This window comes from Tyto alba, unplaced genomic scaffold (assembly GCF_018691265.1).
Source record: "Tyto alba isolate M040663 unplaced genomic scaffold, T.alba_DEE_v4.0 Super-Scaffold_20, whole genome shotgun sequence".
Taxonomy (NCBI): Eukaryota; Metazoa; Chordata; class Aves; order Strigiformes; family Tytonidae; genus Tyto; species Tyto alba.
Window position 1 is genome coordinate 8,500,545 of NW_024881283.1, and position 132,221 is coordinate 8,632,765.

The window sequence follows — 132,221 nt, forward strand, 5'->3', positions numbered from 1 at the left end:
CCCCGGAACCGCTTGCAGTGCTTCCTTTGGACCCACGGCCTCCCTTTTTGGGGCAGTTCCCTTCTAATGTCATGAGACACTCCTCAGTGGATGTTGCTAATATACAGTTATCCTAAAGGGACAGAGCCCTGGCTGCTGTCTCTGGCCTTTTGGTTGGTGGTTTTATATGTGCTACCTTTGTCCTCTTGCCCTTTCCAGGGCTGCTTTGTTGGAGCTGTGGGTTTCCTTCTGGTTTTGGATAGCGTTAACCTAGGTGCATTTGGAAGAGTTGGGGTTTTGTTTCATTTGTTTGTTTTTTGTTTTTTGTTTTTTTTTTCCCCTCTTTGAGGAGATTTTCAGATGCAGCTGCCCACACAAGAGCATTGGTGGCAGCGGTGAGTTCAGGCGCTTACATGAGAGCATGTTTGTCCTGCAAAACCCACGAGGGCCGGGGACTGAGCTACAGCTCACCTCCCACTCACTGTGCAGTGGGCCCAGCAGAGCCTCTGAAATGTGCTCCAGGTTCACCCTGTCCTGGGCTGAAATTTAGCTGTACCAGGAAATCCTACTGTGGGCATGTGACACTAGTGGGGGTGTCAGGGCGGGGGGCTGGGGGCTGTGTTCCCCTAGGGTTTGATGTTCTGAGTCGGGCTGGAGAGCTCTCATCTGTGTCACTTTTTTTTTTTCCTTTAGTCAAATTAACCGTTTGGTTGTCTGTGCAATATTCTCTGTTCTGAACTATTCCACATCTCCCTGAGCCTTTTCTAGCTGGGGTGAAAACCAGGAACAATTCTAACAGCTGGTAGTTTTGTAACGATGACTTTCTCCAAACCTTTTACAGACTTGCAGTTAACAGCAATTAAAGAAATTCTACAGAGTCTCTGCCTGTGTTGGGTGTTCTCATTTCCTTTGCATGCAGGATGGGGATGGCTGCCTCAAAAGGGGTCTGTGTGTCATCTGCTTTAAATTTCCCTTTCCTCGTGCCTGCCTTGGGAGGTTTTTTAACTGGGGAAGTTGGGCCCGGGCTGTTTGGAAGTCGTGTCATACCAGACAATGCCGTGCCGTGCCCAATGTCCCCACCGCCACATCCATCCCCATGGGAGGGAGCGGCAGGCCTCGCAGCACCCGGTGGCCCCCGTGCCGGCTGCAGCCAGCTCTGGGGCTGCCAAGGACACGGATTGGTGACAGCTTTTATAATAAAAGGACATCTTAGAGAGTTCTGGTGCTCAAAACCCATGTGTGGTGTCGGCCATGGAGGGCTGTGGGGTGAGAGGGGACATGGTGTGAAGGGAGGAAATATGAGGGACAGGACCTGAGTGATGGGGCATGAGGGGACAGAGTGTGAGGGGTTGGGACAAAAGTGATGGGGCATGAGGGGACAGGGTGTGAGGGGTTGGGACAAAAGTGATGGGGCATGAGGGGACAGAGTGTGAGGGGTTGGGACAAAAGTGATGGGGCATGAGGGGACAGGGTGTGAGGGGTTGGGACAAAAGTGATGGGGCATGAGGGGACAGGATGGGACATGGGGGATAGGACATGAGCGATGGGACGTGAGGGCACAGGGTGTGAAGGGATGGGATGTGAGGGGATGGGGCACAAGGGGATGGGACCCGAGTGGTGGGACACAAGGGGACAGGGTGTGAGGGGATGGGACATGGGGGACAGGACACGAGTGAGGGGACTTGATGGGGCACAAGGGGATGGGACAAGAGTGGCGGGACCCGGGTGGCCAGGTCCGCCCCGCCCGCTGGGGGCGCCCGAGCACCGTGGGCCCGGCGGGAGGGAGCGGCCCCGCCCCTGCCTCCTGAAGGGGCGGGGCGCCCGCCGCGCGGAGGAGGTTTGTCCTGTCCCGGCCGCCGTCCGCTCCCCTCGCCCTCCCTCTCTCCGGGGCCGCCATATTGTGGCCGCCGCAGCTCGGGAGTCGCCGCCTGAGGAGCCGCGATGGGTGAGAGCGGGCGCGGTGCCGCCGGCCGGGGCGTCCCGGCAGCGGACGGGGGTGTGCGAGGAGACGGGAGGAGAAGCCGCCTCGCCGACCGGGGGTGGGGGGGGACGGGACACACACACACACACACAGCCCGTCCCGGTGCCGCCCGCGCCCCTCACCGAGGCTCCGGCCGCATCCCCTCAGCGGCGGCGGGGCGGGGGGCTGCGGGGCTGCGGGCCCGGCCGCCGCCGCTGCTGAGTCATCCCTCCGCCGGCCCTGGCACGGTGGTGCCTTCCTCGGGAAGGGCCCGCGGAGCCCGTTGGCGGCGGAGCCGGGACTCGGGGGGACCCTGCGGCGGGGGCGCTCAGCCCGGGGCGAGCGGCCAGGCCGCGGGAACAGGGGTGGTGTTGCTCTCCCCAAGCAGCGCTAATAGCGACTGGGCGGGCAAGAGCTCAGTCTTTGGGCTGCACCGGGGTGGAGTGAGGGGAGCGGCGGGGGTGGTTTAGCGCTGGGATGTTCTGGTTCTGGGGTAGCGGGGACTGTTTCTGCTCTGCAGACACCAAGGAAAAAGTCTTCAGAGGCAGCGGTGGCAGAAAGGAGCTGCTGCGATTGAAGCTGCATCAGAGTGTGGCGTACTGTCAGATCTCTGATTTTCGGTCCTAAACTCTTACAAACTTCAGGATTTAAATGAACCAAGCTCAAGTGAGGTCCTGCTAAACTGCTCCCTGTTCTGATAACTGAGTGGGGCCTTGGCTGTTGTAGCTTTCACAAAATAAAACTTGAGCAGCAGTGTCAACATAAGCTTAGGGAGGTGGTCGCTGTGCAGCATGTCACCGTGGACGTTACAAGCAAATATGTCTTCTGACACTGTGTGGGAAAGGAGTGTCTGGAGGAGTTTGTTTGCATCTTTCTAAGCAATACCATTAAATGTACTTAAAGGTTCAGAGAAGTAGCAGATTGCTCTTTCTTAGCTGCAAATAAATTGTAACTGAATGCTGTACTTCAAAAGGTACTTTAATAACAGCAGATGTTTTTTGTCACTTTTGATGTAGCCTGAAATTGAAGATCCCTACTCAGGAAGCAGAGATGTCTTTTTCTCGAGGCTTCAAGTAGTAAGACAGGGTTTGGGTGGATGAGATGAATGGGAAAGCCTGTAGCAGGCGTATTCTCTATAAAGCAAAGTTAGGATCCTCTGGGAAGTAAGGATTAAGGTCTTACCAATCTTCACTTGCAATACTGTCTTTTAACTGGACTTGACTTAGGAAGTCTTAAAAATGCTCTTTGGGGTGGGATGCTGATCAATCAAAATGATCTCATCAAGAAACTCTCCTGCTGTCTTCAAACCCTTCCTGTGATGTTCAAGGAAAAGTTAGTGGCTACAGGTCTGTGTATGCAATGGCTGCAGCACCTCCCAGTCTAGAACAGCTTTTTAAACTTAATTTATAGCTTGAGATGTAAAATCTTGACTGGCAACTTTGAGTAGAAAATTGTCCTCGGGCCTGTTGGTGAATGTCTGAAAACTGCCTGTGTTGGGGACGTTCATGCAAAGGAGCTTCCCATCCTTCCCCACCACTGCCTCCCCATTTCTTCTTGGAGTTTGAAGCAGACATTTTTCTGGCAGCGCAAATTTAATATTCCCCTCATTTGAATTATCCCAATGTAACTTTTTCTTAACTTCTTTAACAAATTAAGACTGCTTTTTCATTGCTTTAACAGGACTAAATGGTGGTGGCATAATGTTGTTACCTCTTGTATGGTGCAGGTTGAGGCTGCTGTAGTGTTTGTAAGCAGTTGGGATATTGGTTTTGCCTGTGGTGTTAGAGATGCTCATCAGTTCGTTCTTCGTTTGCTATGTAAATGACACGTTTAAATGGCTTTCTAGTGCTATTTAGCCTGTGGAGCAGTATGTAATGCTCAATTCTTAATAAAACTTCTGTGGCTGATTAATTTAACTTGTTATTTGGCTGGTTTTCTTTGTTTGCTTGTGTTCAGGAGAACAAACATGAACTTTGTAAAGGGCAGCTTGATCATTAAAATAGTGTGATAGTGAAAGTACTAATTCCTTCAGCCTTTCAGCTTTAAGCTCTTGTGTTTAGCGAGTTTCAGATAAACTCAAATTTGCTTAGCAAATCAGACAGTACTATTTGTTTCTGGAGCAAAGCACATGTTGAGAAGGATGAGCTTATTGGAATTTTTTAGCCCTCTTTAATGTTCTCTGACTATTTCTCATTGTTTTTAACCTCCTGTAACTCTTGTGGGTCATGTTTGAGTTGACTTAGTTGAAGAGTTAATCCCTGTTTTGAGAACTGTCACAAAGGACTCTCTGAGCACAGGTGACAGACTGTTGTACTTGATCAGTCCACTCGTAAGGAAATCTGAATGTCTCAGAATATGTAAATCAGGTTGAAGAGGACTGAAAGCCCCCAAACGTCAGATTTTTGGGGGGATGGAAAGATCAGGAGGAGGTAGAGTTGAAATTAATGTGTATTGAAAACTGGACTGAGGAGTAAGTGGGTGGTTCTTACATCAGGGCATGGATAGTCTGAAAGGAATCCTAATCTTAGACTGACCCTAGTGAAGGACAAGTATACTGTAGGACTGTTAATTTTCCCCAAAGAGGATTTTTGCTTTTCCCTTCCCCCTCCACAGCCAGCACCATCAGTGAAGCTGTTGCACATTCCAGTAGTGATGTCGCATCACTGGCTCTTGGTAGCTAAAACCGAAGGGAACGAGCCAATGGTGGCTGCTACACCAGACGGCCAAATAGCTGCGTGGATAAGCGTTTTACTAGCACAGCATGTACTGTGTGCAGGGTGCCCGGCCAGGGCACGGAGGCAGGCTGGGTTTAAGACAGCTCTGAAAGAGAACTGGCTCTGCGTGTGCTTATTTGTAGTAAACACTCAAATAATCTGCGTGAGAATGTAAAAGCGGCAGAGCAAACATGCAAAACAGATCTGCACAGTGACACGACGGCAGAATTTGGCCACTTTTCTAGAGTTTAACAGCAGCTGGGGTAATTCCAGGGCTGTAGAGGAAAAGCCTTGAGCTGCTGCTTGTTTGACAGGACTTCTATGTAGTTGTTCTCCTCTAAGCACAACTGTTTAGCTTTCTTTTCCCTCTGTTCTTAAGAATTGACTGAAGGCACATCTACAGAGTGCTGTAAAATGTATTACATAGCTGAGTTTCAGAAGAATTTTTGTTTCTGTTCTCAAAATTAAGCAAATCTTTCACATGTGGGAGATAGAAGGAACAAAATTCACATAAGCACTGCTGATTGTAAAGTGGCACTTTTTACATTTACAGGGAAACCAGCAATTAATGCTGCTATACTTGACTAGATGGAGAGAAACTTCAGATTTTGAAACACTTCAGAAATGTCTAACACTGTTTTGTTGTCTGCCTTGAATGGGTTTTCTGTTCACTTGAAGCAGCAGCTTTGGTGATAGTTTGACAAAGTAAGAGTCAATGAGAGGATGGAGGTAGAAATGGCCAGAGATTTCTTTTTCAGTTGTAAGTAGGTGATAGCAATAAGAAACTGTTCAAAACTGACATGCCGTACCTAAATGCTGAATCAAGTTTCTAGGGTTCACTGTCAGCATGTTCTCATGAGCTGTATTGAGTAGCTGACTACAGAATTAACAGAAGTTTGAGTTACAAATGTTAACTATTAAGGTTTCTGGAGAAATACAGGATCATGAAGCAATGACATGTAGTCAGCCTAATGTCTGCTGTCCACTTTTGACTCCTGTGTGCAGCCTCAGAAGACGATGGGCATAATCTTACAGTCCCCTCCTCCCCAGATCCAAAAATATCACAAATGCTTTGATTGTTTTTTTTTTAAAAGAAATGCCTCTGTAACTGTAGTTGGAGATAGCTTGAATATCTCGTGTAGTTTTTAACATTGTCAGGGGAGATGACTAGAGTCTTAAACCTCTGATTTAGCACTGTTATCTTGTTCTCCTAAAGGTAAGGTTCATTTTCTTTATGCGATCCAAACTGTTCTGATGTCTACTACTACTAAATCAGTGTACTTCAACTGTCTTCTCTTCCTGGAGGGTATTGTGTTGAAACCACAGGCATTTTGTTGAACTTGGACCCTGCAGAGAAAGACACCTACCAACCTTACTGTCCTGGTGACCATTGCGAAAGTTCTGTGTTTCGTTTTCAGTGTTTGAACCTCCTGGGCACCTCAGAGTTGGGTGATGACTTGTGTGATCTCTATCTCCCTCCAGTTTGGTCAGTCTGAGAAAATTCAAGGAGACCAAGGTCAGCAAAGAGCAGTAATAGTTCCTGTGCTGCTGGCAGATTTTTCTTTGCAGTAGAAGTGTGTTGCTGTAGGAATATGGATTTAGCTCAGAGCCTGTGCAAATGGGGAGGCAGGAGGGGATTGGAGGTTCTTCTGTGTTTTCAGATATATGAAATGGAAAAACTTCCTGCTGGGTAGGAGATATCTAAAGGATATAGTCTGTAAAGTTTGTCAAGTGAAACTTAGTAGTTCACTGAATGTATTTTGCTACTCCTTGTCAAAATTAGGGGGGGTTAATTGTAACTGGCCAAGGTTGTACTATGACAGGGGAAACTTAGGTTGGAAGGGGCCTTTGGAGGTCAACTGGCCCAGTGCTCACTCAGACCTGGGAAGCTTTGAAATGTACCCAGTGGGCACTAATTGGCAGATCGGTGCTGATGGAATTCATCAAGTGTATTCATTTACACTTGCATAATTCTACTACCCTTCTCCACTCCAAACACGCAGCTGTCGGCCGTCCTGGCTGGCCAGGCTTTGCCTTAGGTATGTGTCTTATGCCCAGCAACAGAACTGTAATAGATACCTTATGAAGATTACTTTTGTGGAAGGGTGTTTTGGCTTAAAAAAAGGCCTTGTCAGATCTGTCAGTGTAACTGTTTCTCTGCTCTGTCACTTCGGTCTGACTCAGCAGCACAAGTCCTGATTTAGACATGTGAGTCCCTGCAGTGACTCAGCTTGGAGGCTTTAATCAGCAGCTGAAAAAATGTTTGAAGCAAATGCTTTTTGTAATGCAGAAAAATGGGAAGAATGTAATCTGGAAAGAAGCAAGGCTGGGTTTCTGATCCAATAACATTAAGAAGCCGTTATAATCTTGGCGTGGCAGTAATGACCCTGGAATTACAGTTTTCTGGCTGAACTGCTGTACCTTATGTTGGCTTTTGCACAGACACTTAGAGGATTTGAGTGTTCTGCTGAGCCTTCAAAGTCAAACTTTCATGCTGTTTTTCCTTTCTTTTAAGTGGTAAATACCTTCTCGTCCTTCTCATCATTCAATATGTAAGGACGAGTGTGGCAACCTGTACTAATAATTCTTTGGTTTACGTGACAACTGGAGGATTTTTTTTTCCCCTCAGTGAAACCAACCATTGTCAACAAAACCTATGGTAGGACCCAAATTTCTACCCTGTTCTGAGGGTTTCCTTTGCACAAGGAATTGAAAAGAGGAGTCTCAGATCACGTGAATTATTAACTTAATAAAACCTTGCTTTGGTTTTAATGGACCAATTTTTATCAATAATTTGATTCCAAAGGTGTTAGCATTCAGAAATTGTTGGCATGGGGGATGTTTTAATGTTTATGCCAAAGATGTGCTATATGCCAGGAGGCGCAATCTCTTAGTGGCTTTAAAATCCCACTTAGGCAATTTTTCTCTCCAGGGACACTAAGGAAGAATAATGAAGGTGATTGGTTTTATGTGGGCTTTTAGTAATGTGAGTTTTGAGGATATAGGCAAACAGTTTTCTACAAGAAGTAATAAAAATGTGTTTTGACTCATGCTTTTCAGTCCTGAAAGGTGTATTAGTATCAGGCTTACACATATGTTTAATATGGACCTGAAAAGGCAGCTAATTGCTTTGTGCTCTGAAATGGCTTTAGCAGATCATCGCAGCAGCTTACTTGTGCCTTGTTAATAGTGAGCAGAGATAATTGTCTGATACTGGCCCTTGTCTCTCAGACTCAGGATGATGGAGATGTATCTAAACTCATGTTGCTGTTTCAATCTCAGTCCTTGTTTGCAGCTGGTCAGGTAGTGGCTTCACTGGCTGTCACAGACTTCCCTTGAGCATGTCACCCTGCATAGCCACTTGTATAGCTAAGAAATAAAAGCTAATGCTTCTGACACTTAGTACATGTTCTCTTTTGGCCTTTCTGCCAAGTTTTTAAATTCCTGCTGTTTTCCTCAGGACAGAGTTGTCCCTCTGAGCTGAGACTAGCAAGTGTTTTGCTTTGTAGTGAGCCTTACATCTGCCTGGTCTTTGAGGTGCCCGAGCATAGCTTTACATAGCTGTGCTTTATTAAAGCAAGTCATCAAACATGTACAAAAGGATTTCAGGATTTGTCCTTCAGAGCCAGGGTTACCTGCTGTTATGTGTTCAGGATATAGAAATAAATCTTTATATATGCAGGCTGATAATTCTTAGATCTATTTAATGTGTCATGTTAGCACTGAATTTAATATCTGATTTGGCATCTTGGAGCTAATAGTTGGCAGATCTGATTGGAGGTGCAGAGCTTGGATGCTCAACAGGAGAACTACTGAAATGCAAATACTGTCACTTTTCTGTGCAGCTGTTGTGAATAAAGTTCACTAATGCAGGAAGGTACTTGGCTATAAAAAGCACTGTCTTAGGGAACTCTGGGGCCAGGAGATTGCTACAGCAGAAGTGATATTTTGTCCAAGCTCTCTCAGAACACTATTTTAAATGGAATCAGTCTTGCAAGTCTAAGTTTACTGTTTTCTTGAGTGAACTCTGTGAGGTTCTGATGTAAACAGCAGATTCTCAAGTGTTCTTTGTATTTGGAAACAGTGTTAAAACTCTTGTAGGTTTGTAGAACTGTTTGGTCTGCAGAGGTGTTGGGAAGAGATGGGTTGAAAGCTCTGCAGACTCAGGCTTTTTTAATGCAGTGCAAGCTTTTATTTTTGCGGTTTTTAATTCTGCTCTAGGGAAGGTGAATTGGACTGAAGAGGTTGAGGTAAGGGTGGTGTACACTGAGCCCCTCTGTAACCAGTGGTCAGGAATGGCAATATACTGCTTAGGAAACATGGGTACTTCAGAGGGACTTCCATTAGTCAGTTCTAATTGACCAGTGAAAAAAGAGAAGTTAGAGATTGTACTGTTTCAGGGTAATGCAAGGAATGCTGAGCTCAGAAGAAACCAGGTTCCTAGAAAACTAGGCTGGCTCCTGCAGCAGGAGGTTGGTAGGAATGAAGTATAAGCAAGGAAGGGCCTGAAACACAAGAAGCTGGACTGGCTTTTGCTGTTTTTGGTAAAGCTATGCTACTGTTTTCACTGGTGGAGGAGGTGCCTCATTCTAATTCTGTCCTAATTCTTGTTTTCCTCTTTTCTAACAATGTATTCGTGCTGTACTGATATACTGGTAGAACAGGGCAAGCTCTGGCCCTTGCCTAACAGTCCCGCTCCCACACAGACATGCTTCTGCACCTGGGCAGACAGGGTTGAGCTTAGCTTGTTGCCTGAGCAGCTCTGGGAGTGAAAATATTGGTTTATCCCTGTTAAGGTATAAAGGTATGATGCTGGGATTGTGGTGTCTGGTCATACTACTGAAATGCCTGCAAATCCCTCTTGCATTGCCATGTACTGGGGTATTTGAAAGATGTGCAGTAAGCCCACCCTTTCTTCAGGAAGTTGTTAGATGGACTCACAGCACTGTGCCTACTTGTGCTTGGGTGCCTGCAGCCTTTCCCCATCACGTGGATGGGCACCTGTACCTGTCATGCCAGGACGGTGGTCAGGGGGTGGCTTCTGGGGAGAGATAAACTGTTCTGGCAGTGCCTGCAGCCTCTCACCACTTATCTGGTGTGGAGTCTGTTTGGTGTGGCCTCAAGAAAAAGGGGTATGCAGAGCAGCTGCAGGCTGCACACATTGTTCTGGGTGAGCTGCCGTGGTATAGAAGAAAAAAGCCTTATTGCCCAGCTTCCTTGGAGAGCTGCAGGTAAGCTTGGAGCCCTGGAGTCCTGGCTGGAACAACATCAGAAGAATTTTATAATTCTAGGGTGTGAGCTGATACTATCTTCATTTAAGGCAGGGCTTAGCTGGTTCTTAGAAAAGAAAAACCTTCCCTAGGAGAGGTGCAGTGCAAGGTGTTGTCCTAGTAGGACAGCATTTTGTAGAGGTTAAGGTGGTTCCCTAAATGCAGCGGCTAAAACTTTAAAGCAGTAGAAGAAACTTGCTCTAGTTAGGTTTCCGTTGTTACTTCACACTGGAGAGCTTTTCTGTAAAAGTGAAGCTTCTCAGAGCAACATTGTTAAGATGCAAAGTGAAAATCTGTGCTTTGAGTATCTTCTGTGCATCACTCATCTATGAGCAGATGATTGTTTTCCTGAACCTGACAGGCCAGGTTATTGCAATAGTCATGATTTAGTGGCATTGTTTTGGGGATATTCACACTGATAGAATTTGAGTTTATAGTTAATGAGGAAGCCTAGCTTGCAGATACAGTGGATGAGCTAGATGTTTTGTACTGAAACACTACAAGTAAAGAATTTGTACGTGCCTGGCATCCCGCTGTCTGTTTTGTTTCATGTGTTTGGGCTTGCTGCAGTCTGTGGTGCCTACAGCATCTGCTGAGTTCACTGTGAAGTCATAATCCTGCATTCGTGGCATTCATCCATTGCCATGGCAATGGGGCGTAATGCAAAAAATTAGGATTCTAATGTCATTAAAGTATTTCAATGGAAATCATCTGAGGAGATACATGTGTATGAGAGAAAACAGAAAATTAAGTGACACAGAGACTGTTGCACAGCGATATGCTGTTACAGTCAACGTGAAAAAAATCACTCTTCAGGGGCTGGTTGTATCTTTGGGGTTTTCTTGCAGCATAACAGCGTTCGTGATGCTCTAGAGTGTCCTGAGACCTTGCAGTGTGGCTGAGTGTCTCTGGCTGTTTTCTGGACACCCGGAGCAGGGTCCAGAGTGTGCCCAGCTGAGTGGGGTTGTGCAAGTTCAGAGGCAGCTGAACTGTCATGTCACTCAGCTATTTATATGACTGGCTGGTAATACCATGTGTAGTGTTAAGTCACTTAATCACTTTTTCCTCTTCCTTTTCTTAAAAACTACCTTTTAATTGGAGACCTTGCTTTTCAAAGGGAGTTAACAAATTTGCCTTTGTTAGGGATTCTGTTGTAATCTTCAGAATTAAGCTCTTACTCTTTTGTGTGGCTGTATTAGCCAGTAGCATTAGGGTAGTATTATGAATACGCTGACAGAACAGTGATAGTTCAATACGTTTTCCGAATTAAAATCTATATGTAGTTGGTACACTTTACTACTGTAAGATCAGATATAAACCCCTAAAGCCTGTAGATTTTTAAATCTTCTGTCTTCTGAATTAGCTGCTTTTCAGTTAAAAATAATAATAAAATTCTTCCCTCTGTTCTTGGTATGCAGTGCTGCTGGGGAGAGGGGTGGACAAGTGAGAGCAGTTGCATAGTTCCCATGATCTTCAGTCTCTGCTTTTCCTTGCCATGTAAATAGTCTTTTAGAATGAGGAAGGTGCTGTCAAATACCTTCAGAAACAGGCCAGCTATTCCTCTGAACCTCTGACTTATGAGAAATAAACTCGGGGAAAAAAACTTAATACAGGCTTCACAGAGAGGCTGTTGGCAAGGTATAGTCCAACTGCTGTCGCTAGTGTGGTGTAAGTAGGTTTCTTGCCTTGGTTTTCTTGAGGACAGACCTTATCAAATGAGGTACTTGGGGAAGGGATTAAAGGTAAGTTTCTATAAGGCTCAAGATCTTGCAAGACCTGCTGTCATTTGATTACTTCAACCCTGTAATTGGTTTTGAGGCTATATGCCTTTCCTTAGTGATGATCAGTGTGGTGTAATCCCTTTTTCTTATAACTTCTGGCCACTTACTGTGCTCTAAGCAAGTTACTGAAAAAGGCTTTCTAACCTGGCACTGGAATACTGCTTTTACTGATGATGAGTTGTGGTTGGTGGCTTCTTTTTAGCTTCAGAGGTGCCAATAAACTTGCAACCCATCATGCTGTACCTCTTCAAGCCTGGTTTTCTCTCTGGGTGCAGGTGGCGGTTGCTGAGCTTCAAAGCTGTTTCACAGCTCTGGGCAGCGTGGGGTCAGGGCCATTTGCCAGGGACATGCATCTCTATTACAGTGTAAATGACAGGGGAACTTGGTGTTTGGTGTTTTTTTTCTTTATCTGTTGCTTTTCAGAAGAATGTCCTCTTGCTGTTTTGGCTAGGGAAGAGAATATTCTCTTAGAAAGCAGATGCTGTGAAACAGGCTTTTTCACAATGCTTGGTGTCTTTTAAACTGTTTTGGGGAAATCATAGAACTGAAAGTATTTTGTTTCCTCTCCTGTTAAAATATTAATTTTTCCAGTTGTTTTCTCTTTCCACAGCAATGAAATATCAGATGTTTGTATACTGTATATGTCTTTTCTTGGCTTGACTGTGGGCTTTCCTAGTAGGAGGGCAGTAAGGTCTGAAACCCCTCCAGCTGATCTTGGATTTGCTCCAGAATGGCTGGAGGCAGTTGATAAGTCAGACTGAAACTTTCTCTAAGGAGGTGGCTGAGAAGTGCTTAAAGCTTGAAAAAGGAGATAGCGCTGCAAACTTTCACAGGATGCTTCTTCCACCTGCCCTTAGCAGTTGGAAGAAAACAAAGATACTGGTGTCCAGCAAACTTCTGAAGAAGATTAAGTTGTTTTCAGGCTTAATTTGCACTCTGATGTTGTGTGTCATGATTGCTTCCTTCCTGTTCTGAGAAAGACACTGAGGTTAAACAAGTAATCTGTATCATAAATGGGAGAAAGTGAGAGTTTGGAAAGATGCAAAAAGGATTTGACATGGTCGAAGCAGTGGATTACAGCTGGATGCAGCTGAGGAATTGATATCCTTCTGTACTTAGGTTACTACTTGGCCCTGGTTGCCTTTAACTCTGCCAAATAGTGGAGTGTCACTTCCCTGACTGGGAGGCAAATACACAAGTAATCAAGTTTGAAGTAGTGCATTAGTCAGGTATGAAGCAACAAAATAAGTAGGTCAGGTATTAAAACACTTGCAGTAACCTGATGGGACAAACATGGCCTATACGTTATGTACAGGTCTGCTTTTTGCAAGGCTTTTTATTGTTGTTATAAAATCAAGGGCTTAGTTTGCTGTGAGTTCTGTTGGATTTTTGCCATGCATACACAGTGAACATCTCAATCTGAGGGGCGCTGAAAATCAAGATGTGGTTTATGCCATGATGATACAGGTGAAATAATTTCTGCTGAAATCCAAAGTAGAATTTAGTGATGCACCTCCTGAGGACAGTGAAGCTGTTTGAGCAGAAGCCATCCATATCAATAATGTGCTCAATATTGTGAAGTTGGATCCATGTTCCTTTCAGAACAGTAAATCTATTCTTGTGCTTTGTAAAAACTTTATAACATTCTAGCAGTAACAGCATATCACATGAACTAAAGGTTAGGATCACGTTCTAACTTGAGGCTTCTACTTTAGTGTTTGACACCAGCTCGTGCAAATAAATCTGTTTAATCTGGCTACTCCATGCACCTTCACCTGCACAGACCTCCTTGTCAGAAAGGACATGTGGGCAAAGGAGCAGAGTGAGACAAGAAATCTGAGGCAGATGTTTTTTCTCTTCACAGAAACCATGGCGAGTCCTGCAAAGGATAACTATCGAATGAAGAGTTACAAGAACAAAGCCCTAAATCCTGAGGAAATGCGTCGGAGAAGAGAGGAGGAAGGAATTCAACTGCGCAAACAGAAACGAGAGCAACAGGTAACTGTCATCTTGACTAGCTTGTGTACAGCCTTAACACAGCCAGGATTGTGCTGCTGCCAAACTGGAATCTTCAAGGATCTGTGCATTAAGGTTCGTTGGCAGTCCTCTTATTTTTCCTGTTCTAACTGAGATCTTGCTCTTCTCTTTTTCTTTGTACCTAGTACAGAGTGTAGCTCACATCAAGAGCTATCCAAACACTTTGTCCTTGGAGTACTGGAGGTTTTTGTTCACAGATCCTTGTTTTTAAGGGGTGTGGGTTTTTTGATTTTTTTAATTTTTTTTTTTTTTGATTAGTGAATGGGGTTATTTCCTCAAGAAGCAGGAGGAATAAGTGAAAGTATGGGCTGCACCTATTTCTTAACTGAGCTGGTTTTTGGGTTTTTTTGTTTTTTTTTCTTTTTCTTTTTTTTTTGGCTTGGAGGTCTATGAAAGTAAGAGCTGATTCCCAGGTGACATATGTGGCTCAGACTAAATGTTTGCTCTATTAGTGTGTCATCTACAAGCTGCCTTCTCCCCAGTTTCCCTAATTTGTTATGTCAAATTCTGCACTTGCTTGTGCCAGTGTCTCAGTGACTTGGGCATTTGTGTATCTGAGGACAAGACTTAGCATGTTTTATTATTGGGGCTTGTATGCCAAGCTAGTCTTCAGAGTGCAGAGCTGTTATTAATGACTACTTTTATATTCAGGTTGTGTTCAGTCTAGTTGACGGTATCTTGTTTGAGAAACAAGAATGTCTAGTTATGAAGACTGTTCATCATTGCTTTCTAATAATGACTCCTGCATTTTATTCCCCACCAGCTCTTTAAAAGAAGAAATGTGGAATTGATCAATGAAGATGCCTCCATGTTTGATAGTCTCCTTGTGGATTCTTATGTTAGTTCCACCACATGTGGGGTAAGGTGCCTTTCCTTGTTGCAATCGTGCCTGCAGACAGATTTAATGCTGTGGACTGCATAGAACTGACAAACCTCAATGCTTTTGTTTTCTCACTTTTGAGAATGTTGCAAATGTTACTACAGTTAACTGGAAAAGTCTGCCAGGAAGTAAATAGTGTGCTGTAATCTCAAGTTGTGAATTTTTGAGTTACTAGCTAAGCACAGAATCATGGTAGGCTATCATGACTAATGCCTGAAATAATCTCAGTGTGAAATGGAACCATTGTTCTGTCTCCTTTGCATCTTTTCAGGAGGGAGTGATCACAAGAGAGATGGTAGAGATGCTTTTCTCAGATGACCCTGATCTACAGCTAGCAACCACTCAGAAATTCAGGAAGTTACTCTCCAAAGGTAAAAATAACTCATTCCTGCCATAGGATCTGATGTAGCCTTTCTTTTGCAAGCATTTGTGCATGCATATAGCTGTACAGAAGCTCACCAGCTTTGAGCTTGGGAAAGAAAGTTACAGTGTAGAAATTTGATAATCTAGCATATTGCAAATAATTTACAATTGTATGACTTGTACAGAAAGTGATTCTGGAGAGTTTTGCCGCTGAGTTCAGTACAGCCTGAGATCATTCAATTCAGTAATAGTTCATGCTTGTTATTCCCCTGCGTTAGACCTATATCCTGTTCTGACACTGCCTTGCTATTTCAGAGCCGAATCCTCCAATAGATGAAGTGATAAACACTCAGGGAGTGGTGGACAGATTTGTTGAATTCCTTAAAAGAAGTGAAAATTGCACGCTACAGGTAAAGGAGATTGTGTTATGAATTTTTCATGGCATGTACCTGTTTAACCGTCACAGCTTAGCAACATGAAACCCACAGGTGCTATCAGGGAAAAGTGATGTCTTGAACCAAAAAGACGCAGGTTGTGTGATATATAGGAGAAGACAAAGGTAACCTGTAATGCTTAGGTGAAAAAAAGAAAATTCTAAATTGCTCTAAATTAAATTATTGGAAGAATGCTGGCAAAAATAACATAGGTCAGCTGCAGCAGAAAAGAATTTAGCCTTCCCGTGTCTGATATTTCTTCTTGGAGGTAGTGGAGCCACAGAATAAATGTGTAGGAAGAAATTGTGTGAGGAAGAACCTGCATTATTGGAGGCTTTTAAGTACAGGCTAAGAATCTGTTAGAAATGGGTTAGGTAGTGCTGATCCTTCTGTGGGGCAGAGGGATGGACTAGATGGCTTCTTGAAATTCCTTCCAGCTTGGTAATAACTATAGTTACTTTGTAGGGGTTAAAGATACTTCCATACATAGAATTGGATCTGAGTTGATGACTACCTTTATCTTTCTTCCTGCCCTCTTGCCCAAGGCCTGTATCATAGGGGCTTACTTTCAAGAAGAACTGAATGGAAATCTGTTTTTAAACCAAAGAATGAGTAGCAAAAGCAGGGAACTTGCTGCTCAGCTTCACTTGAACTCAAGGCATCTGGGTGGTGCTAGCCAGACAAGAGGGTGGGCTAGAACTGGCTAGTCTGCACCAAATACAGAAAACTTTCTATTCCACATGTATTTATGCGCTATGTGGCTTCACTTTTCTGGCTGGAAAATTGTGGTATATGTGAAATGATGTGTGACTGACAGGGATGTCTTCACTTTCTAATTCTTTGAGAAGCTATAGCCTCTGAGAAGGCATTTAGCGGATGTGGGTTTTTTTCTTCCTCAAGAAAATAAAATCCTTTAAGTATTGAGGTGTTTTGCTATGATATGCTTTCTTTCTCTCACAACCTTTTTAGTAGAAGCTGAAAAAAATCATAGCTAAAATTTAATGTCAAATATTTTGATAAATTTGGATTATTTTATTAATGCTTTTGTCATTTATTTGCTTGTTTCAGTTTGAAGCAGCGTGGGCACTGACGAATATTGCATCAGGAACTTCCCAACAAACAAAAATAGTAATTGAGGCTGGGGCAGTTCCTATATTTATAGAGCTGTTAAACTCTGACTTTGAGGATGTTCAAGAACAGGTAAGGTTCACTTCTTTCTTTGGGGTTAGGGAGTGAACCACAGTGGATTGCACACGATAAAAATGCAGTGTTTAAAATGAGTGACCAGTGTCTAACAACTGGTTCCAGACCACAAATTGAAGTATTGTTTGCCTGGAATTACAGAGAAAATGCTTTCTTGGCACACTACCCTTTTCTTCCTCTGTTCAGAAACTGTGTGAATGCTAAAACTGTTGCTCTTTCCTTTCAGGCTGTCTGGGCATTGGGGAACATTGCTGGAGACAGCTCTGTGTGTAGAGATTATGTCCTTAACTGCGCTATTCTTCCTCCCTTATTAATGTGAGTAGCCATGAATACTTGCCAATACAGTTCTTGAAGTCCCATTGTACTACAGCAGAGCAATATTTGAGCTGAGCGAATAGATTCCCTAGCAATGTGTGGTGGTGATCACTGGGAATCAAACCATTGGTACCAGATAAACTGGCAGTTCGGACAAGTATCTGATAAATAGAGTGGGACTTGGTAGATAACATGCCTTCTCACAAACCTTTACACTGCTCTGAATCTGAAGTGGGTCCTGGTGCAGTCTCCTTGTCTTTCTGAAGTCACAGGGCTTGCTGTTTCACTGTGTGTCCCTCCAGATGCCTGCTCTTTGTGCTTATCCTATGGATTTCAGGTGCTTGTCTGAGGGGGCTCTTCTAGGACTGAGGGAAGGGATCAAGTCTCTCTACACCACCTTGCCTCTGCAGCTCTTGTGTGGTGCATACCCACACGAGTCAGAAGATCTGCCTATCAGAAGTGTGCTTTCAAGTACTCTTCACTGCTCTGGAAAGACTTAATCTTTACTTTATCCTGTCCTTGGCAACCTGATGCTTTGTCACAAATGACTTGGCTTGTTACACTTCTACTTCTGTCAGTCACCTGTCAGCAGTGATTGGTGACTGAAGTCCTCAGCCCACAGGACTCACTGTCCTCGTTAGAATTGAGAGACAGCAGTTTGTGTCACTTGGTCTCTAGGGAGGACCACCTGACCTCAGATAGGGGTGCAAGTGTTTGCCTGGGCCGAATTTGAACTTGGAACTTCATCTGACTAACTTGCCCTTCTTTCTGCAACTTGTCTAATGTCAAACTTGTCTTCCTGACCCATGTCACTCAACGTTGCTAGGAATAATAGCTATTTATCCTGAGAAGCGGTTGCATGTCACTTCTCTTCTTGCTTATTGAGAGGCTCAAGTGGCAAGCAGCATGGCTTGAGCTACAGCAAGTGGAGTAGTGGTTTCACTTCCTTAAAATAGTACTAGCTTTCCTTCTTTTGGTTCCCTTGCTGGCTTCCACATCGAGGATTATAATTTATGGTAATTGTCTCTTTAGGCTCCTTACGAAGTCCACCAGGTTGACAATGACACGAAATGCTGTCTGGGCCTTGTCAAACTTGTGCAGAGGAAAGAGTCCACCACCTGAATTCGATAAGGTGAGAATAAATGCCTTGTTAGAAGACATGAGATGGGGAGACACCTAGTCAAGATGTTTGTCTACGTTATTTTTGGCTGTTGGACTTCTGTAAATTATTCCAGGAGAGAACAGGGTGAGGTTCTTCCTACTGAGGTTGATCTTGCTGTTCAGCAGATGTTGGAGTGCTTGTTTAATTTTCTGCCAACCTTTCTGCCTGGCTCTGTTGTCAGCCAGTCTGTTAGACCCCTCAAGTGAGGCAAAAGCCCAGGCTTCCCTGCAAGGTAGCATCAACTGGGCTTCTCTAAACCCTTTTGTTATGAACTTTGCAATTTTGAGACTTAATTCAAATTGTGACTAAAAACTTGATTCCAAGACATTTAAATGCTACAAAACAGGACGCCTGTATCTATGTGAGAGCTGTAATAGCTTTCCTCTTTTCCTTTCCTGGTGTGCTACTGGCACTAACAAAAGATTCTATTGGCCTTCTGGGTGTCTCATCCTTCTTTGGTAGACAAAAATGTTTTAAGATCAATGTGTTACAGTTTTTTTAGAATGAAAGTTTCTGTGTCAAAGCTGTGAAGCCTGTGGCGAGGAATGAAATTTGAATTGAGTATGAATGTAAAAGCACTTAAATGATTGAAATATTCAGGGGTGTAACTGTTGATGGCTGCTGCTCTTAAATACTGAGCTATGTAGGGTTATTAAGAGTAAGAAATGAAAGAATGAGACATGTAAGGAACTTCCGAACAGTAGCATGCACAGTAGCACTTGTCTCAGGAGCCTAGCCATGGTCCGAGAGGAAGGGATGTAATTTTAGTTTAGCAATAAAGCTGTTGAGGTAACTTTAGACACTGTGATTATGAGGTATGTGAACCAGCAAGGAAGCTGCTGACTTTGGGGAAGGAAACTGTGGACATTCAAGACTTGTTATCTTGCCAGTCAGCATAGCCACATGGTGTTTGCATGCAAATGTGGTGGTCCTTGACAGAACATGACTAACCTTCTGGGTGGTGGCTCTTGTTGTAGGTGTCTCCCTGCCTGCCAGTGTTGTCCCGATTATTATTCAACAGTGACTCTGACTTGCTGGCAGATGCATGCTGGGCTCTTTCCTACTTATCAGATGGCCCCAATGAGAAAATCCAGGCAGTTATTGACTCGGGAGTGTGTCGGCGACTGGTGGAGCTGTTAATGTAAGTATCTTGTCTTGCTGCTTCAGCCCAGTGAGACTGGGAAGTGTGAGACTGAGTGTGAGTTCATATCAAAACCCATCAGAGCACTCTTCATGCCTTGTGTGCCCAGGATCCAGGTGTTGGGTACTTTAGCTGACTTGGGAGCAGGTATGCAGGAGAGTCTGAAGCAGGCTGAGAGCTGTAGTTAATGGCTTTTCTTTCTGAGGGAGGCTGGGTATTTTCTAGTGTTGGAATGCTAGTTAATACTGTATGCTAGGAAGAAATTACTGAAGAGAGGTCACTGATACTTCTAGTCTGTGAAAGAGTGGACTGCAGTTTCTTGTGCTCTGGCTTTCAAATATGCTTATGGAAGCCTAGTTACTAGGCAAATCAAAGATAGCAAGAATAGCGTCTGGCAAGAGTCAGCTTGGCTTTGTTTCTCTGATATCTGTATGGAAACTCAGACAAAATGTTTGCAGTTTGAATGGGCTTCTAATCTTTAACACCTTCAGAATTGGTATAACGGTGAGATACTTGCTTCCAAAATTCTCCTGAAACTCTGAGTGTTCTCACTGGGTTAACAACATTTTTGTTCAGGAAGGGTATGTAAAAGGTGAGATCAGTAATTAAGCTGAAGATGATGGAGTTAGGATGTAAAGGATGAAAACTATTGCGCCTTTGTTTTCAGTATGCTTGTCCAGTGACAATATGGTCAACTTACTGTATGTTTCTATACGCTAGGGGATGGAATTCTAAGTAAATAATGCAGATGAGATACTGGGGAGAGAATCTTCTGAATATCCAGGTGCATGTGATCTGATAGATTTGGTTTTGTCCTTGCACTGCTTTTCCTGCAGGCACAATGACTACAAAGTGGCCTCCCCTGCTTTGCGAGCAGTTGGCAACATCGTGACAGGGGATGACATCCAGACCCAGGTGAGGGGAAGCGACTGTCGTGCAGGGAGATGCAGTGCCCGTCGGCTCTGTACCTGATACTGGTGATCTCACTTCTGCTTTCTTTCTCAAAAGGTGATTCTGAACTGTTCAGCCCTGCCTTGTCTCCTTCATTTATTAAGTAGTCCCAAGGAGTCAATCAGGAAAGAAGCCTGCTGGACTATATCTAACATCACAGCAGGAAACAGAGCACAAATACAGGTACTGTCTTCTCCAACTTACCTGTAATAATGTTTGATTCCAAGCTCATCATTAAGGATTTACAACTTTTTTTTTTTTTTATCTGACACTTAGAGGCTAGTTTTGCTCGTATCTCTTATTCTGCAGTAATTTGCAAATTTGCTGCTCCCAGTCATCTGCCAAACGAGCTAAAAAAAGCTTGCTAATTGTACTAACACAGACTAGCCTGAAATGAGTCCCACAGGTTGGATCATTGGGATAAGAGGACATACAGCCCCTATTTCTCCATGCTAAATTTGAGATACCCCTTTGAAAAGCTGAAGCTTGTTGAGTTTTAATTATCCTTTTAATGACCTACATACAGAGGCAGATAAGTGATGAGAGCATTCCTACAGTATTGATGCAGTAATAGCGATTGTCTGCTGTGCTAGTTCTGGAATTGAATATCTCATGTTAATAGGATTTGGCTGAGAAATAAAATGGAGGAATTGCTGAAGGGGACAGCTTGGAAAGTTTCTTTTGCATTGGGAAATGGAGGTAGAGGTTTCTTTCAGGTGCTTAATAGCCTTTTAGAAACCGCGTTGCCAATTCAAACACTTCTTACTACTCTCTCTCCCCAGGCGGTCATAGATGCAAACATTTTCCCGGTACTGATAGAAATCTTGCAGAAAGCAGAATTCCGTACAAGGAAAGAGGCAGCATGGGCTATTACAAATGCAACGTCAGGAGGAACTCCCGAACAGATCAGGTACTCCCTGTGGCTCCTCTTGGGGGAAATCTGCCTGAATGAATGGTAGCTTTGTACTTAGTGCAATACAAGCAGCAAGGGAGTAATTTGGAGAACCTCTGGGAGAGCACCCCGGAGACACAGGCAAAACTGTAGCTGGATTGTATAATGTGCTGTAAATTGCAGCTTTCTTCTGAGGAAGGATAAGCTAGTCCAAACTACTTTCCCCCTCCCCCTTTAGATAGCTGAGACTAGGCTAAATGTCCAACCTTGATGACAAATTTAATTCCAAGGTGGACTTAATTTGAGTAGCAGCTGAATTTCAAATGGAGTTAGCAGGTTTCTTAAAAGAAGGGGTGTGTATACAAATGCAAGTAAATGGATAAAAATTAACCTTGCAGAACAGTAAAAATATATTGTAACTTTTTGTATTTGTTTGACTCCTTTACTTTATTCTTTCTAACTGAGCAAAAGTAATGCTTGCTAGATCCTGAACAAGTGTATGTTGTTGGTGCTCTCTCTTCAGATACTTGGTTAACTTGGGTTGTATCAAGCCTCTCTGTGACCTGCTGACTGTCATGGACTCCAAGATTGTTCAGGTGGCGTTGAATGGCCTAGAGAACATCCTGAGGCTTGGGGAGCAGGAAGCCAACCAGAGCGGGACCGGCATCAACCCGTACTGTAGCCTGATTGAGGAGGCCTATGGTAGGTTGGGGCTGGTGGCCTTGGTGCTATTGAGTTTGAACACTGTAGGATGTATTGGAAGGTGTCTGCTAGTTTTGTTGGTTGGTTTTCTGCTGTGTTAAGGGATTTGGCATATTCCAAATTAGCCAATATTTGCTCCGATAGTCTGTCCTTTTTTTAGACTCTTTTGTCCTATGCCCCACCATAATACTTGGAAGTAAAAACTCATACTTCTGGTCCAAGCTTCCTAAACCTGGAGGCCAAGCTGGTAACTGTGGCTTGTATCAGTTGGAAGTATTAATCAGAGATAAGCTGAGCTAAGTATAAAGTGACACTTCTGGGTCTAGGATTGTTCTAACTGTACCCGGTTGTTCACTGTAGATGTATAGTGGAAATCCAGAGAGACTTAGCTTTTCCCTGGAGAGACTTAATTTGATGGGGGTTTTGTGCTGCTCTTAATGCTTTGAGGAGCAGTTCCTATTTTGGTCTGAAACTCTCTGTATATTGCCTGTGTCTGGTTTGCCCTCTCACTGACTGTTACATTGTGTGTCCTGGTTCTCCCAGTAAGAATAATTCTTGAAATTCTTGAGAGTATATTGTGCTTGGATGTTTTCTGTTCAGCAGTGGATTTAATTAGGACAGCTAAAGCTGTTGCTGCCCTTCTGCTGGAGGCTACTGGGACGGGCCTTGCTTCCTTCCCCTCCCTACCCCCTGCAACTGCCAAACTGTTCACAGCCAGTTGTTTTAATTTCACTGAAATGTGGTTTAGTCCCCAGCAGAGAGCTGGGAGCACATCTGCTTTAGCTGTCTCAGCTAAACCTACTGTTGAAAAGACATTTCATGCTGCCTGATACAGATGAAGTCCACAAGCAGCTCTGAAATTGTTAGCTTTAGGTGTCAGTGCTGCTCACAAAATGCAAATCTAACACAGACGAAAGGTCTTGCACGGAGCAGGGTGGAGGGTGGATGTGGGACGGTGTAAATATCAGGATCTCCTTGCTTCATCATGTACCACTTCTTTTTTTTTTGTTCCTCCAAGGTTTGGATAAGATAGAGTTCCTACAGAGTCATGAGAACCAAGAGATCTACCAGAAGGCCTTTGACCTGATTGAGCACTACTTTGGAGTAGAGGATGACTCCGTTCTAGCTCCCCAGGTAGATGAGAACCAGCAGCAATTCATCTTCCAGCAACCTGAAGCCCCCATGGAAGGTTTCCAGCTATAATGTGCCTGGGGGGAAAAGAACATGACAAACTTGCCAGAAAGCAACTGGGAGCAGCTGATCGCCCCATCCCCTCCTTGCAAACGGAAGGCTAAACACCCACTCCACCTGTTAGGAAACTATTCTTCCTTCAAACAACTAGAAACAGTGCTTTGTCCTCACGAAGAGAAGGGGATGTTCTTACACTTTTTTCTTTTTGCTGCTGCATACATGTCTTTTAAAGCAGGCATCTGGGTGGAGGAAGGACACTGAGGTAACAGATTGCACCTCTTGGGTTTTTTTTTTTTCCTTTGTGGTGATCTCTCCCAAATGTCACTTCTTACCTCGGGTACTTAACTGAGATTTCAGCATTGGGTTGGGTAAGAACACAAATAGAAAGTAAGCATTCTGACAACAATAATTCTGGAATCCTGGGTTGATCTATTTAATTTTTTTGCACATGTTACTCTTTATTAAAGACTCTAATTTGCCAAGAGCAAAGTTTAGCCCTGGCCTTTCTGCAACCCTCCGTCAGCGGACAGTCCTGTTGCACCTGGGCCAAGTTCCCCTGAAAGATACTGTAAATGGACAGAGAAATGGGAAGTTCTCCCACTCCTGGGAAGATTTTTCTGGGGGGAAGGCTTCTTCCCTTTGTCTAGATACTTTTTTTTTGGTTTTTTTGAAGAACTGCTAGTGACATTTACAAGGAGGAAAAAAAAAAAAAAGGCAACAAGACCCCAAAGATGGTAACTATGAAGAGGGCGGGATGCTTGGGTGGTTTTTGGAACAGGAAGCACAGCTGCTGTTGCACAGGCTTTGTTTGCATTGCTACTGACTGAAGTCACAGAACTGTTGAAATGGTGAAAACCCATCTTCATCTTTACTTGAAATTTTTTTTTTTTTTTCCCATGAGAACATATGGGTTGGAGGAAGAGGACATAGCTACACTTGACAGCGGTGTTGTGTGCGGTGTTAACTTCAGTAGCAACAGGCCTGAGTTTCCAGGTTTACCTCCTGCTCACAGTTGGATCATGTACATTTTACTTCAAAAAAAAAAAAAAGTAAAATCTCTGTATTTTTTATATTATATATAGGTAGATATTTGTCTAATTGGGCTTCAGAGAAAAATATATATGAAATTTCTGTAATTTATGTAAATAGAGCACTGTGAGGCTGGCACACCTGGAAATGATGGCCCCAACTCACTCACTGGTTGTCCTGCTTCTTTTCCTCTGTTCACTCACGTACTGTATAAGCGAGCATAGAGCTGTCTTAAACTCCTCTACCTGATTTGAGTTACTTAGCCAAGATTTCATTAAACAAAAGCAAGAACGCACTCGGCTGCGAACAAAACCACGTCTGGGGTGTTGGGGGGAGAGCTGGCCGCCGGCACGGGCGAGCCCCTTGCTGCCGCCTTCCCGGGGGGGGGGGTGAAGCGAAGCCCGGGGCTGCTCGCAGGGCGGCCGGAGCTCGGGTTTGACCGAGTCCGTTATTGTGAAACGAATAAACTCCCTCTGTGCAGTTGACCGAGGTGTGGCTGTGGCGGGAGGCTGGGGGGGCGGGCGGGCGGCGCGGCTTCCCTGAGGGGACGGGAGTGAAGGGGGGGCGGCTTCCCCGCGCGGGGGGGCAGGCGGGAAGGCTGGTCCGGGGGTCCCCGGCCCGGGGGGGGGAAGGGGCGGCGGGAGCGCTGCCCGGTGCGCCGGGGCCCGCACGGAGCGGCCGCGGTAACGGCCGGGCCCCCACCTCCCCCCCCCCCGCGCGGGGCAGGTCGGGAGCAGCCGTTGGCGCGGGGCACGCTGGGAGCGGTAGTTCTCAGGGCGGCCCGCCCCGCGGGGCTTGCCGGGAGCTGTAAGTCCGCCGGGCCGGGCCGCTTCGCTTCTGCCCCCCGCTCTTTCCCGGCAGGCCCCGCGGCGCCCCGCCGCTGATTGGGCGGGGGCGGGTAGCGTCTCAGCGCATGCGCGCTGCGCAGCCGCGGGGAGGCCGCGGGCCGGAGCCGCTTCCCTCAGCGCGGGGGGGGGGGGGCGGGCGGGGCGCGGGGGGCACCGGCACCGGCACCTTCCTCCTCATCCTCCTCCTCATCCTCCTCCCTTCCCTCCGATGTACCGGGGTGCCGCCGAGTGCTGCGCGCTGATTGGCTGAGGAGAGAAGGGAGACCTGCGTCAGACCGCTGAAGCTGACGCCACGGGGGTGCGTGCATGATGTCACTGCGGTGCCTTTTTTTTTGGGGGGTGGGGGAGGGAGGGGTGGTGTCTGCTTTTAATGTCACGCGGGTGTTAATGGGGACAGGGGCACTAATGGGGGGGCACGGGAGACGGACGGACGGGCGGACGGGCGGGGGGGTTGTGTGTGTCGGTGTTAATTAGGGATGGGGCAAAGCTATTAATGATGGAGGAGCTGGCGGGGGGAGGATGAGGGGCCGGGGCCGTGTCGGGACTCTGTGAGGGGAGCCCGGGGGGGGGGGTGGGGGGGTGCCGAGGGGCTGTCGGAGCCCCGGGGAGCTGCGCTGCTCTCACGGCAGCGGTGGGAAAAAGGAGCGCCGGGGGCTGTGGGGAATGTGTGCGGCGCGAAGCGGTGCTGCCAGCCCGGCCGTGGGACGGGGCACGGCCTCCCGCCCACGTGTGGGTGGGTGACACGCGCGCTCGGCTGCAGCCGCTGCTAATTTTCTCTTACGTTTTTTCCTTCGTCAGCCCCGTCCCGGGCTGCTCTCGGAGGAAAAGCCGAGCTCTCTGCGTAACCGCTGCAAAAAAAAAAAAAAAAAGCGGTTCTCCACTTCTCGTGGAACAATCCCTTGCCTCTAGACTAGAGGCATCTGCTGCTGCTTCTCCGTAATTAGCGTCACAACTAGAGCAGAGGGTGCGGGTGGGAAGGGTGAGAACACACACGCCCTGCGGAGGGAGAGAGGGTGAGGAGCGAGGAGCCGGGGTTTGGCCTCACTTGGCTCGTGGTGGTGCTGGTGAATCTTTCCAGTGCTGAGCACCAGCTCTGCCAGGGAGCCGCCGGCTTTCCTCAGCCAGGTATGTGCTTTTAGCGGGTGTTGACCTTCCTCCGGGTCCCCCGGCGCAGGGAGGGGGTTTCTCTGTCAGCGGGCACAGACCCCTCCAAGTGTTGAAAACCAAGAGTAAAACACGGTGGGGGCAAGGGGAAGGGCAGCCAGGGCTGAGGAGGTTGTGCCCAGCAGATCAGGAAAACTGCGTGCTGGCTGGGAGTCGGGAGAGGCTGCCTCCAGCTCTCCTCAGCTGGAAGAGAAGTTGTCCTGATATGGAGACGTTTGCGGTGAGGTGCAAGTTGAAAACAGAATGATGGTTTATTCAGCACAGAGCTGCAGGCAGCAGCCTCTGCTGAGAACAAGTTCCTTCCCAGTCCAGGCTGATGACTCCTAAAATCCTCCAAACTGTTACTTGAAATTAAGTGTAGTTACTGTTTCTCTTTCTCTAGGGTTTGTCAGGACTGAGCAGGGGGAAAGGTCACGATGAAGAACCAAGGCGGTGAGACCAAAGCAGCCCTGCGGCCTGCTGGCTCTTCCAAAATGAGCAGCGGTCTGGTGCTGGAGGAGGGCGACTCGCCGGAGGCCGCAGCACCCCTGGAAGGTGGGGAGGCCCCTGGGGTGTGCCGGGCCCTGCCCGTGGCTGGCAGGAGCACCGACAGCCCCCACAGCACAGGAAATGTGTGAGAGTGGGTTTTGAGCCTGGAAGGATTCAGGGTGCTGCTTTCTCTGTATGAGGGTGGCCTGTTGTATCCAGTTCTTTTTACCTGTATAAGAGCAGCTGTGATTTCCAGGGCAGAAAATCCCAGTTTCTTCCTATTTCTGTGTGTTCTGAAATAGTCACAACAGTTCTGAAGTAGTTACTGCTTCTTGACCAAAGCACGGAGTTGATTCTTACCTGAAAACGATGGGTTGTTTATTGTTGCTTAGGCCCTGAAGGTCCCATTCAGAAAATGTCAGACAGCTCTTTCCTTCGGGCAGCATTATGTTGAGTGACCTGCCCTGTTATTAGCAACTCATAAAAATTATTCTCTGGAAGACGAAAACCAGGTCTAGTAGAGTAGGTGGTTGGTTAAAATGATCCCTGCTTTGTATTCTGATGCTCAGTAAATGTGGGATGTAGGAAATGCACAACAAGTAGAGTTAGTTTAATATCCAGCTGCTGTAAGTCTCTCGTTTGGAGGAACTTTGGAAGCAAAGAAGCATGCAGGAGGATGCGTTGCCTGCTCTTTCCCTAAGTGTTCGCTGTTGGGGACAAGATACATTTGGTCTGAGGCAGTACAGCTGCTCTTATACGGGAGGAGGGAGGCTAACTGAGGTTTAAAAACCTATTGTAATGTTAAAAAGCCTGGCTCTGGGGGTGTTAGCAGGCAGTTCCTATGAGGGAAAGCTCACGCACAACCTGCTTTCGTTAAAGGATGGTGGGGAGAGGGGGGAGTTTTTGCTCTTGACAGATGTCAGGGGCTTGGTCATGCTCTTGTGATCAAAAGGGAGGCTGTTAGGAATGCACCTCCATTGTCAGGGCAGCTGGCTGGAGACGCAGCCAGAACAAAGCAGCTTATGTTGCTGGAAGTTTAGCCAGCCTTGGTGCAGTGGGGTGCTCAGGGAACCTTCCCTTCACCCTGTGTTTGTAGAGACCAGAGAATAGACGGTGTGGGGGAAGTCTCACGCTTTTGTGTTCTGCTCTCCCACAGCTCCTCTTGCACAGGAGGACACCAAGTCCTCCCGGCCTGCCGTGCGTGACGTCTCCGAAGAGCTAAGCAGACAGCTTGAGGACATCTTGAACACATACTGTGTGGATGCCAGCCAGGAGGGTCCAGGCGAGGACGGCGGACAGAGTGAGCCCACGGAGACGGAGGAAACCGAGAAGTGTCGTAGCGAGTCCCCGAGGAACGGCGACCAGGAGACGGGGGGCCCCGAGATGAACGGGGAGAAGGAGAGCACGAAGGGGACTGAGGAGTTTCGACCCGGCGAGGAGTGTGGGGAGCGGGATCAGAAGAAGGCTCAGGAAAAGAAGAAAGCCAAGGGCCTAGGTAAGAGGTTCCCTGCTCCGGTTGTGCTGCCAGCCTGAAAACTTCCGTGCAGACATTGATTTTTATACTGCACTAACTGCCCTCGGAGCAACCTCGGGGGTGTGATGTGCAGCAGTGTTTGGGAACGACACAGCATCGTGATTTGTGGCATGTGAGGAAATGTACCAAGTGCTGCAAAGGCACTGACTGCTCCTGGGTGCTGCTGCAGCCTCTGAAATCCTGTGGATTTCTCTTCTGCTGGACACAATTCTCTCTAGCCCGCTCAGTGGTGGTTTCCTGCTCGGAAAATCAGGTCTCTCCCCAGCTGCTTCAGTTGTTCACCCACTGGATGTGGTGAAATCTGTGGGGCAGAGTCCTGAGAAGGCACTGGAGATGGTAGCTCTGGCCCGGGGCTGTGAGACCTGCTTTGTTTCTCCTGTTTTTGCCGTTAGGAGCCAGAACTCTGCGTAAATGATTCTACTTTACTTATTACTTTAATTCCATGTCTCATTCCAGGCAAAGAAATCACTTTGCTGATGCAGACGCTGAACACCCTGAGCACGCCAGAAGAGAAACTAGCAGCACTGTGCAAGAAATACGCTGAGCTGGTGAGTGCTTGTTTCTTCGTTCCAGGCTCTGGGCTGGGGGAGGACACTGCCGCAGGGAGCACGGGAGCTGCTTCAGGAGGCAGGAGATGCCGGTAGATTTTTTTCCTCTTGATATTGAGAGGGACAGTCCAGGATCACACATGTAGCTTTGCAGTGTATGTTCTGGGATCTCTGCAGTGCTGGTCATCCGAATATTAGAGGACAGATTCTGCTTGGTCCAGCCAGGCGTTGTTGTTTGCAGAAGTGTAAGCATGGACGGGCGTATTTTTGGCAAATCTGCGCCTGAGTGGACTTCAGATCTGTTTTCTCTCTGCTCATCTAAAGTGGAAGCTGCATGTCTTGCCCATCCTGTCCCAGGAGTTTAGTGTGGCCAGCTCTGTTCTGCTGAGCCTGCGCGTCCCGATCTCTGCAGGCAGAGCTGAGCTGTGAGTTGGCAGGCCCAGCGGTGACAGGAGACCGCACAGATACATCTGCCATCGACACCACTCAGCCGCTGCATTTCTGTTGATCATTTCCTAGCAAGAAATGTGTGTGTGGCAGAGTCACTGTGCTGCTGTGTGCACACATTCAGCCACACGACACACACAAAGTCTGATGCCACGTTTAACCAAAGCTAATTCTAAGGCACAGATCTATTTCTGTGCATGGATTTGGTGCAGAGGAGAGTTGTGGGACTGTCTGTGTGTGTCCCAGGTGCACGTGTGTGGGTTTTCCCTCTGCTCCATTTGAGCAACGTGCACGTGGAGGTGCTGGATGAATGTGCAAGTCTCGGATTCCAGCAGGACAGGGATTTGGGAAGGGGAAAGGCCCTGTCCAGGGGGCCCTGGGCTCAGCATCAGTGCTCCTCCGCTCACAAATGGCGCCTTTTGTGTTACAAAGCTCTTACCTTCTTCTCAAAGCACTTCTTCGATCCTCGTGTCCCCTCATCAGGGCACAGCATATTGCCCTGGTCAGTCTTGCTGCATCTGTGCCCTTTGCTCCCCTGTCCTAGCTGGAAGAGCACCGTAACTCCCAGAAACAGATGAAGATCTTGCAGAAGAAGCAGACGCAGCTGGTGCAAGAGAAGGACCACCTGCAGAGCGAGCACAGCAAGGCCATCCTGGCCCGCAGCAAGCTGGAGAGCCTGTGCCGCGAGCTCCAGAGACACAACCGCACCCTCAAGGCAAGTGTCTCCCGGGTGCTATTCCAGGAGCTGCTTCATCCCAAGCGCCTGGATCACTTGCTGTGAGCCACTTTGGCAAACTTACCTTTACGGCTGATTGCCCGCAATCTACCGTCCAGGGCAGCGCTTGATGGCTTAACAGCAAAATTAATTATCCACGGTGCCTGAGTGTTATTTCGGGGTATATTCACTGGAGAAAGGCCCAAAGTCCCCACCTGATTGATATAAGCAACAGTGGGAGGCTGGGCAGGTTCAGAGCATCACGGTTTGGGCGGTTTGCTCCCCTCCCTGCCCAGCGCAGAGGCTGACCTGTCCCCTGTGTCTCTGCCCTCCTCACCCAGGAGGAGGGTGTCCAGCGTGCGCGGGAGGAAGAGGAGAAGCGGAAGGAGGTGACATCCCACTTCCAGGTGACGCTGAACGACATCCAGCTCCAGATGGAGCAGCACAACGAGAGGAACTCCAAGCTGCGCCAGGAGAACATGGAGCTGGCGGAGAGGCTCAAGAAGCTCATCGAGCAGTACGAGCTGCGGGAGGAGGTGGGTCAGGGCGGGAGACCCGGGCCAGAGCTGCTCTGGCACATCCCTTCCGCCCTGTGAAGCGTGTTTCTGCTGCCTGAGGGGAGATGGGGCCTCCGGGCTCTGGGATCTTCCCCCGAGGTCGCTGCCTGGGCAGCAAGGACCGGGCTGAGCGTGTCAGTGACTGGTGGTGTTCCCGTGGCAGCACATCGATAAGGTGTTCAAACACAAGGACCTGCAGCAGCAGCTGGTGGACGCCAAGCTCCAGCAGGCACAGGAAATGCTGAAGGAGGCAGAGGAGAGACATCAGCGGGAGAAGGACTTCGTAAGTCTTAGAGCGGTTCTCTAACGGTTGCGCTTTGCTTTTTGCCTTGTCCCTCTGCGGAGAGTTGTTACTGCTGGATCCCTGAGTACAGAGCCCAAACCGGAGCAAGGCTGGAGCCCTGCTCTGCGCTCCGTGTTTCTCCCAGCCCGCTGCTGTCTCCAGGCCAAGCACCAGCCGTGCAGGGGCATGTTGAGATGGCAGCCAGGTAACTGCTTTTGCTCTTCCCCAGCTGCTGAAGGAAGCTGTGGAATCGCAGAGGATGTGTGAGCTGATGAAGCAGCAGGAGACCCATCTCAAGCAGCAGGTGAGCTACCTGGTCTGTGTGCTCAGCCTGGTTATTTGTTTGGTTTTTTCCTTCTTCCCTAAGCAGGGAACAGCCCAAAGTTCCTTAATCTCGAGAACACAGGGGTGGGATTGCTCCTGGGTTTAGTATTGGTGAGCCTGTGTCAGCACAATGTGAGCTGAGACTTGCTTCAGCAATTCTGCCTCCTGGGAGAAAGGGGCCTTGGTTTTTACTGTGCATCTCCCAGCGCTGGGAGCAGTCGTGTGATCATACCTTGCTGAATCAGACCCAGCAAGTGCGCCCTGCCAAGGCCGGGAGATGTTTGCAGAACACATCAGTCTCTGAGGATGTTTCCCTAGGAAAGAATTTTTCCACATTCTGCAGTACTTCATGTTGGCAGAGCAGCTTCGTGCTCCCAATTTGTTGTAAAGTCTGGTCACAAGATAAGTGGCTCAGTCCTTGGGTGCCATCTCCCCTCTCCTGGGGAAGGCTGTCGGGAGGTGCCGTGGTGAGCTGTGAGGAGCTGTAACTCTGTCTCTCCCCGCAGCTGGCTCTCTACACAGAGAAGTTTGAAGAATTCCAGAACACCCTTTCCAAAAGCAGTGAAGTGTTCACGACATTTAAACAGGAGATGGAGAAGGTGGGTAACACTCGTGCCGCTCCGCAGAGCTTGCGTGGGCTGGAGGCCCTGCCTGGCCGTCTCCCCTCAGTGCTTCTGCGAGCTGGAAGAGCCACAGCTCTGTAGTTTTGTTTAGTTTTGCTGGTTTTAAAATCAGCCACGAGCCGACTGCTCACAGAAGATTGATACCGCCCTTGCACGGTGACTTCTGTGTCCCACCTGTGTCAGAACAAGCAGCGCTACCCGCGTCTCCTGGTTTGTTGTTACCTGGTCAGTGTTTCCCACTGGTGAAGCTGACTGCAGCGAGCCAAGGAGATGTTTCCCAGGACAGCAGAGTCTCGTCTCCACTGGGAAAGTGGGTGCCTGTTTGAGGACACGTGAGATGTAACTGACCGCAGCACTCTGCCTCTGGCTTATTTGTTCCCTTTTTGTCACTGTGATTCCATAGATGACTAAGAAAATCAAGAAGCTGGAGAAAGAGACCACGATGTACCGCTCTCGCTGGGAGAGCAGCAACAAGGCTCTCTTGGAGATGGCTGAGGAGGTGAGGAGGCTCTGGCTGCCCTGCGCCGAGGCAGGCGGCTGGACCCGCGGGGTGATGTGTTGTGAGCTGGGGGGGCAGCGGGGGGTTGTGGTTTTCCCTTCAGTTTGATTTTTCTTCCCTGTACGTGCTGGTAGGAGCCCTCTGTCACGTGGCAGGAGTGATGGTTAATTAGTGCAGAGCTGCGTGGGAGCAGTCAGTCAGTCTCAGCGGCTCTTGGCCTCTGTGGGGGCAAAGGAAGGAAGAAGTGGTGACGATAGCATCAGGTTCTTTAGTGCCAAATGTTTGTTTGGTCGCAAGTATTTTCCCCTCGAGCTTCCCTTAGGTTTCGTCTCTCTCCCTTTCTGCCTCTCTGTCCCCGGTGTGGTGGAGTCTAAACTGCCTCTCTGTTTGCAGAAAACCCTTCGGGACAAAGAGTTAGAGGGGCTTCAGGTGAAAATCCAACGCTTGGAGAAACTGTGCCGAGCTCTGCAAACGGAGCGCAACGACCTCAATAAGAAGGTGCAGGACCTGTGTGCCCACACGCCCCGGGCAGACACGGACCTGGCGGAGCCTTTGAAGGACCCATCTCGGGACGGCTCCGAGGCGGCGGCGGGGGTCGCCCCAGCAGAGCAGCGCCTGGCTGAGGATTGCCTTCACTCAGGGAAGCCGCCGCGCAGCCCGGATCCTGCGGAGAGCCTGGGAGAACTGAGCATAGGAGCCTTGGGGCAGAGCGGGACTGAGGAAGGCACTCGGGGCGGTGACTGAGCCCCCCCCGCGCGCGCGGGGTGAGGGAGGGTGACGCGGATGTTTCCGTAGAGTCGATCGGACGCCCCTCTCCTGGTCCTTGGACGGGCGCGAGAGGACGGCCCTCCTGGGGATGTGAGATTTCCTAGCTTAGGTTTTTGGAGGGTTTTTAAAATTTTATATATATATATATATATGATATGATATATAAAATATGTGCAGGGCAACGTACACTTTATATATGGATATATATGAAAACTAGAATGACCCACCTCCCTGCGTGTGCGTGAATAACTAATATATGGAGCCTCCACCGATCGTCCCTTTCACTCAGAGACCTCCCCCAGGGCCCAGCACAGCTCGGGGAAGCAGCCGTGCGGCGCCGCCTCCACCCTCAGCACCAGAAAACGGGCCGAGCCGGGGAGAACTGAAGCGATTCTCCCTCCTCTGCCTCAGGCAGGAGGGAGCTCCCGGACTTGCTTTTGTTTTCTTGGGTGAGAGCTGAGCGAATGAGGGTGGAAGAGGCCGTTTCCCCTCTCTGTGGGGTTTGTGTATTGAACGGGGAGAAAAAGAAGCAGAGAAAGGGGGTGCCCGGTTCACCCAGGCCTCCCCCGGGCCCTCTGCTCTTCCCAGAACCTGCCGATGTCTCAATAGCCTTATGATTCACAGTTGCCTCTTTGCTATACGCACATGTGCACAAGTGTATTAAACAGTTAATCCAAAGGTCTAATTCCCAAGTGTGTTGCACACAAGCGCGTGTGATCAGTTGTGCAAGGGGACGGGGAGGTTCCGCCCGAGCTCCTCTTCCCCCCCCCGCCCCGTGTCAGTCAGCACCTCCCTGACCCAGCCCTCGGGGCTGAGCGGGTGATCCCAGAGGTGTCCAGGGAGCCGGGGCTGCGGGTGGATAAAACCCGCATCTGCCCCACGACCTGCTGCTTAAGCCGAATCGCCGGGGCCAGCACAAGGACCGTGCTGGGGGCTGGTCCCTTCTGCAGCATCAGAGCCCCGTGGGCCCTCGATCTGGCCATACTGGGGGCTCCCCCAGCACCCCCCTTTCTCCTTTCTGCTGCTTTCCCAGAAGAGCATCTCCCAAGGGCCGCTGTGTCCAGGAGGGTCCCTGTGGCCTCTGCCCGCTGGGTGACGCGCTCGCCCAAAGGACCCTGTTGTGCTGGGAGGGGGTTTGTGGACAGACGTGGGACCTGCTGGCGCAGGGCTTGGGGGATTCCTCCTTAGTTTCTCAAATCTTGTAGCTATTCTTTTGCGAGACCTCTACTTGCATGGAGACCTTGCTGCAGCTTCTCTTTAAGACAGACTTTATTTTCAGTGTTGCCTTCTGCTTGAAGCTGAGGCGCGCCGGCCGGGGCCGTTCCTCACAGTGGATGTGTTCAGCCGAGCAGCTTTGGTTTCTCTTCAGGCCACGCAGCTGCTCTTGCACCTTCTCTCCGTCCTCACGAAGGACCTGCCCCGCTGCCAGGGGAACAGCCCACGGGAGCTGCCTCCGTGTCCCCATCCCTCCCCGGGGCCTCCAGCACGTTCAGGTCTAACGACGGCGCCTGTTTGCAGCAGAGATGGGGTCGAACATCCACTGGGACGTGTTCCCTGGAGCTGAGCGTGGCTTTGCCGTCCGGCCCCTCGCTGTCAGTGTTGCTTCTTCCAGCCCAGGGATGCGTTTGCCTCCGCACAGAGCCGCGAGGAGCCCCCCGAGCAAGTGAATGTAGCTCTGGCCTGGTGGGACCACCCAGTTCCCAGCAGCCGGGTTCAGCGAGGGCTGCAGTTGGGCTCTGGACTCCTCTTCCTGCTCTTTCAGTGAAAGAAAAAACTCAGCAAGTCATCAAACCCCACCACCACCTTTTTTTTTTTTCTTTTCACTGTTATGGTACAGATAACTTCTGCTGGGGCTATTGTATGTACCTTCGTACCAACAGAATTGCACCCAACCTCGCTGCTGCTGCCGCCTCTTGTTTTTTGTTCATTAGGCCACGTTGGGGAGTGAGGATTTGGGGCACTGGGCCGTGGGGTGGCCACGTCAGCCTCCACTGGCCACGGCTTCCCTTTCCCCCTGGGGCTCCGGCCCCGTGTCCCCAGCGGGGCCGGGACTCCCCCACCACGGGGGAAGGTCGGGTGGGTCTGTCCCTGGGCCCCTCTGCCCTGTGCGTCCTGGCCCTGGTGGGATCCAACTGGCCAGCCCGCAGCATCTGCACTGGCTCCAAAATATCCAAGATTGGCTTAAAGTCCAGCAATGAATTCAATAAGCAGCCACGCTCAGTTCTGTGTTCGCTGCGGGGCTGGGACTCGTCTGATCTTGCCCCGGCGTGAGGCCGGTTTCTGCCGGGGCGGGTCCTGGGATCACGCGAGTCCGGGGACGCCGGGGGCACTCGGGGTCTGGGGCGGCCGAAGGGGGTGGCAGATGGTGACCCCAGCTCTGCCGGGGAAGCCACGTGGGAGGGGACCCTGTCACCCCCGGCAGACCCCCGCTGTGCCTGCTCGGGCTGCACAGGACCGGGGGCCGGATCCTGCCCTCTCCCCCCCCAAAGCCGGTGTCCGGCAGTGCCACCGCCCCGGGGACACGCCGGAGGAAGTTCCCTTTCCCTTTAAATGCAAATCCCAGCCCCGGGGCTGCAGGACGGGTGGTCGGCGGGGCTCGGGGTGTCCGAAGGGCTCCGGGACAGGCGCCTGGCAGGGCTCAGGGTGCCTGGCGGGCTCGGGGACGCAGCCGGGTCGGCACCGCAGGCCGGACCGGGGCCTGGCACAGGTCAGTCCCCGCCCTGCGCGGCCGCCCGCTGCGGACAAAGGGGCTCCCGCAGCCCCCGCCAGCAGCCCCGTCCCACCGCCACGAAGGGCCCTGAGGCAGGGGGCTGCTCGGGCCGGTGCCTCGGGGGTGACGGGTTCCCCCCCCCCCGCAATCTCTGCCCCGCTCTCGCCGAGGGCAGCCGAGGTCACTCGGCCCCGGCGCGCGCGGCTGAAATCCTCTTTTCTGCAGCGCTGGGGAAGACGCGGAAAGCTGAGGCCAGGCCGGCAGCTCCCAGCTGCTGCTCAGGCCCCCGACTTCCCCGCTCCAGCGCAGACGCCGGGATAACGCAGCCGGAGGCCGGGAGCAGGGTCCGGGCTCCTGCCTTCAGCCCCCCCGCCGCCGCGGCGCAGCCCGTGGTACCCCGCTGCGGCTCGCCTGTGGCCGTGGCCGGCACGCTGCTGCCCTGAGGGTCCCGGGGGGCCCCTCTGCCGCGCCACGGGCTGGGGCAGGAGCAACGGCACCGCCCTGAGTGCTGCTCCCTTTGGGGGGGGGACCCCAATCCCCGCCAGCTCAGGGGCAGACGCGTCCTCTCCAGGGACCCCACAGGGGGAAGGAGCTGCCAAGAGCTGTGTCCGTCCTGCACAGGGTCCCTGCCCGGTTGTCCCGGTGCCCCCGCACCCCTCAGGATGGAGGATCGGAGGAAGAAGCGGAGCCCCAAGGCTTTCCTGGCCCAGCCAGCACCTGCCGGGCCCCCGCAGCCGCTGCCCCCCAGCAAGAGCACGTCCTTCGCGCTGCCGCTGCCCACCCTGCCCTCGCCCAGGCAGCGCGCCCGGCTCAGGCGGTCAGTGTCGGCGCGGGGGGGGGGGGGTGAGCACCGGCCCCCCACGGCCCCTCCAGAGCCGGGGCCAGGTGGGGTGACCGGGCGATGCCACCCTCTCCGCTCCCCACGCAGGGCGAGCAAGGAGCGGGTGCGGGCGGGCGGCGCGGGGGCGGCGCGGGGGGCCCCGCTGCAGCACAGCTTCCTCACCGACGTCTCCGACGTCTGCGAGATGGAGGGAGGGCTGCTCAGCCTCCTCAGCGACTTCCACTCCGGAAAGCTGCAGGCCTTCGGTGAGGGGCTGAGGGGGTCCGGGGAGGGGGGGGGGGTCTGGGGAGCCGGGGTTGGCGGGCTGTGACGGCTCCTGCCCACGGGCGCAGGGAAGGAGTGCTCCTTCGAGCAGCTGGAGCACGTGCGGGAGATGCAGGAGAAGTTGGCGCGGCTCCACTTCGGTCTCGACGTCTGCGTGGAGGAGCTCCCCGAGGAGCAGAAGAAGGCGGCAGCCGACAGGAACCTGGACCAGCTGCTGGCACACGTGAGCGTCGCTCCCCTCGCCCCCTGCCCGGCCCCGCTGCTGTGGCCGGGGTGTCGTGTCCCCCCCCACGCCGTCCCCGGCTTCCCTGCCGGCGCCTCAGGCTCTGCCTTTGCCTCCCGCAGCTGGAGGAGCTCAGCAGCTCCATGTATCCTGGGCCGGGTGCGGGGCGGGGGCAACGGCGGCGGTGGTGGCAGCGATGGCGGTGATGGCGATGGCGGTGATGGTGGCGGTGGCGGTGGCAGTGGTGATGATGGTGATGACGGTGGTGGGGCAGCGATGATGGTGGTGGTGGTGGTGGTGACGATGGTGGCAGTGGTGGTGGTGGCAGTGGTGGAGGTGGTGGGGTAGTGATGGCGAAGGTAGCGGTGATGCTGGTGATGACGGTGATGGCAATGGCAGTTGTGGCAGTGATGATGGTGATGACGGTGATGGTGACAGCGGTGGTGGAGGTGGTGGGGTGGTGATGCTGGTGATGATGGCGATGGTGGTGGTGGCGGTGACGATGGCGATGGCGGCGGTGGGAGTGATGATGGTGGCGATGTTAATGCTGGTGATGATGGTGATGGTGGTGACGACGGTGATGGCAGTTGGCGGGGGGGACGGCGCGTCCCCGCAGCTCTTGCCCTTGACCCGCACCCAGACAGAAGCTGCACCTCGCCGAGAGCCCCGACCCCGAGGACGCAGCGGCCTGACCCCGCGCCCGGCCCGGCTGGGGGGGTGGCCGCCACCCCCCGGGAGCCCCACACCGGGGTCCCCCCCGGCGGAAGGGCCGATGGCGGCAACAGCGGTCACGCAGCGTGGGGACAGCGAGACCCTGCGGGGCGAACAGCAAACCCACAACACACAACACCCCCCCCACCCCACCCCCCCCACCACCCAATTTCCGCCGCCATTTTGGTGGGACCCACAGGGGCGGCTGTGGCGGCCGCATGACGTCATCAACCGGCGCCCCGTTAGCGGGGAGGGGGCGGCCATGGCCGCCGCGCTGGGGCCGCGGGCCGAGGCGGAGGCGGAGGGATGGCGGCGGCTGCTCCGCGCCGTGACCCGCCTGCAGGTGGGGGGACACGAGGGGGCTCGGATGCGGGGGTCCCCGTGGGGTAACGCGGCTGGGGGGGGTCCCGTGGGGGGACACGTGTGGAGGAAACAAGGCTGAGGGGGGAGGTCCCCGTGGGGGGGGGGGAACATGTGTGGGGAAATATGGGTGAGGGGAGGGTGTCCTTGGGAAAACATGCCTTGGGGGGGGTTCCCCGTGGGGGGAACACGTGTGGGGAAACATGGCTGGAGGGGGATCCCCCGTGGGGGGGACGCGTGTGGGGAAAAAATGCCTCGGGGGGGGTCCCCGTGGGGGGAACACGTGTGGGGAAACATGGCTGAGGGAAGGGTCCCCGTGGGGGTGGGTCACGGCTGGGAGGGGGCATCACGGAGAAGGGAGGGGGCTGCACAGCTGGCTGGGGGTTCCCGTGGGGGGGGTCTCTTAGGGGGTAGGGGGGGGGGGTGAGGGCCCCGCTCTGGCCGACGGTGCCTCATTAAATCCCGCTGTGTTTCCAGACACGGGCCCTGTGTGCTCCTTGTGCGCCAGCCCGCGTCCCGTGGGGTGGGGGGGGCACGGTGGGATGGGGTGTGGGGGGGGCTCTGGCTGGCTCCGGCAGCACTGACACCCCCCCCCGCCCCGCGCCCACAGGCCTGCGTCAGGGGTTACCTGCTGCGGAAGCGCTTCGGGAGCCTGCGGGCAGAGTACGAGGAGGTGGTGCGGGAGATCGAAGGGGACCTGAGCCAGCTGGAGTGGGGGGGACGGTTCCTGCCGCGGCCCCTGTTTGTCCCCCAGGTCGGTGCGTCAGGGCGGGCGGGGGCTTCTGCGTCGGGGGGGGTGTGTGTGTGTGCTGTGGCCTGTGGGACTGGGCAGATGATACTTTTGCAGCATATTCCCTGGAACCCGTATTTCCACCAAATGAAAAACAATAATTACGTAGCCCCGGGCTGTGAGACTCTCCCTGACTTGTCCCTGACCAAGGATTTCTTTCCCCCGGGTGAAGCTCAGCCTGACCTGTGCGGGTGACTCCTGCGGGTCTTGTCCCAGGGCACCCACCTCACCTGCTCCTGCGGAGCGGCCGGACCCGCTCCTGTGGCGGCTGAGCGCAGCGCTCTGATGTTTTTACTGCTTCTGGAAGGAAAGCCCTTTAAAAAATTTGTGATGGTTCAACACAGAGCATGTCGGTGTCATGACAGGAGTGCTGCTAACAGCGGGTGTCCAGCTGGGACAGACTCTGGCCAGCAGCACAGCCACCTTTCAGATCTTTATATTTTCTTTTCCTCATATTTCAATCTCTTGCGTGTTGCCTCTTTAGAAGCCAACTCAAGGGAAGCGTTCAGGTCTGCAGGAGGGTGTACTGAGTGACGAGGCCAGTGCGGAAAAAACGCAGGAGGAGCTGGACACCTCTGAACCAGAACGGGACTGGGGCTGCAGCAGTGTGAAACCTGCAGCTCAGCTGCAAAGTGAAAAAGAACCGAGCTCCGCGGGTGAAGGTGAGGTAGCGAGCCCCCCAGATCTTGGGGCCGATGCCGAGAAACGCCCTGAGGAGGGCTGCAGTGCCCCAGCAGAGAGCGAGGACTGGCAGAACGACAGCAGCGTATCCCCTGTGTGGGGCAGTGCTGCTCTGGAGGCAGAGTCCCTTGAAGCCTGCCCGGGTAAGAGTCGGGAGCGGGTGCGCAGCGTGGTCCCAGTGAGCTGGGGGTGAGTGTGGGGGGCACAGAAGGTCCTTGCAGAACCAAAACCTTGCGAATGTCTTGGAGAGATCAGAACGGGAGAGACAGTAGGTGCAACCTGAATCTTTGTTCTAGTAATAGGTTGTTCTTCCATTTCTTTGCAGAAATTCCACTTGAGGACATAAAGGACCTTCCTCGAACTCGCTCTGGTCTCCAGTCCTACAGAAATCACTTGATCATGGAGTTGCTGTGGTTGCAACAAGCAATTGTCAGCCGTAAAAATGTAAGTGCCTGACCCGCCTCTTCCAAAACCGTGGGTCAGACCAGTGCCCGTGGGCGGCCAGGGCGGTGGTTTTTGCTTGTTTGGGTTTTTGTTTTTGTTTTTTTTTCTTTGGAGGAAAAAGGAAGGAAAACAGGAGCTGTTTAAATCTGACTACAAGCTTTGCTCCTGGCCTGCTACAGGGACGTTGTTATAACTCCTGCCTGCACAGCACCTGGGCACTGGGCAGTGCAGTGAGCCACTGTTTGCAGCGCTTGAAAGGGGAGACTTGAGCATCTTCTGGCCCAGTGCAGTGATTTTGCTGGCTAACCTGCAAGGGTGGGTGCTTTCCTGCTTCTGGGTCTCTGGGACTCAATTGGTAACGCTTGATTTTCTTTCTCTTGCAGTACCTGATGCTGAAACAGAGGCTGGGGCCTCCTGACCTGTAGGAGGGCATTCCCCAGCACGTGGGGCACTTGTATTGGTGTGGAGAAGCAGTGGAGCTGCAGCACCGCAGTCGTGGCATGACCTCACGGACAGCAGCTGCTAAGGGGAGCTCCAGCCCTGCGGGCTGATGTTTTCCACTTTAGATGAATGTGGCAAGAAGGCCTTTTATTTCTTTTAAACATGAATATTTAGTCAAAGCAGGGATTAAACATCACTGTGAAGCCACCTAGGTGGTTATGTGTCCTGGAGGGGGTCGCAGTGATGCCTCCTTCCACATGAACCCTAGTTCTGTTGTCTGAGCTGGACAGTCCAAGGGGAAAAATTGAGGCTGGGAAGACTGTCATTTACAGAAGGCGCTTTCTGACATCTGATCGCTTGTGCTGGAACTAAAATGCCTGAAGGCAGCAGGTGCTTTTGGAAGAAGCTCTCCTCCACTGAACCGCGTATCTGAGCTGGGTATCTGGGACAGCTCTGCAATATCTGGGATCTCCACGTGCTCCTGGTAGGCTTTGGGGAACACCTAGTTGAAGTCTTAAGAGGAGAGTTTCCTATCTTTCCTGTGCAGCTGGTGGGGAGCGATGGTGCATCAAACCTGACCTTCAGGAGATGAGGATTGGTTCCCACCTTCGTGTGTCTGGCTGTGGTAATATCTCTCTGTGTGGCAGCATCACCTGGACCGGTGCTTGAGGGAGCAAGGACAGGCTTGCGGGGTTTGGCGCTTTGTATGTTGCTCTAGTTCAGGGGCATTTGAGGTCCCTCAGAGAGGGATTTCCCACGTGGTGCTGTGGTTCCGTACTGTAACCCCAAGTCTTCTGTGCAAACACTCTGCATTCCTGCTGACTGAACGTTCACTTTTGCCGTGCGGCAGATGTATCTTTCTGTTCCCGATGATGCTGACTTGTTTGTGAATAAAAAGCTTTCCTGAAGGTCGTTTCTGAACCTGTCTATTCCTGTCTGGCTTGCCACCTTCTGGGCAGGGCCACATGAGTCCATGGCAACCTGTTCAGTGCAAAGTGTGGTCTGTCTGCTGGGATGTGGATGTCTGTCCAATACACACAGGACAGAAATCCATTGCTCTTCTCCTGCAGGTAGCAAGTGATGGCAAGGGGGGTGAGAGCTTCTGGATAGTGCTGCTCTGGATGGGACATGAGCTGGTGCCAGAAAGATACCGGCACTTCCTGCATCCCCAGGCTTGTTAATCTGAGCCTGGTGGCCGCAGTGGCTGGTGCGGGAGCTCACAGTGCTCGGTGTCTGAGGATGAAAGAGCTGCGTGGTTCCTGGTTCTCAAACAGAAAGGTGCTCTGCAGGTTGTTTGATGTGGCCTCCAGACAGGCCCACAACTTCCTCCCGCTGGGTCTGCGTCCATGGAGACAGCCAGTCACGCCAGCCCGCGCTGGGAAGGGATGGCAGGGCGCGGGGGCGGCTGGTCGGAAGGGTTTGGGCTCAGGAGGAGCCTGGCCGGAGCTCCCCTCTGCTCCCCACGTTGCTCTGTGTGCCTCTGTGGTCAGCAGGGCTTGCTTGACCCACGGGGGATGAGCTCCTGTGGCTTAGCTCTGGCACCTCCAGCCAAGAACGTGGTGGTGTATCGCAATGGTGATCCCTTCTTCCCCGGGAGGAAGTTTGTGGTGAACCAGCGTCGGTTTCTGACCTTTGAGGCATTTCTGAATGAGGTGACCAGGAGCATTCATGCACCCTTGGCTGTGAGGAACCTCTACACACCCAGGCACGGCCACCGCGTCGCTGGGCTGGGGGACCTGCAGGATGGGTGCCAGTACGTGGCTGCGGGCTTTGAAAAGTTCAAAAAGCTCAAGTGAGTAGATGGACCTTTGGTCTCTGGGTTTGGTGTAAGCAGCTTTAGATCACCTCTGTGGGGAACGTATTGGGGTGGGAATGGAAAAGAGGTAGGAAGGGTAGAAAGCCAATGAAAAACAGAGATGAATTTATTTTCCTACTGGAAACTACTGACCATATTCCAGATTGCATGGAAAATGCAAATATTCCCAATAAGGTCAGTTGACTCTTAGAAGAAAACATGTTGGGGGACACGTGTTCTCTGGCAGGATGTTGTGATGGGCGCTGCTCTGCCTGCTGTGCACCTTGTTTTGTGGTGTGTGGGAGGTTCTGCCCACTTCCTTGGCCGAGCTGGCAGTCACACTGTCTCCACTGACAAATACTTTTGCTTTGGTTTGATGAAGGTTTTTTTTGATTCCTAATCCTGCACAAAGTAGAGCTGGTTTGGTTCATCCTGAAATACAGAGGGTTAAAGAAGGCTTTGTGGGATCACTTGTCTCTTGCGGGGGTGTCTGTGTGTGCGCTTGGTGAATTTGGCTCCGTGGTGTGTATTGCATTTTCTTGAAGAGGTGGTCCAGGCTGCACTAACACTGGTCAGCCCTTGGAGCCCTGATACAGCGAGTAACACAAAGGAATAAAATCTACTGGGTGTCTGCAATGGTCTGTATTTGGCTGGGAGTAGCAGACTTTAATTTAGACTGAAGTTCGGGGAGACCATGAGGTGAGGCACCTGGAGAATCGTTTCAGAAGTGACCCAAATAAGTGACCCACGATGGTGATGCACCGAGGTAGAGCAGTTCGTTGTTCCCTCGCTGCTCTTTGGTCAGCCATGGCCCAGTCGGTACGTGGCAACGTCGTTGTCTTGTTCTCACAGCTATTTAAATCACAGAAGGAAGAAGCTCCACGGGACGAGGAACGGCGAGGGTCTGCAGGTGAGTCCCTGAGCTGAGTAGGGGCAGGCGGGAGCGCAGAACGAGCAGGGAGGTGTGAGAGACACTAGGGCTGGCACGGGTGAAACTGAAGTTGAGATTTAAGGCTGTGAGGTGCCCAGTGGAGATCAGGCAAAATTGCCACAGGGATCAGTAGGACACGTGAGACAGCGGAGGGGCTGCTGCTGTGTCCCTCCATCCCCCTTAACGGTGCAGGGGAAGGATTTGTGCTCGGAGGTTTGTTGGCAGTTCTGGAACACGCTCAGAGCTTCTCCAGCCTCCGTGTTGCTGACAACAAACCCCACCTAGCAGCAGGAAGCCTGAAGGCAGGGCAGGAGGTGTCCGGGGAGGCAGCTCCTGATGGAGGAAAGCCCTGGGAGGCCCTGTGCCAGGGCTGTCGCTGTTCTTGTGCTCTGAACTCGGTCTCTAGTTCCACACTGTAGCTCCCTGGAAGTCGAACGTCTTGGCGCGATGGCAGAAGCACGCCCGCCTGCCCTGCACGATACAGTAAGTGCCTCGATGTTTTCTCCTTAAGAGGGTCTCTGGGAATATTTTTGGAGGCTGGAGGAGGGAATTTTCCTGTGAGATCCTGGGAACGCTGCCCCAAAGGGACAATTCCCAGCTTCTACTAGAAGTATTTATAAACATCGTCCAGGCACCAGTGGCTGGCTTTTTCCATCTCCCACAGCTGCAGGAATACTGGCTCTTTGCATGCTCTGGGTTGTTTCCACTGCAGTGTTTTCCGGAATGGGGATTTGCTGAGCCCTCCTTTCCCACTGCTGCTCTCCAAGAGCACCCCACTGCAGTGGGACATCCTCCTGGCCACGCTGACGGAGAAAGCCGACCTGCGCAGCGGAGCTGTTAGCAAGTGGGTATCCAGATAAGGCACTGCTGGCTCCCCCTTCCTTACGTCCAGAACACAAGCAGCTCTGATTAGCAGAGAGGACTGGGAGTTCAGACTTCTGGTCTGCTTTTGCAAACTCGTTTGCTTTTCAGGTTTTCCCATCTTTAAATCAGATGTCCTGGCTGCTTTATGAGGGGGGCTGATGTTGCTGGTGGTCTGGTGAAGAAGCAATAAGCAATCAGTAAAGCATGAAAAGGAGTTTATGTCCAGAGGAAGGGCTTTTATCCAACAAATACAGCCTGCCTTCTCCTCATACACATATTTACTGACACCCAAGGAGAAAGCTGAGATCTACTGCATCTCACCAATTGCTGGGTGTAGTATTTCTGCGTACATCCTTGATTGATCCTCTTTGACTTGTCTTGGGCCTGTTTAGCACTTTGCATGTATTTGCTTACATGCTGGGGAGTTGTTTGGGGTGTTGTGACAGCTCTAAACCCTTTGCTGTCTTCTTCTTGAGGCTCTGCAGGCTGGACGGAACCCAGGTGTCCAGTGGGGAGGAGTTGGTGAATGGCCATTACTATGTGGCAGTGGGAAATGAGGAGTACAAAAAACTGCCTTACTTTGAGCTGCTGGTGCCCCAGGATTCTGCGTGCAGGACGCTGTGGTACGTAGACTGAAGCTGAGTGGTTTAAAAGAATCCTCTCCATGGTGGGCTTCAGCTAAAGCCATCCTTTTAGCAGCCCTCCTGTTCAGTGCTGTCAGCTTCAGGGCTTGAGTTTTGCTTCGTGCGTTGGAAGTTTAGGAAGAAAGAATGTGTTTTCAAAGCTTTTGGTGTAAGGGTTAACCCCTGCAATCCAGAGTTCAGTGCCAGAGAAAGCAAAAGCAAGTGGTTTGGTTGTTTCTCAGGTAAGTGTTCCTTGAGCACTGAGGAGCACCTGCCCGTTAGGCTGGGCACCGAATGTCACAGGCCTGTGCTGGGCAGTGTGATGTAACAGGAATGTGATCTGCTGTGGAGTGTGCTCTACCTGCGCTGAGAAAAAAACACCTTCAGGGGCCCTCTCTTATGGGAAAAGGGGAGATCGTGTCCTCTTACAGCTGACTTCTAGCCTGATGTTGAGAATCTGCTGCTTCTTTGTTACAGGAACCACCCAAATAGCAGGCGCAAAAAGTATCGCAGAAGGGTAGGTAGCTCGGCTGGCGCGGGACTGCTTGTCCTACGATCACAGTTGCTTTTGTGCAGACATCCATCCGCATGCAAAGGATGTGTACAGCAACCTCCATTCCCAACTGCTGTGCCTACACCATTCTTGCTTGGCACCATTCCCAAAGGAGAGGAGCTAGAGACAGCTACGTGGCCAGATCTTGCTTGAATTAAATCTCACTGCCTGAAGAAAAACTCAAGGTGGCCTTACTTACCTCTTCTCCTTTTTGGCTGATGGGCCAGGAGAATTCCTCCTGGAGCTAGGATATCTTTCCTGCTCACTGTGTGGGTAAAAAGCCCAACAGATACTTCATATACAGCAGCTGGGTGGCCTAGATTGTCCATTGAAATGTGCATCTGTGCTATTTTGAAAGTGCTCTTTTGCTTTTAAAATTTCATTTTCCTTTGTTTTGTTTTGGTTTTTGTTTGTTTTCAGTTTGGTGAACTGAGTTTGGTCCATGTGGGTGACTCTGCTCTTGCTGAACCACCTCAACAGGTACTAGTGACTGCCCAAAGTGTTGCTTGTCTTCCCTGTATCTGTTTTACTTCTAGTATCAACTTAAAACCCTGGTCAGAGAATGCACTGTTACAGTTTTGTACCAGTCAGTCTCAAGGGTCACAGGGGGAAGTTGCAGTGTTTAGGGGATTGCCCTGCAAAACTTTTCTCATTTTATAAACTGCTTTCTCAAGAAGGCCTATCAGCAGTGTGTGATGAATACTTTCAGCTGGACAGTCGCAGGGTGCAGACCACAGGAGCTGCAGAGAAAGACAAGATCCCAGCTGCTTTTCCACAACTGCAAAAGCAAGCCATGAAATCTCACCTCAGAGAGTCCATTTTCCATGGTAAACCTGTCCGTGCAGGACAAAACAGAAGGAACAGCAGGAATGTGCAGCACTGGCCTGATCAAGGTAAAGGACACTGCTAGAAGTATAGAGGAAGACTGGCTTTATTCTGATGCTAAAGGACAAAATACCTGCGCATGTGCTGAAAGCAAGCAGTGATGCATCCAGTAACTTCTATATTTTTGCTTCTTTCCTCATCTGGGCACACATGAGGACCTTTCTGTAGCCACAGCAAGACCAGGCCATGGTGATCTGCAATACCCCTTGAACAGCTTTTTTCTTTTCTTCCCCTCGCAGAAGAAAGTGTCTATAAACCCAGAGATCCTAGGAAGGAGATGCGAGGTGCCCAGGAAGTAAAAGAGGACAAACACACAAGGGTGGACGTGCCCATTGATCAGGTCTGAGAAATTATTTTCTGTCCTGTTAGGAGTCTCACTGGTCCCACTATAATCTATTGGTGCTGCAGGTTCTGCACAGCAGGGAGACCAGCTCAGAGCCAGCCTGTGAGAACACATCAATCAATAGTTGAGAGCAGTTGCTTGGGGAAATCCTTCAGTTTTCTCGCTTGTTTTAAATCCTATTTGTTAGGTTTACGAAGCGCTGTGCTCCTCTACAATGTGTAAAGATTAAAATAGCCACCAGGGGGAACTTCAGAAAGCAGAGGACAGTGTGTAACTGCAGGGCTTCACATTTTAGAAAGCCAAGAAATTGTAATTTGGGTAATGAACATTTCCCTCCTGGAATGTGAGAGTTACAGCTTCTCACTGCAGTAAGGATATCACAGGCTTTCCTGGATGTTTTTTTTTTTTTTTTTTGTGTGTGCACTACTTCTACCCTTAGTCCTGTTCCAGAGAGCTACAGAAGAACTTGTACCAAAAGCCAAAACGATACACCACAGTAAGGTATTTATTCCATGTAATGGTTCTGTGAAGTGTGTAAGATCCTTCCTGGCTGTGTTCAGACTTCTTACACTAAAATTCAGTACCCCCAAATACAACGTGTTAAGCAGAACTTGCCTGTAGCTAGGTGAAACTTAGAAGCTTGAACGGAATAAACGTAATTCCTAAAATGACTGAACACATTTATTAGATAGTAATAAGTTTAAACCCTTTTTTTAAAAGGGAAAAAAAGCCGTTCTTTTAGAAACAAAAATCTGTGTGGAAAATGCCTGTGAGATGCTTATTGTTTGTGGTGTATTAATGTTTTAAACTTCTCATAAGGATATTCAGAATTGATGTAATGGGATGACACACATTATATTGTAGGTGATTCATGGTTCTGCCTAGGTAATCTCTTTGGATTAATTAGAACTTCAAAGGAAAACAACTCCTTTGAACTTAAATTAGAGAAAGCCCTGGTGAAGAATTAGCTAGTGCTGCTTTCTGTTGGCCTTTCCCCCCCCACCTCCCCAGATCCCACTGCTTTACAGTCGTTACTATTGGAGTGTCACAGATCCCCTCTGCAGGAGAATCATTAGGTGTGAAATAAATAAACTATCTTTGAATTTAACGCAGAGACCCAAGCTTGCATACTGAAGCCAGGGTAAGACTGGAAATGGAATCAAGGAATTTAGTCCCAGAATCTTTCTGTAACAGTGAAGTGCTACATTAATAACTGTATTTCTTTCTCACCACAAAAAGGTATGGACTACAGACAAATCACAAAAGCCTGGGGCATGGAAAAGGGATGCCAGTGACTCTGAGGATGAAAAGCACCGAACAGTGTTGCCCTTGGCAGCAAAGACCTCTGAGGAGTTCTCAAAGGGGCTGTGATGGGAGAAGAGGGACAGTTACACCACAGACTGGCCAAGCTTTTGATGAATTAATAAACTCTTCTAAAATCAAGCATCCTCTTCATCTAGGCTTGAGAAGTGGAACACCAGTGAGCAATGAATCAAATGCACAATGCTGTTAAATTAAAATCTTCCCCCCGCTTTCCTCATCTCTGTGGTGTGATGATGTGGCAGAGGAGATGGCTGCTTTTCTGAACTTTAATTAAACTGGTTTGTATGTGAACTTGAGAAGGAAGAATTACCAAATAGAATACATGCCTTTATAACACAATGTTTGCCAGGAAGTTGTTCTATGTCAGATACTTCTTATCAGGAGATTTCATCACATCATTGTCCCTCTGATCTGGAACACTTGGATAATGTTTGCAGCGATCAAACCTGTTACCAAAACTACATACATTTTATTTCTGCTAACTTGTTTTAGGAGCATCTGCCTCATTTAGGAAAAGTCATAGTAATAAACAGCTCTTGTATTAACCCTCTTGGTGCAAGGCTTTCTCTCTTTCCTTCCCTAGCATTCCTGATTAGTTAAGGGTTACAAGGATTTGTCCTTCTGTGATCTATCTGGTATTTTGGACTGGTAATTTCACTGAAAAGAAAAACACCCTTCCTTCCCTAGGGACAAACTGCCCTGCTGTTATTTTACAGATGAGAGGCACTCTGCAAGACTCCAGTGGAGAAAAGCCATACGATAACCGCAGCGTAAGGGGCTGTGCAGCATGACCTGAGCTGAGAGCAGTGGAGGAAGCCACTTTCAGGTGCTTGGCCACAAAAAGGGGGAATGCCTAAATAGATTCCTTCTACAGAAAAACCATTTGGTCCCAGAAGCTCCCTTTGAATGATTCATTAACCATTTATTATCCCTCTGGTGCTGAACAAGACAATTCAATCATCCCTGCCTTGAAACACCCACAGACAAGAAATTCCTTATCTCAAGACATTAAATAGGATGTCCTTACAACACACCTTGTTCCACCCTGCTCAGGGAGTATAGTCCGTATTTTCACAGTTTTTGACATCTGTGTGTCAAAATACAGCTCTTCCTAGGTGTAATTGAGCCAAAGGGTCTGCTCCTGAGCCAGAAGCCCCCATCAGCCATGGGGGTTACCTTTGAACAGGTTCTCTTCATCTGCTTCTCACCACGTCTCGTTCACGAAGCAGCTACACAGAGCGTGACTCCTAGGGCAGTGAGCAGCATTCCTGCCGCAGCCCCTGCAGAAACGAACAATACGGTGAAAGCTTACATGGTTCAATGCCAGTCAGATCCTCTCATTGCTAAATACATAATGCTCGGGTGTCACAGTAAAGGGGAGAGCAGAAATGTCTGGGCCAGGAGAGTTCTGAAGGGGTTTGGATGTCTGGCCTGCCCGTGTGCATTGGGCAAAGCCTGTTTCTAAGAAAATGTTGCTGATGCTGTATGTCTGGCTAGCGAGAACCGGCCTTTAACAACACAAACCCCTTTTCCTATATTCCTACAGCTATTGTGCCAGGTCCTGGTGTCCTGAAGCTTTTGGGTATCCTGCCATTTTCTGACTTTCTGAGCAGGGTAATGTTATTGTAGGACGTAAGGGAAGGAAAGAAGGATGGGTGCTGACATGTGGGGGCATATGGGGCATTCCTTTTCCATGGTGGGCATATTATTTAGTGCTCCTCTTATGATTAAACATCTAGTTAGATAAAGGCTCAGGCCTATAAACTCTGTTAGCTTAGAACAGCCAAGTCTCACTTCAGACACACTAGCCCTGCCCACTTACAAGACTGTTTCACTTCCCGTTCAGGTTCTGTAGCAAGAACTACTACTTAACTAGTTAAAGCCCTTCCGGGGGAGTTTTCTGCTTTTCAGGAGACCAGAGAGTAGCCCACACTACTATTAAGTCAGCAAATAGGCGCAGGAGAATGTGAGGAAATGTTTTAAGTGTAACTTACTTTTACCACCGATGTCCTCTCCCAGAATCTTCCCAGTCACCAGCGTGACTATCAAAGCCAGAGAGTTACAGAGTGGTACTGCCAGGGAGAGATCTGAAACGGAATGGTTTTAACAAACAGTCAAAACCAGATAATCTCGTACAAATTGTAAGACAGTTGTTTTAACTCTGATGTTTACAAGACAGCTGCTTGACGTTTAGCTGAGTCACCAGTGCTATTGATTGCTATTGATCCTCCCAAAATTCCAATCAACCCACTCCATGAAAGCAATGTGAACCAACCTGCGGATGCCAAGGTGAGGTAGAAGAGGAGAGATCCACTTTGATTGAGCAGAAATGGCACCACGTACTGCAGGAGGAGCACAAACCTGTCAGCTGCTGCTCGCAGACCCACCGCGCGCCCCGAGGGAGCCCAGACCCGCTCGCCCTGTGCTGCCTTCAGCAGTGGAAACACAGTGCACTGGCAATTCCACTGCCAGTTGCATGCTGCTCGATGTCTTAGCTCCCCAATATGCAGAAGGCCCACTGGGTTTATTTTGTGTAAAATATGAGGGTTAACGACCTGCCGCCTACGAAATGCGGTCTTAATCCTGCACGGGAGAGCATTGCTATAGGCAGTTAAATGAAATATTACCGAGCAGAAAGAATTCTGATGACAGGTGGAATATTTTGCAATTTAAATAGAAGTACAAAGCTTAGAACTAAGCAAGTAGGAATGATCCCCAAGGCCTGGGAGCCCGGCCGGCATCGCACCTTGTAGTTGAGGGCCAGGAAGCGGATCTCAGCCAGCAGCTGCTGCAGGCGGCCCTGGCACCGCACCTCCTCCAGCCCTGCTGCTCCCGTCCGCAGGAACGGCCCGGTGCTGCCCCACAGCACGGCCACCAGCACCAGCACCGCCGCCTCTCCTGCAGCACAGCCCGGGCTCAGCGCGGTGGCCCCGGGGAGCGAGGTGGTGGGGGATGATCTGCCATCACTGCCCTCAGAGGGTCGGCAGCCGGTCAGCCTCTCCCCATCTCCCCACGGAGAGCCTGGCCCACCGCCGTCCCAGCAGGGAGAGGCTCCACCAGCCCGGCTCCCTGCGGGTTTCCCTCGCGAAGGGCCGCGCTGCCACCTCCCTCCCCCTCAGCGAAAGCCCCTCGCAGGTCCCCGCCTGCGCCCACCCTCCCCTCCGAGGAAAGCGCCACAGCCAGCCCAACCCGTGGCCGCACTCCCCGCCCGGGGAAGATCCCACCCCACCCCACGCCACCCCACCCCACGCCCGCGTTCTTCCCATCACGGGAGGCCCCACAGCGAACCCAACCCACGGGCCCCCTCAGGGGAGACCCCGCAGGGGCCCAGGCCGCGCCCCGCCCTCAGGGAAGGGCCCCCCCAGGGCCCAGCCTGCCGCCACATTCCCACCCCACCCCGTTGAGGGAAGAGCTTCAGCCGGTGGCTCTTTCCCCTCCCGTTCCCCACGGGCCTGTCCCCGTCTGGGAGCGCAGCCCCTCAGTCCCGGAAGCTCACCGACGGGCGCCATAACGACGGCGACGTCATTTCCGCTCCGCGCTCCCTCTGACCCGGAAGCGGCCGCGCGGCTCCTTCCCCTCGGCGCTGCCGCCATGGTGAGAGCGGGGCCGGGCCCGGCGGCGGGAGGGTGCGGGACCCCCGGCACGGGGCTCTGGGGGGCGCGGAGGGGTGTGGGGGGGAAGCAGCTTGCCTCCCCCCTTCACCCCCCAGTGAGCCCCGACCTGGGGGTTGAGGCCGCGCCTCGCCTTGAGGCATTAAATGGCGTCTCCCCCCTTGGCAGAAGCCGATCCTGCTGCAGGGCCATGAGCGCTCCATCACGCAGATCAAGTACAACCGGGAGGGAGACCTGCTCTTCACCGTGGCCAAAGATCCCGTGAGTGCAGCGGGCCCTGCCTGCCTCCCCCTCCCCTTCCCCCGGGTGAAAACCAGCTCCTCCCGTGGTATCGACCGGCGTGTCGGCAGTCACGTTAATTAATCCCCCTGGTAAGAGGGGTGCTTGGTTGTTTTCTCTCAGATTGTCAACGTTTGGTATTCGGTGAACGGAGAGAGGCTTGGAACCTACAACGGCCACACAGGAGCTGTCTGGTGCGTGGATGCAGACTGTATCCTTTGAGTGCAGAAACCAGTTTGTCTGGCCCATATATTTTCTTTACAGTGACTCACTGGACCTGATTGCTCCCAACTGCTGTACTGTTTCCTCTCGAAGAGGAGCATAGGGGCGATAGAATGTGTTTTAACTCTTCTGCTGACTTTCCCCTACTCTATTTTTGGGGTATTTTTCTTCCCGGGCTGTTGCTTGGAGTGACACACACAGCATTGCCCTGTCTGCTCTCATCTGTGCATCATTGCTCTTGCAGCCGGTGGCCCTGGGAGCTCTGGGAAGGTGCCTGAGGTGCACAAGGTCTTCCGTCTCCGATGGGGGCAGCTGGTAGCAAGAGACAAAAATGTGCAAAGGTTGTGCTAATGCACAAGCTGGAGCCTTTTTCCTCAACATTTCAAGAGGAAAGTGGTGGGGTTTGTAACGGGAGCACCTGGGCTCCGTGTCTGTGCCAGAGTATTGCCGGTCCTGGAATGGATGTTGCCCAGTCTCTGTGTAATGCAGCTTTTTAATTTTGTGCTTAAATACTCTCTGGCTAGCTAGAGAGTAGCTTTTTGGGGCTGAAAACGTGCCGATGTTCCCTAACTGGTGGCCTAGGGGACACACGACATGTGCTCACCGGCTCTGCGGATAACAGCTGTCGGCTCTGGGACTGTGAAACAGGTAAGAGGCTTCTCTCCCCACGGAGCTGTGTTTGAGTTGCAGTTCTGCCCTGCCGTGAAGTCTACTCACTTTACTGCCCAAGAGCTTGCAGGTCACCAAACTTGCTCTCCAGCTTTTCCCGATGCTCTCATCCTCCCTCTGACCCTGCCCTTCAGCTGCCCGTTTTCATTAACCTTGCAATAAAACACCCGGTGAAGTGATGGTTTCTGCTCTGTGTTCAGGAAAGCAGCTCGCCCTGGTGAAGACCAGCTCAGCGGTGAGGACATGTGGCTTCGACTTTGGAGGAAACATCATCATGTTTTCCACAGACAAGCAGATGGGATATCAGTGTTTTGTGAGCTTCTTTGACCTCCGGGACCCCAGCCAGATCGGTGAGGAATCCAGGCCAGTGCCTGCACCGGGGAATAAAGGGAAGCGTTGATCCTGGAGCTGGTGCCACTGTGTCTGTCTGTCTGTCTCCTTCCTTCCTTCCTGCAGAGAACAACGAGCCTTACATGAAAATCCCCTGCAGTGACTCTAAAATCACAAGTGCTGTGTGGGGCCCTCTGGGAGAGTTTATTATCGCAGGACATGAGAGTGGAGAGCTGAACCAGTTCAGTGCCAAGGTCAGTCTCAGAAGGAACAGCATCTCCCTCGGGCAGCAGTGCCTGGGGAAGGATATCACAGTGTTCCTGTTGTGATCACGGGACAGAGTATGGGCTTTTTGGCTCAAACCAGCAGCCTCTTGGAAGAATAGATAAATAGGCAGCACCCCTGAGCCGGGCTGACATACCAATGTCCACCCCGCTGCTGACAGCGACATCTCCTAAATTCTTTTTAATGGGGAAGTTGTGTGTATGCTCCCTTCATCTGCCAGCACGCTGAAACTGCCTTCTTGCCCCTTCAGTCAGGGGAGCAGCTGTCAAACATCAAGGAGCACACCAAGCAAATCAACGATATTCAGACCTCCAGGGACATGACCATGTTCATCACTGCCTCCAAAGACAACACAGCCAAGGTGAGGCCTCCCATTGGAAATACAGTGGGCTGCTGATATTTGTTTGCAGGAGCTCCTTAGAAATTAATTTAAGTGGAAAGTCAAAGCTTAGTGGGAAAGTTTGGTGAGAAAGGGGAGATGCCACTGCATTAAATTAACAGCCAGCCATTGAAAACAAACATTGCCAAAATACACCTGCAGTTTTCTACCTCCAGCAGGTGGTAGAGGTGAGATTTCCCTTAGGCCGGTATTTTGGGATTCTGGGGAAACGTTTTTGGGATTTGGGTGCCCATGAGCAACTGTAGGGCTAACAACTGCCCAGGTGAGGCCTAGCAGCCAGATTTGTGTGAGTTAATTGTGCTGCCAGCCCTCTTGCAGAATAACTCTCTCCCTTTTTGCCTCCTAGCTATTTGATTGCACGACACTTGAGCATTTGAAGACGTTCCGGACGGAGCGACCGGTGAACTCTGCTGCACTCTCCCCCATTTTTGATCATGTAAGAATGAGCTCACTCATTGTAATAGTCTTACTGGGACCCCTGCGTTGTCCCAGGTAGCTGGAAGAGAGTCACCAGTCCAGCTAAAAATCATGGCTGTGGGATGGGTTTGGGGAACTCTGCTGCGGTCTGGTGTGGGGAACGTGGCTTTATGTCCTCTGATTTTCAAACGAGTGTGTCTGGGAGGCGGGAACTTCTCTGGGGCTGGAGTCAGGTTTGTGGGGTCTGCTGGTTTAGGAGGAGGCTTCCCCAAGGCCTGGGCTGTTTCCTCTCCCCACAGAGGGCGTGGAATAAGCAGCGCTGAAGTGTTGCGGCTTCTCTTCTTTGCAGGTCGTGCTTGGTGGTGGGCAGGAGGCCATGGATGTGACCACGACCTCCACCAGGATTGGCAAATTTGAGGCCAGGTTGGTCCTTCTCCTCTGGCAGTCCTCACCTGGAGGACTCCTGACAGCCCAGGGGTGCTGTTCCCAGAGCAGCTTTCTCCTGGCAGTGTTGGAGAAATCACTAAATTTGCAGAGCTCTTTTGAGGAAACCCTGATTGCATCTCTAACCAGGCTCCTGACTTCTTCTGATAATTTAAATCTTCTTTCTCCCAGGTTCTTCCACTTGGCTTTTGAAGAAGAGTTTGGCAGAGTGAAGGGTCACTTTGGTCCGATAAATAGCGTTGCTTTTCACCCTGACGGGAAGAGGTGAGGATCTCTGTCGGTCTTGCAGCGTGGCCCAGTCGAGCCTAGCCCACCTTTTGGTTCAGATATGGCTGGGCTCACAGGAGCTCTGCAGTGGGAGTGGAGACAGCACCTTCCAAATTCTCCTGTTCCAGCCCTGCTGCCTCCCCCCAGGCTGGCCGGGGGCTTCACTTATGCCCTGCTGCACATTTCGGCTGCATCACTGATACTGTTTTTTTGTCTTGTGACTCCTTTATTGGTTTCTGAAGGGGGTTGTGAGAACAGACTTCACCACTGTTCAGTATAAACTTAGAGGCAGTGAGTTCCTGACAACATTGGTGACTTTATCTTGTCTTTCCTCCCCTACAGTTACAGCAGCGGGGGTGAGGACGGCTACGTTCGCATCCATTACTTCGATCCCCAGTACTTTGAGTTTGAATTTGAAGCTTAAAGGAGGACTTCCTCTCTTCTCCTCTTCTCTTTCCTTCTCCAACCCATTGCCCAGTCCATCTGCTCCTGCACAGAACTGTCGTAAGGCCTGAAGTTAGTCTGCTCCGCAGGAGGCAGTGGGAAGCAGTTAGCAGCAAATTCAGGGGCTTTGTGACAGTGGGGAAGTAGAAACCCAACCGGCTCAAAAGGGCAGGACTGGCTTTCCTGGGAGGTAGGGTGAAGGCAGGGGAGGGAGGTGGGTTGGCTGCCTGCCTGCCCCTGGTGATGCTAGCTTCCTGCCCTGCTGGGTGTATTTATACATAGAGGAGAAAAAAAAAAAATCATCAGGAAATAAATAGAAATCTTTTATAAACACAAGGAAAAGCGCTGCTGTGGGGTGGTTGTTTGGTTTTTGGGTTGGTTTGGGGTTTTTTTTGTTTCTGTTTTTTTTTTGTTTCTTTTTGCCTGGAACAATTCTCCTGAGCGATTTGCTTTCCCGGCTCTGTTGGCGGTGCAGTGCTCCCCACCCGGTGCAGTGCTCCCCACCCGTGGGCAGCCAGCAGCGCTGTTACTCCTGGGGCCTCTGTCCACCCCGGGTTAACCCTTTCCCAGGGAGGAGCTGCAACTCTGGGTCAGGTCCGGCCCTGAAGTGTGAACAGGCTGGAAGTGCAGCAGCCAGTCATTGTTTTCCAGATGACAACGCACGCGCCCAGTTCTAGTGCTTTGTTTATTTGTTGGACTGACCCCAAGCCAACTTTCCTCATGGAACAGTTATTTCCTGCGCTAGGACGCTTGTGTTGCAAATCCTCATCCTTCCAGCCCCCTCGCCCTGGGCCTGCCTGGCTGGAGGGGTGGTTTGTATCTTTTTCCTTCCTCAAAACTGGGTTCAAGGGCAGATTTTCCGGGCTGGCTCCCAGCTCGAAGCGACTGATGCAACACTCAGACTGGAGCCAGCGTGCCCTTAGTGCAGAGGGTTTAGTGTGCTCTGCTGCTTAGATTTTGCTGTGCTGACTGGGCAGGGGCTGTGAGCCAGGCAGGCTGTGGTGGGAGCTGCTGGGGGGCACATAGACCCCCTCTGCTGCCCTTCTGCTCCGCCGGCGGTCCAGGTGGGAGAGCGGGAAGGAGCCCCGCTTGCGAGGGAGCCGGGCTGCTCCTGCCCCCATGTAAGAGCGGAAAAGCAGGCGTGGGCTGCGAGAGAGAGCACTTTACTGAAAGAAGCTCAGTCTGCCCAGCCCGGAGGCTGCGTAAGGGAGTCTGTCCCCCCCCATCCCAGAGCCGTCCTCCAGGCTCCGCGAAGCCTGTGTCCCGCACAGCGCTTCCCACCAAAAGCTGCAGCGTTGCCTCGGCCCCGCAGCCCGCGGGGACCGAATCGCCCACGCTGCTGTTCATCTTTCATTCTCGGGCTGGGCAGCGGGGTCAGAGAGGGACTGGCTCAGCCTGTTCCCTGCGCTGGCCTTGACGGGGGGGGTTGTCACTCTCTACTAACCGCTGGATCTCTGCCCAGGCCTCGTCCAGGTACTGGGACGAGCGGATCCATCGGAAGAATAAACCTAGGGGAGGAGAGGGGCTGTGTGTTATTTCAACCATGCTGTAGCCCTGCTGAGAGAGGGAAAAGCAGAGCAGCTTTCCCTCACGCAGCCCAGCCCGGAGCTGAAGCTGGGCTTGAAGAGCACTGGACTTGGCTTACCCTGCCAGAGCTGGATGCTCTGGGGCTCGACGGAGGGCCAGATGACCAGGGCGTTGGGCGAGTAGAGAGGGTTCAGGTACTTCTTTTTCTCTGCAGGCTGGTTCAGCCAGGCCCAGAGGGAATGCGTGCTCTCCTTTACTTTACACAAGCACCTACGGGAGAGTTGAGATGCAGTTCAGTCCCTGCTGGGGATTGTGGGGCCGTGTTTGACCCAAGCTGGGCCCAGGAGGACTTTGGCTCTGCCCTATCCAGCAGCGGGAAGGCAGGGGCAGCCCTCCCTCCCTCCCCACTCGCCTCTCCTTCTCGTTGTTGCAGAGGAAGGTGCCGTAGGCAGAGGCGTAGGCGTTGTCAAAGAGGATGAGGAGGAGGCGCTCGCTGAACTCCAGGGAGAAGGGGAACTGGCGGCTCAGCTGCCACACGCAGTCGAGGAAGAGGAGGAAGAGTGGTGCCTCCTGCTTCAGCCGGGCGTGGGAGTAGGCAGAGCGGGCACAGCGGAGGTGGAAGGGGTGGCCGGCCTGTGGGACCCCCCAGGGGGGAAAACGGGGGTGAAGGGGAGTGGGGGGGTACCCAGCCAGGCTGGGGTCTCCGGCCCCATGGGGACTGCTGGTCTCACCTCGATCCACTCCCGCTCCAGCAGCCCCTGGAATCCCACCAGCGTGCGGCAGGACGGGTCCAAGATCACCTGGGCCAGCGCTGTCACCAACAGGGTCGTGTCCGTCCCCTCCGCCCCGTGCACCAGCACGCTGGCCTCCTCCCTGCGGGCAAGCGCGGGCGGTCGGAGCGATGCCGCCTGTGCCCGCGAGCCCGGGGTTGATGCCCGAGGTTTGTGCCACGCAGAGAACTTTGTAAAGGAGAGGCGGGGGAAAGCAGGGCAGCAGCCCCCCCCCCACTTACCTGTCCAGGCACTGTGCGGCCAGGCAGGCTGTGCTCAGGGCTGCTTTGACGTGGCTCAGCCAGCGGCAGCTCTCCAGCCGGCTCAGCCAGCGGTCCATGTTGATCGAGGGGTCGTTACAGGCTTCTACCAGCTTAATAAAGCTCTCCTGCAGCGGGCGGCCTCTGGGAGGGGGGGAAAGTGGTAGCAGGAGCTTGGTGAGTCGTTTTTTAGGGGAGGCTGGAATCTCCACACCAGTGCCGTGAGAGCACCAGGCCTCAGCCCAGCCCCTCACCTCTCCAGAGGCCGGTGCAGCCTCCTCCAGTGCGGGTAGGAGGATTTGGGCTCTGTGCCCCCCCCGGTCATCCGAGCCTGCTTCGCCGCCTGGGCCGACCGCGTGTCGATGATGAAGCCCCGTTCCCCCTCGTTCAGGACGGTCCCCAGCAGCATCTCGTCCTCGCGGCAGCGCTTTCGGTTGGGGCCCGTCAGCGGCTGGCTGCTGCGGAGCATCGCCTGCGGGGTGAGGGGCGGGGGGGCACAGGGGGAACCCCAACAGCATGGCAGTGGTGGTGGTGGGGGCCTTCAAGCTACCTTCACCCAAGGGCTGGCAGCGAGGGGACGAGGGGCAGGACGGGGAGCTGGACTCACGGTGCCGTTCTTGGGGTGGTAATAGCTGAGGATGGGAAATCGCCCGCCCTGCCGGAAACGGGCAGCCTTCCGCAGGGCGTCATCGTCCACCGCCGCCGGCACGATGACGGCAGGAGGGTACGTGGGGCAGGTGGTGAAATCCCGGTTCACGTCGCTCAGCCGCCACCGGCTCGTCTGGGGGAGACGCGGCGTGGGGGGGCTGCCTTGGGTGCTTCCCCCTCCCTGCTCCCGGCCCAGCCAGGCATCTCCCTTCCAGGCTCACCTGCGAGGCGATCTGTTGGAAGTACTGTTCGAGGGGGAAAAGGTGCCATCCTTCCTCGAGCTTCAGGCTCTGGGGTCTGTAGAAGAACGGGTACATCATCATCACGGAGTCCACCGAGGAGAGGGCCTGGAGCAGGAGCAAAGGTGGAGCTGGTCACGGGCTGGGGGTGCGGACCTGAGCCCCCACCGCATCCCCCCGGGCAAATCCCATCCCTGTCCCCCACTCCTGGCCTTGTCCCAGCCGCAAGCGAGGGCTGGGCAGGCAGGCGCTGGCACCACCAGCCCCGCGGGCACCCTGTGCCAACGCTGTCCCGGAGCTGAGTGTTTACCCATGTTAATGACAGCCCAAAAGCAAACACTACAGGCGGGCGCTTTCTCCTGCCAACCTTTGCAGCCCGGGCCAGGCTCTCTGGCTGCCCGGGAGCTCACCTCGATGGAGCTGGCGATGTTGAGACACTCCTCCATGCCCGGGATCTCCAGCTGCAGCACCTTCAGGTCTTTGCACCGGAGCGTAATTGTGCCAGAGGAGCTGGCGAGCCTGGGGGAGGCAGGAGGAGGGTCAGGGCTGGCTGTAGGTCCGTGCACGCAGACAGACAGACAGACAGACAGACACACAGCAGTGCTGAGCTGCCCTCTCCCCGCGGGGAGAGCCGAGCGGGGCAAAGCGGGAGGGCTGTGCCGGTGGGGGTGCCGAATCGCTGGCTATCATCTGGCACTGGTGCAGCGCCTGTTTGAAGCCGGGATTTCCACCGCCGCCGTGGTTAGCACAAAGCCGGGCGGGTTAGCAGGGCCGAGAGAGCGTTAAAAGCCAAACCTGGTGTCTCGTGGGGAGCCGTTAGTCCGGGGGGGCTGGTACCAGCCTAAATTCTGCACTCTGAGGCACAGAGGAGAAGAAGAGGTCAATGCTCGGCGCTGCGAGCATCCCCCGGGGCAGACCGTGGGGAAGAGGAGGGACAAGGCTCCGTGGGGCAGCCGTGGGCGCCGGGAGAGCAGCGGGGAACCTCCTCCAGCTAAGGTAGGGGTGACGCTGCTAAAAGGGAGAGCGGGGCCGGCCGTGGGGGAGAGCGACCCACCTCTTCTCCACGGCGTCCACGTTGCGGATGAGCAGCCAGAGCTCCACGGTGCCGGGCTGGCCGTCCCCCCCGGGGCAGGAGGAGAGGAGCAGATGGTGGCTGGTGATGCACAGGGTGCCCTTCACCGCCGGCAGCCCCGCGCACGACAGCAGCACGCTCTCCACCGTCGCCGTTTTGATCAGCTCAGAGAACTCCATGGCGGGGGCGGCAGCCGCTGAGCCCCGGCGCAGCCTGAGCAGGGACCTGCCGCGGGGCTGGAGGGAGAAAGGGGAAATCCTGCAGCGGCACGGCCCAGCCTGGAAACCCTGTCTTCCCTCTGCGTCACGCTGGGCCCTATAGCCTCACCCCCCCTCTTCATGTTTACATTGTCACCTATAGCATATGGAGCTTCCTCGCTGCAAAATGCAGGGGAGTGTGACATTTCCTCCTCCGGCAATGCTGTCACTGCAGATGGGGAAACTGAGGCACGGTGGGCTGAGCCAGCTCCAGGCTCTGCGGCAGCAGCACCCAGACCCCAAGCCAGGGACCCCGCGCCCGGTGCTGCGGGGAGAGGGGGGGCGGTTTGGGTGGCTGGTGAAAACGCAACTGCTGCCTTGCTCTGGGTCCTTTCCCGCCTGCGGTGGGGCTGCATCGACCGCTGCCAGACCCCCAGCACCGGCCTCACCCCAACTCCCACGGCCCCACGCGCTCTGCCTGCACCCACAGCCACCCCCGGGGCCCCGGGGATGGAGCAGCAGCTGCTGCCAAGTGCCCTGGGTGAGGAGGAGGAGGGTGAGCAGCGGGCAGCGCTGACTGCTCTGGCCGCCCCTGTGCTTACCTGCTCGGGCTCGGTGGCAGGTGGGGACCTCGGGGTGCAAGTGGGGGTCTTGGGGTGCAAGTGGGGATCTCGGGGTGCAAGCGCGGAACTGTTGGGTATAAGCAAGGGACCTCAGCGCATGAGCAGGGATCTCGGGGTGCAAGCAGGGGACCTCGGGGCGCAAGCAAGAATCTCAGGGTGCAAGTGGGAGACGGCGGGGTGCACCAGGGATCCTGGGGGTGCAAACAGGGAACCGTTGGGCACAAGCGGGGGGATCGCGGGGTGCAAGCAGGGACCCAGGGGTGCAAGCGGGGCAGCTCAGGGCGCAAGAGGGGGGAGGTTGGGGTGCAAGGAGGAGGGCGGGCGATGCCCTGCGGAGCCGGGCCATGCCGGCGGGGACGGCGGCTCCGCGCAGGGCTCCGCGCCCGGCGGATGTCGGGTTTAAGGTGGCCCGGCCCCGGGGCGGCTCCGCCGGCGGGCCCGGCGCTCCGCACCCCGGGGTGCGGGGATTCCCGGGGTGTGGGGGGGTGTGTGTGGGGGGGGGGGGCACGGCGTGGGGTGCGAGAGCGAGGGGGACACGCATGAACTCGTGGGGAGGGACACGCGAATGGACACCGAGCTCGCAGCGCTGCACGCAGGGTCTTTGGGGACGATTCCGGGGGGAGTGGGGAGGTGGGGGGGGGAGGGCCGGACGGGACGGGGGGTGGCCGTGCCCGGGGCAGGCGTTATCCGTGGGGTGCAGGCGAGAACCGCAACCCACAGCCGGGGGTTGCGGGGGGGGGAAGCGGCCGGATCCTGACCCGGTTCCACCTTAACGGCCCGGCCGGGATGCGGGACCCCGGCTGCCCCCCGGCTCCTCGCCCCGTGTCCCCCCCCGCAGCCCCCCCGGTTCTTTTTCCTTCCTTGGGCTTTTTTTTTTTTTTTTTTTTTTTGCCCTCCCCGACCCCGGCCGTGTGTGGGTGACGGCGGCTGCGCCCGGGGATAAATCATCCCCGCCTCTCCTTGCCAGTAAGTCCCAGTGAAGGCTTCCTCCCGCGGAACTGGGAGTCTCCTCCCAGCTGGAGACAATAATGCTAAAAAAGAAAAGAAAAGGAAAAAAAAAATATCAAAGAACAAAACAACAAAATAGTCACCGAACAAAACCAAAAAAACCCCTCCTTTGCACTCTTCTGGATAAGGAAATTTCCTGCCCGCTGGAATTGTCCTCAGCGTCCCCAACCTTTATTGTTCTGGGGGGTGAATAAATAGCTGGGACTCGGGTGCAGCTGTGGGGAGTGGGTGGGGGTTGTGGGTAGGGTGCTGTTTATCTTGTGGGTGCAGCGGTTCTGTTTGCAGGGGGGGTGTGTGTGTTTTAGGGGAGGGGGGAGAGGTTACCCAAGGGGTTTGGGGGGGATCCAGCCAACCATGCCTTTGGGTGAGTTGAAGTTCAAGGAGCTGGGTGAAGAGGAGCCCACCTGGGAGGAGGTGAGCCTGGCCAGCGTGAAGGCGCTGACGGCCAAGCTGAAGCTGCAGACACGGAGACCTTCCTACCTGGAGTGGGAAGCCCGACTACGGGGGCAGCCCTGGTGCAGTCGGACCCCCGGGGGGGGCCAAGGGGCAGAGCAGGGCCCTGGGCACCGGGAGGATGAGGAGGAGTGGGACGGTGGCGTCTGTGGCTTCGCCACCATGGAGGCAGCTCTGGAGTGGCTTAGGATGGAGCTGGTGAGTAGCGGTTGGTGGGATGGGGGGGGGGGGGGGGCACAAGGGCTGAGCCCCAAGGCGGGGATGGGGCCGTGGGGCTCCTCCGGACAGGGCGAGTGCTTTGCAGCCCGACCTCACGCAGCAGCGATGGGATGTCCCAGGGTCAGGGTGCTCCAGCTGCAGTGCAATGCTTTGCTCCTTTGCCCAGCATGCCACGGTGTATGTAGATTTTTTTATTTTTTTTGCAAGGCGTGCGTGGCTCTGCGGTGCCGCAGCTCTGCCCCTGTCCCCTGTGCAGCAACGGGGGTCACTTCTCTGCCAGGGTCTGTGCTTGTCACCCCCTCCTGCCTGCTCTGCGGGTGGCACGGCTGCAGTGGGCTGCACTGGGGTGGCACAGCCGTGGTGGCTTTCACGGGGGGGGGGGCACGGACAGCAACAACCCCGCCACGAGCACCTGAGCTGACCCTGGGCTGTGACCCCAGCACAGACCTTGTGCAGACCCCGGGACTGGGCGCGTGGGCTCTGTGCTCACCCCAGGGCCACGTGTGCACGTGGTCCCCAGTGGGTTTGCGCCCTGGCCGGGCCCCAGCTGGGCCACCCAGCATTCCCAGTGCCCAGGTAGCCAAACCGGTGGCCAATTCCCGCTCCAGCCCTGATGCCCGTCTCCCCGTGCAGCGGGAGATGCAGGCTGCAGACCAGCGCCTGGCGCAGCAGCTGATGCGCCTGCGGGCGCAGCTGCACCGGCTGAAGGTGGAGCAGGCCTGCCACCAGCACAAGGAGATGCTGGACGACGCTACCTTCGGCCTCGAGGGCTGCGAGGAAGACTCGGACCTGCTCTGCAACATCCCACCCAAGGCCGCCTTCCTGCTCTCCACGCCGCTCAAGCACATCGGCGTCACTCGCATGAACATCAACTCCCGACGGTTCTCCCTCTGCTGAGCACGGCAGGACCCCGCAGAGCGATGGGCACCCAGCCTGGACTGGAGCCTCGCCAGCACCCACGGGTGCATCCAGACCTGGTAGGGCTCCAGCATCCCTCCTAAAATGCCTCGGGGACTGCGGAGCTGCTGCCGGGGGGCGGGGGCGCGGGGCGCGGGGCTGAGCCCTGGTGCTGCCAGCCCTACCCCGGGGGACAATGCCACGCCATGGTGGCATGGGAAATGCCACTGACTCCATCAGGCACAGAGTGTTTTGGGGCACCCCGTGCCCTGTGCCTCAGAACAGTGGGGACAACCACAGTGGAAAATGTGGCAGCAGCCATTTGAGGAGGAAAAAAAGGAGGTGAAGACAAGAGCTGATGTGTTGCGTTTTTGATTTTTGTTTGGTTTGTTTTTTTTTTTTTTTTTTTCCTGTTTTTGCATGCACCCAGGCACCTGCCTGAACCTCCAGATGTGGCTCCTGGCCCTTCGTTGTGGGGGACATGGGGGTGGCAAGGGGGACTGCATTGCCATCACCCCTTCCCCAGCCACTCCCCAGGGATCTGGCTCACAGGGTGGGTGGCTTCTCACCAGTTTCAGCTGCAGGACAGTGGGACAGTGCCGTGCCAGAGAGACAGTGTCTCTGCTTCGGGGACCTGGTTGCCAGCGTCTCCCTGAATGCCCCTGGAAGCGAGTGGGTGCTGGGGCTGGAGCGCTGCATGAAAACACTCTTCACCAAACCAGCTGTGAATGGGGGGGGGGGTTGTTTTTGAGGCTTGAGGCCAGGAGGTGCTGGGGGCCGTGCTTGGGGTTTGGCAGCCCCCACGCCCCCATCCTGCCCCATCTTCGACCCCCAGTAGCGCTGTGCTGAGAGCAGGAGGGATCCTTGGGTTAGTGCCAGCCGGGGCTGGCAACGTTGTCCTTACTAGAGGGGTTTGCTTTTGGCTTTTTCCCTTCCTCTATTAACACCAAACCCTTTTTACAAAAGAAGTTGCCGCTTGAGGACGTGATTTTTCACAGAACTTTTTTGCAAGCACTGCCAAGGAAGCTATGGGATGACCCAGGGATAATTTTGGGGGCTGCTTCTCCTTCCCTGGGTAGCAGCAGGACACGGGGAGAGCCCAATGTGCACCCTGAGGCTGCGGCACGCCCCGGAGCCTGGCAGTGCTCCCCACCGCCCCTTCCCTGGGGCACCCCCGGCGTTGGCAAGCACAATGAGAAGGGGGCTGCGTGGCTTCCCCTGGGAAATATCCTTGCCAGGGTGGATGCTGTGTCTGGTGCTGCCTCTGCGGTGCCCCTCAAGCTGCTGCAGGCCCCCCCCCTCCCCGACACAGATGGGCTTCCTGCCCGTGCCTCCGCAGAGCAGCCGGCAGGTACCTGTGGCTTCATGTTTGATCGTAAAAGCCAAGACAATAGTGTTGTGGTTGCTCTGCTCTGAGCTGTCTCTAAAAACACAGGGCTGGCAGCCTGGCTGGGGCACAGTGCGTCTCCCCTTGGCTTCAGCCCCCATCACCGTGGCTCTCGGGGCTCCAGGGTCTGGGGTGACCTGGTAATGATGGTCAAAGTGGGGGGTGTGGGGTGCAGGATGAGTCCTGCAACCTGTGCGGGGTCTGACGGGGTCAGGGGCAGCTGGTGCACGGCACCATCAGCCTGCCTGGAGGGGGGACAGCACAGGGGACTGGGGGGCTCAGCTAGCCAGGACTGCCCGGGCAGTGGGTGACAATCCCCTGCTCATCGCTGGCCCCTCGCTGCACATCTCCCAGCCCACGGGACCCTGCTCCCCCACTGACTGAGGGGCTCAGCACCCCCTTGTCCACCCAGTCCCTGGGGCTCGGTAGCTGGGGACATGCAGAGCAGGGACCCTCCGTGCCGGGCATGGCAGGAAGCCATCGGGGTTTGTCACTAGCTCTTGCGGTTGTGCGCGAGCTGTGAACCAGCTTCTCTAGAGTTTGCTCATGAGGCAGGAAACCAGGGCAGGAGGTGAGCAAGAGCAGGCGGTGGGGAGCGCGCGCCCGCATGCGGGGGGCTCGGCTCTGCTCCCCAAAGGGTCGCCGCTCTCCTGCCGGGGATGGAGAGGACGTGAGCGGGGACGGCACCTTCACTCTTGCTGCCGGGCCATGGGAGTCTGAGAGCCGCTGGTCCTCGCCTCGCTGCCAACAGGTAACGGGGGCCTGGGGGGTGAGAGAGGGTTTGCGCCCTCCAGATGGGAGCTGGGGACCACCCGGGTGCCTGCGGAGGGTGTGTGGGGGGGTCCCGTTGCACTCTTTGAGGTTGCCCCTCAGAGGGATGGAAATGGGGGTTTGGGCTCGTCGCTGCCGAGGGACGTGAGTGCTGGTGTCTGGGTGAGGGATGGGGGGAGCAGGGCTGTGCTCCCCATTCCTCTGCGGCCTCCCAGTTGGGGTGAAAGCCGCTGTCCTGATGCCCTCTGCCTGCCTGGGGGGCCTGCCCAGGGTGGGAGCACCGACCCCCTCGCAGGGCTCTTCCCAAGCCCCCATTTCCAGGGCAAAGTGGAAGTTTTGTCCCCAGGACCAGGCTCTTGCCCACCCAGCTGTGAGCAAGAGAAGCTTAGGGACAGACAACAGCTTAGTTCCAGCCTATTGGGGTCCACTGCCCAGTTTGGGGGGGTTCAGACACTGAGATATGCCTGGCTTTGGTGCTGTCTCAGTGCAAACACCTCCCCACTGTGATGGCAGTTTTGGGGACATCGTCCTTCACGTCTCTGCGAGACTGTGCGAGTGCAGGGCCGAACGTCTAGCTGGGTCACAGCTGGCTCGGGGATATTGGGGACACCCCAGTGAGCCTCGAAGATCATCAGGGATGGGGTCAGCCCAGCCTTCAGCCTTCCTCACGCCCGCCCGCGCCTGTGAACAATCCAACCGGACCTGGCCAAAGAAGCGTGTGCGGAAGGGCCGGCACGGGGCAGCTCCTCTGGCAAGAGCTGGGGGGGGGGGTCCAGACACGCTCCTGAGCAAAGTCAAGGAGAAACACATACATGGATGTGCAAGGACGCGCGTGCACATCCATGCACACACGCAGACACCTCCCTGGGGACATGGCGAAGGCATGGGGCAGAGGCGCCTACACATCCCTCCCAGGCAGCCTTCGCACGAGAAATTCGGTTGCACAGATGCAGTCACAAAACCTGACTTCAAACGCCCCGATTCACCGGCGTGGCCCTCGCGCTGTGCAGGTGAAACGGCTGCTTGGTGGAAATTACGCTGTGGCTTGAGTACATAAGAAAAAAAGGCACAATAGCAGCACCTCCCTCCCCACCCTGACTTTGTGCAGGAAGGAAAAAACACCTCCTGGCACCGTTCGCCTTTGGTAAAGGCATTTGAAGGGTTGCAGGCAGGTCTGGGAGAGCGGGGGCTTCTCCTGCACGGGGCCGGGGTTGTGCTTGGGGCTGGGTATCAGCTTTTCTGCTGCCTGAGCATCGCTGGAGCCTTGTCTGTTCCTGAGGTGTGGCCGAAGCCCTTTTCGGGTGCCAAATTGTGTTCCCAAATAGGTGTCACCAGAAGCTGAAGGTGCCAGTTTGTTTTTTTTTTTTTAGCATTTGAGTTCCCAAAGCAGCAAGGCACGGCGTGGTGGGGGTTCGCTTGTCTGCCCTCTCCTCCCCAGAATTGCCCATCATCATCTGCTCCCACCGGCCGCCGTGGCTGTGGGCACCCCGAGACAGCACCGTGGGGATGGCCCCCGTGTCCTTGCCGTGGGTACCAAAACAGCCATGCTGACCCCATCCCAAGGGAGGGGGGATCCTGGACTTCAAAACCAGCCCTGACAGCGCAGGCTGGGGGGGTTCCGGCCGTCAGGATCTGATGGTGGGGGCTGGTGGCACCCCGGGGACCCTGCACCCTCCCTGGAGACCCCCTGCGAGGCTCTTCCCCAAGTCCCCAGCTGCCCATGGGGACACGCACTCCAGTGAACCCCCCACTGCTGTTGCCCTCCTTGGCAGCACGGAGAGAGGTGGATTTAAGTGTGCGCTTGCGAAAACACAGCCGTGCAATGGCTCCCAGTAGGAAACCAAGGAGAAAACAGTGCTGGCAGTGCCATCGGCCAGCAGCTCCCAGCAAAGCAGCTCCCGGGGCTCAGCCGGCATACTGAGGACGGGGACCCTCGCAGCTGCAGCGCCTTGCTGCCAGATAAGAGCTCCCACTCGGCGTTTGCAAAAGCGGTCGCTGATTTTGGGTGCTGGGGACAGAGACACCTGGGCTGGCTCTCAGCGGCGCGGGGCTCCCAGCCCTGCCGTTGGCACCCGTGGCTGCGGAAACCACGCCGGGGCCCCCAAGGAGCCCCCAAAGCTGCTGGGCAGAGCCTGGGGAAGAAGGTTTGGGGGCCAGGTCTTGGTGGAGCTAAATCCCAGCGGTGTAGGCGTGGGGGATTCTGCAGAAGAGTTTTTTCCAAGGCAGTGGGCCGCCATTTCCACATGATGCACTGCCGGGGTTCCGGGCTTTGTGCCACGCTCAGCTTTCATGGGAAGGCCTGGGTGGTTTGCAGAGCCCACGCCATGCTCGTGGCATCGCTGCCAGGCTGCCCTGGCGCCCACGCCGCGGTGCTGGGGACTGCCCCACGCCGGCTTGGTGTCACCGTGACTGGTGCTTGAGGTCGGGGGGTTCTTGACGTCTCAGGGTGAGATGCTGAAGATGAGGGGTCCCCCGAGGAAGGATGGGGGTTTGAAGGACAACCCCCCCATGCAAGAGAAACAGGAGCACACCGACGGGGTCGTGGGGGGAGGCTAATGAGAGCCTCGGGGGAGAAGGAAATCAGAGGTGATGCAGTGTGGGGGAGGGAGTGCTCACATCCACCTCTGAACCCCAGGGGCAGCTTTTAGGGCCGGGGAGGTGCCTGGTGCAGCCAAACCTCACACTGCAGGGCCATGCAAGGACGTATTAATTGTTAATGGGATATTCATGATTAGATGGTTATTCTAGATGGAGAACACAGGGATCAGCCCGAGGGCTGCAGGGTGGGAAGGAGCTGGTGAAGGAGGCAACGTCAGGCTGTGCTGGTGGGAAAGGGGAGCCTCAGGCTGGGGACTAATTGCCTTCAGTGTTTTTAATTAACAAAGCCAGAACAAAATTAGGAGGAAATATGGCTGGTGACAGAGAGTCAGGGGATGCCCCCGGTTCAGCTGAGGACCTGGGGAGTGTACAGGATGGGCCATGCGATGTGGGAAGCCAGACTGACGGACACAGGGATGGGGATGCGCTGGAGCGGGAGGAGGGGTAAGGCTGGGGCCAGGGGTGCGAAGGCTTCCCCCACCACCTCTCACCCCCCCCTGCAGCCACCATGGGCTGCTGCTGCAGCTCGGACTACGACGAGGACTGGATCGAGAACATCGACATTTGTGAGCACTGCAACTACCCCATCGAGCCCACCAGCAAGCGCCAGGTGAGGAGGGGGGTGTGCGGACCCCCCGTGCTGGTGGCCGTACACCTCCGGAGGTGGCCGTGGCAGGGCCAAACCCCGGGAAGGCGAAGGCTTACGGGGCTCCTCATCCTCTTGCAGAGGCTGATCCGCAGCGGCTCCGAGGTGCAAGATCCCCTGGTGTCCTACGAGGCCACGTCTCCGCCGTGCTCCCCCCTACAAGGTAAGGTCCAGCCATGGCAGGGGGCTGCTGTGGACATCCCCCCGGTTGGCTGCCACCACCCTGCCCCTCCGCTTGTCCTCCCAGATAAGCTGGTGGTGGCCCTGTACAACTACGAGCCCAAGCATGACGGGGACCTGGGGCTGCAGAAGGGCGAGAAGCTTCGCATCCTGGAAGAGTGAGCGAACGCCGATGACATCCCAGCACCCGCGTTGGCATCACCCCGCAGCTCCCCGGCCGGCATCCCGGTGCTGCCAGGGGGGTCCGTGCGGGGTCCTGGCAGCCGAGAAGCGTCTCACCTTGCTGTGTCCTTGCAGGAGCGGGGAGTGGTGGAAGGCGCAGTCGCTCACCACTGGCCAGGAGGGTTTGATCCCTTACAACTTCGTGGCCATGGTGAACAGCCTGGAGCCTGAACCGTGAGTAGGGGTTGCGTAGGAGCCGTGCACCGGCAGGAGCTGTGCTGGAAGAAGGGGAAGGAGCCAGGAGCATCCCCTCAAAGTGCTGGTGGGCGAAGGTGGCCTGAGCCCCCCCAGCCCTAACCCTGCCCTGTGTCCCCAGGTGGTTCTTCAAAAACATCAGCCGCAAGGATGCGGAGCGGCAGCTCCTGGCGTCGGGCAACACGCACGGCTCCTTCCTTATCCGGGAGAGCGAGACCTCCAAAGGTACCGTCCCGCAGGTCCCGCTGGCGTCTCCTGCCACAGGCACTGGGAAGCATGTGAGGGGTCTTGGGGTCCTGCACCCACACGATGCCCCGTCTCCCCAGGCTCCTACTCGCTGTCGGTGAGGGACTTTGACCAGAACCAGGGTGAGACGGTGAAGCACTACAAGATCCGCAACATGGACAACGGGGGGTACTACATCTCCCCCCGCGTCACCTTCAGTAGCTTGCACGAGCTGGTGGAGTATTACACACGTACGCACCGTCCAGGGGCTGGGGGGGAATGAGGGGTCCAGGGGCCTGTGGGATGGGGATGGGATGGGACAGGATGGGGATGGGATGGGGATGGGATGGGATGAGCAGGACACGCTGCTGCCCGTGCCCCCAGCGAAGTTATTAGCTTGTGCTGGGTGCTCTGTGCCCTCTGCCTGGGCTGACACTGGTTCTGTCTCCCCCCACGCCACAGGCAGCTCTGACGGGCTGTGCACCCGCCTCGGCAAGCCCTGCCGGACCCAGAAACCGCAGAAGCCGTGGTGGCAGGATGAGTGGGAGGTGCCACGGGAGTCGCTGAAGCTGGTGGAGAAGCTGGGAGCTGGGCAGTTTGGAGAAGTCTGGATGGGTGAGTCAGGGTGAAACTGGGGAGCTTCCTCCTGGATGAGGCACTGGTGTAGGCAGCGTCACCCGGGCCCCGCCGTGTCCTTCCCTGGGGTCTCGCATGGAGCAGCCAGCACAGCCTCAAACGTGGGACCTCAGCTTTTTACAAGGACCCTGAAAAGGGAGAAAATCAGCAGCTAGAGCAGCCCAAGAAGCAGCTCTGGTTTATCCAGAGCAGCCCAAGCTTCCCCTTTCTCCCACCCCTGGCCACCCAGACCCCTGCACTGTCGCCAGGATGGGTCTGCTGGTGCCGGTGTGCATGCACGGGGGCTGCACCATGTCCCTGTCGAGCTGGGCTCTGCTCACCGTGAGAGCAACCGCCGGCTTTGGCATGGGGCCTGTGAGCACTGTGTGTGGCCCCACATGGGAAACGGCCCTTAGTGGGGCTGTCGCTGAGAACTGGGAGCAGCTGGGGGCTCGGAGTCAGCGCGGGCCCTCGAGCGTGCTGCGACCCAGTCACAAAAGCACCTCCTGCTCCCCGGGTGCCACGGTGGGGAAGGAACTGGGGCTGCCCTGCTCCTCTCCGTGCCACCCCACATGTCCCTGCCTTCGCTCCCACGGGTGCCAGCTGTCCCACAAAGTCCCCTCTGGGTATCCAGCAGGAGCCAGGCTTTGGCATCGCTCCCCCAGCCGCCCCTCCTGTTCAAAGCCCAGAAACCTACAGTTTGCTCTCCTTCTGGTGGCTGAAAGCCACAGGTAAAAATATCTGCCTTAGGTGTTAAAATGCGGTTACAGCTTTTTGCCCAAGAGGTGGCCAGCACAGAGCTGTGGTAGCCCCCAAAACGCCTCTGGCTCCACTGCAACTGTCCTCCAGGGTGTGAGAGTACTCTGCCCATCTTCAGCCAATCTCCTCAACCTCCAACATCTCTTGCTCGCGCAGTTTTGGGTTGGGATGCTCTAGATCCACGGAGTAGCCCCCACGCTTGCCCCCTCGGCTGGCACCGCTATTGCCACGCGTCCCCCAGCTGTGCCCGGTGATGGGGTCCCTTCTCCCCCCATCTCTCCGCAGGCTTCTACAACGGCCACACTAAGGTGGCCATCAAAAACCTGAAGCAGGGCAGCATGTCGCCCAGCGCCTTCCTGGCAGAGGCCAACCTCATGAAGAACCTGCAGCACCCGCGGCTGGTGCGGCTCTACGCCGTGGTGACGAAGGAGCCCATCTACATCATCACGGAGTACATGGAGAAGGGTGAGGGCACGTGGGTGCTGCTCACCATGGGTGGGGGGGGGCCAGGGGGGCTGCGAAGACCCACGGTCCTTTGGTTCTTGGCTGTTCCCATCCAGCGGTCAGGGCTGGGTTTTGCTTTTTTTGAGCTGCTTTTAGCATCCTTTGCCTCCCCACGCTCTGCCTTCGCATCGTGGCTCTCCCACTGGTGGGGAGCTCGAGGGTCAGCGCTGGCAGGGGGATGAAGGATCTTGCAGGCAGGGTGGTCTCCTGCCCACTCGCTCCTGCCCGCTTTTCAGGGGGGCTGTGAGCTACCCAGCCCCATGTTGGGCGTTGCAGCGGGGGACAGTGCCTTGATGACCCCACTGCCACGACGCCCAGCCCCAACAGATGCCGTGGGGTGTGTTGGGGGTGGGGGGGAAGGCAGCGTGCCTGCTTGCTGCTGAGACCTGCTGCTTTCATTGCAGGGAGCCTCGTGGACTTCCTCAAGACCTCGGAAGGAGTCAAGCTCAGCATCAACAAACTGCTGGACATGGCCGCACAGGTGAGTGGGGAGGATGGAGCTGCTGGTGGGGAGAGATCTGCCGGGGCTGGAGCTGGGGGCTGCCCTGCTGGGGCCGGCGGCTGTTAATTGCAATTACTCCGAACCGCAGATTGCCGAAGGCATGGCCTTCATCGAGGCCAAGAACTACATCCACCGCGACCTGCGGGCCGCCAACATCCTCGTGTCGGACACCTTGTGCTGCAAAATCGCTGACTTCGGGCTGGCCCGTCTCATCGAGGACAACGAGTACACGGCTCGCGAGGGTGCGTCCCCCACCGCCCCAGCCCCTCGCGTGCCCCCCACCGAGCCCCGCTCTGGGGGTGCACACAGCTTGGGACCACAGGAGAAGGAAACCCCCACCCACCCTGTCCTCTTCCAGGGGTGCCCACGGTGTCCTGGGTGCTGCGGGAGGGGGTGCAGCCCCATGAGAGGCGATCGGAGATCCTTCTCCCCCCTCCATCTCTTTCCCCTCCATCTCTCATCTCCCCCCCCTCCATCTCTCTTCTCCCCCCTCCATCTCTCTTCTCCCCCCCTCCATCTCTCTTCTCCCCCCTCCATCTCTCTCAGGACCCTGCATACCCACCCATCCCTGCTTTTGCTGGGGTGACAGCCCTATCTGGTGGCTACTGCAGGAACAGACACGCTGGCCCGCTGCAGGGGTGCCAGCCCGCGCTCCGGGCTCTGTAGCCAGCCAAGCAGCTGGGGGGGGCCCTGGGGGACTGGCTGCCACCAAACCCAGCTCGTCCCCAGGCATACAGCAAGGGCAGAGGCTGACTTGGGGCTGTCACATCAGGTAAAACAGAGAGGGACATTTCCAGCTCAGTTGTAACGTTTTATTTTCTCCCTTCCTGCTGTTTTTCAGGGGCTAAATTCCCCATTAAGTGGACGGCACCGGAGGCTATTAATTACGGGACGTTCACGATCAAGTCCGATGTCTGGTCGTTCGGCATCCTGCTCACGGAGATCGTCACCTACGGCCGGATCCCGTATCCAGGTCAGGATTTCCTGCTAGCTGCGTGGCAGAAGGGCTCGCACACACGCAGGCACCACGCAAGCGCACACCCACGAGTGTGTGCATGCACTCCCGCACGCACACACCCTCCCAGCCGCCCCATCTGGCTCCCTTCCCTGCCAGCCCTCGATGGTTTCACGTGGCTAGCCACGGCCCCAAACCCCCCCCGGGGGTTTCAGAGGTGGTGGTGGGGAGGGGGAAGGAAGCTTTCCCCATCGGATTTACAAATGTATATTTGCAACTATATGTTGCAGTGCTGCCTGCGACATGTGTGTGGGGGGGTGGTTTGACCCAAACTCAGGGCTGTGTGTGTTGTCCTCGCAGGGATGACCAACCCCGAGGTGATACAGAACCTGGAGCGCGGTTACCGCATGCCGCAGCCGGACAACTGCCCGCAGGAACTGTACGAACTGATGATGCAGTGCTGGAAGGAGAGGCCCGAGGAACGTCCCACCTTCGACTACATGAAGAGCGTGCTGGAGGATTTCTTCACCGCCACCGAGGGCCAGTACCAGCAGCAGCCGTGAGGACCCCAGCAGCGGCTGGGGGCACCCTTGCGTTGGGGTGCCTGGGGGTGCTCCCCCCCTTGCCCCAGCTCCTCGCAAGACTCCGTAGACATCGCCTCGGGGCCTTGGCGAACGCTGCCTGAGCCTCAGCAGTAAAGATCTGAAGCGCTTCAAATCTTTGGGAGCAGCGGATTTCACCCTCCCCCCCCGCAGAAGGCGATGGATGGCCGAAGCCAAGTGACTCCAAAGAGTGGAGGGCTGGGGGGTGGGTGTGTGTGTGTGGGGGGGCTGTGTGGGGCCCAGTGGGTGCCCACCACGCTGTCCCTGGGTGCAAATCCAGCCGCCAGCCCCACACGAAGCTGCTCAGGGGCCGCGCCAGCCCCCTCACCCTCCTCTGCCAGGGCCTCGCCTCCTCCTTCACCCCCAGGGACAGCCGGGACCCCCCAACAAGCAATGGCCGCCGCAGCCCCCGGCTGTGGGGTGCTCTTTCTCCCCCCCCATGGTGTTTGCAGGCTCTCGCCGTCGCGTTTTGGGGGGGGAATAAAGGCTTTTTGCACCGGCGGCGGCCACAGGGCCTCGCTGAGGGTCAAGCTGATGGGTCAAGCGGGGTGATGCCCTCAGGGGATGGACCCTGCTCACACCAACCCCACCCAGGGGTGCTGCTGGGGGGTCCGAGGCCCCTCTCACACCGAGCCCGGCTGTGTGACCCCCGACACGACCCCGCTCTCACTCATCGCGGGTGGGACAAGCCGGGGTCTGGGCGCTGCTGGAGGTCTCCACCGTGTCCCCCCGCCCCCGGGATGGTTCAGCACCACCTGGCGTTTCCCCCCCACACCCCCACCTCCGCGAATGGTTCCGCCCCGCCCACCTGGACCCTTCTCCTCGTTTGCCCCCCCCTCCCCCTCGCGCGCCCCAGCGATGGTGCAGCCCGAGCGGCCCCGCCCCCCGCAGCCGTGGTGGTACAACCCAGACACCCCGCCGCTCCGCCTAGCCTGCTAGCTCCCCCGCGCCCGCTCTCTCCCGCCGCCGCGATTTTCTATTGGTCGGCGGGCGGGAGGGGGCGGAGAGCCCCTCCCCGATAGGCTGGGGGCCGCGCGGGGGGGCGGGGCAGGTGGGGCGGTGGGGCCCGGGCCCCGGGGCGGGCCGGGCCGGGCCGGGTTGGGTTGGGTTGGGTTGGGTTGCGTTGCGCGGGGTGGCGGTAGGGTCTGTCGCTGTGGGGAGGCAGGAAAATGGCGCTGACGCAGGGGACCAAGCGGAAAGTCTGCTACTACTACGACGGTGAGGGGCTGTGGGGCACCGACGGGGGCGGTCACGGGGATCGCTGGGGCGGGGGAGGACCTGGGAGGGGGGTACCGGGGAGGGGGGAGGGGAGGCGGTACTGGCGGGGGAGGGGGGTTTGAGGAGGGTAAGGGGAGGCACTGGAAGGGGTTAACGGGGTCTGCGCTGTGGCGGGGTGATGAGGGTCACTGGAGTGGGGGGGTGGCTGGGGGAGGGTAATGAGGGGTCATTGGGGGACGTGGGGGCTGGGGGCTGCTCTGTGGTGGGGGCTGAGGGTAGTTGGGGGTCACTGGGAAATGTGGTGAGGCTGGGGGCTGCCCTGAGGGTGGTGAGAGGGGTAATGGGGGTCAGTGAAGGTCCTGGGGGGGCTGGAGGGACTGAGGGACAAGGGAGGACTGGGGGCTGCACCGGGGGGCAGGGAGCAATGGGGACACGGGGATCAGGCTGTGGGTGGGTGCAGGATTATGTGGGGACTGCAGTAGGGCTGGAGGGATATTGGAGGGCGTAGGAAGGATATGGGGGAGCACTGGAGGGGAGAAAGGGAAGAGTGGGGGGAAAGATGGGGGAGTGGTACTGGAGGGAGATGGAGGGTAGAATAGGATGGGGAGATATGGAGAGCTAGGGACTTTGGAGGTGGGGAAGGGTTGTGAAGGGTCCAGGATGGGAAGAGGGTCACGAGGCTGAGAGAGGCTTTGGGAGCCATGCTGAGATGTTGAAGAAGATTTCTGGGAGGATGGGGAGCAGTCGGGGAGGTGCTGGGGGACAGGATGGATTGCAGGGAGATAAAGCCTCCTTGAGCCATGTTGGGAGGAAGAGGCACTCCTGAAGCTCCCGTCTGGGTCAGTGGCGTTGCTGTCAAGCAAGGGACAAACCCGAAGGTGTTAGGAGCCAGACTGACTGCATGGTTGTTTGTAGGGAGTTCCTGTGTCTAGGAGCATTGTTTAGTTCTGGCTCTGATCTTGGCTGAATTGTAGACTGCCTTTCTTTTCTTTTTCTGTTACGAGGTTGGGGAAGCACAGCTTTGGGGCTATATAATCATCCCATTGGGATAGGGAAGTAACGGGGTGTTAGAGCTGGCCAGATCCCAAGCAGAGTATCTTGTGTGTCTTCTCTGCTTCTACCCCATAGTCTGTGAGAGAAATCACAGTCACGTCACCTCTGTGTGTTCACAACTGCCTCCCCTTTGGAGGGGCAACTCACTGCCTTCGTGATGTGCACCAAGTTTTTTAATAGACTCATTAAAACCTCATTTTTAACAGCGTCTGTGATCACTCTCTGTGAAAGGTGTTGTGCAATTCTCTGTTTCATCGCGGTTTTTAGTCTGTGAAATCAAATAAAAACTTTTTTTTGCTACTTTTTCCCGATGAGTGGATGTGCTCAGTGTTCAAGCAGTAAAGTGGGCTCTTTTAAATTGCTGTATGTGTCAGGCGTATAGTGAGGGCTTTTATTTCACTAGAAAAGTAAATCTAAGCAGTAGGTTTGCAGCCTGTAATGACAGTCCTGCGGGGTCTCTGACTCAGCCGGTGTCTTCGGGAGGGCAGGGCGAGGAGGAGTCTGGATTAGAGCTCTGGGTGCAGCGAAACTGAGCCTGATTTCACCACACAACTGATCTCTGTGCAACACCCATCATATCAAAATCCAAGGGGGTGGCTGGAGCTCTGGGCCCTAAAATGCCAGGTTTAAACTTAAAGTGCTTGTGGGAAGTGCCAAAATGCCATACGTCTGCACGCAACCTGGATGTTGGAAAAAATGGTCTCTGTGTCCAAAGTTATCCCTGTCCTTGGAAAACAACATGTTCAGAAAGACGCTTGTCAGTTTGTGAACAGGCTATAATCTTTAAAGGCACGTGATGTCTTAAATAGGAAATAACCAGTCAGTTTGTTTGAAAATACTAAGCAGAGGTGCTATCCTTCTAGTCTTTATTGCATGGTAACTACGTGAAGTTAGAGTTATACACTCTTGTCTGTAGCTGCCCTCACTAATTTAGTCCGTGGTGAGGTTTCAGTGCCTTATTCCACTGCTTTTACGAGCGGCTGTCAAACATCCACAGTGTGTCTTAGGGTGAAAGTGTGCTTTTATTGTCAGGGAAGGCATAATCTGCAGTTGTGGGAGGCCAGTTTGTTAGGGTCTTTCATTTTCCATGCAGGGAGGTTAGAGCAGCTCAATCTAGTGCAGTAATTCCCTGAGGGGATGTCCCTGGGTGCTGTTTCAGATGGTGTTCGGGTCTCTTCCTTGAGCCACACATTTCAGATGATGGGAGAGTATCCTGTGCTGGAGAAGGAACCTGAGCTGCAGGGAATGGTCTAAGTGGGATGCAGAGGTTTGGGAAAAGGTAATTGGGTTTTGTAAGGGTCCTTCATGGAAATCCAGAGTGGTGCTGTGGGTGTGTGTGGGGGTTTGAACTTGAACAGTAACTTCTCCTTTATTAGCTCCCCATGTAGGGCTTGCTTAACCCTACCAGACAGGAAGAGGTATCTGTTAAGTTCACTCACTTATTCTGCACTGACGTCCACGAGCAGACAAGCTCATCTGCTGTTCTGCAGGACTCGTGGTGGGATGTGTTTAGCAGATTGAACATGAACAGGCTCTGGAAGTCAGGGTTTGCCCAGGGCATTTCACTGACAGCCTGAGGTGAAGATGGTGATGATGATTTTTCCAAGCTTTGTGTAGTTCTGTGCTTGTATTTTCTAGGTAGGGTCTTAAGCATCTCTTACTGAGTTCCCCAAAGCTTGATTTAACCTGATTCTGCTATAGGGGTAGTTGTCCCAGTAAAATACCTTTGTGCAAAGAAGACCCCATTTCATTATGGTGCCATGTACAGGTAAACTACAGCAGCAGAATTATTTGGGCGTGGGATTTGCAATGTTTGCATCTAGTTTGACTGAAAATAGAGGCACATCCACAGGGGGAAAAACTACAGCTGCATACTGTGAGGAAGTAGCAGTTTCTCCTGAATGTTAAGATTGGTGATGAAATATTAATACTCCCGACTGAGTCACCAGCCAGACTGGATTGCGTCTCCTGCTTCCTAAACTGATCAGGAGTTGTACAACTACATGAACAACTTAATCTGGTTTCCCAAGAAAATGAGGCTTGTGCGATGCTGCTGCTGCGTGTGACTGACTGCACATTTCCTGCTCTTGGCAACTTTTGAGTCTGTGCCTCTCGCAGCCAAATCAGGCAGGAGTCTGAAATCTGAAAGTTAAATTTCTGTAAGTTTAATGAAAATAAGTACCCTGGGAGAGGAGGGGAAAAAAAACCCAGTTAGCAGTGCCTACCGTGGGAGAGTGCAGTATAAGCTCAGCTTTTGCTAGGGAGGAGAAAATTGCATGGGGAGATGACCTGTGGGATATATTTGCAGGAAGGTAATTTCATTAACGCCAGTGCCCATAGGATAGCTCGTCAAGTGCATCTGCGGGAGTGTGCGGTTCTCAGGGACTGGGGTTCCTCTGAAGGATTTCAAGCAATAATAAACTGTGAAAATGATTGAGGGGCTGTAAAACTACAGCTGCTTGTTGACAGAATTAGCTGCTTTCTATGTCATTTCTGTTAGGTAAATAGCAAGAAACTGAGGCAAAGAGGCTACGTGCTCTGTCTGATGAGTCATGGTCTGAACCGGGATTAAACTGGCAGGTCTCTTGGCATGCGGGTTTCTGCTCAGAGCACAGTTGCATTTCTCGGTGAAAGCTGTGAGCTCTCATAGTGGACCTGAACTGCCTGGAGAGGACACTGGAGAGCTGTCATATGCTGAGTGAGGACACACAGATGTGGTGCCCAAAGCTCCCCTTGCCCAAGGAACCTGGAGCTCCCTCTTCCTAACTTGTGCACTGTGATGTTAGTTGTTCAGACTCTACCTGGATTGCCTTCCCCAGTACTGTCATTAAAAAATTCCTTGTGTTACCATGCCCTAATTTCCAACTGTCTTACTTGAGTATAGGATAAACTTTTCTGAATCCGTGGAGATAACAGTGCAAGGAAGGTGGGAGACCCTATCCCCTGTGAACAGATGCACTGCTGAAGGACAAATAAACTCAGAGATGACCTGGTGGCTCTTGTGGCTCAGCTGTGACTCTGTTTGCATGAATTCATAGTTTTCTCTGCAGTAACAAAATTCTTTCTGCTCCCAGGTGATGTTGGAAACTACTATTATGGCCAAGGACATCCGATGAAACCCCACAGGATCCGGATGACCCACAACCTACTGCTGAACTATGGCCTCTACAGGAAGATGGAGATATATGTAAGTATAGGGCTGTTTGTGAAAATAAATATATATATATATGAAAGATCTTAGTTTATGTGTCAGGTTTTAATTTTGTTACTTCAGAATTTTAAGTTGTCTGTTGACGAGCCAAAGAGGAAAGGAAGAAAGAAACAAAACCAAAACGGTTGTGCTGATGCGTTTCTGTTTTCTTCTGATTGCTTGTAGTGGGATGATCTTTGCTTCAGATAAGCTTTGCAGGCTGGAAAATGGCTTTTCCACCTGTAACTTCAATATTTTCTTTGTCTACATGCATAACACATGGCAGTCTCTGGTAGTGGCATTGTTGCCTTTGAAAATAAGTTTCTCTTGTTTAATGCTGCTGTTTTGAGTGTTTTGCTGTTCCTGGGAGTAAATCTGAGATTGGAAATGGAAATTAGGGGGAGATATGTGTTTCAAAACAAGCCTTGCTCTTTTCTTGTCCTTGCAGCGCCCTCACAAGGCAAATGCAGAAGAAATGACCAAGTACCACAGCGATGACTACATAAAATTTCTGAGATCTATTCGCCCAGATAACATGTCAGAGTACAGCAAGCAGATGCAAAGATGTAAGCTATTACTATAGTGCTGTAGTTCCTGCCCATGCTAAAATTTGTGGTTCTGGGTATCATAGGCCAGCTTTTGAGGTTTGTGATAAAAAAAGTAGGAGGAATCATGGGAAACTGTCTTTCTCCTGATTATTTTATTTTATTTTATTTTATTTTATTTTATTTTATTTTATTTTATTTTATTTTATTTTATTTTATTTTATTTTATTTTATTTTATTTTATTTTATTTTATTTTATTTTATTTTATTATTTTTCTGGTAAATCAAGCACTTGAAAAATGGGTCCCTCTCTCAAGCCAATATGCCAAAGGAGCTGAGGAAAACCCTTTGACCTGTCTGTCTTTTATTGATCTTGTGTTTTGATTGAAACTTCTAAATTGCCTTCCTGGTTCAGAGATGACTGAACTACTCCACTTATGAGCTGCATGTATTTTGTGTTGTTGCTTATTGAGGTGGGAAAGGGTTATGTAATTTAAAACAAACAAAACCACCTCCAATTCATCAATTATGTCCAAAATGTGCAGTAATTCTGAAGGGTTTTCAGGGCAATGGCAGTTTGGAAGTGGGGGAGACTTGCGATGCATACTTGTCCACTTTGTGCTAGAATGATTTATTTTGTGAGCTAATCTCTTGATCTAACCTCTCCAGTCCATGCAATAGGTCTTTAATAGTGACTTTAATTTTACAGAAACCCTTTTTTGGTCTCTCTGCTAGTCTGAGCTGATGTTCTTTGGCAATGACTGTGGCAAACTAGATTTCTAGCAAGCATAAACAAACAGTGGGGAAGGCTCAGGGTTCATTTAAACAGTATTTTGGTCTTGGACATTGCAGTCCTCAAGAGCAGAAAGAAGTTGTTAGCCCATGGGGTTCATTTACATGAAGTGTAATCTCCAATTTAGAAGAAATGTGGGTCTCAAGTCTGAAGTAGAGGCACTTGGAAATCTGGTATGAGCTGAAGGGCACAGTTATTAAGGCACAAGCACGTAAGATGAAAGGGTAGTATGGTTCACAAGTAATATACATTGAAAGACTTCCTGTATACCTTAATATACCAAATGGCACGTACCAAAGTACATATTTACACAAACTGTTTACCTCTGAAACACATACAGCTCATAAACACCCACTCTGTTTTCTCTGCAGTCAACATTTTGTGTACTGTACTTCCACAGAACTATTTTTACCTGAAGGAGGCAAAATATGAAAATTCATCTTAAACATGAGGAGGACAGAGCTTCTCTTCAACGAGACCTGCCAAACAGTAGCCTCTGTGTAGCTAGAGAACTAGCCCAGGAGGCTCAGAACAGAGATTAGGGACATAGGAGGCAAGGTCACCGCTCCCAAGTGCAGTGGCAGGTCTCTGTAGCCTGTTTGGTGCTTCAGCTTTCCTGTCGAGCAGAGGATAGCGGCCTTGGTTTCTCTAAGGATGGTTCCACATTTAACGCCGGGCTCTCTGCGCTCTCCCAGATATGAAGCTCCTCACGCACCCCCTGCAAGGAAGAAGGAGCATCTGTGCCTCTCATCTTCCACCAGAGCTTTATGCTTATAGTCAAGTGATTGACCCCTGTTATTAATATCCCTCCTTAGTAGTAGTCTTGGCTGCTTTGAATTTCCTGGTGGGAAAAAGCCCAGCTGGCTTCTGTTTACACAGCAGCTTCTGTCTTTGCCAGGTATAGCAGAGGGATGCCCTCAAATACTGTCAGTGCTGCCCACAAAGTTCTGAGGGGCAGTAAAGGTAATGAGCAGTCTCTAATTTCGTTCTGCTAATGCCATGTTGCCTGCCTGAGGACTATTCTGTAACTTAAAGGGCAAGAAGTTTAATTTGTTGTAATGGGAAGCATGCAGAAACTGATGACTTAAATTCTCCTCGTTTAACAGGGAAAGCTTCCAACCACCTCTGTAAGTTAATTATTCAAACACTGCTAGTTGCCGTGCCCCACCGAAACAATTGGAAAGCAGGAACAATTGCTTCCTTCTGGGTCTCCTGATGGGTATTGTCCTTTTCAGAGATCCCCGTCCCTAACTGGGACCATTCAGACTCCCTTATCACACAATCTTTGTGGAGACTGTGCACTGATGAGTTTCTGATGCTGCAAGAACTGCTGTTTGTGCCTTTCGCATTAAGCACAGAAGTAAACATTCTACAGATGTTGTTACAAAAATACAGATTTGTTTGTTTGTTTATAAAAGTAAATCTTGCAAAATCTAGATTCAATGCAAGTCTGTTGCTACTGTTTTTGGTTTTAATCCTGGAACTATTTACAGTACAAGTTTATTCAAGCTGAAACTATAGTACTGCTGAGAACTTAAAAACTGACTTTCCAGTGTGAAATGAAAGGGACGTGCAAAGTGTAACAAAACAAATGTGGATGTAAACTTCTCATCCAGTACACACCACTTTCTACCATCTCCCCACTTTCTCCTGCAGCACTGGCACTGTTTGCTTTCTCAACTCCTTGTCAGCAATACAGCAGGAAACAGGAGCAAAAACCTTTCCCACTCGCTGTGAGGTTGTGTAATGGAGCTCAGCGTCAGCTCTGTAGTCAGAAACAGCACTTTTCCCCCCAGAAGGCACGATGCCCGGGCAGCAGGGCTGCAGCTTGCCCCATGTGGGCTAGCAAAGGGTGCTGGCCCCCCATCTTGCACAGCCTGCGTGTGCCTGTGGTGACCAGTATGTGCTGCTGGAGCAGAGCAGAATACTGTAAATGTGGCGCCTGAGCGAGCGCCCCGTGAGCTGCTGCTGAGGACGTGTATCGGTATTACACAGCTCTTGCTGATAGCATCTCCTCTCTGCCCACTCATTTTCCGACGTGATTGACTGGTTTCAGGATCCCTCGTAGCGCACCCCAGCAGATGGCGTGCTGCTCTCGCCGGAGCTCCTGGGACCTGCTTTCCTGTTTTCTTACAAGTCAGGAGCATCTTCCCCACAGCAACAACCTTTCTGCCTCATCAGGCAATCCTCAGGTTGATTACGTTAATGTTTTATTATTTGTGCGTGGTATTTTGTTGTTTAAAACTCTTGATCGCTTCTCCGGGTAGCTTTTAAAATCGGAGTGGTGGTATAAGCTTTGCCATTTATGTGTAGTTTTGTCTTACAAACTCTTTTGTATTCTTTTCAAGTTAATGTTGGGGAAGACTGTCCTGTGTTTGATGGGTTGTTTGAATTTTGTCAGCTCTCTGCTGGAGGCTCAGTTGGTAAGCTCACAAGTCATGTGCTTTTTTATTTTAAGCAGATGTGTGTAATGTAGTTCTCTCTAGGAAATAAATTGTTGTAGGTGGTGGTGGGAAGCCTTGTGAACCTATTTCTGGTTTCCTTAATAATTAGATCCATATTTCTTCCCATGTTGAGAGTTTAAGCCATGCATATTGACAGATCCCTCTGCATTTGTTAAGCATATCTTCACTAGTCTGGGTTACAGTCTCACCTATTCAGTGAAGTAAGTAGTATAACAACATTGCCAGAGATAAGAGTTAAAACCACAACAGCAACAGGGGCTTAATAAAAAAAATCAACATGAGCTTTACAGAAAAAAAAGTTGTAAAAACCTTGCTCTGGGCAGGCATAAGCTGGAAAGGAAAGAAAAGGGTTACTTTATCTGTTGTTTTTAACAAAAAGCCACTGTCTCCGGACATGAGGCGAAATAGAACCTGAAAGGTTTCAGTAGGCTCCCGGAAAGCTAGAACATTTAAAATGCTTTCACTATTTTTAAATACTTTGTTGCAGAAAGATTGGTATTGCGAAACTGTGTTACTGTGCATAGGTGGTAAAGCTTTGTGGCTGCTACTCCCACAATGACATCTAGAAGCCTTTATTTCCTGTAACGTGGTTCAGCAGTACATACAAGTACTGACTGCAGCACTTTTTGAAGTAGCTCTATGCTCTCTGGTCCAATGGCTGTAGATTCCACAGAATATATCATTTGTTTTGATCCTGGGAGACTTGCAAAATTTGCAGACAGTTTATGAAGGGGCTGGGGAAAGAAAACTTCCTTTGCCTAAATGCATATTCAGTGGATGACCTAAATGTGTGTTGGATAAAACCTTTCATTAAAATCTTTTGTTCAGGTCACTGAGAAATCTAGACTGTCTTCAACTGTGACCCCAGCTAGAATGCTGTGGACTTGTTTGTGCAGATTTTATGCTCTGAGGCAAAAGTGGGAAGCGGTGAAAAGTGTGTGCAGACAAAACAGAGCCTGTATTTCTCTTCCCTTGCCTTTAGTTTGTTGAGACATCCAGTGTTGAACCCTTGGGCTTGTGCTTTGTAAAGTACCCAAATGTACACGTAAGCAGTGATGTGATCAGAAGGGACTAGTGCTTTACCCCTCAGTCTCTGTCATGAGGCCTTTGCTCTCTTGCTAATATTTTGTAATTCTTCTCCCAACAGCCAGTGCTGTGAAGCTGAACAAGCAACAGACAGATATTGCTGTGAACTGGGCAGGAGGCCTCCACCACGCTAAGAAGTCAGAGGCTTCTGGCTTCTGTTATGTCAACGATATTGTCTTGGCTATCTTGGAGCTCCTAAAGTATGGGCAGTAATATTTACCCCTTCTGTTTGTCTGTTCTGCTGCATTTCCTCTGACTCCTTAGCACTTTCTTCCCAGTCTTCTGTTTTTGTTGCTTTTTTTTAATCTGTTTTTTCCCAGGAGGGCTTAATCAGCTGTCTTTTGGGATGTGGTACCCTCTCTCCTGAATTGTAATGTCTAATGGTGGCACTATACAATGAGGCAGAAGGCTTGGAGCATTGTGTGGTTGCTCTTAGGCCCTCCTCTCTACCACCCACACTGGAAAAGGGGGCACAGCTGTAATTTGTGACAGCTTTTGGCTCAAGGCAAACCTCAATGGGAGGCTTGGACATAAAAATGCAGTTTGTTGGCTGAATCTGAGTAAACTGAGTTGAGTCTGCCTTCAAAGATCAGTTGCAGCAACAGAAGCCGCTTTTATTTTCCCCTGTGGTTCTGTTCCACTGCTGACCAAGGCACGAGGCCGTTCTCCGCAGCAATTTTGCATATGGGCTGCCTAGAGAGAGCTGTCAGGTGTCTGTGCAGCCTGGGGATTAGCACCAAGTTCCTCGCTCTCCTCGTGTTTGCTCTGCTGGGGAAGGCAGTTTCTGCTCTGAAGAAATGCAGTATTTTGACTCCTTTCTGATCCTAGGTATCACCAGAGAGTGCTGTATATTGACATTGATATTCACCATGGAGATGGTGTGGAAGAAGCCTTTTATACCACAGATCGGGTCATGACCGTGTCCTTTCATAAGTATGGAGAGTACTTCCCAGGAACGGGGGACCTACGGGTGAGAATGAAGGCATAGCAGGAAATTATCCTGAAATTTGGTCTCTTTCATCTGTTTGCTGTCGTACTAATTTAACTAAAATCGCTGCTGCCCTGGGTTTTCCTGCTCTCCAAGTGGTGTCCCTTTTCTGAGGGCAAAGGTGTATATGTGAGGCAGCTGGCTTGGCTCTTAGCATGGGTGCTTTGTTCCTGCAATCATGATCTGTACAGTAATAAACCCAAGGCTTTGATATCAGTGTCTTAGCGGCCTTCTGGTGGGATTATGCTCAGAAAAGTGACTCTGAAGGTGGCATGTTGGTCATCTGTAGCTACGTGCAAATTAAGCTTGGTCACACAAGGTTTCGGGTGAAAGTTTACGAGGGAGTAATACTGTCTGCGTTGGTTTATCTTGTTGGCATTTCCTCCTGTGAGTCAGTTCTGCAGGTGGATGAATCGGTGTTACCCGTGGCACTCTTTCAGGTTAGATACAGGTGTGGTTCACTTTGTGACTTCTGACATTGCCAGAATGCCTTTCTGAGGGGTGAAAGGTTCTTTTTTTTATGTGCTTTTTGGTTGAATTACATTTTTTGATCTACATTCTCTTGTCTTCCACTTGTGAGTTGTATTTTTTCAGCCCTGCCCAGTATGATGCTAGTGATGTGAACTTGCATGCAGCTACAGCATTTTTTCCTGGTGCAGCCACTCTGTACCATAAACTAAATAATTATTTTTAATAAAATACTTGGGTATGAGAGAGATAATGTAAATGTAAATATATATATATTATTTTAAAGTAAAAATAGATTCCTTCAGTTACAAAACTGCGCAGTCAGCCCAAACTGGTATTTTGGGCTGTGCATCTCTGCAGTGTACAGGTTTGGAACTAGAATTTTGGCTGCCAGTTTTATTGCTGTATAAGAGAGTGGCTTTTGCCGGAAAAACAAGAGCCTGTGTGCTCAGAACAACATGCAGTAGTAGATTTTTCTAATTTGAACACTGAGGGCCAAATGCACCCACTTATGTCAAATAAGCTGCTGTTGGAGTCGACTGACTCTTGCTGCCGTCTGCCAGGCCAGTATTTGTGAGAGCCCAGCATTACATTCACATGGAATCCCAGACTTCCCCTCCTAATTTGGAGCGCAGTTTCTGTGTTGCAGTTGGTTCTCTGGTGACTTGTGGTCTCTCCTGTCTTTCACTCTGATAGGATATTGGTGCAGGCAAAGGCAAGTACTACGCTGTCAACTACCCCCTCCGGGATGGAATTGATGATGAGTCCTATGAAGCAATATTCAAGCCGGTACGTGAAGGCGTCTTTGCTGAGTGACTCTTTGTGGATCATACTTTGTCACTGTGTGGCTCATGGAGCTGTTCTTTGGGGAGATTGATTCAGTCTTCTGCGATAAAATTCTTCAGGGGCTGTATTTCTCCCTAACAATTGCAGCCTGTCGTCAGTAAGCTTCTCTTTGTGAGAGCCTCAGTGTTACTGATATAGGGGAGTCAGCAGCTGTGGGAACACTGGGGGTGTCTTCAAGTCACTTGCTGACATGGCCGTTACTGTGTTGCTGTGACACTGTCCTGTGGAGAGTGTGTAACAACGGGTTTCTTGTTTAGGTAATATCTAAAGTAATGGAGACGTTCCAGCCTAGCGCAGTTGTCTTGCAGTGCGGGTCAGATTCTCTGTCAGGGGACAGGCTGGGTTGTTTTAATCTGACCATCAAAGGTAAGAGTACCGTACAGTGCCTGCGTCGAACTGGCATAACTGATATAATTAGATCTCATTGCAAAGTGTGTTCTTCTTATGCCATGAAGCTGTGACCTTTTCCCCCACTGCTTTTGCTGCAGGTCATGCCAAGTGTGTGGAGTTTGTAAAAAGTTTCAATTTGCCTATGCTGATGCTGGGAGGAGGTGGCTATACAATCCGCAATGTGGCTAGGTGCTGGACCTATGAGACTGCTGTGGCTTTGGACACTGAAATTCCCAATGGTAATTCTCCCTGGAGCCTTTGAAGCAAGACGAAGGGACCATGACACACTAGAAACAGAGCTCAGGGAAATGATATTTTTGTAGGAGAGGTAGCAACCCTAAGATGTTTCATTAGCTCTTGCTTATTACTGTGGAAGAGCTTTTGGATGCCCTGATTTGCAGTAGCTGTTCTTGTTTGCATTCTAGTCCTGTAGCTCTCCCCTCCAGCAAAAGGTACCCTTGCCGACTTAGTGAAATGAGACGACCTTCTGCTGAAAACTTCTGTGTGCACTGATAGTGTTTAACTGCCAAGTAAGCTTTGACTGCACTGTTGTCTGTTTTGATCTGAATTTGGACTATGAGAGCTTCAGCTCCTGCACCTCGCTAAATGCAGTTGTGCTTTTATGTAGCACTGAAGTACAATATGTTTGTGATGTTTCATTACTGGCCCAGTGGTAATTTGGTGTTTATTCCTTTTTAACTTGCCTGCAGAACTTCCATATAATGACTATTTTGAGTACTTTGGACCCGACTTTAAGCTCCACATCAGTCCCTCGAACATGACTAACCAGAATACCAATGAGTATCTCGAGAAGATCAAGTAAGTGTTTGTTCCTCTCTGCGAGACTGACACCTCCTAATGGGGGCTTCACGGCGGCGGGTGGCATCTTGCTGACGGAGGTGTTCCTATCCTGGCTGGCTCTAGGCAACGTCTCTTTGAAAATCTGCGCATGCTGCCTCATGCCCCTGGCGTCCAGATGCAGCCAATTCCTGAAGATGCTGTTCAGGAAGACAGTGGAGACGAAGAGGAAGAAGATCCTGAGAAACGCGTTTCAAGTACGTGCTTGTCTCTGGCATAGTTGCGTTGCCTGGCCGGGAAGCGTACTCTTCAGAGCCTGTGGGTGCCAAAGCTGAACAGGATCAGCTAGCTGGAGAAGCGTGCAGGCTCTAAACCTTAATAAAGAGAGGAGGATATATGATTTAGATATATCTTGATTCTGCAGTCCTTCAGTTTGAATCTGTTCCCACCTTTCTGATTGATTTTGTAAGATAAAGCAATGATGCTAAGCACTGCGGGGCTGATGGATTTCTTTTCCCTTGGAGCACTGGCACTTTTGCCAGATGATTTCCATAATGGGAGAACCTAGGCTTTAATGTGAGAATTTAAACAGTTCCTGTGATGTAGGTGCTATGACAGAATACTTTCTGGAAGACTGTCAGGCTTGATCCCAGAAGTTGCCTTCGACAGTGAAAATGCTAGTTTATATCCAGATTGGCTGATGGCCTTTAGATCTGGCAGACAGATTTTCTCAGTGTGAGGTTGGTTAACCTGCTTATGCTGTCAAGTCTAGACATCACACTGTACCTAATCCAAGTCGTACATGTGATCTTGGATCTTAGGCATGAGCAGTTAGGAGTGATGAGTGAAAAGATATGGCAGGTAGAAAGATAAAGTGTTTTTATCGTGGCCTAATTCTGACATACGTAGGCTTGTTAGTTCATTTCAGCGTGTAGATGTACTTGGAGACGTTAGTGCTTGGTGTCTCCTGACTTCTAAATCTGCTGAAACAACCTCTTGTCCTCTTCACCCTCAGTCCGCAATTCTGATAAGAGAATATCCTGTGATGAAGAATTCTCTGACTCTGAAGATGAAGGGGAAGGAGGGCGCAAAAATGTTGCAAACTTTAAGAAAGCTAAGCGTGTGAAAACAGAGGAGGAAAAAGAGGAAGAGGAGAAGAAAGGTAAGCATGAGAGCTAGGACTAGAAGCCCTCCCGGCTCTGTGGAACTTTGCCTGGCATGTACTTTCCTACTGCACTACTGTTTGTATTTTTTTATCTTTGTTTGTTTGTTTGTTTGTTTGTTTCTTCCCCTAGATGAGAAAGAAGAGGAAAAAGCAAAAGAGGAGAAAGCAGAACCGAAAGGGTGAGCCCTGTCCCCTGCCCTGGCATGGCGATTAGATGGCTGTGCCTGCATTTCCTTGTGCATCTACCTACACCCCCAGAGGGATGTTGCACAACTTGAGGGGTTGGAGGAGAGCCGTGGTAGTTTGAATGGTTTTGTCACGGGCTCTTTATGGGTAGAAGTTTGCACGTGTAGAACAGCACACCTGATAAAGCACTGGGAGAGCCTTCAGTGAAAAGGGCTTAAAAATACTGTGCCTTCATTCCGTAACATGTTACAAGTTTCAGAGGAAGATGGGCCACATAAGCAGCATTTTTAAGGTTGCAACTTTGACTTGTTATTGAAGCTTGCACACAGCCCGAGTTGCCTGTTTAAACCAAATCCTTCACTGCTTGCTTCCACAGGGTGAAGGAAGAGACAAAGTCCACCTAAGATGGCTGCAGCTGGACAGTACCTGTCAGTGCGTAGTTGTCGTAGGTTAGCTTCTCTGGTTGCCTCCCATTCCACAGGATTTATATTTTATATATGTTTCTGTATATATTTCTATATAAATATATAAATGACTTGAGAACTGTAAATTATTCCTTGCTGCACTCCGCTGGGAGCAGATAGGGAGGATTCTGCGGAGTAGACAGACCTGCACTGCCCAGATTTGGTGACTGGGAAGTTTCACTCTTGCCTTCCACTGCTTCCTTAGTGTGTCTTTAAAAAAATCACTTCCTTTCTTTACTCTCTCCTCTGAAATAACCACCCTTGGAAAAGAATAATTTAAGTAGAAGTAGTATCTGCGTTTCAGGTTAGGTGGAAAGATGGCCATGAATATTTCTTTTTTTTTCTTTTTTTTTTTTCTTTTCCTTTTAATTTTTGGTGGGAGAATATGAGTTCCCAAATGAAGCCTGTGAGAGACTGACTATTCCTTTGGTCTTCGGTTTGATTCCACCATGGCAAGTAACTGCAAGCTGGTGCCGCTTCTCAGGGTCAAATAGTGCAGTTCTTGAATAGAGTTGGCTACCTCCCTGCAGCAAACTTGTGGAAAGAGATGAAGCAGCTTAGAAGCAATCTGAAAAGCGCTTTAGTGAATCAGCCCAAGAGCCCTGCAGGTGCAGATCTGGAAAATTCAAAATGAAAATCACCCTAATGCGGTGGTTAACATTTTCCAAGATCTTGCAGATCCAGTTAGCGTGGCAGCATTATGCATCTCAAATAAGAGAAAGGATGAAGTTTTTATACCTTTTTTTCTATACCTACGCCCCTCTTTGAGGGGGGAAGTGAGTTACTGCCCATTTGGCCGCCTGCTTTGCTGTTCCTGCTTGTTCTGCCCTCAGCTACACGTGCTGTAATGTTCCTTTTCAGTAGCGATCTGTGTCCTAGGCTGAAACCACTGCAAATTCCCAAACTCATCTAAAGGCCAGAGTGAACAGAGCCTGGCTGAAACCTCTTGTCCGTGTGTGTTGCTCACTGAAAAACTCCTCTGAAGTGAAGTTACAAAGGTTTTCAAACTGAACCTTTCCTCTCTCTTGCTTTCAAGGCCAGTAAATATGGAGAACCATTTTATCAGCCGCCTGAGCTGTTATCTTTATAAGGGAACAGCAGATGGGGCTCTCTACATTTTTATAACTATTTCTTTTCCTACTCCCACGCATTATCTCACACCCAAAGGTCTTTTGTGACCAGAACTGGCCTTTCTTTTGCATCTGCTTTTGTACAGCTGATCATTAGATGAGCTTTTGGTGAAATGCTTTGCAGAAGTTTTGCAGGCGGTTTTGACTCGCTGCTCTCCTTTCTCAGGGGGATTCCTCTGTCCATAAGAGGATCTGTACCTCCCACGGAGCGCTGCTGATGGTTTCAACTCTAATAATGCTGCTAACTTAACACAGGTTATTTTTTAAATGTTTTATTTTTTTAAGTACTTATTTTCCCTTTTCCACCGTGAGTTTTTTAGTCTCTTTGAATCTGAGTGATGTGTCACTCCTGCTCTTCAGTGTTTGTATGTGAAGCGAGAGAGATCAGTGTATCTTTGTGTCTGGGGGGGGAAATATATTGTGGTTTTTTAAAGATGCTTTTATTTTGAATTTTGAGAATCTTTGTAATAAAACTGGTACATTTCTATGGTTGGTGTGAGTTTGTACTGCTTTCTGCTGGGAAGAAACATGCGGTTGGAATGGGAGTTCAGTTTGTTTTCAGAGCCCTTGCTGGAAAATGGTGCAGTAGGTTGGTCATGATCATGATGTAATGTAGGGCCCAGCAACAAAACGTGACAGCTGTAATAAGGCTTTGGAAAGAAAGGTGAGATGAGGCACGATTACTTTCCCTCATCTTTCAGGAAGAGGGCTAGAGGTGGTGGTTTAAATGCCATCCACCAGATCACTTCATGTGGAACATTGCTTTAGTTTCCTTTAGTTTCATGTATAGACGTTTATTATTTTTTTTTCTCCTCCTTTTTCCCTGTGTTATAAAATAGCCTTGAAATTCTCCTCCTGACCCTTCTCTTCAGAAAAGATAAGTCAAAATACCACGGGTTTTGTTTGCTCACAACTTTTCCCTGAAGGGTCAGTCACTGGGGAGGTTTTTGTGTCTCTTTCCTAAATTACAGCTGGGTTCTCATCCAGCAGCATTGCTGATGCTAATGGGGTTTGTGGTTTGTTTGGAGTTACAGTACTTCATGCAGCTGATACTCTGAAAGCAATGCTAATCTAGAAAAGGAATAATAAATTATGGGAAGGGAGTATCTTTTGGATTAACTTAAGTGGTTTTTATCTGGTATTCAAATGAAAAAAAAATTTCTTTAATTAGGAGCAGGTTAATTCTGCAACTGAGTGGTGATCACACCTGAAATGGACACAAAAGGTTCATAAGCTAAATCTGCTGTTTATGTAGTTAAAAAAAAAAAAAAAAAAAAAGGCATTGCATGGCACAGTTGACTTTCATTGCTGCAGTAATACTCTAGGAAACTCGGTTAGCCTTTTCACCGTAGCAGACAATTGGAATCCTCTCCTTCTGGAACAAAAACAACTGTACAGTTCAAGTTACCCCTGCCAGATCACGCGTGCCGACGTGCAACTGCAGTGCTCCTCTCCTCCAGTGTTTCTTAAAATGGCTGCCGCGCCGAGCCCCGGAGCCCGCCTGGGCACAATGCAGCTGTGTCTCACATGACAGACCACAAGCAATCTTAGAAATAATTTGCAGAACACCATGCCTACAATTCAAATTTTTTTTTTTTTTTTTTTTTTGCCCCCCTCAAATGAATAGGGATCAATACTCTGCTGTAGCTGGAAGCCGGGCACTTGCTTCAGCTTCCCGCTATTGCTGCGTAAAACTGAGAGTTTGGGCCCTTCCCACCTACCTCAGGGGCTACAGAAGAGCAATGCTGGTCCTTGCCCCAGGCCCTGCCTTGCCAGGGTGGTGCCAAACAATGGTCCTCCCTTTTCTCCATCTTCTTTGCCAGCCAAAACGGCAGGGGCAGGTGATTAGAGGGGAATTAGGAGCAGGCCAGTAAATGGTGGGGCTGTGCCTCTTAGGGAGGCTGTAGCCTTCAAGCTCAGAGCTGCTGGAGAGGAGCAGCGCTCCTTCCTTCTGCTGCACGCCCATCCCAGGAGAAAAAAAAAAAAAAAATAATCACCTCCATCCCTGTGCGGATGACAGGAGAAACAGTGGAGGCACCCATTGTGCCTTCATTTTCTCTTTGGAAGTAAGTCTTTGCTCCCAGTGCACAGTTCTTGTGCTCTAGCATGACTTCTCAGGAAAGAGGAGCTATTACTGTTCTAAAGCCACTAAAAAAAAAAAAAAAAAAGCATTTAAAATTAAAGAAACCAAGCTTGAAATAAGAGTTTTATCCAGTAGCACTCCTGGGCCTCTCCTTATGAGGATAAAAGGGCTTTCTGAAAGGGCTTTCTTTCCCCACCCCCCACCCCCCCCAGGGAAAAAAAATGGGTTAGATCTCCAAGAAAACAGGTACTGAGCAGCCAGCTGAACAGTGATCTTAAGGTAGCAGCAAGAGGCTTGTGTGAGAAAGTCCTTTGTGGCTGTAGCTCTACATCTGCTGCAAGTCAATTAACTGAGAGCAGAGCCAGGGCTGGAGTGATTAAATGCAGCAGCTGTTGAACTAAATAAGCAACTGCTATCGTCCCCAGCCCTTGTCTGGCATCCAGGACAAGAAGGACTCAAGCTCACCCATAAAGGGGTCACCATTTATTCCTTTCAAATGTTACAAGAAAGCCCATACAGCTTTTTTTTTTTTTTTTTTTTAGAAGTTAGAAAATTGCAAATCAAGTGTTTTGGCCATTAAAAAATTATTTACAGAGAAAACAATGTTGCTTCACATTATACAGCTGGCAGGCCCCCTCCCTCCACCCCACACCCTAAAAGTTATCCCTTAGAAGCAGAATTAAACACAGCGGACTTACAAGCTTTATGGTTTTAAGCCAATAGTAAGACATTGTAAAAAACTAACCAGATTAGCTTTTAAACCATTGATTTCTATAAAAAGCACAAAATACTTTAAATGAAGTCAGAACCAGGAATGTAAACTGAGAAAAAAACAAAACAAAATCCATTGAACAGTCACTGGCTTGCTGGGCTTCGAAGGCTGCCGGGAGGAGAGTGGGGACAGTCAGGAGGCCAGCAGAGAGACCAGAGCAGGGCGAGAGATCTGGGTTCTTACAAACTGTAAATTCCAGTTATGTCCAGGATAGTCTTCCTCCACAGTTTTAAAGGATTCAGGTAAAACTACTCCAAGTAGGTGGTGACGGTGGGAATCCGAACCGGCTTTCTAACAGGAAGGGGGAAGAAATAACTGGAGGGGGGGGGTGGTTGGTTTTAGAAAGCGTCGTCAGTTCTGGGTGGGACAGGGAGGTGTGTGGGCAAGGCAGCGAGTCCGTGGTGTTACCGGGATGGAGAGGATGGCGTTTAAGAGTCTTAAGTTAGGACTGTGCCAAGTGGGCTCTACTCTTCCTTCTGCTCCGCTGGAGTTGTTGTAGGCTCAGGCCCCGCAGGTTTTGAGGGCTCCTCTGGTTTGGCTGTATCCCCGTGGCTTTCCCCCGCCTGCTGCTTCTCTCCCTCCTTGCTTCCCCCTGCTTCTACAGCCTCCCTCTTGGGCTCAGCTCCCTGCTGCCCACCCGCAGCGGGGCTGCTCTCCCCGGGGCTGCCCTGCTCCCCCGCTGTCCCCTCCTCGGGGGGAGCCGACGGCTCGGTCCCGCCGGCCGAGCAAGCGGGGGTCTCCTCCGCCTTGCCTTGGTCTTCCGTGGGCGAGGACCCAGAGGAGTCCCCGGCTTCTTTCTTGTTCTTCCTAAACGAGATCCCGCTCAGCTTGAAGGATTTCTTGAACGAGAACTTCTTCTTCTTCTTGGGGGTGTCCTTGGGGGCTGCGGCACCTTCGGGTTTAGCATCCCCCCCTTCGGCGGGGGGCGCGGGCTCGATGGCGTCCCCTCCGCCCGGCTCGCCCTTGCTCTCCTCCTTGAGGGGTTCAGCCGAGCCGTTCCCGTTCAGGGGTGCCGCCTCGCCGCCCGCCTTGGCCGTCATGTCCCCGTTGAGCCTCAAATGGCCGTTCTCCTGCGGGGGGGGGGTGGGTTGGAAGGGTGGGGGGAGCGGAGGCACCGCGTTAGGCACAGCCGGGACTCGGCATCCCCCCCTTAAAAAAAAAATCCACACCCAGTTGGGGTGGGGGGGCACCCAACGGGGGAACTGGGATGTACTGGGAATGAGGGGGGGGGGTTTGCACTGGGGGGGGGGGGGGGGTTTGACCAGGGCGCTGCCACCGGGCGGCGCCCGCGCTCCACGCCCGGTGCCGGGGCGAGGCGGCGGACGGGGCCCCCGCCCGGTGCCGGGAGGGAGCCCGGGGCGCGGCGCGGGCGGTGCCGCATCGCTCGGTGCCCGCCGGGCAGGAGGGTCCCCGGGGGCCGCCGCTGCCGCCGCCGCCGCCCCCTTCCCCTCCGAGCTGCCGCCGCCGCCGCAACCCGCCTTTGTCTGCCCGCCCGCCCCGGCGGGGCTCCCGGCGCCGCTCCCCCCGCCGGTACCTACCTGCCCGTTGGCCTTGGCGGGCTCGGTGGCGGCGGCGTGAGCGGTCGGCGGGGCGCTGCCCTCCGCCTTGGCCGCCTTAGAGCCCTGGCTGCCCATGGTGCGGCACCTCGGGCGGACCCCGCCGCGGCGGCTGCGCTCGGCTGGCGAGCGGCGCCGAAAGGGAGTGGGGAGAGCCCACCGCCGCCCCGGTAATAAGGCGCGGGGCGGGGGCGGGACGCATCCGAGCCCGCCCCGGGGGCGGGGGACGGGGGATGGAGCCACCGCCCCGGCGGGGACGGGGGGTACTGGCGGACGCCGGTTCCCCTCTTACCCGGCTGGGAGCCCCCGGAGGCCGGGGCAGCCCCGGTGGGGCGAGGGCGGGCTGCGGGGGGGGAGCGGGGTGCGGATCCCCCCAGCCCCGTCACCCCTTGTGTGCCTCTGCCCCCAGCCCCAACATCCCCGGGGTGCTGCTGCCCCCAGCCCCAACATCCCCGGGGTGCTGCTCATCCCAGCCCCGTCACCCCTGGGGTGCTGCTTCCCCCACCCCTGTCACCCCTGGGCTGCTGCTTCCCCCAGCCCTGTCACCCCTGGGGTGCCTCTTCCCCCAGCCCTGTCACCCCTGGGGTGCTGCTTCCCCCACCCCTGTCACCCCTGGGGTGCTGCTTCCCCCACCCCCGTCACCCCTGGGGTGCCTCTTCCCCCACCCCTGTCACCCCTGGGGTGCCTCTTCCCCCAGCCCCAACATCCCCAGGGTGCTGCTTCCCCCACCCCTGTCACCCCTGGGGTGCTGCTCCCCCCAGCCCCAACATCCCTGGGGTGCTGCTCCCCCCAGCCCTGTCACCCTTCGTGTGCCTCTGCCCCCAGCCCCATCACCCCTGGGGGTGCTGCTCCCACCAGCCCCCTCACCCCGTCGCCTCTCTGCGATGCCCCTGCCCCCAGTCACCCCTGGGGGGGGTCCCATGGTACCACTCACCCCAGCCGATCACCCCCGGGACAGTGGATGGTGCAGTTTGCCTCAGGCCCGTCACCCCAGGGTGATGGTACCGCTCACCCCAGCCCCATCAGTTCCCCGAGGGGTCCTGTGGTTGGGGGGGGACAGGTTGTGCCACGGGTCACACCCCGGCTCCCCGCCTCGCTGTACTCCCTGGCATGCAGACGGGTGGGTATTTCCCCTCTGAGTCTTCCTTCTCTCTGCTTTCCCAGAAAAGGAAAGATGAGGAGAAAAGAAAATGAGACTAAACGGAAGTGGATGCTAATGCTGGCGAGGGGCCTGCAGCTTCCCGGTGCTGCCGGGGCCACTGGCCGCAGCGTGGAGCCAGCAGTGACCGTGGGGGACCCACTCCCGGGGGCTCCCTTTGCACCCAGGCACAGCTGATTTCACTGGGGGGTGGGGTGGTGTGGCGCTCCCAAAACTGAGCCCCTTTTGTGCCTGTCCAAGTCACCAACGTTCTCTGGCCACCCCGCCAGCGGCTGCAGCGGGCCCCGCTCCCGAGAGCCGCGTCCTGAGCCCCCCGGCCCCTGCACCTCCCAGGCACCCTGCACCCCACTCCTGCCGAACCTGCCCCGGAGCCGCCGCAGGCGGGAGGGACCCCCCCAGCCCCCAGCTGCGCCGCAGAGCCCACGCAGGATCAAGGCCAGCATCTCCGAGGGGAAAACAATGTGCCGCTGTGTGCGCTCCGCCAACAAGGTCATGTTTTGTCTCTGTCCTCCCTTCCCCCCCACCCCCGGCACACATCATCTCACCCCCGTTAGAGCGACATTTCTCTGTTAATTAAAACAGGCGGCATCTTCCTTATTGACTTTTGGTTGCCAGTTGATAAAGCCTTTGAATGGCTGCCGGGCTGCTGCTGGTCCTTGCCCTCGCCCTCGCCTTCGGCCGCCTGCAAGATCAAGAGCTGCCCGAGCAGCTGTCAGGGCTGCAAAGCAGCCACGGGGGACGTACCCCGTGTAAAAAACACTCACTTTTCGGAGTGTAACGAGGCTGTTTGCTTTGGGAGGACAAACAGTCCAAGCAAGTGTATTGAACGAGTCAGTAAATGTGCTCAGTCTTCTGCCACTTGTTCCTGAGTTCCTCAGTGACCCCAGCCGTTACCTGCTTGGGAGCAAAACCCGGCAGAGCCGTGGGTGGTGAGCCCTTCCCTCTGCCCCAGCAGCCACCCAGTGCTGGGCAGCGTCTGTGCCAACCCCTCACTTTTCTTCCCACCTTCTGGGTGTGATTTTCTGTCTTTCTGCTGATGTTCATTTTGTCCTGGCTCTTCTCTGCAGGAACGGAGCCCTCAGGCTGCCGCCCCATCCCACCCCATCCCGCCGTGCTGCCCCGCGAGAGAGTTTTGGTTGTGCCAAGCAAACCCAAGCGAGCGCCAGCTTTGCAGTGTCTGTCTGAGACCGTCCATCCATGCCACATCCCCAAGACATTCCCGTCCTCCTCCACCAAAGCTGCAGGGGAGCTGCTGAGGTGAGCAACACCGAGAACCCACCCCCCATCTGCACCATCCCCGCTGCGGGTACTGCGAGGTGTGTGGGGGGGTGTCCGGGGGTGCAACCTTTCTGGTGACAGGGGCAGCCCTGGGGTGGCTTTGTCTGTCGGGTTGGGGTTGCAAACATGTACCCCATGCTGTCAGAGATGTTTTCTTCAGCGGTGGGCTGGATGAGTGGCCGGGATTGCTTTTTTGAGAAGGGATTTATCAGGCTGGGGCTGGCAGGGTGGCTGTGGCGCTGCTGCCGTGCTCTGTGCCGCTGGCTCAGCGGGGGCTGCTCGGCTTGGCCCCCCCATCCGCCGGCCCCCCACGCAAAGCCCAGGTCTCTTCCATGTTTTGCTGGAGGGGAGAAAGTGCTTTACACCCCGCCACAGCGATCAGCGGGCAGCGCAGGGGTGATGGGAGGCAGATGTGGCGTCTCTAAAGGGCAAACTTTAGCATGATCAGACAGGTCAAGATGCAGACCTGCTTGGCGGGGGGGGGAAGCCCCCCATCACCATCAGAGGCGATGCAGGAATCCTCACATGTGGTTTTCTAGCGGCTTTCATCTCCGAGGAATCCCCAGTTGCCACATCTCTCTTGATCCCAGCTTTTCTTGAAAACCCTCTTCTGCAGCGCTGCGTAGGGGATGTGTTTATAAATAGACACGTTCCCCTGTGGATTCCCGAGTGGTGCCTCCTCTTCCAAGGCCTGGCTCTGCTGCAGATCTCTGTCCTGCCCGGGCTGACGGCAGCAGCACCCGAAGGGCTCAGCTGGCTCAGGAGCGGTGGGTTTCCAGTGTGAACCGAACACCAACCCAAACCCTCCCAGTGGAAACCAGTGCGACCACCAGCCCCGCTTGCCGCAGGTTCCATCCCTCTGCCGCAGCCTCAGTCGTGGTCGGGCTCCTCCGTCCCGAGGTGTTGGACAGGGAACCGGAGCGGGGCAGAGGATGCTCCGGCTCCGCGTGGGCTCTTCGCTGGCTCCTGGGGCTTTGGCTGCTCGGGAAGTGATGGGGATTTGCAGGGTGCCAGCAGACGGACAGATTACGGGCCTGTCCGCTCCTCTAGCAGATGGACAAGCAGACAAATCTGTCTGCCTCTCTGAGCTCTGCTCCTGCCTGAAAGGCCTTGGGGACTCAAGATCTTTGTGGATGTTATCTTCCACTTTCCAGACCTACTTAAACTGCATGCTGATTATTAATTTATTAGGTGTTAAGCGCTGACAGGCTGCAAGAGAGAGCGGTGAGCGCAGCCCCTGTGCTGGGGGCGGGATTCGGGCAGGAGGGTGCAGTCCCCAGCCCCTTGCCCTGCTCCTGCCACCCGCTGTATTCCCTCAGCCCTTAACGAAGAATTAATGCAAGTGTTTATTCATGTATCTAGAGCCATTCACAAGCCTCTGATCATCTGCTTGAGGATTTTAACTGAGTTAGCGGGGGCCCAGCCAGGGCAATCAACAGCGCTGGGAATAAAGCAGAGGGATTTCCATATTGATTTATAAATAGCAGAGGAATTAGCTAATTAGATCTCTCTGGGGAGAGAATTCCAGCAGGGAGAGTGCGGGGCTGGGCTGGGCTGTATGCAGAGATGGACGGTAACGGCTTCTGCTGCCATGGCAGCTCCGGCATGGGAATGGTCCTTGCAAACAGCCCTCGGATAAAAATAGTAGCCACAGTTTAGGGTCTGGGGTCTGCCTCTGCCCTGCTGCCCGTGCTGCTGTGTCCACCAGCCGTGCCTGCCCATGGTTTGGCTTTCCCAGGCTCTGCAGTGCACCTTCAGGACACGGCCACCCGCCCGGTCCCTGGGGCAAGTGATGCTCCAGCTGCCGTAGCCCACGAGGGGACGGGGTGAAGGGGCTGGGGGACACCCCAGGGGCTGAGCGAGGCTGTCCTCAGCTGCAGAAGGAAAATCTGCCGAGCTTTGTGCCAGGGGATTTCTGCGGGGGACGAGGACCGACTGGGGCCAGGCAGGCAGGAGGAAGAGTGGGGCTGCATGGCGACCAAGGGGATCTTTCCAGTCCCATGCCCAAGCAGAAGTTGGTCACCACTGAACCTGCTCACGGCTGCACCGTCACCCGGGCTGACCCTCTGACATTTGCACCAGGGAAAAGCATCCTGGACCCAAGCAGGGGTCTGCCCGGGACTTTGCCGAGGGTCTGCCTGCTGCCTGCACAGAGTCAGTGCTGCAACCGGCGTCTCCGAATCCTTCCTGCCCTGGGAAAGGCTCCAGCCCGGGAGGCTGCAGCGAGGCGCTGACTTCCCATAGAAACACATGAAAGGGCCCGTTCTTGTATTTGCCAGAGCCCCGTCATTTTTGGTTGTGAAGATCCCATGGCAACCGGCACCTTGTGTAACTGCGTTTGCTATTTCTGGGCTTGCTTTTCACTCCGGTAACATCCTCCCCGCATCCCACCCCACAGGACCAGCCCCGTTCTCCCACCCCAGGACCTTTCTCCCCCCGTCACCCCCTTCCCTGGTCGCTATAAGGAGCCGGGGGCAGAGGTTGGCAGCTGTGAGTCATGGTGGAGGGAAGGGAGAGCAACCCCCTCTGTCTCTTATCTCGGAGACCATCTGCCCTTCTTTTTGGCCAGGAGCTGGAGCATTTGCAAACAAAGCCAAGCCCTCTAATCTAAAACCCTCCAACCTCATCAACGGGGTGGCTGGGGTGGGCTGGGCTGCCCAGAGCCCCCAGCCCCACTTCGCCCAGGGATTTGGATGGAGACTGTGGTAGGATGTGAGGGGTCCCGGGTGCCTCCCCACGGGCACAATCCTGGGGGAGTTTTGGCACGTTTCGGGGAGCCCCCACAACACCTTTCCCAGCCTCTCCCGTCTCCTCCCAGGAGAACAGGAACCCACTGCAACTCCCTCGCCCAAGCAGGATGCTCGTCCCACGCACCTTATCTCCTGCATCCTCGCCGTAGGCTGCATTTCGGTGCTGATAAAGGGCTCCCTGACCCTGAGCAAGCCGTGCGCTGCCGGTTCGGCCACATTACGAGAGCAGGACAGTTGCCAGAGGGTGTCCGGAGAGAAAAGGGGTCGCAGCATCCAGCTGGCAGCAGAGATGAGAGGGCGGCTGGGTGTTGCCTTCCAGCTCCGGCCAGGGGTGCTGGCAGGGTCCCCCAGCCAGGTTTGAGTGGGGACTGTGTTTCAGAGCCTCCTTCCTCGTTAGAGGGGAAGTTTATAAAGGAAACAAAAGCGATGCTCAATCCAAGTGGAGCTTTTCCCATCCCGTTTCCTCTGGAGCTGCCTGCGGAGGTGCCACAGGAGCGTGCCTGCACGCCAGGGCCGGGGGTCCTGTGTGTTTTGGGCATCACCCCGCTGCACGGTGCTCGCCAAGTCCAGCCTTGCCACGGGGAACGTGACCAGCTGCGGTGGCATCCTGCCGTGGCGGGGCCGAGGTGAACACGGGGTGCTGTCCTTCCCTTGGGGACAGTGACACCCCCCCCCGCCCCGGTTGTCCCCAGGGTGGGCTCAGCTCCCTCCATCCCTGTGCCCTGTCCTGGTGTCCGGTGGCAGAAGGGACCTCGAAGTTCCGCTGTGCTGCCCGAGTTGCTCCCATGCAAGTGGGCTGCTGGTGGCTGCCACAGCTCCCAGTGGGGACACGTGGTGGCTCTCACGCTGCCACGGGGACGTGGGTTAGGGTCAGCCGTTGCTTCTACTCAGGGCAATGCCTCCACCAAGCCGCACGGAGCTCTGCCTGCGTGTCGGCAGCTCTACCTTGGCCTCTGGCACGGGTGAGTGTCCTTTCCCCCGCTGTGTGAGGCGGGCAGTGCCCCGCGTTCCTTCCCTGTCCCCGGAGGGCACAGCCGTGGGTGAGCCCTGGGTGTCCGTGGGGGTTTCAGGGGTGGGTGCATGGCTACCCCTCCTGGCTTTGGGTGCAAAGCCAACGTGGGCCCGGCCCACGCACATCCACCAGTGCGGGCCCAGCGAGCATCTCACACCTGCGCAGCCACGGCACCGACCCCAAGGATGTCCCTGGGCGCGGGGGCACGGGCAGCTCATCCTCTCCACCGCCAGAACCTCCCCCCCCCCCCTCCTCCCCGCAACCCAGCGCCGTGACCCCTTTTGCCCGAGTCCCTGGGGTCGATGGCAGCCAGCCGACCGCATCGCGGGGCAGCCGGCGCTGCCGGACCCAGGACAGGAAAGCGGCGCTGGGATGCTTTGGGGCAGCGGTCCCTCCCCCGGCGAGCAGCCGGGGATGTATGGGCCTCTTTCTCCCCGCAAGTCAATGTGTCTTTTTGTTGCGCTGCTGGGTTTTGATGCCTGCGAGCAGGGAGAGACAATACGTCGCATTGTTCCTTTTCAGCAACATCTGACGGGCCCAGGCAGAGAGAGGCCAGTGTGTGCGAGGACGGCCGTGGGGGAAGGGACTGGGATGGACGGACAGGCGGCAGGAAAGACGCCGGGACACCCAGGCCAGGCCTGGCTTCTGCCTGCCTGGATGAAGGGCTGGAGGGATGGGGAGCACTGGAGGGGTGCTGGCGGGGGGGGGATGTGGGAGCTGGGGGGCGGGCTGATATCTTCTGGTACCTAAACAGCCTGGAAAAACAGCCCTGAGAGATGCAAACCTCCAGCCCCACTCATCTTAACGGACTATTAACTGTAAAGCCTCATTAGGAATCTGTAAGTGTCAATACCATTAACCTGTTCGTTGCTGCCTCCTCTACCAGAGGATCCCAGCTGATTCACTGGGGTTGTGCAGCCAGGGGTGCCTGTCACCCCCCGATAAATCCTGGGGTTTGCCAGGAAAGCCCTCTCTCTGAAATCCCACGCAGGTGGGATGGGGCAGGGGCTCGGTCCCTGCCGGGGTGGGTGGTGGGGGGGAGCCGGGATCGGAGCTCGGCGGGGGAATCACGGCAGTGCTGGGCTTGTCTGCAACTTTCCATCAGAAATCCCCTCCTTCCCTTCTCCCCTGCTGTTCCCCGCCTGGATTGCTTCATTGCTAGGAACAGAATTCCCCTCTGCCTCAGAACAAAACCGAAAGTGTCCCTGAGGGCCACTGTGGCTGTGGACAGGGCTGGGTGGGAACCCGAGGGCCACCAGAGCCCAGAGACCCTGATGATGGGCTCCGGGGGGGGGGGCTGCTCTGTGCCCCAGCCCGGTGCTAAGGTTACCGGGGGGCACTTTGCCTCGCCGGTGTCCCAGCCGTGCCGGTTTGGCTCTCTGCCTCCTGGGAGCTGGTGGGATGCTCTGAGGCGGGGGGGGACGGGACAGGGGGGATTTTGCACCCAGCGGGAGCAGGTGCTGCTCCCCGTCCCCCCTCCCCGGGCTCACCCACCTCTCGCACAACTTTGAGGGTTGGGGGAGCATGGAGGGGCCTTCGCTGAGATGTTCCCCATCCCGTTGCAAAGGGGTTCTGTGGGCTCGCTGTGGTGGGGGACCGGCACCCCCCCCGCCCACACCCCGCTCCCCGCCATGGCCCGCAAAGCTCCCGGGAGGGGACGGCAGCCGGTTACGGGCTCGGTGGGGGCCTGTCGGGCGGGGGGGGCCGGTGGTGTGGCCTTGGCTGGCGGCAGCGGTGCCCTCCCCGCCCCCACGGCTCGGCAGATGCATTTCGCCCAGCCTTGCATGCCCGTAGCCATGGCAACGGCTGCGCGGCGACGGGATGCCGGGGGGCTGCGGGCGCGGGGCTGCGCCGTCGCATCGCTGCCTCTGCACCCCGCGGCTTGCCTCCACCCCCCGGGCTGCCTGCCTGAACCCCAAAGCGGGGCTTCACCCCGTTCCCAGCAGCGACGCTGAGGGCGCATCCCAGCCCGCGGCGGCGCGTCCCGCTTTTGCACACGCGTGTGCAAGCGCGGCCGCGGGCACCAGCCGGTGCATACGCTCTCCCCGGGGGGGACGGTGCCAAGGCGGGGGGGGGGTGGTGGGGGGAGCAGCGCCGCGGGGAGAGTCTGGGCAGGGTGGGGATGGAGCCACTCACCCCGTTATCGGGGCTGGGCAGCCATAAAGCCGGGGCTGTTTGCATTGGTGCGGCCGCGCTGGCGTTGCTTTGTCTCCACGTTAACTTTTAACCCCGGCGGCTTCTCCGCTCCGCCGTCACCGCTGCGCCCCGCCAGCCTCACCGGGACCCCGCGACTCGGGGTGCTGGAGCCCCAGCATCTGCCAGCTCTCTTGGGAGGGGGCTGCTGGTGGGCTGCCGTCCCCCCGTCCTCCCAGCATGGCACATACCTGCTCCGTGCCCGCTGGCAGCAGGACGGGTCCTGGCCTGGCTGCATCCCACTCCTGCCGACTTTGGGGATGCCTCCGGGGGTGGCCGGAGCTGGTGGGGGGGCGAGGGGAGTGGGGGGCAGCAAAGCCATCGCAGCCCCGGGGAAGATGCAGCCGCTGCCTGCACCGCTGCCTGCCCCAGCCCCCTCACCGCCGCGGCGCGGGCAGCTGCCAGCCCGGCTGGGTTTGGCAGCAAAGCAGCTCAGCTGGAGAAAAGCCTCCGGCTCCGGAGTGACCCACTAACCTTGTTCTTCTTAAAAATGCATGAAATGCAGGCGGCTGCCCACGGGGACCCGCACACGCACGCTTTGCACTCGTGTGGGGGCACGTTTTTGACACTGCACCCACGGCCCCGGCTCGGGCAGCGGTGGCGGGGGAGCCTGGGGGTGCACGCCACTCTCGCTGCTCAGATTTTGGGGTGTCTGCAAGGCACGGGGGGCTCTGCTCTCGCTTTGCTGGTGTGGGTTGATGCTCTGCGTGTCCCCCAGCCCCGGCGAGGGGCTGCGTGCCCGCAGCACGGGCAGGTTCCCCAGGATGGTGCTCGGCTATGGTGCAGCCCTTCTGCTCGGCTTTGCCAGGGCTGCCGGGCTGTGGTAACACCACGGGCTGATGCAAAGCCCACCCAACACATCCCCCCTCTGCTGCACCCAAGAGCCAGCCGCCCTGGCCAGATCTGGGGTTTGCTTTGGGTTCCCCTCAGAGGACCCAAAGGCATCCCAAAGAGCCGTTCCCACTCTGGCCAGAGCCACAACCGGGTCCCACTGGAGACACGAGGGGGATGGCAGGGTCCTGCTGCTTCGGAAGGCGAGGCGGGCGCAGGCTCGCCCTGTCCCCTGGCTGCCATCACAGCCCTGACCTCGTTTCTCTCCAGCATCCCCATGCTTTTAATACACCTCGGCCAGATGGCTGCGAGCCGGGGGGCGGGGGGGGGACAGCGGGTCAGCCCCACCACGGGGGCACAGCCCCCCCACTCGCAGCAGCCACCACCCTGGCGAGGCTGCAGCCCCGGCGCGGCGCTCGCTGCGGCAGTGCTGCTGCCCGTGGCAGGGGCTGCTTCCCCACCGCCCTGGCAGGGGTTAACAGATTTCTCTCTTGCACGCAGCTGACTTCATTCTGATCTCGTTTGCATAGCTGATTTGGTGGCTGCAACACCTCGGCTGATGCGGTAAAGACACAGGGAGGGTATTTTTAGCTGCTTTGGGTTTGAGCCGGGCGGCCCCGGGGCAGCGTCCGACCCCAGCATCCCATCACAGAGCACCTGAGGGGGGGAACGGGCACATCCAGCCCCCGCCATGAACCGAGGCCTTCGGCAGGAGCAGCACAGGATTTGCAGGATTAAGGTTTTGCCTTTTTTTTTTTTTTTTTTTTGTAGTTACAATCTTGTTTTAAGAAGAAGAAACAAACCCCAGAAGCCAACAGCAGCCCGAGCTGCAATGCCTGTCAGCCTGGATTGACTAAACCGCGGCGCAAGACAGAGCAGCTTCATCCCTTGCTCAGCCCCCCAGCCCCCAGCCCGGAGAGGGGCTCACTCCCTGCCTGGATCCGGCCACGAAATGTTTCCCATCCTCTTCCCTCCCTGCAGCAGAGCCCAGTTTTGCTCTTGTCGTCAGGAGCTTCCCAGTCTCGCTGCCGTGTGCTGCTGCCCACACGGCTCCCTCGCCCCCAGACCGGCTGTTTCAACCCAGGAGGAAATCACAGCGGGTGGCGAGGTGGCGGCGGGGGGGGGGGGGAGTTTTTCTGAGCCCTTTTGGAAACCCCTGTGGCTTCCTCTGGGCTCTCAGCCCTTGCTCGTACAGCAGCAAAGACGAGGAACGGCATGAATCACACGCAGGAAACTTTGCATTGCTCATCCTGTCGCTGCCCGTGGCCGAGACCATGCCGCTCGCCACAGCTCACAGGACCGTGCCACCCTGTCCTGCCCCGTCCCTCGTCACCCACCTCGCCTGCTCAGGGCCACCCGAGCCGTGGCGTTGGCGTGAACTCGGCTGTCCGGAGCTGCGTGTGCACGCGTGCGTGGGTGCGCATGGCTGCGTGGGTGCCCGTGATCATGGGCGCATGTGTGCATGAGCACACGGGTGCACAGGTGGCTGCACACACACAGCTATGTGCACGCTCCCATGCATGCACCCGGGTGTGCAAACACGTGCACCCAGGTGCGCACACACACACACACACGTGCACCCACGCACAAGCATGTTCCTCCCCCCCTCCCCAGCCAGGCCCTGCTCATCCCGGTGCCAGCCAGGTGGCAGAGGAATCAGTCTCTCGACTCCTCTGACTAATTAACATAAATTGACACTGACTAATTAACCATCCTGGCTCATTAGAGCCCCGATGCCACATTGCTGGGAACAGCAGGCAGCCGAGCCTGCGCTGTCGAAGCACCGTGGCCACACTCTGCCCCACGCCAGGCACCGGCCACCCCTGATCCCCCCCGCGGGGAGTGTCCCCGTCCCCTGTCCCCATCCCACAGCCCTTGCTGAGGCTGCTGGCAGCGATAACGAGATTGGTTCCTAATCCACTTATTCCAGGCTGGCGCGGAGGGCTGGCAACAGCCTGCTTCCAGTGCCTGGTGGGCAGTGAACCCCTCAGCCCCGGCACCTCTGACCCCCCAGGGTACCCCGACAACCCCCACAGCGGCACCAGGGTGGGTGGAGAAAACACTGGTGGTCTTGGATGAGCAGCCGTGGGGCAGGGAGTGGTGCTGAAGGAGGGTGAAACGTATGTAAGGACCGTGGAGGGACAGTGGCATCACCCCTGCTCCATCCCTGCAGGGAGGGGTGAACCTGCAAGGGGAGGCGACAGCACAAACGTCACCTGCCCTGCAGCAAGGTGGCCCTGGGAGCAGCAGCGATGAGCAAACCTTGCATCAGCCGGGAAGGGAGATAAGGAGCCCTTCCTCATCCTCACCCTGGGGGGGACACGGGGGGGGGGGGGGTGTGCTGCTTTAGGGAGCGGGGCGTAGGGGCAGGTCACCCCAGCACAATGACACCCTCTCTGCAGCTCTGCAGGAGGAAGGAAAAGGAAATTTTTCGCTTCCCTCTTTTCTAAGGGCTCCGGCGCGGCTGCCCGGGAAGCGGGGGCCCCCGCGCAGGTCCCGTCCTGCCGCCGCACCCCGTGCCCTCCACCGGCCCCCCCGGGCCTGCCGCTGCACGCCGCTTCCCGCCGGCTGACTCGGGGCTGAGTCACGGCTCCGCACGCCCGACCGGTTTGGGGGAGACCCTTGGGCTCAGCGTGGGAACGGCCTGACCTCAGCAGCACGGGGCCGGGGCCGGCCCTGCTGAGCTGCCCGGTGGGACCCCAAAACAAAGAGGGGGGGCTTTGCACTGGGGGGTATCGGTGCTCCTGGAAAGCTTTTGCTCGTTCCCGCCGGGTGAAGGCAGCCCTGCGTGCAATCCCTGCCACCCTCATGCAGTGGATTAAAAACTAGGTCAGTGGTAGATCCCCAAAAGTGATTGCAATCGGGGAATTGCTGCTCCCCTGGGTGTCAGCCCGGGGGGTCGGAGGGGGGACTTGCTCCGTTCGCTGCCTTTATCACTGAGCTGGAAGAAAATGGCTGGTGAAACGCGGACCCTCCTTCCTAAAATTACCCAACTGAGCCGGGTCGCTCCCGCAGCAGCGTCAGGGCCAGGTCCCACGCGGAGACCGGGGACCCGAGTCCCCGAGGAGGGTGCAGGGTCTTGGGCCAGCAACTGGGGACACTGTCCAGGGTGGGGTTGTGGAAGAGCCATAGGGAGGATGGATGGTGCTGGCATGGAGGGGAAAGCTGGAAACCCTCGGTGCGTGGGGTGGACGTGGGGGGCCGGGGAGGAGGGAGAGCGGCTGCGGCAGCCCCAGCGCCGGCGGGCAGGAAACCGGGCGGCAGCACGGGACGGAGCAGGAAGGCAGCCGGCGGCCCCGGGGTCGGCGGAAGCGGGGCGGAAAGGCTCGGGGAGGAAGCCTGGCCCTAACCACGGGCTGCCCCCGGTGCACGGGTGTCCCACGGGGGGCACCGAAGCCGCGGCTGGGTGCTGGAAGCCGGGACGCCGAAACTCCCTCAGTGCTGGGAAAAAGGCCCTTCCCGGGCGAACCCTTGGCTGCCAAACGTCTCTCCGCCGCCCTTGGGGCTACGAGCCGTGGCGTGCCCCGCAGCACGCCGCACGCCGCGACTCGCAACCTCTGTGCCGCAGCGTGGGAGATCCTGCAACCGGCTCCGCTGCCGGCCGGGGACACGACCCAGCGCGTCTGTGCTGGGGCAGGACCCCCGGGACCCCCCCCCTGCGGTGGCCGGCGAGGTGATGCTGCTGCCCACGAGGCTCCTGGCTGGGGTTGAATCAAAACGGGCCCCCCCGGGGGCATACGGGTGGGTTTGGGGGATACTTATGGCCCTTTGGATCGCCGGGAGGGCTCAGGGGTGCTCAGCCTGTGCGGAGCCCGGGATGGGGCCACCCCAGAGCCTGACACCCACCCCGGAGGTGGGCAACCTGCCCAGCTCGCCCTGCTCCCCGCCTTGTCCCCAGCTCTTGGGAAATGTCCCCGCGCCCTCCAGTCTCCTTTCATCACCTTTCACTCCTCAAGCATTTCCAGCCCCTGCCTCGAAATGTATTTAGCTCAGCCCCCGAGCGATGCTGTGGGGAGGGGACGTGCTCTTGGCCGTGGGTCTCAGCCCAGTGGCCCCCAGCACGGCGCAAAGAAGTGGGCTGGAGCGGTGGGAGCTGCCATCCCTCCGGCTGTCGGTTCAGCAGCGGAGCAGAGGATGGAGCTGTTAAATATTTACAGCCGGTTGGGTAAAATGGCAGCGGAAGCAGAGCCGGGGGGATGACGGGACGGCTCTGCTCCCCTGCGGCCCATCTGGCCCCCGCGCTGCTCCGTGCATTGTAATGCTGCAAGCCGCCATCTGCTCCCCGTGGGGGCTGCTGCTTCCCCCACCCGGGATCAACTACAGTGGGGCCGTGGGTACCGGAGATGTCTCTGCTCCGTTGCACAAGTGCAATGAGTTTAGCGGTCTCAGGTGATGAGCTGAGGACCAGGAGAGGCTGGGTGGTGCAGCCCTACCGCCCCGTGCTTGCTCACCCCAGCTCCCCACCGTGGACTTGTTCGGATGAGAAAATGAGGGCGTGCGTGCGTGTGTGTATGTGTGTAATTGCTAATGAGGATGTGCCTATGCTAATTGAGGGCTGCCAATTATGGTAGGTCTCGCTGGCTCGGGACGGGGCCTCGTGGGCCGTGTCCTGCCCCGGTTTTGGCCAGGTGAGCCCTGGGCAAGGTCAGGCAGCAAGAGGGGGAGCAGTGGTGGCCAGCTCAGCCTGGCTCAGCACCTCCTGGATTCGGGTGCCCCGGCCCCACAGCAACCCCGCGGCTCTGGGTCTGGGGGACAGTGGGGCCCGGGGTGCTGCTCAGGGGCCCCCAGCCCAGGGGAGCAGCGATGCTGGTGGGATGGGCACTGGGAAGATGCTCCCACCACCTCCCTGTGATTTTTTTCCCCCCTCCCCCATGTTCTCACACAAAACCTGCCATGGCGGGAGATGGCCCTGGTGAACGAACCCTTAATTACCCACTTTAGGGATTTGGCTTTATTAATGGCATCAACAATTATTAAAGAAGAATTAAAGCTACCGGCCTCCAGATAAAGGATGACACAGCCCAGCCGGGAGTACCCACATGCACTGCGTGCTCAGGCTGGGGACCTTCAGTTTTTTGGGGTGCTCCCGTCCCCCCACGCCCCCCTGGCTCGGTCCCCACACCTGCTGGATGCTGGATTCAGCAGTGAACCAACCAGGGACAGGCTGGTGTTTTGGGGGGAGGGATAAAGAGGAGGCGTGGGGGGGTGCGTGTTGTGCTCCGGGTGGGATATTGCTGCTGCAGGTTCACCTGGCACTCGGGGAGCCCCCCCATGACCAGAGCATCGGGGTCCCCAAGGGACACCAGCACCATCTCATCTCTGTGTGCTGCATCGGGGCAGAAAAGAGGCATTTGCAGGCTTGGGGGTGAGATCTGTGCTGGTTGTTTGTTCCCTGCCACGCTGGGGGCAGAAGCTCAGTGGGGTGCACGTGTGGGGCAGGTTTGCGGGTCGGGGGCTGCCGTCTGCGCCGAGCTGGGGTGGGAACCGGGTGGATAGAGGTCCCCGGGGACGGGGATGCGGGTGGCAGACGTGGCCTCCCAGGAATGTCGGGACAGGCTCTTCGGGGAAAACCACCACTTCCCATCAGCTGCATCCGTTGGGAAGCGGTGAGGGGGATTCCCGGCGGGCAGCGGGAGGCTGAAGCTTATCCCCTGCGCACGTGCCCCATTTCGGGTCTGCACAAGGGGGTTCTCAGCCCGCAGTGCCCCCCGCAGTGCCGGGCCCCGTGGAGGAGGTTTCAGCCTGGCTTTTTGCTCTGTGATGCACCAACACGGCCGTTATCTTGGGGTGCTGTGTTTTGGGGGGGGCACCCCAGCATGTGTCCCCAGCACACACCTGTACCCACGTGCCCTCCTGGCTCGGGGACCCCACTGTGGTGCCAACGGGCTTCCCCCCCCCCCCCCCCCCCCCCCCCGCAGCTGCCCGGTCCTGCCTGGCGCAGACAGGACGGCTGCCGAGCTCGTTAGGTGCAGGTGTGGAATTAGCCATAATTGCCTGCACTTTGATGTCCGTAACCTCCTCCCAGAGGGACACTCGTTACCTGCAACAAACCTGCGCCTGGCATCTGGCTGCTAATCCCGGGATTAGCGGGAGTGGGAAGGGCGGCAGATGGAGCCTGGCCAGGCCAGGACCCCCGAGGTGCAGCGCTGCACTGTTTGGGTTGTCCGGGACCCCTGGGGTCACCAAGGCAGCTGGGACCCCAGTGAAGTTACCTCTGAGGAGCACCCCCCGCTGCTCCTGGGGGAATTCCCACCCGGGATCTCCCTCGGGACATTGGCCCCTCCAGGGCCCCCGGGGAAAGCCCCTGTGCACTCCCTGCCAGACGATTCAAGGGAAATGAGCAGTTCCCTGCTCCCCACGACAGCACTTCCCAGCTGCAGGAAAAGCCTTTTCTGGGAATCCAGTAAGCTCCATGTCTGGGCCAGGTCCCTGCAAGGAGGAGGGGGACAGGGTGCAGTGGGGTGCAGACACCCTTCGGGGCTGGGGGCTCTGCCTGGAGGTGCTCGGTACTGAGGGTCGTTGTTGCTGGACCTGGGGAGACCTCCAAGCCCACCCGGTACGACTGGGAGCCCAAAAATTGCAGCCAAAGTGGCTGCAGCTCGCCCACCCCCAGTCGGGCCACCCCGTGGCGGGGGGACGGGCTCCATCGCCCCGGGGCTGCCCGCTCTGCCCGGCTTCTTCTTGCCCCCAAAATATCAGCAGTGGCCTCAGGCTGGGCAAAGGGGAAGGAGAGAGGGAAATGGCCGCAAATCTCCAACCTGAACCCCCCCGCAGGCAGCTGCCCTCTTCCTGCCTGTGTGGCTGCACGGGGTCCCGGCCAGACGGGAGGAGGAAAGGGGGGGTCCTGCCAGGGGCTGCACCCAGGACTGTGTGTTGGGGGGAGTGTCTCTGCCCCTCCACCTCCCAGCCAGGCCCCCCCCGCCCCGTCCCATGGGCTGAGTGCCCCGCGGCTGCGTGTTAACCTCGGGGTCCCCGCTCAATGGGAGGAAGGAAATCCTCATCCTCGGGAAAGGCTGGACACGGCCGTTTCCTCCTGCTGTGGTGGGGAGGGGGCTGGGGCACAGGCACACCCTCCCCCGGCGCCCCAACATCATCCCCCACCCCCCCATCCCGGTCAGCAATCCCATCCAGAGACTGGATCTGGCCCTGGCTGGGGTGATATGAGAGCCAGGGGACAGGCTGGCGTGGGGCCTCTCTATCCCCCCCATCCCAGCAGGACCTGCTGAGGGTCCTCGGGGGGGGCTTCTTGCACACCATGAGCCCAGAAAAACCCCCCTGCCCCTTGGCCATCGGCTTCCCCGTGCGTGGGTGGGAGGCTCAGCTCCGTCCCTGTCGCCCCGCGCTGCCGACGGTGCTGCCCGTGGGTGTGGGGGCACAATCCCGCGGGGCTCAGCTGCACCCCAGCTCGCCACGGCTCCTTGTTTTTTCCCCCACGCTCTTCCTTCCTCTTCCTCGCCCGTGCCCTTCACCCCCCGCTGACACGCAGCGGCTGATAACAAACAGGCGAGCGGCGGCGGCTTTGTTCCCGCTGGCCTTTGACCCCACCGTGGGCCAGGGGTTGACGCTTTGCCCGCGGGGTGGGATGCTCGGGGCCGGCTTCGTGGCTTGGCCAGGCACCGAGCCCCCGCGCCGTGCCCGGGGTCACCTCTCTGCGCGGGGTCACCTCGCCGGCACGGCCGGGCACAGCACCCTGTCCCCACCCGGTGCAGCCGGACGATGCTGCTGCCGGCCCGGAGTGCTGCAGGGTCCGGTCGTGGCTCCCCGGGGCCCACGCGCTCCGGTTCGGTGTTTGATCTTTGGTTTAATTGGCAATAATCATCCTGGGGTGGACGGGGCTCCCACGGCCTGGAGAGCGGTGGTGCTGCTGGGGTAGGACTGGGACCAGGACTGGGACCAGGACCGGGACCAGGACCAGGACCAGGACCAGGACTGGGTCCAGGAACAAGGACTATGTCTGGGACCAGGACTGGGACTGGGAGCAGGACCAGGACCAGGACCAGGACAAGGACTGGGACCAGGACTGGGACCAGGACCAGGACCGGGTCCAGGACAAGGACTGGGTCTGGGACCAGGACTGGGCCTGGGACCAGGACTGGAAGCAGGAGTGGGATGGGGACTGGGAGCAGGAGAAGGAGCAGGAGCAGGGCCAGGACCAGGGCTGAGAGCGGGACCGAGAGCAGGAGTGGGACTGGGAGTGGGACCAGGATGAGGACCGGGACCAGGACAGGGACTGGGACCAGGACCAGGAGCGGGACCAGGATCGGGACCAGGACGGGAACTGGGATCAGGACCGGGACTGGGAGCGGCCGCGCGCGCCCCGGGCGCCCCCTGGCGGCGGCGGTGGGGCCCGGGCGGAACAAAGGCCGGATCCGGCGGCGGCGGCGCGCGGGAGCCCCGGGACCGGGACCGGGACTGGGAGCGGGATCGGGATCGGGATCGGGATGGGGACCGGGAGCGGGAGCGGGACCGGGAGCGGCCGCGGCTCTGGGGCGGCCCCGCTGCCCCCAGCCCCGAGCTGCGCCCCTTCCTCCTCCTCCTCCTCCTCCCCAGGGTGATGTCACCCGCTCATCCTCCCCGGCCCCAGCCCTGGGCAGACCTGACGGGCAGGTTGGGCAGGAGAGGCGGCAAGAGGCGGGGGGGTGGACGGGGGGACGGACACGACACACACCCAACCCGCTCATGGAAAGGCAAAGCGGGAGCAGCCGGAGCTCCCCTGTCCACACCGGGTCCCGTCCACACCGGGTCCCCTCACGCCAAATCCCCTCACGCCGGGTCCCCTCACGCCGCTGCAGACCCCAAACCATTCCCTGCGCAGGCTGCGTGCGAGGGGCTGCAGCAGTTCCAGTGCAGCAATTTAATAAAAATCATCGTAGCGAAACAACGCAGCCTTGCCCTCCAGCCACGGAGCGTGAGGGGAGGCTGCAGGAGGTCCTGCGGGGTCTCCGGGAAGGACAGGGATCGGGGCTCACCCCTTATAAAGGAACCCAGACTGAAGTCGTGAGCTTTAACACACCTGTAATTCTCATCCTCCCAACTCAGCGCCAGCTGGAGCTCCGGCTGCAGCAGAAGCAGCAGTGTTTGCACCTCTCAAAACGAAGCACCATTGTTAATAAATCACTCCTCTCAAACACAAACAGGAGGAGGCCTTCTTGGGGGATTTTATCAGGCAACAAACACACAAACAACTGTTGGGAGTAAAAAAATATGTTTTTTCCTTTTAATTACATCAGTTATCAAAGAAAAAAAGCAGTGGTAACAAAAATACAAAGCTCTGAGGGTTTCTTGTTTTGTTTGTTTTGTAATAAGCTGAGCATCAGTGCAATTGTTTTAATTTAACTTCTGCTCTGAGTCTCTGCTGGCAGAATATGAGTAGGCTTTGCCCAGCACCAGACGGTCACGCAGCAGCTTGAAGAAGGCGTAGTAATTGCTGAAGAGGATCAGAGCCAGCGAGATGGTCTGGTGCCACTTCTCTGAAGAAATCAGCGAGTAAAGCTGGTAGAAGATGACGGCTCCTTCCAGCAGAATCAGGATATTGAGGATTCTCAGTGGTTTGCTGAAAAAGAACTGTAGGAGAGACCACAATAAGGCACCGAGTGGGGTCAGACCCTTCAGGATGCGTTTTTGACAGGAGGCGTGAGGTAAGAGGCCGGTGAGGATTCCTCTGGGGTTCCCCTCTGGAGACACGACAGTGATCCGTGACGCGGATTTGCAGGGGCCAGGGTCACCCTGCTGGCAGCCCCGAGGGGAGCCCCGCTCGCCCCGGCGCAGCCCGCGGGCAGCTCTCCCCCGCGGAGAGCCGGCTGGGGCCCTGCGAGGCGCTGCGGCCAAGAGGCCGGAGGCACTGCACCTCGGTCCCCAGCAGGGAGATGGGATCTTACGTGAAAGCGGAAGTGCGAGACGTCCGAGGGCACCGCCACGTTGTAATGACCCACAGCTTTGTACACATTCTTGCTGTGCTTCACCAACACTCCCTGCGGCCACATGCACTCCTCTGTCCACCTGAAGGGAACAAGCAGAGCGCTCTTATTTCTACCTCCACCGCCGAAGTGGGGGGGGCTTGGGGGGTGGGGGGGGTGTCCTGCTGCCTCCCCACCAGCAGCCAGGACAACGTACGAGCTGCTTCCGCAGCGCTGGCCGCGGCAGTAAGCTGACATCATTTGCGAGGGCAGAGTTTGGCCCACCGAGGCGTGTAACTACGGCAGTGACAAACTGCGGTTACCTGTGGGCAGAAGCGGCACAGGCACCTTGCCAAAAATCAGATCTGCTTGCTGTGCTTGGAAGTGGACAGTACAGACAGTGTCTGTAAGCTGTCGGATGCGTCAGCTGACAACTCTGCTTTCATTTTTCCTTCTCTCTTTTTTTTTTTAAAGCAACAAGAGGAAGAGGAGAGGTGGCTGGAAAGCTGAGCTCCCCATCCACCCTCTGTTCACGCCAACAGGCATGCCAGTGAAGAGCAAGCTCCAGCCCCAGCCCCAGGAGAGAGTTCCTTACTGATGCTGTAGCACATTGGAGCAGAGGGCCGGATCGACCTTCTGCCAGCAGCCCAGGTGCGCTGCAGCTTTGTGGAGCAGGTCACAGTAGCGTGCAGGTAAGAGGTACTGCATCAGGATCACAGACGTGCTGATGGAAACCAGAAGGAAGAGCTCACACGACCAGCGTTTGTCATAGTACTGAGTGTTCTGTGGGGGGACAAGAAGAATGTGTGACAATGTGTTTGGACAGCCTCACCTAACAAAGCCATCAAAACACAAAGCACTCAGGCAGGTAAAACGAGGGCTTTTCACGTAGCTATTAATCCTGCTTGAAAAAGAAGCGCCCACATAGGATGGCGGCTGTACAACTCCTGAACATACCACGGCGAAACATTTATACTATCATCACCCATCACCAAAACCAGGAAGGTAGTTCCTGATGCTCCCCTAGCTCAGCTGATGATGGGTGGGAGCACCAGCCCCTCAGGGGAAGGGGACTTGGGCTCATCCCCAAGGTCTGACAGATTTACCGTAAGACATTTGTCTCACTGTACAACATATTAGTAACTTAAATAAAACAGCTAAGAATCCTAATAAGGTCCATCCTCCTTCACACTGCTTCCTTTATTAAAGTGAGTCTCCTTGTCCCAGAGCTCTGTCCCCACAGAAGGTCAGTGTGCGAAGGAATGGTCGGCCTGGAGTCCTTCTAGCTTCAGGGGGAGGCAGGATGGATGCTAGAGGTGGATGCACACTCTCACCAACAGACAGCACTTGACCAGGACAATATTGTCCTCCGTTATCTGGCGTTTAAGTAAAGCTGAACCTAGATGGTTTTGCTTCTTACTTTTCACAAGGCCTCTGTAAATGGGTTTGACACGGCCGGCTGTGCACACAGACCAGCCCTCTGACTGACCTCTCCCACCCGCCAGCCAAGCAAGAAGTGAGAACCAGACCTCCTCCACAACCCCACGTCCACCTCCCCACAGTCCTCCCCAGCGAGCCCCACGCCTGGAGAAGCCGTGTCTGCAAGAGCAGCGGTGGCCCTTGCTCACCTTCACAAACCAGACCGGCACAAAGGCCACGTAGTAGGCACTGAGCATGGAGCTCACCAGCACCTCTTTCATCCGCCAGTTAAAGTCCATTTTCAGGTATTCCACCTCATTGCGGATGAGATCTGGGGAGAGGCAGCAGGCATGAGTGGGCATGGCCTCCATGCCGTACATCTGCCGAGTGTGCTGCTTCCACGTTTCCTTTAGAACTGTCAGGTAGTCTCGGCCCCTGGGGGTCACCTCGCTGGTCTCTCTGGGACCGATGTTGGCCACCTGGGAGAAGAGGCCCGTCTTCCGAAAGTCACAGTTCAGCTGCAGGAAGGGAATGTACATGCCAAACCTGGAGCAGCAAAGTGCAGAGAAAGGTGGTTACTTCCTTACGAGCTCCCCATGCAACGCCTTTGCTGGCAGCAGATCAGCATTGCGATCACATCCCTCCCCTCATTAGCATCTAGTACCTATATAAACTCCAGAAAAGAGCTTCATCAATCTGATCTCATACACAAGCACTGAGTCTCAGATCTTTATGAGATGCTTCTTCCTGCATCTACCAGAGAGAAGGGAGCTACTTCCACTACTTGTCTGGAAATAGAACTGGCTTCCTTTTGTTAGTTAACAGAAAGCCGGGAAGCTGTTTGATTCACTCCATCTGGCAGAGGCACTAAGAACTAAGGTAAACCAAAGACACGGGTTCTTTGAACACCATGAGAAAAGCATACAGTGATTTTCAGAGGACACGAGCAATCTCATCATTAATGCTTACGTTAAAGCTGAAATATGGGTAAATGTTAAAGATATGCCCTGCCACCAAGAAGAAATGTGACACAGCAAGAGGAAAAAGGGTAGTTTAAGTTCTGTTACCAGGTAATCGAGTGCTTATTTACTTCAGGCTTCATTTCAACTGAGCAACACCCACTGCACTGAAGCAACATCAGAAATCACACACAAGTGACAGAAGAGATACTTACGGGTAACACAGGAACAGGAGATTAAGGAAAGAGTAGGTTCTGAAAAGGTGAATTATTGATCGACACAAACTCCAGCCTGTGCCAGTGAGAACAGCAAACCGAGTGATCACCAGGAAAATAGAGCGTGGCAGGGAGACTTTGCCACTCTGTGAAGCCTGCAGGGAGAGAAGAAAGAGCTGGGCAGAGGGGAGACTAATTCACCCTTCCTACAGGAAGCAAACGGTAAATGAGCAGCACTCAATCTATAAAATCAACTTCATATGCATGAAGGAAAAGCTAGTGAAAGGCTCTGTTTGACTGCCATCAGGAAGGGGAGGCCTTCTGTAGGCTGGGATCTGGACTCTCCAAAACCCAGGGCCTCATTCCTCAAGCTGGAATGAGAGCTCTCAGAGCTCCTTGTTAAGGTCTGGTGGTTATCGGTGTGACCAGCCCACTCTCCTGGACCTGCTCACCACAGCAAGCTTCCACAGTCAGCAGAAACCAACCTTCACTGGTTCCTCCTTGCAGAAAGCTGGAGTAATCAAGAGAACAGGAAAAGAGCCAAATACTGTTCTTCACAAGGAAGAAAGCAGAATTACTACAGTCTACTTGGAGACAGTAATTCAGAAATAATCACAGAAGGACAGAGTCACAAGCAACGGTTTGAGGGGCTCATTTCTGTTCTCTGTTCTTCCCATTAGAAACCATGTTTAGGTTTCTAACTTGGACATAGCACAAAGTTCTTTAGAAAAGGACAGAAGAGTTTGGAACTGCAAAAGGGACACACAGCTTTACATTTTGCCTGAGAGGAAAGAACAGTTCCGAGATCTGCCTGGGGACTTTACCTCCTTCACAATAGCACCGATCAGCCGGCGTGCCAGGACAATTGTTGTCACCGTCAGCACGTTGAAGTCAATAAGATGAAAGTTCTGTGGTGACAAAAACAAAATGATTCCACTTTCCATCAGGCAGCAGAAACCCACATTCAACAGAGAAGCTCCCAAGTTATTCTCTTCTCCTCGGACTCTCTCTTCCAAGATCAGAAAGAGAATGCCAAGCAGTCAGCCAGTGCCCAAAATTTGCCAAATAAGAGTCACACGAGCAACCCTCCGGGGCTGTAGAGTCACATGCAGTTTTCATGAAACATACAGAGAAACCTTTGTCTAACGACCCAAGTGAGTGTCTGTGAGTGTCACTGGACAGCAGCTGTCCTTTGGTGCTTACCAATGATGTGTGCGAAGGTGGATGGGAGGGTGGATACCACCACACAGTTTTGTAGATGTTGATGTAGTGGACAAACAGAGCGACGAGATGACAGAAGAAGAGCTGAAGTTCAAACAGCACACTCCTCTCCACAGGCAGCTCTGGGATCTTACAGTGCCGGAGGGGGACGACTGTCTGAGTTGCCAAAGGTGGGCTGGAAAGGCCTGTACCTGAACCGCTCCTACCAAGGTAAACCAAAAGCCAGGGGTCACTTCCCCGAGATAAACACAGCGCTGTCCTCCAGCCCACATCCTCAGAGTGTAGAAGTCAGTGGTCTAATATTGACTGAGAAATCTGACTACCATGGGCTGTGGCTGCCGCAAACCAGAAGTGTCAGCACCCCAAAGATGTCTAGGACAACTGTTACAGGCAGATGTCAGCAGGAATTTGCCCAGCGAAAGCAATATTTGGAACCCGGCCAGTCTACAGCACCAGGTCATTTGGTATTAAATCCCTTGTGTTGAGTCAGGTTCAAAAGCCGTGGCTGTGTTTTGCTATTCAAGGGGCAACCAGTGGCCCTCTTAATTAATTGGAAGATTTTAGGCCTTGAGTTGCTATTTACATTTCTAAGAGTGCTTGAACATGAAATACAGAGCAATTAGACACAAGCCCTTTCTCATTCTTCAACTTCTATTCAACTATGGAGGAAAAACAAGTTTAGTCAGAGGTGCATATTCCTGTGTGAGCACGCACACAATCCCAGACAGCAACCCTTTTAATCAAAGGGAAGGGAATGAATATATACTAGATATATCTCTCCTGATTTGCAGTCTCTAAATAACAACAGTCAAAGGAATCTGGGTGTGGGTTTCAAAGGAACTACAGAGCACAAACTCCTATTGAAATCCCAAAACAAAACCACAAAAGTCTTGGGAGTGTGACTGCAGAAAGACTTTTAGCCCAGGGGTGGACACAGGTGGATCAGTCCATGGTTTTTAAAACAGAAGGCTGACAGGCTAAAATAAGGCCATGTGTGAGGGGAAAGCTTTAGGAACCTGAGTTGCCTCTCTGAAATCTGCAGATTCCCAAGCTGGCGAGACTGATTCAGCTCCTCAGGATGGATAAATCCACCAATAAACTGTTCCTGTACACAGAACATGAGTTCTTGTGCTGATGCTACAGAAAATGATTTTAAATATAAAGACAAAAGTCTTTTCTGCTTTGAACAGACACAGGACACCTAACAGCAGCGACAAGGCTCTCATTCGCACAAAGCATAAAGCGCTTTGGACTGTCGTGTAGGCGATGGGTATCAGAGGGCAGGGCTGCAGAGACAAACCACTTGCAGGTAAGCTGGGGTGTGGATTTGTACTGCATTGCCTACTTGTGATAAAGACCTTTGTGCACGTTCTCAGAGCAAAGTATGTACAAGGTGGATTGCTCCACCTTCTGTGGCCTTGCAATAACTTGTCTGAATAACTGTACCCTTATAAATTTCTTGGCCTAGGGCCGTAAGCAGGGAGTATGTTAAGACATTTTCTTTGCAGAGAGTTCATAAGGTGCATCCTGCTTACGCACTGCTGTTGGTGCTCTGCTTCTCCTTCCTCCTCTCTACCTCAGTCACAGAAATGCAACCAACCAGCTAGGCTAGAACCTGAAAAAAAAACCCGCAACCTACACATCACCTGACCTAGCTAAGCTCTCCTCCAGAAATGCCTCACCTGACATAAACTTCAGGGCACAGGAGACACAACAACCTGAACTCCACAGTCAAGCTTTGAATAAAAATTTGTCTCTATTCTTGTATTCCATTCAATGGTCACCAAAGGCTTTTGAACACTCCTGGAAGTCTGTCACAGTCTGACAAAGCACTTAACAGTCTCGGGCAAATCAGAACCCACCTATCCCAATTACAACATGTATAATGGTCACCGCCACGTATAGAAAAAGGATTTCAGCTAGACACCGGGAGTTAACAAATTGCTGAGCCACAGGAAAACCAGCAGTGCGTGAGATGGGGAGATACAGGTGGCCTCACACTGCCCCCCAGGAGGAGCAGCTGGCCTGGCTAGATGTGCAGATGTGGAGAGAGGGACGTACCTGGTGCGTGAGCGCACACCCGTGACAGAGGAACTCGTGGAGTGGCCGGAGCCGCCAGCAGCCCCAGGTTCACAGAGGGGATTTCGGCAGTAGGATGTGCGGTTAGGGCCCCGCCTTCCCCCTGCCATAACAACAGAGGGTGCGGAGGGCTGTTCTTCCAGGTGGCTTCTCTGCTGTTCACTGCGTGATTATGTCTTCAGTCCTTAAAACTAAAAGGAAAAGATTTATATTTAAGGCTCATTTGCTTACCACGCCCCTGGTGAACAGCAGGAACCGATCACTCCTGCTGCCAGCTTGCAGCAGGATAACGCAACTTTGCTCAACCCTTTCCTACATCTCCTGTATTTGCCACAGGCTATAGATGCGGCCCCAGATAGCTCCCAATTCTCCTACGACATGCAGCAGCTTGTTAAGGTGCTGCAAATTCAGTGAGTCTAAAGTCTAATGCATGCAGGCTTCCACAGGAGCAGGAAGAAGCTTTTCATGGCTCTCTCCCAACGGAAGGCAGTTTACAAGGTACTTAATCTGCATCGCTGTGGTGTTATCCCTGTTTTACAGGCAGAGCAATACACTTACAGAGATGCTAAACAATTTGCCCAAAGGATTCAGTAAACTGGGGATATCATCCAGGTGCCCTTTTGCCCAATTTTGTGCTAGAAAGTACACAAATGGGCTTTTTCCTTTTTTGCTCCTTTAAGATGGGAAAAAAATAATGAGCATTTTTAGGGCATTTGTTGTTGTATGTTTGTACGGCACAGAGCTCAACGGGATGTTAGCCCAAAGTTAGCTTTTCTCATGCTTGCTTGCTACAGTGTAAACAATAATAATACCAATGTTTGAAAAACCTTCTTTGGATCCTGTTTAGCGTTAGGAAAACCTACACAACTTAGAGAAAGGACAGGGTGATAATACATTTACTAGAAGTGAAATCTGAGCTGTGAAGAAACTCAGATCAGGTCTTATCAATTGCTTAACATTTTTTTTTCTGATTGCTAATTTCCAGTTGCCATCACTTAGCAATTAGCATCTGGAGTAAAAAAAAAATAAAATTGCTGAAGGCTTAGACGGCTCTTAAATGAGTTTTAAAAGCTTACGCTGCGCTCTAGAGTCCTCCAGCAAACTGCTGTTCTAGTCCCAGACAATGAGGGACAGGGTGCAAGGGGGCTGCGCCTAGGTCTAGCCCCAAGAAAAGCAAAAATACCCCGAGATTGGTGTCATCACACAGGCCAAGGGGGCACAGAGGTGGCTGCAGTGCTGGGGGAACTGCAGGGATGCAGAGCAAAGGGCAGAAACCCCAGTATGTGCCATGGCACACACAGTCCTGGGGACACAAGAATAACTGGTGGTGAACAGGAGGGGCTGTGCACAGGGCTCCCCCCAGGATATAATACCTGGAATGTGTGTGGGGGGCACCAGATGGACAGGACCTTGTAGGGAGGTGAAGACAGTGGGTTTGAGGCCCAGGACACCACGAGAGAGACTGAGAGGGGAAAAGTGGTAGGGTGAAAGTGTTGGGCCTGGGGAGAGAGCTGGGGAGTTTGGAGGGGCACACCTGGGAGCTACAGGAGTGCAGGGGCTGCAGGCGCTCGGATGGGGGCTCTGAAGGAGCAGTGGTGGCTGTGAGGGCACAGGCCAGGAGCTGTGGGGTCTACAGAGGTGCAAGCAGGAGCCACAAACACTCCAGGGGTGCAGGCAGAGGCTACAGGGGAGAAATGAGAAATCTGGGGGCACAAGTGGGAGCTACAGAAGAGCGGTGGGGGAGCCACAGGGGCTCTGGGGGAGCAGTAGGGGCTGTGAAAATGTAACAGGGGCTATAAAGGCCCTTGGGGAGCAGGCCGGGGCTGCGGTGGAGCAGTGGGAGCTTGAGGAGCGCCGCGGGGGCTGTGGGCTTGCAGGACGGGCCACAGGAGAGCACCGGGGGCTCTGCAGACCCCACCGGGGTACACGAAACGTGTCGGGGGGCATTAAGAGCTCCGGGGGGGGGGGGGGGGGGGGGGGGGCCTCTCCCGGGGCTCTACGGGAGCACGCACCCAGGCTACAGGGAGAAACGGGGCTACCGGGGCAGCTTCGGGGGCTCCGGGCCAGGCCGCGGGAGCCGCCCCCCTCACAGCGGCGGCGGGGCGGGGCCAGCTGTGGGCTCTCCAGCGCCCCTCTCCCCCCCCCCCCCCTTCCCCCGTTTTTCCTCCACCACGTTCCCCCGCCCGCCCCAAGCCCCGGTGCCCCGGTGCCCGGCTCCGTCCCGCCGCTCGGCCCCCCTCACCCATCTCCGGCCGCCGCTCAGCCTGCGCCGGGCACAATATGGCGGGCGGGGCCGGCGGCGCGATGGCGGCCGCCAGCGGACAATCCTCCTGCGGGGCGCGCGCGCGAACCGCCCAGCCACGCCCACCCCCGGTACGGCCACGCCCACCCCCCGGTACGGCCACGCCCCCGAAGCACTTCGGGCATTTTGAGGTCCCCATCGCCCACCCTCCTGCACCCCCCTCGGGGCAGAGCTGCTCCCACCCCCAACTCCATCTTCCCCTAAACAGCAACTCTGCAGCAGACAGACAAACAACCGAAAAAAAAAAACCAACCCCCCAAAAAAACCCACACGCCTCTGAAAACCGAAAAAAAAAATAAATATTCAACGTTAGGCCTTTATTATAGGGAATGACTAATCACTTCCAACATCTGTTGAACACTTCTTGCTAAATACCAGCCACAGAAGAGCCTGCCAGTTTCCCATACAAGTTATTTTAATGCTGTGATTCACCTTGATCAGTTTTCACCATCTTTACCAACCACTTGCAGTTATTTTTTATCGATTTCCTCAACTTGTGGGTGTTTGATGCTTCAGTACAGATGGAACATTATACAATTCTGAGAACCTGGGCTGGAGGCAAAGCCATCTCTAAAAGTAATGAACTTTCACAGGGCCAATCTCATTTCTTACTAGTTTTGAAGTCTACATTGTGCAGAGCCATCAAAAACCAGGAGTATCCAGACACCTGTGGTTTTAACACAATCTTCCAGGGACAGCTTATAAGGGCAATGGGTAGAATGTACTGATATCACGTTAAAAACAGCTTTGAATCTGTAACACCGCGTACGAGCCTTTGGGCATATTTGGTTCTAACACCAGTGGTAAAAGTAACAGCCTCATTGGAAAACGCTTTATATTTCAGTACTCCAACACGCGGTTGCTGCTCTCCAGCGTTTGCAGCAGCCAAGGGAGGCTCCACCGTTTTCCACCACTCACCAAGAGCTGGCAGGTTCCCGTTTCCCAGCTACAGCAAAGTGAACCGCGTCTTAACTGGGTTCCTGTATCAGATCTGAAATCATCTCGTCGGAGAGTCATCCCGCTTTGCAAAAGGAGCAAAATGAGCGCAGGAACAAACATTTCTATTAAAACATATGGTAGCAGTGGAAGGCTCAACAGCAATAACAGCAAAGGTTTCTGCTCTGTGCTCACAGGAACTGAGCTTCCCGAGTTGAAAAAAAGAGGAGTAACATCTACATTCGAGATGGGAGTTCCCACGGGCCCTGACTAGCCTGCAGAAATTCCTCCCCCTCAAAGCTTACAAATGGGGCATGTGTCCAACATCTCATCCAAGATGTTATAGGTTTATCAATTAAAGAAGAATTTCCCTAAGCCCTGCCTTCCTCCCCAAAAGCACCATATGTATGTGTTCCTCGCAGCTGAGGGAAGAGCTGTGTTAGCAGCACCGCCTGCTCTCCTCTGCATCTCCCAGCAGATGGGTCACAGCTGGTCCCTTCTCCTCTGGGGTCATTTGGGGGGGGGAATCTCTCCCAGGCTGCAGGAATCCCCCTCTGCCCAAGTGGGTTTTAGGAGAGCAGTGGCATGGGGTGAGGAAGGGAAGAGCCACACGTTTAAATTGTTTTTCTTGGCTCTGTTCGTGACAGATGCTCTCATACAAATTTAAAAACTCATTCTGCACAAAAAGAATCATCTGCTTTAACAGCCAAACAGGGAATCCAGCTGTGCTTTTAAACCCAACTTGCCAAATATGGAATTTTACAGAGGACCATATCAAGGTAATGTCTTAGCCTTACTGAAAGCACAGTGTTTTAAGTTAAACATAAAAATACCATAGGTAAGTTATAAATAAAGCTTGTAGCCATTTGCTTTATTTAATAATCCCAGCAGCAACTTGAAATCAGGGTTAAAGAACAGGCAGTATATGACAGTCTCTTTCCAGGAAAAGCTGCTGGGGACATTTCTGTAATACCTGTTGGAGTGTTTTTTCTGCAAGCTGATTCACACTTGCTGCTGTCCAAGATACTGGCTATGAACCACTACGCATGGTGAGACCTCACCGAGGAAGTGTAAAGTCCAGGTTTGTATCAGCTCCAAGTAAGGCCAGCCTGAGTATTTATACCAAAGGGCTGAACTAGAGGCTGAAGAAGCTGGAGCTGCTCAGAGCAAGGGCCAGAGAAGATGGGACTACTGAGGCACAGAGCGATGTGCAGCAGGAGGATGTTTCTGGAGCCAAGTTTCTCTTGAAAAGAACAGTATTGTTGGGAAACACTTCCACAGAGGAGACGTGACTGCTGCTGTACATCACACTGTACAGTAACCAAGCACAATGGGGGCCTTTATCTTGTTTATGGTCTCTACCAAAATCCTATAAATAATAAGATGTGGATTAGTCTTTTGGGGAAATCAGGAGATGAAAGATCACTGGCACTTGTTAGCTCACAGCCAGCTATCTCCAGTGGCTACGCGTCAGTAGAAAAGGGAAGGTTATTTAGGTGACTCAGACTTCAGTACTCAAAGGAATTTTTACCCCTCACAAATTTCAGCGAGTCCTGTATCACCCCCGGAACGTCTGGCTAATTAGAGCATCTTTGAGAGACATATCCGATGCTGACGGCTATTTTGGGATCTCAAATTAGCTTTTGTAGACTCAAGGCTAAAATCTGAATGTAGTAATGCTGTGAGAGGGAGGAAGATGTTTGACGCAGGGCATGTTTTCAAAATACTTTTGGCTTATACAGTTATTTTCAATATCTTAAGATTTACATTCCTCCATAACATGAAAATCTTTCACATAAACATGCAACAAATGCAATGCACAAGCAAGCTGTATTACTCCAAAGGCAGTGTCACAAGATCCACTTCTACTGGTAAAAAACTGCATCATAATAGATGATCTCTATCAAATCTTTTCCACTTGATATAAAAGCTGTGCCTATTAAGAAAGAAATGGGAAAGATTGGTACAACACCATATAAATTGATGTTCCAATTACATTGTAAATGAAGATGCATTCGATAAACAGGCCACAAATCCAGACATGTTATGATTTCCCCTAGCAGAAAACTACAGATCCCATTTTCAAGTTAAAGTCAAAGAATTGAGGATGATCTCACTCTGGTGCAGCATTTCTTGTTCCTAATACTCCCAAGATAAGAGAAACTCGTTTGGTAGCTTTATAATTTCATATAAAATAAGACTTATGTCCTTCAGTGTCCTATGCCCAGGGCTTTTCACAGTTGTTGTTTGAAGCCAATAGACTTCTTCAACATTCCAAGGGTTTATTTCTTTGTTCTTCTATTTATGGAGCTCAGACTTTCAGTGATCTTGAGATTTGAGAGAAAGTGATTAGCTGTCCCCAAAGGAAACGCTTACGGCCGCTGCCTTTGGGCCTGGGGGGAGATGTGTCCTTGCTGTGTAAGCAGGTCACTCCACTGATGCATGATAATCTCCTCAACCAAGGTACAGCTCGGTTTGCAAGCACTTGCGTGCATTTTTTTTTTTTTTTTAAGGTATTTATTGGAAAACAAGAAAGTCAGCAGAGCCAGAGCAGCCGCCAGAGGGAGCCTGGCCGCTGTGGGTGCTGAACTGGCACCAGCACCCAAAGGTGCTGGGGGTCTGTCACCCCTCCCGAGGGCTCTGAGCTAAACCTGTCCTAGCCAGTCTGGCAGGACCACTGCCCGAGATATCTTTGGCAAGACATCAGCAAAAAAGAAACCATAAAGAAGGAGCAGCCAGATGATATTTCAGAGCCCAGCAACTGGGGTGTGGAAGGGGTAGAACTAGCGAGGTGCAGCTGGGTAGCGTCTGGTCTAAAATCTGCAGGCTGAAATTTTAATGCCTTATTGGCTCAGAGAGGAATTCCTACTGAGCTGTTCCTCGGGCTGCTCTGTTTTGAGGGCATGGTGTAACAACTTCACCACCACTCCGCTGCTGAGAGAGCTCTCATGAGGCGCAGCATCTCAGCTGGGAACCAGCTCCAAGAGACAGACCTTACCACATTTCCCCCTCTCCTCAAATCCACTCAAACCTCCTTCTCCATGGGATCTCAGTGGGAGAGCTCTATGCAGGTACATACTGAAGCCTCCTCCACACCATGACCTCTGCAAGAGTGTCAGTCATGTAACTGGCCTTTTGCAAGAGTAATTTATTTGTGGGCATATAAAGAATGGCTTCAATTTAGCAGCTCAGATGGTGCCGCCCCCCATCTCCTACACAGAACACGGTAGCAGCTTGCAACGGGTTGCAAAAATAAACAAACTTACCCACTTCGTGTTGCCCCTGCTCATCTTCACCCAAGTGATTCATAGCGATGTACTCTTGACTCCTGCAAATTGAAGACATTTGTGAGTCTCTTAATGTAAAGCACAAATCAAAAGAAAAAGATTCCTGCATGCAATTACACAGGAAGGAAAACATGCAACTTAAGCTGAGCTTTGAACATTTCACAGTAAATATCAATACTGGGGTCTAAAAAGGGCCATCATTTTACATTTTTAAATAACTGAGCAGAATTTTTTTTTTGGCAGTAGCAGGACTATCTATATTCGTTGTCATTTTACATCTTTTGATATTTAAGCTTGCCGATTCCTTTTTGCCCACATTACATTACAGTGCATTTTCAAAGGGCACATTATTAAAGTTATTGCTAATTTATGCAGAAGCATGTGGTTTTTTTTAAATGTTTATTTTAAACATTTTTTGCAAATTTTTACATTAAAATTAACATCTGAAGAATTGTTTCAATAAAGTTTATGCAAGTTGCCGTCACAGTTTATGTAAAAGAGAAATGTGCTATTAAAATCAGACATTTAGGTTACCTTTTGGGTTTTGCGATGCATGTTAGCTTTACACATCCTGATTCTCCTGCGATAATTTTCCTTTAAAAGGGGGGTATAGGGTGATCTTTTCATCAAGCAAGACATTATGCCCTGAAAGCTGACTCCAAACCATTGTTGAAAATTCAGTTATTTACACTTTAATAACAATCTACAAATACAACTTTTTGTTTTAAAGTATTCCCCTCGATCATGCACTGCTACAAGCAGTTTGGTTCCTAATGCTCTATTTTTCACCCCCGAGCAGTTTAATTCTCTCCCCCTGGAATGCCAGATTCATTTTGCAGATGGGAAACACAAACCATTTTTCATGTCTCTCTAAGCAGCAGTTTACTTTAAACTATTATATTATATATCTGTACATACACACCCTCTCAGAAGGATATGAGGAGCAACTGCAGCACCCTTCTCAAACAAAGATACATTTTTAAGTGGCTTTCCAAGTAAAGGCTACTGTAAAGTAGGAAGGGCATCATCTTAGCCAAGGGGGTTAGGGCTGTTTACATAAAGCAGAAAGCAAGCTTCCTTCTCCTCCTGGTGGCAGCTAAGCCTTGGATTTTTCAGCATTCATTTTGTCACGCTATGTTTAAACCAGCCATTTCAGACTCAATCTGGAGTCTGCAGTCTGGAATACTCTGTGAGGCCACCTGAAATCTGAATCAGTAATTCAGTAAAGAACCATAAACACTTTCCAGCAGACTGAAGTCAGATTTCTGCCATAGTTCAGGATCAAACTGCTTTCAACAACTTCCAGGGGGTGAAAAACAATTTTTCTTTCTTTCTTTTTTTTTTTTTTAAAAAAAAAATTAAGCTCGTTCAATGAGCTTGATAAACTTTTTGTGATAATTACAAAAAACACCATTTTTAGAATGTCTCCATGTTTTAAAAAGACAATTAGCTTTAGCATTAATTTAAATTTATTTGAAAAAAAAATAGCTATTTTATTGCTCAACAAAAAAAATGACAATTCATCACATTTACTTTGATTAAAAAAGGACTAAACTTTATTGACAAACTGCGGCAGACATTTTGACAAGTTTTAGCTACCTATTTAGGCAGACTTACACATGTAGCATTTAATCTTCAAGAACAGAGTGGGAGGACAGTGTACAAATCCAATTAGGACTTTATCCTATGTACAAAGTGAAATTTTTCCTCATTTTTTCAGCTGCAGTGTCCCTTTTTATGCAAAGCTAGTGTTGAGATACACTTGAACAAGTCAATGGGATTGCTAATATTGACAATTTTGTCACTTTTAAACTTGCACTGTATTATCTGCCCCAAGCACTATAAAAAATGAGAAAACTGTAATTTTACAGAGTTCAGAGACCTACTCACGTAATATTCTGTTTCTAATATCAAACACTGGGCAATTAGAGCCATGCTTTAATTTGTTTTTCCCTTAAAAGTTCTTCATATAGAACCAAACTAAGAACCCCTTTACACTGGAAAATCCGCTTCCCAAGCATCTCTCAACACCGCATGTTCGGGGCTAGATTTCAAAACCCACATAAGAAAAGTCAATTTTACAAACCTAATTTTTTTTCTTTTAAGTCAATTACCTTTAAAAACATGCTATTTAATTTGTTTGAGGATCCTTCGTATTAAGATTTAAACTTAAGATTCACCAGCAATCTGCTTTTAAGGAAAGTTTGACATCTGAGGTTACTTTTAAACGGTGGCAGCTACTACCGTTACAGTCTGATTTTAATTCTTAAAAACAGCCCTGAATTTTGAAATGTAGCCTACTTTGGGATTCTGCAACTACAACTTTTATGGGTTCCTTAAAACCAAGCTTAAAAGGTTAACAAAACCTTAATTTCATAACTGCTAAGCAAAGCATGTCACTTTTGAAACTAACATTTTTAACTCAACTTTTTTTTTTTATTAAAAAAGGTACAGTTGTGTTTATCTAAACAACAAAGAAAGAAAAGCCATCTACACACTTAAAAAAAAAAAAAAATTAAAGTCGGTCCTCTAAATCTATTTAACTCATTTTAAAATACTACGTACAGAAGCCAGAATGCAGGGTGAGGATGGAGTGGGAGAAAAAGGGCCACGAAGAAAAACAGTTAGACAATTACTTGTCTGGTGTGGGTAAAGCAACGGGAATCCCGGGAGATACAAGAATCAGTAACAACTGTTTGCTCATAACTGATATTTTTCCCTCATGTTTGTTTTTTAATAACGTCCGTATGGGTGCTCTCTGTAGGCCCCCTTCACTGGCCTGGCCGGCGGGGCCTTCAGGGAGGGCCTGGTTCCGTTCCAGTCATCTTGCCCTGCGGAAAAGAGAGGGAAACGTCAGGGATGGCGGAGCGCTGTGAGGGGAACAGCTGTGCCGGCTGGACTCCCCTCCGGAGTCGACATGGAGGCACGGGGCATCTTCACAGCGGTTTCACTCCAAAACCAGGCTGCAAAACGCCCCGCGGTTCCCCAAAACCTCTCGTTCGCAGCACGTCTTCCGACGCTGCAGGAAAAAGGCCGCTTGCGTGGGAACTCTGGGAGGGCTGCAGCTCCGACAACCCTGCTAAGCGCCGACTTGGACAAACCTGGTGCCTTTTAGGAGTAATTAATTTCAGCAGAGCCGAAGCCAATTCACGGGGCAGCTCTGGCCGCCGGCCCTGGCGAAGGTCGCAGCAGTCACGGCCCCTTGGGCTGGCGGCCAGCAGCATCTTTAACCCCGGGGTCTGCCTCGGCGGGGAACTGCTGCAGGTAGCGCTTCCCTCCTTTCCAAACACCAGGTAAAGCAGCTCCTGGGTAACTGTGCCAAAATAATTAATTCCCCATGCTGCTGTAGGACAGCAGCGCGTCCAACTGGACTTCCAGACACCAGTCTGCTTTCTGACTGTGACTTGCTGTTCCTTCCCCTCCACGAATACAGGAAAATTTACAGCCGCAGCTCGTGTAGCATCTGCTTGCCTCTTCAGAGCTGACATCCCTTGCTAGTTAGTGCGGTACCAGAATTAACTGCTGACGGGACAAAGCACTCGACGGGACAGCCCAAACCCTTCTGCTACATACAGCCACCACCGAAGCAAATGAAGTTTGCATCCCCATTGTCCTCGAGCTAGCTCAAGCCCCAAATATCCAAGCTCAGCTTTCATTATGGCTTGTGCTTGCAACATTCATACTTGCATGCCTGCCGTTCTCTCCAGGGTCACCAGTTTGTGAAAGCAAGTGTCCAAAGCCCGGAAGACAGCCGAGCCTGTTCCTACCACCATGGAGCACGTTCCCATTTTCTCAAAACTGTCTCCAGCCTGGCTCAACAATTTATTTCTCTAATTCTGTTTTCATGAAAGCAGAGACCAAAGGAAATTACTGTGGATAAACAGATTAGCTGTGGCAACTTCATGCCAAGTATACAATGAGCATTTTGGCCTTCACATCCCAGACAACACCACCGCTCTCCTACCAAGTAGGAGGCACAAAAGCCTCTTTGTGCTGCATGACTAACACAGGCAAACCAAGCCATTGAAGGCAGGAGAGACAGCCAACGGTTACTGACAGCAGCTGTCTTTTCAAATGCATCTCAGACTGGAAAAGCATCCCTGGTTAGGCACCTGAATCTGAACTTCTCACAACTTAAGCCCAGAGCAGGGAACACCCCGAGGCTGGCACAGGAGACAGCCACCGCATTAACAACCCTGCTTCCTTAATACCAGCATGACATGGCACAGGGGGATTCCCAGTTCCTGCAGATCCCAGAAAGCCCCTCCAGCTGGCCATTATCGTCACTACCTGCACCCATTCACAGCTTCAGGCAACCGATGCTCTGCTAAAGGGACTGTGCAATACAGCATGTTTCCATGCCATTAAGCAGCTTGCCGTATAGCTTTCATAACTGTTTATAGTCTAGATTGTTTACAGAGAGAGGATAATTAATATTAGACATTACCACATGCAGACGCCATTCATAAGCTTGGATAGCTGAACTAGCATTTAGAAACAACCCACCACAGTCACCCAATCCTTTATTGCCAGAACCTCAGGTAAGGCCTATTGTTTTCAACAGTTGATTATTTACAGTTGTGGTTAAATTGGTCTCCCGCACCCCTCAGTCTAGCCTAAGTTGATAGCTTTACATAATTAGCTAAACTTCACAGGCTACTCGCAAGTTATATCGACCAAAATTGTTCCACCAAGTCAAAGGGAGGCCTTCATATGACATTTAAATTCATTTTTCAAGCAAATGTATAGCGCAGAGTCAGTAACAGCTAGCAGGTTTTTGAGGATATGGAAGCAGATGGAACCATGCTCATCCAACTCAACAAAATATAATCCGTGAAAACCAGACTGCAGCAAAAGTAGTGCTGTGGGTGGAAATCCAGAGCTCTTAATATATTCTAAAGCTACAAGGAAATGAAAAGGTATTTCCATAGTTAAAAAATGGAATTTTAAAAGTGTCACCTTTGAGACAATCAAGCTAGATAAGAACCTATAAACCACAGAATGCCTTCAGTTGGTCAGACCTGCATAATCTGTAGGATATAAATATTCTACCATGAAAACTACTGGAGGTTCTCCTCAGTAATGTTTTGCTCAGAGCATGGAGTGGCACTGGAAAACAGCTGGTGGACCACAAGCAATTCCCAACTATGTGCAGCCCCTTTCCCTGTCAAGAGAACAGTATTCCCAGACATACCATAAGCTTCATAGGTTTCCTGTGCCTCCCCGTGTCCATAATCATAGTATTCTGTGTCCCTGGAAGAGTAATTATGTTGGTTACATACAGTGCTGAAATCGTATCCTTAAACTGACACAACTTGCACAAACACTTGAAATGCAAAGATGCCCAATATTGCTCATGGCTGTGGTGTGTCTGATCACTGATTTTACAGAAATGTCAAGCACACTGGGACACTCCCAAAAGTTATTTCCCAGGCACCCCTGGATTCCAGCAGAATAGGGCATTTTCCCTATAGCTCATACTCTGACATGAGTGTTTCCATTCCCTTAGAAAAGAAAAAGAAAAAAAGCTCATGCATAATCTTCTTAGTAGCAGATAGGAGACAAGCGAACTTACCCTTGGCCCTGGCTGTAGTAGCCTTCATACCCCTCATAGCTCTGGTCTGCATATGCATCATCATAGCCCTGAAACGGATGATGACATAAACAGTGTTAATGGAAGGACCAAAGGTTAATGCCTGACCAAAAGTAACGGCAAAACTGAATTCAGGCTATAGCAGCTTTCAGAGGAGCCTGTGAGTCCTTGCCTGCCACAGGGAAGGGGCTCAATCGTAAGACATAGGTAGACAAGATCTGCTCGTGTCCTGTGCTTTGGGAGGAGTTAACCACATCAATATTTACAATTCACTTGAAAGTCATTTACATGTCCAAGGCTGCAGTTTGTCTGCGGTACAAACCCATGTGCCAGGAGGCCTGTAACTGCGTTATCTAACCCACAGATTTACAAGTAGACAAAACCCAACCTGTTAACTTATGACTGGTTTCAGAAGAAAAAAATTAGAAGTTTTACCAAGAGGAGAAACAGACATTTTAGATATATCAATGTTTGTGATGATTCCAGAAAATGCTGTTGTGCATCAAAACTAGTTGTCTTGTTTTTCCCTTTATGAAAACAAGAGCACAAATGCCGAGATAAGCTTGGCAGCAGGGTGGTGCTTAGTTACAGGACTTGAAACATCACCATGTCCATTCATGTATTTACTTTAAGGATTTTAGGGGCAGTAAGAAATCTCTGGTGTTTCTCGCTCAAAGAATTCTCTTGCAAATGTGATGTGAACCACATCGATCTTTGTGACGTAGTTTTTCTACAATACACTGACAGTTCTGGCAAACTTCAGTCTTGGGGGTACATTTCATTTTTATAAAAACCACCCCCTTTTCTCTGTATTTAGGACACTAGCAGTTCCCTTTGAGGACTAAAGAGGCAGAGCATGTCACCCAGCACCATACCAGTGTTTGCACTG

At 53.4% G+C, this 132,221-nt stretch overlaps 14 protein-coding genes and 1 long non-coding RNA gene across 24 annotated transcripts in view; 10 read left to right on the forward strand and 5 right to left on the reverse strand.

Moving 5' to 3' along the window:
* The first annotated feature begins 1,829 nt into the window (after positions 1-1,829).
* On the forward strand, positions 1,830-24,487 carry KPNA6 (karyopherin subunit alpha 6). Of its 2 annotated transcripts, none has more exons than XM_042793562.1 (14): positions 1,830-1,924; positions 13,569-13,795; positions 14,505-14,600; positions 14,893-14,992; positions 15,300-15,394; positions 16,487-16,618; positions 16,848-16,936; positions 17,969-18,068; positions 19,076-19,239; positions 20,076-20,154; positions 20,248-20,373; positions 20,973-21,100; positions 21,606-21,784; positions 22,803-24,487. In XM_042793562.1, the coding sequence occupies exons 1-14, from the start codon at positions 1,921-1,923 to the stop codon at positions 22,985-22,987; spliced, it is 1,704 nt and encodes a 567-aa protein (XP_042649496.1). In that variant the 5' UTR covers positions 1,830-1,920; the 3' UTR covers positions 22,988-24,487. The 2 variants fall into 2 exon arrangements, with proteins under 2 accessions (XP_042649496.1, XP_042649497.1); XM_042793563.1 differs by having other exon boundaries at positions 13,569-13,702.
* Positions 24,488-24,978: 491 nt separating this feature from the next.
* On the forward strand, positions 24,979-33,460 carry TXLNA (taxilin alpha). Its single transcript, XM_042793564.1, has 11 exons — positions 24,979-25,150; positions 26,399-26,550; positions 27,641-27,979; positions 28,475-28,566; positions 29,558-29,728; positions 30,070-30,264; positions 30,449-30,568; positions 30,798-30,872; positions 31,399-31,491; positions 31,919-32,014; positions 32,408-33,460. Exons 2-11 carry the CDS (start codon positions 26,433-26,435, stop codon positions 32,756-32,758), a joined length of 1,650 nt encoding a protein of 549 aa, XP_042649498.1. The 5' UTR covers positions 24,979-25,150; positions 26,399-26,432; the 3' UTR covers positions 32,759-33,460.
* Positions 33,461-33,557: 97 nt separating this feature from the next.
* Positions 33,558-37,541, forward strand: CCDC28B (coiled-coil domain containing 28B). 4 transcript variants are annotated; one of them, XM_042793569.1, is made up of 6 exons: positions 33,558-35,489; positions 35,718-35,836; positions 36,114-36,309; positions 36,421-36,578; positions 36,666-36,820; positions 36,943-37,063. In XM_042793569.1, exons 3-6 carry the CDS (start codon positions 36,155-36,157, stop codon positions 37,024-37,026), a joined length of 552 nt encoding a protein of 183 aa, XP_042649503.1. In that variant the 5' UTR covers positions 33,558-35,489; positions 35,718-35,836; positions 36,114-36,154; the 3' UTR covers positions 37,027-37,063. The 4 variants fall into 4 exon arrangements, with proteins under 4 accessions (XP_042649503.1, XP_042649501.1, XP_042649502.1 ...); XM_042793567.1 differs by lacking the exons at positions 35,718-35,836; positions 36,943-37,063 and adding an exon at positions 37,465-37,541; XM_042793568.1 differs by having other exon boundaries at positions 35,718-36,309.
* IQCC (IQ motif containing C) lies at positions 37,171-41,155 on the forward strand. The gene is made up of 5 exons (XM_042793565.1): positions 37,171-37,874; positions 38,502-38,645; positions 39,166-39,505; positions 39,688-39,806; positions 40,190-41,155. The coding sequence occupies exons 1-5, from the start codon at positions 37,284-37,286 to the stop codon at positions 40,229-40,231; spliced, it is 1,236 nt and encodes a 411-aa protein (XP_042649499.1). The 5' UTR covers positions 37,171-37,283; the 3' UTR covers positions 40,232-41,155.
* A 606-nt stretch (positions 41,156-41,761) lies between these two features.
* On the forward strand, positions 41,762-48,337 carry DCDC2B (doublecortin domain containing 2B). Its single transcript, XM_042793547.1, has 10 exons — positions 41,762-42,039; positions 42,895-42,952; positions 43,380-43,456; positions 43,686-43,817; positions 44,314-44,460; positions 44,938-44,977; positions 45,434-45,493; positions 45,723-45,906; positions 46,138-46,238; positions 47,481-48,337. Exons 1-10 carry the CDS (start codon positions 41,762-41,764, stop codon positions 47,610-47,612), a joined length of 1,209 nt encoding a protein of 402 aa, XP_042649481.1. The 3' UTR covers positions 47,613-48,337.
* Positions 48,338-48,465: 128 nt separating this feature from the next.
* On the reverse strand, positions 48,466-51,101 carry TMEM234 (transmembrane protein 234). The gene is made up of 5 exons (XM_033003207.2): positions 51,061-51,101; positions 50,311-50,462; positions 49,840-49,906; positions 49,559-49,651; positions 48,466-48,844 (listed from the first exon to the last, which is right to left on the reverse strand). The coding sequence occupies exons 1-5, from the start codon at positions 51,071-51,073 to the stop codon at positions 48,783-48,785; spliced, it is 387 nt and encodes a 128-aa protein (XP_032859098.1). The 5' UTR covers positions 51,074-51,101; the 3' UTR covers positions 48,466-48,782.
* A 2-nt stretch (positions 51,102-51,103) lies between these two features.
* EIF3I (eukaryotic translation initiation factor 3 subunit I) lies at positions 51,104-55,268 on the forward strand. Its single transcript, XM_033003213.2, has 11 exons — positions 51,104-51,158; positions 51,344-51,436; positions 51,578-51,665; positions 52,259-52,324; positions 52,546-52,695; positions 52,802-52,929; positions 53,211-53,321; positions 53,707-53,796; positions 54,127-54,200; positions 54,393-54,485; positions 54,831-55,268. The coding sequence occupies exons 1-11, from the start codon at positions 51,156-51,158 to the stop codon at positions 54,910-54,912; spliced, it is 978 nt and encodes a 325-aa protein (XP_032859104.1). The 5' UTR covers positions 51,104-51,155; the 3' UTR covers positions 54,913-55,268.
* A 42-nt stretch (positions 55,269-55,310) lies between these two features.
* On the reverse strand, positions 55,311-60,804 carry LOC116964251 (myotubularin-related protein 9-like). Of its 2 annotated transcripts, XM_033003209.2 has the most exons (12): positions 60,248-60,804; positions 59,431-59,684; positions 59,172-59,231; positions 58,787-58,895; positions 58,359-58,484; positions 58,097-58,270; positions 57,744-57,961; positions 57,472-57,633; positions 57,191-57,332; positions 56,872-57,092; positions 56,578-56,729; positions 55,311-56,440 (listed from the first exon to the last, which is right to left on the reverse strand). In XM_033003209.2, the coding sequence occupies exons 2-12, from the start codon at positions 59,625-59,627 to the stop codon at positions 56,307-56,309; spliced, it is 1,695 nt and encodes a 564-aa protein (XP_032859100.2). In that variant the 5' UTR covers positions 59,628-59,684; positions 60,248-60,804; the 3' UTR covers positions 55,311-56,306. The 2 variants fall into 2 exon arrangements, with proteins under 2 accessions (XP_032859100.2, XP_032859102.2); XM_033003211.2 differs by lacking the exon at positions 59,172-59,231.
* Positions 60,805-61,609: 805 nt separating this feature from the next.
* FAM167B (family with sequence similarity 167 member B) lies at positions 61,610-63,204 on the forward strand. The gene is made up of 2 exons (XM_042793723.1): positions 61,610-61,927; positions 62,582-63,204. Exons 1-2 carry the CDS (start codon positions 61,631-61,633, stop codon positions 62,843-62,845), a joined length of 561 nt encoding a protein of 186 aa, XP_042649657.1. The 5' UTR covers positions 61,610-61,630; the 3' UTR covers positions 62,846-63,204.
* A 1,702-nt stretch (positions 63,205-64,906) lies between these two features.
* LCK (LCK proto-oncogene, Src family tyrosine kinase) lies at positions 64,907-74,059 on the forward strand. The gene is made up of 13 exons (XM_033003275.2): positions 64,907-64,983; positions 68,105-68,211; positions 68,329-68,410; positions 68,495-68,585; positions 68,725-68,823; positions 68,966-69,069; positions 69,171-69,320; positions 69,532-69,684; positions 70,729-70,908; positions 71,352-71,428; positions 71,538-71,691; positions 72,291-72,422; positions 72,765-74,059. Exons 2-13 carry the CDS (start codon positions 68,110-68,112, stop codon positions 72,965-72,967), a joined length of 1,527 nt encoding a protein of 508 aa, XP_032859166.2. The 5' UTR covers positions 64,907-64,983; positions 68,105-68,109; the 3' UTR covers positions 72,968-74,059.
* Positions 74,060-74,113: 54 nt separating this feature from the next.
* On the forward strand, positions 74,114-90,278 carry HDAC1 (histone deacetylase 1). Its single transcript, XM_042793639.1, has 15 exons — positions 74,114-74,224; positions 78,352-78,464; positions 78,916-79,033; positions 82,154-82,228; positions 83,418-83,556; positions 84,185-84,326; positions 85,509-85,601; positions 85,916-86,024; positions 86,147-86,287; positions 86,759-86,867; positions 86,973-87,103; positions 87,862-88,008; positions 88,142-88,190; positions 88,574-88,646; positions 89,958-90,278. The coding sequence occupies exons 1-14, from the start codon at positions 74,176-74,178 to the stop codon at positions 88,599-88,601; spliced, it is 1,443 nt and encodes a 480-aa protein (XP_042649573.1). The 5' UTR covers positions 74,114-74,175; the 3' UTR covers positions 88,602-88,646; positions 89,958-90,278.
* A 2,051-nt stretch (positions 90,279-92,329) lies between these two features.
* On the reverse strand, positions 92,330-94,364 carry MARCKSL1 (MARCKS like 1). Its single transcript, XM_042793640.1, has 2 exons — positions 94,185-94,364; positions 92,330-93,716 (listed from the first exon to the last, which is right to left on the reverse strand). Exons 1-2 carry the CDS (start codon positions 94,278-94,280, stop codon positions 93,111-93,113), a joined length of 702 nt encoding a protein of 233 aa, XP_042649574.1. The 5' UTR covers positions 94,281-94,364; the 3' UTR covers positions 92,330-93,110.
* Positions 94,365-95,901: 1,537 nt separating this feature from the next.
* LOC116964268 lies at positions 95,902-104,645 on the forward strand. Its single transcript, XR_006165423.1, has 2 exons — positions 95,902-96,618; positions 104,197-104,645. It is a non-coding gene; the product is annotated as an uncharacterized LOC116964268 (long non-coding RNA).
* Positions 104,646-112,613: 7,968 nt separating this feature from the next.
* Positions 112,614-121,537, reverse strand: TMEM39B (transmembrane protein 39B). Of its 3 annotated transcripts, XM_042793875.1 has the most exons (9): positions 121,457-121,537; positions 119,197-119,405; positions 117,118-117,337; positions 116,739-116,822; positions 115,915-116,069; positions 114,950-115,286; positions 113,917-114,104; positions 113,304-113,424; positions 112,614-112,989 (listed from the first exon to the last, which is right to left on the reverse strand). In XM_042793875.1, exons 2-9 carry the CDS (start codon positions 119,322-119,324, stop codon positions 112,753-112,755), a joined length of 1,470 nt encoding a protein of 489 aa, XP_042649809.1. In that variant the 5' UTR covers positions 119,325-119,405; positions 121,457-121,537; the 3' UTR covers positions 112,614-112,752. The 3 variants fall into 3 exon arrangements, with proteins under 3 accessions (XP_042649809.1, XP_032859207.1, XP_032859208.1); XM_033003316.2 differs by lacking the exon at positions 121,457-121,537 and having other exon boundaries at positions 119,197-119,406; XM_033003317.2 differs by lacking the exons at positions 115,915-116,069; positions 117,118-117,337; positions 119,197-119,405; positions 121,457-121,537 and having other exon boundaries at positions 116,739-116,809.
* Positions 121,538-121,818: 281 nt separating this feature from the next.
* Positions 121,819-132,221, reverse strand: part of KHDRBS1 (KH RNA binding domain containing, signal transduction associated 1) — a 23,062-nt gene continuing 12,659 nt past the window's right edge. For 2 of the 3 annotated variants that reach the window (XM_042793654.1, XM_042793655.1), the window contains 3 exons: positions 131,315-131,382; positions 130,934-130,992; positions 127,273-128,570 (listed from right to left, as the gene is read on the reverse strand). In XM_042793654.1, coding sequence (XP_042649588.1) covers positions 128,473-128,570; positions 130,934-130,992; positions 131,315-131,382 — 225 coding nt within the window. In that variant the 3' untranslated portion in view covers positions 127,273-128,472. Of the gene's footprint in view, positions 124,389-125,718; positions 125,781-127,272; positions 128,571-130,933; positions 130,993-131,314; positions 131,383-132,221 lie in introns of those variants that run through there. The other variant, XR_006165424.1, reaches the window with a different exon arrangement.

What these genes read in the sequence shown, in the direction of transcription:
- FAM167B (XM_042793723.1), top strand. Translation starts at nt 61,631, where the DNA reads ATGCCTTTGGGTGAGTTGAAGTTCAAGGAGCTGGGTGAAGAGGAGCCC. An exon ending in AGTGGCTTAGGATGGAGCTG is followed by an intron (nt 61,928 to 62,581) that starts GTGAGTAGCGGT and finishes CTCCCCGTGCAG; the next exon opens with CGGGAGATGCAGGCTGCAGA.
- TMEM39B (XM_042793875.1), bottom strand. Translation starts at nt 119,324, where the DNA reads ATGGCAGGGGGAAGGCGGGGCCCTAACCGCACATCCTACTGCCGAAAT. An exon ending in CTCCTGTTCCTGTGTTACCC is followed by an intron (nt 115,287 to 115,914) that starts GTAAGTATCTCT and finishes TTGCTGCTCCAG; the next exon opens with GTTTGGCATGTACATTCCCT. An exon ending in TGCCGGTCTGGTTTGTGAAG is followed by an intron (nt 114,105 to 114,949) that starts GTGAGCAAGGGC and finishes GTCCCCCCACAG; the next exon opens with AACACTCAGTACTATGACAA.
- LCK (XM_033003275.2), top strand. Translation starts at nt 68,110, where the DNA reads ATGGGCTGCTGCTGCAGCTCGGACTACGACGAGGACTGGATCGAGAAC. An exon ending in GGAGAGCGAGACCTCCAAAG is followed by an intron (nt 69,070 to 69,170) that starts GTACCGTCCCGC and finishes CCGTCTCCCCAG; the next exon opens with GCTCCTACTCGCTGTCGGTG. An exon ending in GCTGGTGGAGTATTACACAC is followed by an intron (nt 69,321 to 69,531) that starts GTACGCACCGTC and finishes CCCACGCCACAG; the next exon opens with GCAGCTCTGACGGGCTGTGC.
- DCDC2B (XM_042793547.1), top strand. Translation starts at nt 41,762, where the DNA reads ATGAGCTCCTGTGGCTTAGCTCTGGCACCTCCAGCCAAGAACGTGGTG. An exon ending in CGCCTGCCCTGCACGATACA is followed by an intron (nt 43,457 to 43,685) that starts GTAAGTGCCTCG and finishes TTTCCACTGCAG; the next exon opens with TGTTTTCCGGAATGGGGATT. An exon ending in GCAGCACTGGCCTGATCAAG is followed by an intron (nt 45,907 to 46,137) that starts GTAAAGGACACT and finishes TTCCCCTCGCAG; the next exon opens with AAGAAAGTGTCTATAAACCC.
- EIF3I (XM_033003213.2), top strand. An exon ending in CCGGGACCCCAGCCAGATCG is followed by an intron (nt 52,696 to 52,801) that starts GTGAGGAATCCA and finishes TCCTTCCTGCAG; the next exon opens with AGAACAACGAGCCTTACATG. An exon ending in TGAACCAGTTCAGTGCCAAG is followed by an intron (nt 52,930 to 53,210) that starts GTCAGTCTCAGA and finishes TTGCCCCTTCAG; the next exon opens with TCAGGGGAGCAGCTGTCAAA.
- HDAC1 (XM_042793639.1), top strand. Translation starts at nt 74,176, where the DNA reads ATGGCGCTGACGCAGGGGACCAAGCGGAAAGTCTGCTACTACTACGAC. An exon ending in GCTATCTTGGAGCTCCTAAA is followed by an intron (nt 83,557 to 84,184) that starts GTATGGGCAGTA and finishes TTCTGATCCTAG; the next exon opens with GTATCACCAGAGAGTGCTGT. An exon ending in GAGAAAGCAGAACCGAAAGG is followed by an intron (nt 88,191 to 88,573) that starts GTGAGCCCTGTC and finishes TTGCTTCCACAG; the next exon opens with GGTGAAGGAAGAGACAAAGT.
- TXLNA (XM_042793564.1), top strand. Translation starts at nt 26,433, where the DNA reads ATGAAGAACCAAGGCGGTGAGACCAAAGCAGCCCTGCGGCCTGCTGGC. An exon ending in GCAAGAAATACGCTGAGCTG is followed by an intron (nt 28,567 to 29,557) that starts GTGAGTGCTTGT and finishes CCCCTGTCCTAG; the next exon opens with CTGGAAGAGCACCGTAACTC. An exon ending in AGTACGAGCTGCGGGAGGAG is followed by an intron (nt 30,265 to 30,448) that starts GTGGGTCAGGGC and finishes TTCCCGTGGCAG; the next exon opens with CACATCGATAAGGTGTTCAA.
- MARCKSL1 (XM_042793640.1), bottom strand. Translation starts at nt 94,280, where the DNA reads ATGGGCAGCCAGGGCTCTAAGGCGGCCAAGGCGGAGGGCAGCGCCCCG. An exon ending in CCGCCAAGGCCAACGGGCAG is followed by an intron (nt 93,717 to 94,184) that starts GTAGGTACCGGC and finishes CCCCCCCCGCAG; the next exon opens with GAGAACGGCCATTTGAGGCT.
- TMEM234 (XM_033003207.2), bottom strand. An exon ending in CCTCACCTTGGCATCCGCAG is followed by an intron (nt 49,652 to 49,839) that starts GTTGGTTCACAT and finishes ATTCCGTTTCAG; the next exon opens with ATCTCTCCCTGGCAGTACCA. An exon ending in AGAGGACATCGGTGGTAAAA is followed by an intron (nt 48,845 to 49,558) that starts GTAAGTTACACT and finishes TCGTTTCTGCAG; the next exon opens with GGGCTGCGGCAGGAATGCTG.
- CCDC28B (XM_042793566.1), top strand. Translation starts at nt 35,333, where the DNA reads ATGCAAATCCCAGCCCCGGGGCTGCAGGACGGGTGGTCGGCGGGGCTC. An exon ending in CAGCGCGCCCGGCTCAGGCG is followed by an intron (nt 36,310 to 36,420) that starts GTCAGTGTCGGC and finishes CTCCCCACGCAG; the next exon opens with GGCGAGCAAGGAGCGGGTGC. An exon ending in CGGAAAGCTGCAGGCCTTCG is followed by an intron (nt 36,579 to 36,665) that starts GTGAGGGGCTGA and finishes CCACGGGCGCAG; the next exon opens with GGAAGGAGTGCTCCTTCGAG.
- LOC116964251 (XM_033003209.2), bottom strand. Translation starts at nt 59,627, where the DNA reads ATGGAGTTCTCTGAGCTGATCAAAACGGCGACGGTGGAGAGCGTGCTG. An exon ending in GTGGACGCCGTGGAGAAGAG is followed by an intron (nt 59,232 to 59,430) that starts GTGGGTCGCTCT and finishes TCTGTGCCTCAG; the next exon opens with AGTGCAGAATTTAGGCTGGT. An exon ending in GCCGCACAGTGCCTGGACAG is followed by an intron (nt 57,333 to 57,471) that starts GTAAGTGGGGGG and finishes GCTTGCCCGCAG; the next exon opens with GGAGGAGGCCAGCGTGCTGG.
- IQCC (XM_042793565.1), top strand. Translation starts at nt 37,284, where the DNA reads ATGCTGGTGATGATGGCGATGGTGGTGGTGGCGGTGACGATGGCGATG. An exon ending in GCGCCGTGACCCGCCTGCAG is followed by an intron (nt 37,875 to 38,501) that starts GTGGGGGGACAC and finishes CCGCGCCCACAG; the next exon opens with GCCTGCGTCAGGGGTTACCT. An exon ending in GTCCCTTGAAGCCTGCCCGG is followed by an intron (nt 39,506 to 39,687) that starts GTAAGAGTCGGG and finishes ATTTCTTTGCAG; the next exon opens with AAATTCCACTTGAGGACATA.
- KPNA6 (XM_042793562.1), top strand. An exon ending in GTGAAAATTGCACGCTACAG is followed by an intron (nt 15,395 to 16,486) that starts GTAAAGGAGATT and finishes TGCTTGTTTCAG; the next exon opens with TTTGAAGCAGCGTGGGCACT. An exon ending in GAAACAGAGCACAAATACAG is followed by an intron (nt 20,374 to 20,972) that starts GTACTGTCTTCT and finishes CTCTCTCCCCAG; the next exon opens with GCGGTCATAGATGCAAACAT.